General features: G+C 32.3%; 11 protein-coding genes across 13 annotated transcripts; 7 read left to right on the forward strand and 4 right to left on the reverse strand.

Moving 5' to 3' along the window:
• Window positions 1–7,776: 7,776 nt before the first annotated feature.
• On the reverse strand, window positions 7,777–10,129 carry LOC119607645 (Golgi pH regulator). 2 transcript variants are annotated; one of them, XM_037961643.1, is made up of 7 exons: window positions 9,880–10,129; window positions 9,533–9,803; window positions 9,132–9,357; window positions 8,894–9,069; window positions 8,650–8,831; window positions 8,400–8,585; window positions 7,777–8,339 (listed from the first exon to the last, which is right to left on the reverse strand). In XM_037961643.1, exons 1-7 carry the CDS (start codon window positions 9,919–9,921, stop codon window positions 8,064–8,066), a joined length of 1,359 nt encoding a protein of 452 aa, XP_037817571.1. In that variant the 5' UTR covers window positions 9,922–10,129; the 3' UTR covers window positions 7,777–8,063. The 2 variants fall into 2 exon arrangements, with proteins under 2 accessions (XP_037817571.1, XP_037817570.1); XM_037961642.1 differs by having other exon boundaries at window positions 7,779–8,339; window positions 8,885–9,069.
• A 322-nt stretch (window positions 10,130–10,451) lies between these two features.
• On the forward strand, window positions 10,452–13,809 carry LOC119607648 (nischarin). The gene is made up of 4 exons (XM_037961648.1): window positions 10,452–11,015; window positions 12,168–12,401; window positions 12,461–13,346; window positions 13,411–13,809. Exons 1-4 carry the CDS (start codon window positions 10,806–10,808, stop codon window positions 13,557–13,559), a joined length of 1,479 nt encoding a protein of 492 aa, XP_037817576.1. The 5' UTR covers window positions 10,452–10,805; the 3' UTR covers window positions 13,560–13,809.
• Window positions 13,810–13,938: 129 nt separating this feature from the next.
• Window positions 13,939–23,810, reverse strand: LOC119607647. Of its 2 annotated transcripts, XM_037961647.1 has the most exons (9): window positions 22,796–23,781; window positions 21,791–22,620; window positions 21,634–21,724; window positions 18,041–18,154; window positions 17,313–17,983; window positions 15,967–16,102; window positions 15,792–15,895; window positions 15,593–15,720; window positions 13,939–15,404 (listed from the first exon to the last, which is right to left on the reverse strand). In XM_037961647.1, exons 1-9 carry the CDS (start codon window positions 23,628–23,630, stop codon window positions 14,549–14,551), a joined length of 3,765 nt encoding a protein of 1,254 aa, XP_037817575.1. In that variant the 5' UTR covers window positions 23,631–23,781; the 3' UTR covers window positions 13,939–14,548. The 2 variants fall into 2 exon arrangements, with proteins under 2 accessions (XP_037817575.1, XP_037817574.1); XM_037961646.1 differs by having other exon boundaries at window positions 17,313–18,154; window positions 22,796–23,810.
• Window positions 23,811–24,369: 559 nt separating this feature from the next.
• Window positions 24,370–25,388, forward strand: LOC119607642 (splicing regulatory glutamine/lysine-rich protein 1). Its single transcript, XM_037961639.1, has 2 exons — window positions 24,370–25,183; window positions 25,240–25,388. Exons 1-2 carry the CDS (start codon window positions 24,482–24,484, stop codon window positions 25,318–25,320), a joined length of 783 nt encoding a protein of 260 aa, XP_037817567.1. The 5' UTR covers window positions 24,370–24,481; the 3' UTR covers window positions 25,321–25,388.
• Window positions 25,389–25,405: 17 nt separating this feature from the next.
• On the reverse strand, window positions 25,406–26,095 carry LOC119607643 (39S ribosomal protein L41, mitochondrial). The gene has a single exon (XM_037961640.1). The coding sequence runs from the start codon at window positions 25,983–25,985 to the stop codon at window positions 25,485–25,487; it is 501 nt and encodes a 166-aa protein (XP_037817568.1). The 5' UTR covers window positions 25,986–26,095; the 3' UTR covers window positions 25,406–25,484.
• A 2,969-nt stretch (window positions 26,096–29,064) lies between these two features.
• LOC119607641 lies at window positions 29,065–47,703 on the forward strand. Its single transcript, XM_037961638.1, has 4 exons — window positions 29,065–29,971; window positions 44,803–44,928; window positions 45,018–45,719; window positions 46,270–47,703. Exons 1-4 carry the CDS (start codon window positions 29,204–29,206, stop codon window positions 47,254–47,256), a joined length of 2,583 nt encoding a protein of 860 aa, XP_037817566.1. The 5' UTR covers window positions 29,065–29,203; the 3' UTR covers window positions 47,257–47,703.
• Window positions 47,704–50,606: 2,903 nt separating this feature from the next.
• On the forward strand, window positions 50,607–64,272 carry LOC119607644 (latrophilin Cirl). Its single transcript, XM_037961641.1, has 13 exons — window positions 50,607–51,287; window positions 53,009–53,080; window positions 53,356–53,460; window positions 53,961–54,150; window positions 54,757–56,297; window positions 56,367–56,594; window positions 56,660–56,864; window positions 56,923–57,163; window positions 60,119–60,287; window positions 62,041–62,270; window positions 62,331–62,428; window positions 62,505–62,691; window positions 62,757–64,272. Exons 3-13 carry the CDS (start codon window positions 53,433–53,435, stop codon window positions 64,179–64,181), a joined length of 4,542 nt encoding a protein of 1,513 aa, XP_037817569.1. The 5' UTR covers window positions 50,607–51,287; window positions 53,009–53,080; window positions 53,356–53,432; the 3' UTR covers window positions 64,182–64,272.
• Window positions 64,273–68,396: 4,124 nt separating this feature from the next.
• On the forward strand, window positions 68,397–69,062 carry LOC119607637 (latrophilin Cirl-like). Its single transcript, XM_037961633.1, has 2 exons — window positions 68,397–68,404; window positions 68,452–69,062. Exons 1-2 carry the CDS (start codon window positions 68,397–68,399, stop codon window positions 68,870–68,872), a joined length of 429 nt encoding a protein of 142 aa, XP_037817561.1. The 3' UTR covers window positions 68,873–69,062.
• Window positions 69,063–70,795: 1,733 nt separating this feature from the next.
• LOC119607640 (vacuolar protein-sorting-associated protein 25) lies at window positions 70,796–71,516 on the forward strand. The gene is made up of 2 exons (XM_037961637.1): window positions 70,796–70,952; window positions 71,012–71,516. The coding sequence occupies exons 1-2, from the start codon at window positions 70,903–70,905 to the stop codon at window positions 71,484–71,486; spliced, it is 525 nt and encodes a 174-aa protein (XP_037817565.1). The 5' UTR covers window positions 70,796–70,902; the 3' UTR covers window positions 71,487–71,516.
• A 213-nt stretch (window positions 71,517–71,729) lies between these two features.
• LOC119607638 (nucleoporin Gle1) lies at window positions 71,730–74,284 on the forward strand. The gene is made up of 3 exons (XM_037961634.1): window positions 71,730–72,029; window positions 72,094–72,399; window positions 72,453–74,284. The coding sequence occupies exons 1-3, from the start codon at window positions 72,018–72,020 to the stop codon at window positions 74,163–74,165; spliced, it is 2,031 nt and encodes a 676-aa protein (XP_037817562.1). The 5' UTR covers window positions 71,730–72,017; the 3' UTR covers window positions 74,166–74,284.
• Window positions 74,285–74,748: 464 nt separating this feature from the next.
• LOC119607639 (zinc finger CCCH domain-containing protein 15 homolog) lies at window positions 74,749–76,620 on the reverse strand. Its single transcript, XM_037961635.1, has 3 exons — window positions 76,428–76,620; window positions 75,816–76,253; window positions 74,749–75,753 (listed from the first exon to the last, which is right to left on the reverse strand). Exons 1-3 carry the CDS (start codon window positions 76,494–76,496, stop codon window positions 75,037–75,039), a joined length of 1,224 nt encoding a protein of 407 aa, XP_037817563.1. The 5' UTR covers window positions 76,497–76,620; the 3' UTR covers window positions 74,749–75,036.
• Between the last annotated feature and the right edge of the window lie 44,117 nt (window positions 76,621–120,737).

The raw sequence follows: 120,737 nt of genomic DNA on the forward strand, positions 1-120,737 counted from the left end.
GTGGTGAAATTTATTAATTTTCACTAAGAGGACTGGAAAAAAACTAGAACAAAACTAGAACTGAACTAGAACTGAACTAGAACTGAACTAGAACTGAACTAGAACTGAACTAGAACTGAACTAGAACTGAACTAGAACTGAACTAGAACTGAACTAGAACTGAACTAGAACTGAACTAGAACTGAACTAGAACTGAACTAGAACTGAACTAGAACTGAACTAGAACTGAACTAGAACTGAACTAGAACTGAACTAGAACTGAACTAGAACTGAACTAGAACTGAACTAGAACTGAACTAGAACTGAACTAGAACTGAACTAGAACTGAACTAGAACTGAACTAGAACTGAACTAGAACTGAACTAGAACTGAACTAGAACTGAACTAGAACTGAACTAGAACTGAACTAGAACTGAACTAGAACTGAACTAGAACTGAACTAGAACTGAACTAGAACTGAACTAGAACTGAACTAGAACTGAACTAGAACTGAACTAGAACTGAACTAGAACTGAAATAGAACTGAACTAGAACTGAACTAGAACTGAACTAGAACTGAACTAGAACTGAACTAGAACTGAACTAGAACTGAACTAGAACTGAACTAGAACTGAACTAGAACTGAACTAGAACTGAACTAGAACTAGAACTGAACTAGAACTGAACTAGACTGAACTAGAACTGAACTAGAACTGAACTAGAACTGAACTAGAACTGAACTAGAACTGAACTAGAACTGAACTAGAACTGAACTAGAACTGAACTAGAACTGAACTAGAACTGAACTAGACTGAACTAGAACTGACTAAGAACTGACTAGAACTGAACTAACTGACATAGACTGAACTAGAACTGAACTAAAAACTGAACTAGAACTGAACTATAACTGAACTAGAACTGAACTAAACTGGAACATAGAACTGAAACTAGAACTGAACTAGAACTGAACGAAACTGAACTAGAACTTAACTAGAAACTGAACTAGACCTGAACTAGAACTAACTAGAACTGAACTAGAACGGAACTAGAACTGAACTAGAACGAACTAGAACTGAACTAGAACTGAACTAGAACTGAACTAGAGCTGACTAGAACTGACCTAGAACTGAACTAGAACTGAACTAGAACTGAACTAGACTGAACTAGAACGAACTAGAAACTGAACTAGAACTGAACTAGAACTGAACTAGAACTGAACTAGAACTGGACTAGAACTGAACTAGAATTAGACTAGAACTGAACGGAGAACTGAACTAGAACTGAACTATGAACTGAACTAGAAACTGAACTAGAACGAAACGAAACTGAAGCTAGAACTGAACTAGAACTGACTAAACTGAAACTAGAAACTAACTATAAAGAACTAGAACTGAACTAGAACTGAACTAGAACTGAACTAGAACTGAACTAGAACTGAACTAGAACTGAACTAGAACTGAACTAGAACTGAACTAGAACTGAACTAGAACTGAACTAGAACTGAACTAGAACTGAACTAGAACTGAACTAGAACTGAACTAGAACTGAACTAGAACTGAACTAGAACTGAACTAGAACTGAACAAACTGAACTAGAACTGAACTAGAACTGAACTAGAACTGAACTAGAACTGAACTAGAACTGAACTAGAACTGAACTAGAACTGAACTAGAACTGAACTAGAACTGAACTAGAACTGAACTAGAACTGAACTAGAACTGAACTAGAACTGAACTAGAACTGAACTAGAACTGAACTAGAACTGAACTAGAACTGAACTAGAACTGAACTAGAACTGAACTAGAACTGAACTAGAACTGAACTAGAACTGAACTAGAACTGAACTAGAACTGAACTAGAACTGAACTAGAACTGAACTAGAACTGAACTAGAACTGAACTAGAACTGAACTAGAACTGAACTAGAACTGAACTAGAACTGAACTAGAACTGAACTAGAACTGAACTAGAACTGAACTAGAATTGAACTAGAACTGAACTAGAACTGAACTAGAACTGAACTAGAACTGAACTAGCACTGAACTAGAACTGAACTAGAACTGAACTAGAACTGAACTAGAACTGAACTAGAACTGAACTAGAACTGAACTAGAACTGAATTAGAACTGAACTAGAACTGAACTAGAACTGAACTAGAACTGAACTAGAACTGAACTAGAACTTAACTAGAACTGAACTAAAACTGAACTAGAAGTAATCTAGAACTGAACTAGGCTGTACTATGGACAAAACTGTGGTCTATTCTAAAAAATTTTAAAATTTTCCTTAACCCATTGTGCTGAATGCTTTAATCTTTTCTCTTATTTTTTATTTGTGTTTTTTACACTCTCAGTCAAATCGTTTTAGAAAGAACAAATCAAATCAAATAAAACAGAATGTTTAATCTTTTTGGTATGGTAAAATAAATTGAATTACTGTTAAATTTAAGCCTTAAAATAGGCAACAAAGAAATTGAAAATGAACATGCTTTAATGTAGGCAACATAAAAAATTGTGCTGCTATGAATATTCATGGAAATCAAATGGATTTTAGGTTTAGAAATGTAAACAAAAAATACATTAATATATTAAAACAAGAAAATATTAATTTTTAAATTTTGTAAATAAACAAAATAAGTTTTGTTATATAAGATTTATTGTAAAAATTTTGATAATTTAAAGACTTTCATTTATTTAGTTTAATTTTTATTGGTCATGACCAAAATTTAGACAACTTTTTATTGATTTTGATTTAGCCTAGCAGTATGCCACATTTTTATTACAAAACCCTATTAAATAAATTTAAAAAGATTCCCTTGCTCATACTTTTCATTAATTTTACTTTGTTTTCAACCCCTGAAACCATTAAAGTTCCTTTAAAAGTTCAACCTTAAAAAATGTTAGACAACAATTCTTTTAACATAATTTTAGCCTAAAATTATACTATAAAATAGCCTGTAAATGTATTTTTTACAAAAATATTATTTAAATTGACTGTCCCAGAGTATCATCAACCTTTTTTCCATATTCTATTATGGCATTTTAACACGTTATTTACAAAAACACACAGCAAAAGAGTGTCAGCAAAACCAATAATGGTGTGAAGACATCAAACCCAAAACACTGTCTGTCTGCTGTTGGATACATTTTCATAAAGTTATCATAACCCATAACGCCCGGTCACTTACCAACAGTTACAGTCACACAATTAAGGGAGTGTTTTTTTTTTTCAAAAATTGCTCAGCGAGTGTGTAGTTTTTTTAGTTTACATTAAATTTATTTAGTTTTTTTTTTATCCCGTACTTTAAGTTTAAATAATAGTTTTGTGTTTATAATTCTTTGTTTTGTAAATTATTTTTTACCCAAGGTGTGTATAACAGTTAAACCATTAAAACAACCTTAAAACAAATATAAAAAATAATGAATGGACACAAACCTACAAATAAAATAAATAAACAGGAGGTATGGAAATCCATGCCTTTGCCCATTTTGGTAATTGCGGTATTTGTGGTATTTTTTCTATTTTATTTCAACAATGCATGCATGTTATTTATAAATAATTTGCACACAACAAATATACAGAATATGAAATTGAAATAACTATAGTACATAAAATAAAATTATAAAAAATGTACATGGCTTGATAAACAAAAATAACAAAAAATCATGTGTGACGGAAAGCAATTAAAGTGACGAAGAGATATGAAGCAAGGAAAGACTTCCTTTGTATAGTGTAGATCTGTAAAGTAGATTAAAGTCAAGTCTATAGTCTAGTCCATAGTCTAGTCTATAGTCTAGTCTATAGTCTAGTCTATAGTCTAGTCTATAGTCTAGTCTATAGTCTAGTCTATAGTCTAGTCTAGTCTAGTCTAGTCTAGTCTAGTCTATAGTCTAGTCTATAGTCTAGTCTATAGTCTAGTCTATAGTCTAGTCTATAGGTCTAGTCTATAGTCTAGTCTATAGTCTAGTCTATAGTCTAGTCTATAGTCTCGTCTATAGTCTAGTCTATAGTCTAGTCTATAGTCTAGTCATAGTCTAGTCTATAGTTCAGTCTATAGTCTAGTCTATAGTCTAGTCTATAGTCTAGTCTATAGTCTAGTCTATAGTCTAGTCTATAGTCTAGTCTATAGTCTAGTCTATAGTCTAGTCTATAGTCTAGTCTATAGTCTAGTCTATAGTCTAGTCTATAGTCTAGTCTATAGTCTAGTCTATAGTCTAGTCTATAGTCTAGTCTATAGTCTAGTCTATAGTCTAGTCTAGTCTAGTCTAGTCTGTCTATAGTCTAGTCTATAGTCTAGTCTATAGTCTAGTCTATAGTCTAGTCTATAGTCTAGTCTATAGTCTAGTCTATAGTCTAGTCTATAGTCTAGTCTATAGTCTAGTCTATAGTCTAGTCTATAGTCTAGTCTATAGTCTAGTCTATAGTCTAGTCTATAGTCTAGTCTCTAGTCTATAGTCTAGTCTATAGTCTAGTCTATAGTCTAGTCTATAGTCTAGTCTATAGTCTAGTCTATAGTCTAGTCTATAGTCTAGTCTATAGTCTAGTCTATAGTCTAGTCTATAGTCTAGTCTATAGTCTAGTCTATAGTCTAGTCTATAGTCTAGTCTATAGTCTAGTCTATAGTCTAGTCTATAGTCTAGTCTATAGTCTAGTCTATAGTCTAGTCTATAGTCTAGTCTATAGTCTAGTCTATAGTCTAGTCTATAGTCTAGTCTAGTCTATAGTCTAGTCTAGTCTATAGTCTAGTCTAGTCTATAGTCTATAGTCTAGTCTAGTCTAGTCTAGTCTAGTCTAGTCTAGTCTAGTCTAGTCTAGTCTAGTCTATAGTCTAGTCTAGTCTATAGTCTAGTCTAGTCTAGTCATAGTCTAGTCTAGTCTAGTCTAGTCTATAGTCTAGTCTAGTCTAGTCTAGTCTAGTCTAGTCTAGTCTAGTCTAGTCTATAGTCTAGTCTATAGTCTAGTCTAGTCTAGTCTAGTCTAGTCTAATCTAGTCTAGTCTAGTCTAGTCTATAGTCTAGTCTAGTCTATAGTCTAGTCTAGTCTATAGTCTAGTCTATAGTCTAGTCTATAGTCTAGTCTATAGTCTAGTCTATAGTCTAGTCTATAGTCTAGTCTATAGTCTAGTCTATATAGTCTCTATAGCCTATGTTCCTATCTTACCAACCATTGCCACATTTTCACTATATCAAACTGTGTTTTGTAGTCCTGACTATTAAACTTTATGAAATCGACAAAAATATTTGTTTTATTAAGTTTTAATGGTTATGGTGGTTAGGATGAATGAACAATTGTATGGTATAAATGAATGAAAGGTATAAACTACTATTGTCGCCTGCCATTTGGAATGTTCTATTATTTTATTTGCCTTATAATATAAGCCATTGTTTGTTTTTATGCCATGACTTGTTTAAGTAAAATATATGTATGTATAAAAAATCACGTGTTGAATTTGCATTTTTGCTGTGGGCTTTATTCTGCACTATCAGAGACAAAATGTGTAAAGTCTACTTTAATGAAGGAATTTAAAAAGTGATTTTTTTCTATAAAAATAAGAAAATTATTTAACTTAAATGTATCTTTAGAAAATAGGCAACATATTATAGATTGCCTATTTATAAAAATCGACTTAACACTTTTGTCCTCTAAGCTAAAATTATTATAATTATTTAAGTTTTTCAAACGTCGCCATATGATGAATGAACTGTGGGTTTTTCTCTTTCATTTCCATTGACGGTGTGTGTTTTTATGTGTTCAAGTGCGATTGTGTTAATGTTAAACGGAAACGGAAATATCTTGTTGCTTTTCACCAGTTAACAACTATTTTATTTTACTTGCTACCTTAAAACCAACACAGATTGACATTTAGATTGTTGGTTTGGTTTTGTATAGACTAATTTTTTAAGTTAATTAAAATAGTGTTAAAATTATATGATTTATACACTTAACCGCATAATAGCAGAAAATGTATAACGGAAATATTTAGAAAATTAAGGGTACAAGTGTGACTTCAGTAAAATGGTATTTAATTAAATCAGAAAAGTTGATTGAAAATGAATTTAAAGTTTGCTTGGGGAAGATTCTTTTCTATTGAATTGTGTCTAAAGGATACACTTTTTAATAGAAATGTGCCTATGGAAGATGCTTATCTATAGATGTGTCTAGGTGAGATACTTTTCTAAGAAAATCTGAATATGAAAGGGTTTTTCTTTATAGAAATGTATCTAAGAAAACACTTTTTTATAAAAACTTCTCTTGGGAAACTTTTTTCCTTAGAATTGCGTCTAAAGAATATACTTTTCAATAGAAATGTGCCTAAGGAAGGCACTCTATAGATATAAGTCTAAGAAGACACTTCTCTATAAAAACGTTTCTTGGTAAGAACTTCTACATAAATATGCCTAAGAAGGAAACTGTTCTATAGGAATATGTCTAATGAATACACTTTTCTACAGAAATTGCTCAGAAAGCAAATTTTCTATATAAATGTGTCAGGGGAAGACGCTTCTATAAAATTGTCCCATAGGAAGACACTTTTCTGTATAAATGTGGTTTAGAAAGACGCTTTTCTATAAAAATAAGTCTTGACACTTCGACATAACTGTTTCTTGTGAAGAAACTTTACTACAGAATTGGACCATAGGCAGACATTTTCTTATACATATTAGTCTACTAACTGGAGATGATCTATACATTCTACACAATAGTTTCTTTTTCCTAGCACATTTTTTAACAACTTGTTGCAGCCCCTTATCGCCCACATTAAGGTGTTCTATTATGGCTCCCATACTTTTCCCCAAATGAAATTTACCTAAAATATTGCAAGAAATTATACAGGCATTAGTTTTTTGTAAGACAAAATATAATAATTTCATTCATTTACTAACCTTTTTAACAAAATTATTGCTTCTTCGATGTACGCTGTAACGTCCATTTTGGTTTTTTCCCAAAAGACTTTGGCCAAAGCTAAAAGTCATTGCTTTTTAACACATTTCTCACACTTCACTTAAAATCTTTCACTCATATTATATTTATTAATTTTACGTTAAAAAATTAACACTTTCTTTAATATTTCCCACAAAAATTAACAATTTTCCAATTTAAGCGCAAATATTCACTTGACAAGACAATTTTTCTTCACTTTTGTTAAAGAGCTGCCACTCGTTTGTCTTTAAGGTAATGCCACTTATGTCAAATATATAAACATAATGGCAACATGATATGATGTAAAGAGACCGTTATTTTAATTTAAATGAATTTTCTTTTGTTTATAATAAAAATAAGATAAAATTGTGTTAATAATTTAATAAAGTAATTAATTTATTTGTTTTTGTGAGAAAATTTTTGATTTGTTTTAATTTAAGGGCGAAAATATGCATCGCAAAAGTTTGTTTACATTTGTTGATGAGTAGCCATACGTTTTCTTTTAAAGTATGGCCACTTGTTTGGTATGAAACAGCTAAGCTGGCAACATTAACTAAAAAATGAACATTCGTTACATTTTCAGACAAGTTGTAAAAAACTGGTTTCATTAGGCGAATGAATAAAGGAGACTCTTTTCTTTAGAAATGTGTATCAAGAAGTGACTTCTATGGAATTATGTCGCAGAAGAAGACGTCTATATAGAAATATGTTTCTGAAAAAATCTTTTTCTCATGTAAATAAATCCACAAGCCTTTTTTACACAAAAATATATAAGATGTTTTTTATTTAAATTCTTTTGGTTTTTTAAAGGTTTTATCATAGTTTTCAAACTAAATATAACTTAAATTTATAAATAAAGTAATTAAATTAGAAATTGTGCATAAAACATAATTAAATATTTTACAATCAAATGAATATTTTTTTAATAAAATTAAATGTATTGTATATATTATATTTGCTACATAAAGAGAGCCATATATAGTTATAAAAAAGAAAGGCAGATAGGAAAAGAAAACAAGTCTTTTTTTAAAGCATTTAAAAGAAAATATTCTAATAAGGAATATTATCTTTAAAGTGTTAATATAATTTACACATAACACATTCCATATACATATTAGAATAGTATAATAAAATACTTTTTTATATAGATAAATATATAAAAAACTAATCTAAGGAGGAATCACCATAATTCCAAGGTTTTTGGGATAAATACAATACAACAATGGTGGATAAGGCGCTAACCAGGAATATAACATCAAACCAACGATGATAGAAATTGAAATGTAAATTACCTAAAACTTCGGTTATAATAACACGATATTCAGCTGGTAAATTCATACGCATTAGCAAGACAGAGGAACAAAAGTACATGCCCATTATTTGGGCTAAAATTAAAACTATAATATTGGAAGATTTGCTAGAGGAAATGCGATAGAAAAACTGAAATAAAGGAAGAAGTATTAATAAAATTATTTTGCGTGAAAGAAATGTTAAACTAACCTTAGTTAAAGTTAATAATAAACCTCTTATAGAGGTAACCACCATACAGCCTACTAATAGAAAGGAAATATGTTGATTCCAAAATGCCAAATCTATATCAAAACCACACCAATGAACAGCTATTTCCAGGCCTTTGGTTACGGGATCTTTGCGTCCCACTCTATCGAAGATTATATTAACACAGCACTAAAATAAGGAATATAAATTGAACACTTCCAGAAGTATAATGAAGACAAAATAGATAACTTACTATAAATATTTTCCACAGACAATAGACACTAAAGAAATGGCCTATAACATTGAAGTATTTGCCCTGCAAGGTTTGTGACCATTTTTGACGTTCCTGCATATTTTTTAAATAGTTGATTTCTAAGAAAAGTTGTCTTAATAACTCTTCCAAACCATAGATTTCCATGCGCAATTGATTGATATCTAAAAATAACAAAAATTTTAATCAGTAATAAAGTAATTCAAAGAAAACTTACTCTCTCCACCTGAATCCACTCTATTAACTGCCGAGCTTAATATATTCCATAGTCTGGGTCTAGTTTGATTGGTTTTATTACGTCTGTGCATTTCCAATGCTACACGCTTCTTTTTACCCGTAATCATGTCTACGGTTAAGAGCAATCTTCTTTCCAAGTTAATAATATCACTTTGTGAAACTGGCCTAAAGATGAAAAAGTTATATTTTTCTTTTCTTTTTACATATTTCTTTTTACCCCTACTTACCTTATAAAATAAGTCATGCTTTGGTAAGGACAGTTGACAGCACCAAATCCCGATAAAATTGCCATTACGGTTACACCTATAACACTTATGCGCGATACCCCTTGTTCAATGGTTAAAATGCCATTGGAGACACTTAGTAATGGGAAGGGTTCTCCTATACGCCACAGTCCATAGAGAAATATAAACCAGCAACAAGTGGTCATAATGCGAACCCATTTTTCGGAAACTAAAAGAAGACAAAAAAGAGAATTTGTCAAAATTTCCAAAGAAAGCATTTTTCCTTCGAAAAATTTCTGAAATTTTTTTAGGGATGACTTTTCTATATAAAACTCTATCTTAATAGCAACGGATCTCCTGGAACATTTTCCTTTAAGACTGATAACATCTACCTCCCAACTTACCAAACGATATACTATGTATAACGGAATAACAAATATATAAAGGAATAACTGCAATAATCATCAGCAACAATGAGGTCAAGCCCAAACGCCAATGAAAATACCGGGAACTGGAGTCTAAGACTCCCAAAATCTCGAAAATTATCAGTTCAAACATAGTCAGTGACAAGGCAAATGTCACCGAAAATATCAACTGCACTGAAATGTGACGAATCTCATAGTTCTTAAACAATTGTTTAACAAAGAAAATCCAACCACCAGCAAAAAATAAAACCTAAAAACAAACAAAAATACATTAAAAGAAAGCACCAAACAAAGACCGGCATTTAGATGGATGATGACACACTCACCTGGGAAACAAACACTATAATGCAATCATTTAAAAATGCCATGGTCGTAAATTGTTTAAGACTGTCTTTTCCAATCAATTATTAAGTATTCAACACGTTTGGGGCATTTTCTTAAAAACAATCTTTAGTTGTTTATAAAAAATTGGGAAAACTTAAAAAATTAATCGCCAACACCTTTATAGAAAAAAATCGGAAAAGTTGTAAACAAAAAAATATTAAACGTCACAAACAAGTTGAATCTGGACAGCTGTTTACAAAATGCCAGATTTTAAAAAAATTGTTGATGGTATTTAATGATAAGGTAACTCTATTAAAATATTTTGTTTGCAACAGCTGATAGAGGACAGATCCCAACAAATTTCTCTAAAACGGCGGCCGGTTTAATAATTATAATTTTAACTAAATTAAGTATTTAATGCATAATAAATATTGTTGAAATAGAAATAAAGATTTCTATATTAATTTTCTCTCAAAATGTTAGTTACTTCAAAAATGGACTATTTTTATATGTCATTTCCTAAAGGCGTTAATTTTTAAAATTTTAACGCCGTCTAGATTTTCGTTAGCACGCCTATAAACTCTTGTTGTCAAAAATTATTGGTTGTGTTGTGATTAATTTTTGTAAATTGCCAAAGAATTTCCTCACAAGCCGTAAAAAATGTATTAATTGTGTGAAAACTAAAAGAAATTTCAACAAAATTTTTAACTTAATTTAATTAAAACAAGTGCAATATTAGTTTTAAAGTGTTTTTATATGTAAAGTATTTGAAGTGTACCATTATTAAGTGTTTTAAAAGTTTTTAAGCGGCCCCCTAAATAGAGGATAGGAATCAATTTGTTCGTGCGTGTGTGTGTCTTTCATTTAATTACCTTTCCAAGGCTGTTCTTGTTTTCTTCTTAATTTGGGGGAGGGAAACCTAAAAACCATGTCTTGCTACTTCCGCCAAAATTCCGATTGTGAAATAACAGTGCCCAAGTATAATGAATCCGCTACTGGTATTATCTATTACGACATTAAAGTGCGGGTGGCCCAGATTGAGTGGCTGGTGGAACGTAGATATAAGGATTTTGATCAGCTCAATGAAAAGTTGGTAGAGGAGATTAGCATATCCAAAAAGCTATTACCACCGAAAAAGGTAAGTGGGGAAGGGCAGGAAATTGAAAAATGTTCTATTTCAAATTGTATAACAGTTTGTAAGTATTATACATTTGCAAATTTCTATTAATTGTTAATTAAACAATTCGTTATACAATTGTTGAAATGTTTTGATTAGTTTTCTTTGTTTTGGTAATGAAAAATTGTTTTTTTAAGTTGATAAAATATAAACAAACAACTTAAAAACGTTAGTCATGTTGAAACACATGACGGCTTAAAGAAGAATCTAATGATGAGATCAGAGAAGATACATTTCTATAAAAACTTTCTACAGTAGGCATTTTTCCACAGAAAACCTTCTCGAAAAGACTGTTCTTTAAAAATTCTCTTTTATTGAAAACTGTTTTCTATAGAAAACTGCCCAAAGAAAGTATTTTTTTATAGAAAACTGTCTAGTGAAGTTACTTTTCTATTAAAAATTTTCCAGAGTAGAAACTTGGCAACAGAAAACTATCCAGAGAAAAAACTTTTGTATAGTAAACTATCCAGAAAAGGCACTTTTGTATAGAAAACAATCACTTTCTACAGTTTTCATCCAGAATAGACACTTTTATATAGAAAACTGTACAGAGATGTCACTTTTCTTTAGAAAACTGTATAGAGAAGACACATTTCTATAGAGAACTGCGCGAAGAAGACACTTCTTGTATAGAAAATTTTTCAGCGAAGACACTTGTCAACAAAAACTTTTCATAGAATAAAAAACTATCCACATAAGAAACATCTTACAGGTTACGGTCCAGAGAAGATACTTTTCTATATAAAACTGTCTAGAGAAGACACCTTTTTTAGAAAACTATCTAGAGAAGGCACTTTTCTATAGAAAACTTTCCAGAGAAGGCACTTGCCTATAGAAAACCAGTGACTGAAGAAGAATTTTCTATGGAAAACTTTATAAGGTAGTCAAGAAACTTTCCCATAGAAATTAGTCTAGTGAAGACACCATTCTATAGAGACATAGTTACATTATTCTATATAAAACTTAATACAGAGGATTCTATTCTATATAAAGCTTAATACAGAAGACTCGCTTTTCAATAAAAAGCTTCCTAAAGATGGATTTTTTTTTTGGAAACTTTTGATCCCTCTGTTAGAAAATTCCTTTAAAAATATTCCCCTTTTCTCTTTACAGATAGTGGGCAATAAAAATCCAGCATTTCTCGAACAAAGACGCGAACAATTGGAAAAATATCTCAAAGAATTATTAGTATTCTTTCGCATACAACTGCCGCGAGTATTGGCGGAATTTTTGGAATTCAATAAATACGATATAATCTATTTACTACAAGATCTAGCCAAGCTTTGCAATGAAAGTGGTGATGCCCTGTTAAGTAACAATAAAGAATTTCATTTTTCCGCTTTAGAGGTTAGTAAAAAAGTTAATCCGTATTTAAAACGCCCGCTTTTACATTTCCTTTTTTTCAGGTGTATGCCATAAGTGAACGTTTAAATTTACCTTGTCCCCCCGAAAGTATAGAACGAGGAAAATATGATTTCTCTCATGTGCTAGACTTTTGCACCCAACTGGAGGTGATTAAAGTGACACCGGTGAAAAATAACGATACCTTTGCTAGTGATTATAATGCTGTAGATGTTCCTATAGGTCGCAGTAATATAATACCGAAAAGTCTCAAATTCAATCTAAATGCTTTTCGTAATTTGCTGTGTCTAAAGATTTTCGCTTTGCCTACCGAAAATATTATCGATATTGGTCTGTTAAAGCCCACTTTGCAAAAGATATGTGTTCATAATACCACCATAACTTCCATTAATCAGGTCTTACTGTGCGATAATGTACACAAAGATACCAGCATAGACATTCCTAGTGGTGAAGCCATAGCTTTAAATCGTTCCGCAACTTCGACTAATAGCGTGAATAGTAATTGTGCCATAACTTCAACCTCACCCTTGTGGCGTAATATGGTGGAATTAAATTTATCGGGCAATTTGTTGACACAAATTGATGAAAGTATTAGAACAGTGCCACAGATAAGAGTACTTAATTTGGAACAGAATCGTTTAAGGGGTATTAAAAATCTGGCAGAATTACCGCATTTGCAGGTGTTAAATCTTTCCATTAATGTTATAGCCGAATGTATAGATTGGCATTTAGAATTGGGTAATTTGGTTACTTTAAATTTGTCTCAAAATAAATTGAAAACTATTAAGGGTTTACGTAAACTATTGTCCTTAATAAATTTGGATTTAAGCTGTAATCTCATAGATGACTTAGAGGAAGTGGATAATGTAGCTTGTTTGCCGTTATTGGAAACTTTAAGATTAACCGGTAATCCCTTGGCTAGCAGTGTGGGTAAGTTGTTTATTAAAAATTATATAATATGACAAAATTCTTATTGTATTCTGATTTTATTTAGATTATCGCCCTCGTGTCTTGGCTAGATTCCATGATAGGGCCTCGGAAATTGTTTTGGATAGTGAAAAGGGTACTCATAAAGAATTGGATACCGCCTTGGTTTTGTCGGCTTTACATACCTCACGCATGAGGCAGAAATCTCAACAATAACGTTAGGTTTGTAGGTTTTCGCCCTCCCCCTCAATATTTTACAAAAATTTAAAAAAAAACATATGTATATGTAGATTTTTTTAAGGGACAGCTACAAATTCCATTTATTTTACTTTTTAATATTTTAAATTATTTATTTTGTTAGTTTGTGTTACTTTTATTGAGAATAAAAATTAATTGCGTGCTTGAGAGTTTACTTTCTTGCTAACTACATAGAAATCTTCCCTAAAGCAAGATTTTTGGTAGAGAAAGTAAATTTTTAATTGGTTTTATATTTATTGATAACAAGATTCATGATTGCTTTTGTGATTGTTTGTAGGATGATATTAAACTGCTCCAAATTCTGCAAGAAAAAAATAAATATTAATAAAATTCGTTTAAAACTATAGTTTATTTCTACATATTAAATATTCAATCAATAATTATATGTTTATATTAAGAAATATTGTTATTTGAATTATTTATTTTGTGTATAATTCCGAGAAAATTTTAATTTTCAAATTTTTACAATATTTCCTTCATGATGTTTTAAAATGTTTTGTGCTGTTTCCATTCTTAATATGTCTGTTATTAGTGTTTACATTAACTGTCTCAAATTTTTAAGTATTTCGAAATTTTTAATAATTACACATATTAATATTGTATTGTAATATTTAAAAAAAAAAGTTATTGTAGTTAATTTAAAAAACATTTAGTATTTTTAGCATTATTTTTTAAGATTTTATGGGTTAAGGGGTTTAAGAAAATATTGAGGTATTTTCTTTTTCATATTAATTAGATTTATAATGTATAAGATATCTTCTTGTACGGAATAATAAAACAAAAAAATCAAGCTAATAAAGCTTGAAAAGCATTAAAATTAAAAAAAAAAAATCTTAAATATTTAAATATTGTTACTGAAACTTACCCTCTGTTGGTGGAAAATTGTCTCAGTAATATTGCCAGGGTGGTATGGAAGGTAATCTTTCCCTGGCCGTTTTGGGTCATTTTCATTGCTGTTGATGATGTTGTATATGAGGATGCTGAAGATGATGTTGCTGCTGCTGTTGTTGCTGTTGCATCATTTGATGATAATGTTGCTGCTCAGCAGCGGCTACTGCATCAAACATGGGTGTATGGACTTCACCTAGAAATTGTGGTGTTGGTGGTGGATTGGGATCAGCTAGTTCACCTATTAGTGGCATATCTATATCGGCGGCATTTAAAGTATGTGGAGCCACTTCTGCCTGGCCAAAGCCTAAATGATATTGATTCTGTCCGGGCACCTGTAAATGACTGGTATTGTCAACGATATGAGCATAATGTTGAGTAGTATGTTGCTGTTGCTCAACGGGGGTAGCATCCATTTGTCCAAATGGTATGGGTGTCTGATCGGGAGCAATTGATTGTTGGGTATCCATCGATTCTTGATGTTGTCCCTGCATATTGCCTTCTGTCGCTTGCTGCTCAGCATTAACATTATCTGCCACTGGCTGCATGGGTGGTGTGGCATCATTATCTCCTCCCACTTCCATATTTTGATCGGAGCTACCACCCTCGGCATCTGTACCAGCTTCACCATCTCGCTTAACTAAACCCAACATATCCAGCATATTGCGTTTCACCGTATTCTCTTGAGCCACCTGCAGTGAAGGATAAGCGGATTTTTGTCCACAACTAGCTAAATGATGTGCCATATTATTGCCATTGGCGGTGGAGAAACCACAAATGCAATGCATTTCATTGGGTAAGGGCATTTCCATGACATCTTTGGTGCCGGTTGAGCCCGTACAATCGCTGGTGTGCTGGAACATGGCCCGTTCACAGGCAGTTCTATAGTTACACTTATTGCACTTCAAGTTACCACTGGAAAGTTAAGGAGAGAAAGAAAAAATAATATATTTTAGAAACTATTTAGGACACCTAAGCTAAGCAGTTCTAGATCCGCAAAAGCATCACTTGTTTGCATGATTAAATAGAAAAATGTTAGAGGAATTCTTTCTGTACAAACAGATTGGGGCAAATAGTTTCGGTCCCCCTTTTCAGATACTTACATATAATGATGTTCATTGATAATTTCCGTATTACACTCAGCACATATAGAACCATCTATAAAGGCAAAGAAATCGCCCAATTTTGATTGCACCGAAAAGGGTAAAGGTTCCTTATGATGACTACGCACCTAGAAAACAAAAAAAAACATATTTCAAATCCTATTACTTTAAACAAATCTCTCCTTCCACAAAAACCTACCTTAGGTTGTTGTATCAACATGGAATTCCTTAATAGTTGACGTATGTTTTGAGAATGTTTCAATAAACTGGGATGATGGTTGGAAATGTGTTGTTTTAGAGCACCTAAGAAGAAATATAGAAAAAAACTTGTTTAGAAGAACTAGTCTGTATTAGGTTACAAATCATATACCGACCTTTATCCACAAAACTTAAAGAGCATTTAGTGCATTTGAGATTTATATCCTTTTTAGTCATGTGCTGCCTCAAATGCATGTAATAGTTTTCAATATTAGTTTGATTTATAACGCCCTTATAGCAGAAATGATAGATCTGAAAAAAATTTAACGAATATTTGGTGAAAATAATCAAATTTTCTGTGAAAAAATAGTGAAATTTTAAATTTTTAATGATAAAATCACTTTTTAGTGAAAAGTTTACTTTCCGGTGAAAATTTCACTTTTTTGTGAAAACTTTACTTTTCGGTGAAAATTTCACTTTTCGGTGAAAATTTCAGATTTAGATGAAAATTTCAATTTTCGGTGTAAAATTTCACTTTTCAGTGAAAATTTCACTTTTAAGTGAAAAGTCTACTTTTAAGTGAAAAGTCTACTTTTCGGTGAAAATTTCACTTTTCGGTGAAAATTTCAGTTTTTAGTGAAATTTTAAATTTTTAGTGAAAATTATATTTTTTACTGACAAATTCACTTTATAGTTAAAATTTCACTTTTTAGTGAACATTTCACTTCATCATGTAATTGTTAATTTTTCACTTCATCATGTAACTGTTAATTTTCCACTTTTTCGTAAAAAATTCTAAATAATTTTTTTCTTTTTAGTGAAATTTTCACCATTTAGTGAAAATTCAGCTTTTTGAAAAAAATTCACATTTTAGAACATTTTCTCTAGATAGCGAGAGAAACATTTCTTTCGGAAAGTTTTCTCTAGCTGGCGAGAAATTGGGAAGTTTTCTTTACCTAGAGAGAGAAACTTTTCTTTAAGAAAGTGTTCTCTAGTTAGCGAGAGAAACTTTTCTTTAGGACAGTTTTCTCTAGCTAAAGAGATAAACTTTTAATTAGGAATGTTTTCTTTAACTAGAGAGAGAAAATTTTCTTTAAGAAAGTTTTCTCTAGATAGCGAGATTAATTTTCTTTAAGTAACTTTAGCTAAAGAGAGAGATTTTCCAGTAAGAAAGCTTTTCTTTAACTGACGAGAGAGAGGCTTTTAAAAAATCTCTCTAACTAGCGAAATATACTTGAGACAACTTTCTCTAGTTAGAGAGAGACTTTCAAAAAAATCTTTCTTTAATTAGCAAGAGAGAGAGAGACATTTCTTATAGAAAACTTTCTCTATGAAGAGATAAAGAGAGACACTTCATATAGAAAATTTCCTCTAGTTGAAAAAAATACTCCTTTCGAGAACTTTTTCTAGTTAGAGAAAAAGAGCGAGACTATTATTCCTACTGCTAGTGAAAGCAAGACGTTTTTACCAGAAAAAACTCCATTTTTATGATGAAAAAAAATTAAATTTGTTTTCTACTTACATCCAAACAGTAGGGACATTGTAAGAAATTCTGATGTTTATGATCATCATAGAAATGACGCACGGCATCACGATGCGACGAAGTCCTATAGCCACAGGCCTGGCAATAATACGGCAATTCCAACATAGAATGTTTATTTTGTAAATGAGAAGTCAAGAAATTCAAAGAATTAAAACGTTGCTGACAAATCAAGCAGCGATAAGAAGCCGAATTTGAGGATTTAGTTTCCTCCGGATGCATGATATTATTGTGTTTAGTCAAAACTGTTTCAGTATCCATTTTCTCCAGACAAAACAAACACTGTAAGTTATGATCTTTACCATCGATATTCAGATGAGAAACTAAATGAGTTTGTAACTTTTCATTTGAATCAAAAGTGGTGGCCGTATCGCAAATAGGACACTCAATTTGTGTAGCATAGATGGTGGTATTGTCTTCTTCAGCAGCTTCTTCTGCACCTTCTTTTTTGGGTTTCTTATAGGGAAACTCTTCATAGTATTCATCATGACCATCCAGAATACCATAATACATTTCTTCCAAACCCTTAAGTTCATCTTCTTCCTTTTCTTTCTCCTTTTCTTTTTCCTTTTTAGCCGGCTTAGCATCGTGAGAGGATTTTTTCGATGATGTTGTTGTTTCTTTTTTAGCGGAAACCGGTTCCTTTTTGCCTCCTTTAGAGGGAGTAGATTTAGAACCTTTCGTATGTTTTGTATCTTCTTCAATCTTACCCTTACTCTTTTTACTGGTCGAGGAAGAGGTGGTGGGTGTGTCATCATCTTTTTCTTTTTTAATATTTTTCACATTCACCTTTTCGGAATTAACATAATCGGCCTCATTAATGGCTAAAATATATTTAGAAGGGGAAAGGGAAAAGTTTTAATTACAATTTTTAATTATTTTAGCAAAAAAAAAAACTACTTGTGTTTCTTTTTTAAATTTAAACAAAAAGCATAAATTTTCTTGTATTAAAAAAATTAATTAAAAAAAACTTACGTTTCATATAGTTTTTAAAAATTTAGTTTTCGTTCAAAAAAAAAAAAAAAATCTTTAAATTTTTGTATAGTTTTCCAGAAAAAAACAAAAATTTATTGTTAAATATAATAAAAAAAACAAACAAATATTAATTAATTAGATTTTTAACAAAGTTTTGTTATAACATTAATAAAAAATTATATTAAAAAAATTGTAATTAAATAAAAATAATAATTATGCTTTTTGTTTAACATTAAAACTATTGAAACAATTGTTGGTAGTTTTTCCTTTTTTTTGGCAACTAAAATTTAAATTCAGGTAAATGTTTTTAATAATAATTAAATAATTAACATAATTTAATAAGTATATAATAAAAAAAACATTAATTATAATAAAAATTAAAGAATTTCATTAAAGAAATTTCTTATAAAGAGCTAATAAGTACATGCTAAGTGGAGTTTCTTAAAAAAAATTATAATTTCAATTAAAATCAATAATAGAATTTTGATCTATAAAAGGAGAAAAATTAAAAGTTAAAAAAAAATTAAACGATATAGACCTAAAACTTTAAAACAGGGCAACAGTATTTGAGAAAATGTGTGTAGAGAGAGAGAAAGATAGAGATTTGTTTGGATAGTAAGACTTTTTAAAAAACGTTCCTTCAAAGAACTTTCTCTAGCTATCGAGTGACATTTTTAAAAAACTTTCTTTTAGAAAACTTTCTACAGCTAAGGGGAGAGAATATATTTCAAGGAAACTTTTTTAAGCTAGCGAGCGAGAGACTTTTCTTTAAGAAAACTTTGCGAGAGAGAGAGAGAGAGGGAAAGAATTTCATAAAAAAGTTTCTCCATTTAGCGAGAGAAAATTTTTCTTGCTAGAAAAATGTTTCTTAACTAACAATAGATATATTACTATAAAATTTTCTCAAGCTAGCGACACTTTTCTTTTAGAAAAATATCTTAAACTAGCGTGCAGGAGAAAGAGAAAAAACTTTCCCAATCTAGCGAGAAACTTTTCTTTTAAAAAACTTGCTCTTGCTTGAATGATAGATTTCTCTTCTACAAAAATGTCTCCACCTAGCAATAGAAAATTAGAACATAAACTACACTATACATTAGACTATAGACTACGCTATAAACTAGACTATAGGCTAGACTGTATACAAGATTATTGACTAGATTATAGACCAGAATATTTACTTGACTGTAAACTAGACTTTAGACTAGACTATAGACCATACTATACTCCAGACTATAGACTAGACAATGGAGTAGACTATAGACTAGACTATAGACTAGGCTATAGAATAGGCTATAGAATAGGCTATAGAATAGGCTATAGACTAGACTATAGACTAGATTGTAGACTAGACTATAGACTAGGCTATAGACCAGACCATAGACTAGGCTATAGACTAGACTATAGACTAGGCTATAGACTAGGCTATAGACTAGGCTATAGACTAGGCTATAGACTAGGCTATAGACTAGACTATAGACTAGGCTATAGACTAGACTATAGACTAGGCTATAGACTAGGCTATAGACTAGGCTATAGACTAGGCTATAGACTAGGCTATAGACTAGGCTATAGACTAGACTATAGACTAGGCTATAGACTAGACTATAGACTAGGCTATAGACTAGACTATAGACTAGGCTATAGACTAGACTATAGACTAGGCTATAGACTAGACTATAGACTAGGCTATAGACTAGACTATAGACTAGGCTATAGACTAGACTATAGACTAGGCTATAGACTAGACTATAGACTAGGCTATAGACTAGACTATAGACTAGGCTATAGACTAGACTATAGACTAGACTATAGACTAGCCTATAGACTAGACTATAGACTAGACTATAGACTAGCCTATAGACTAGACTATAGACTAGCCTATAGACTAGACTATAGACTAGCCTATAGACTAGACTATAGACTAGCCTATAGACTAGACTATAGACTAGCCTATAGACTAGACTATAGACTAGCCTATAGACTAGACTATAGACTAGCCTATAGACTAGACTATAGACTAGCCTATAGACTAGACTATAGACTAGCCTATAGACTAGACTATAGACTAGCCTATAGACTAGACTATAGACTAGCCTATAGACTAGACTATAGACTAGCCTATAGACTAGACCCTACTGGACTAGACTAGCCTATAGACCAGACTATAGACTAGACTATAGACTAGCCTATAGACTAGACTATAGACTAGCCTATAGACTAGACTATAGACTAGCCTATAGACTAGACTATAGACTAGCCTATAGACTAGACTATAGACTAGCCTATAGACTAGACTATAGACTAGCCTATAGACTAGTCTATAAAGTGTTTGGAACATTTTTAAGACTATAGACTAGCCTATAGACTAGACTATAGACTAGACTATAGACTAGACTATAGACTAGACTATAGACTAGACTATAGATTAGACTATAGACTAGACTATAGACTAGACTATAGACTAGACTATAGACTAGACTATAGACTAGACTATAGACTAGACTATAGACTAGACTATAGACTAGACTATAGACTAGACTATAGACTAGACTATGGACTAGACTATAGACTAGATTATAGACTGGACAAGATTGCAGACTAGATTATAGACTAGACTATGGAGTAGATTATATACTAGACTATAAACTAAATTATAGATTAGAGTGTAGAGTGGACTATAGTCTAGACTATAGACTAGACTAAAGAGTAGACTAGGCTTGATTTCAAGACAAACCTGGGCAGAATATGATGGTAATGTCTTTTTTGAATACAGAAAAAGTTATTTTTTAAGATACTTGACGAAGATACTTTTCGAAGGCTGCTAAAGCTCGACATCAGCACTATTCTTTTATCACATATTAGTATCACATCATCTATTTAACTCACAAATTTGAAGAAAATGGAATATGGAATTTATTAAAACGCTCATATAATGAGTTAGATCGAAATTTCGGAACTTTTTCAGTGCTACACTTATTAATCATTGATGTTTGTTATTGTTTTAGATCAATGTTGAATCCGTTGATGTTTAGTTTTAGAATAGAAATAGTACGTGCAACTTAATCACTATTTACTATTGGAAACTCGTTCACTTTTGAATCTTTCTAAAACCTGTTTAGTAAAACGTATGCACAAGTTTTGGAATAGAAATAATACAGACAACTTTTCAAATAACTTGAAACGATGAACGTGAAGATTATATGTGTTTTAAAAACCAAGCCTCTTATAAAGGTTTTCAAAACATTTCATATTGTGTTTTGGATTATGCAAAATCACTGTTGCCCTGTTTTGTGTTAAAAAATGTCTTATGATTATGAAAATTACTAACGTTTTTTCAATCTTTTAGGAGTAGTATTTGCTGGTATTTCCTTGGCATTAGCAGGCAAAATACTCCAGTCTTTAAAAGGATTAGTGGCCACCTAAAACAAAAGAAAATATATTAATATGATTATTTATCGCAAACTTGTATACTTTTCAAAACTTACATGATATAGCCTTTGCGTCAATGACTCATTGCAATTGATCCTAGTCTGTTCGGCTATATGAGCGGTAATATTATTAAAAGCCTGTAAAGCATATGTGCCAAACTGTTCACGCCAAACCAATTCATCCAAAAATTGTTGTATCATTTGACGTGATAGCAATGACAAAGTGTTTTGGAACATTCTGGGTACAATACGTCTTAAGTAATCCATAACAGCTGAGTTAGTATGTTTAGCTGAACTATCGGTGGCAGCAGCTTGTACCACATTCTTAAAGCCCATCGAATATAAAGTCATTTTGTCCACCGTCAAATCAATACAAATAGTACTATCCTGTGAGACCCAACGTTTAAGGGGTTCCAATATAACTTGGAAACGTTTTTTATAATTACGATCTGAATCTGATAAAGGTTCTACCGCTCTTAGACGTATAGTTTTTTCAGCATAATCTAAAACACCCAATACTTCTACCTTTAGCTGACGTTGTTGACCATCTTGGGAGGTGGTGCCAAAGGAAATGACACCTACTTCCACATACTTCTCAGGACCACCAAGTTTTTTGCATTTCTGATGAACGGCCAAGGTACAGATGGCTCTTAGCCAAGTGTAAACACCTTTAATATAGACATTATCCACCTTGACCCATTGCACAACATTTTGTATGTTGGTTTGACAGGCCCAATGATAAATTAGCTTGAGTATGCAAGAGGGAGGATGAGGGGCTCCCTCGAAAATCGAGCCATGAAAAACGGAAACAAAACGTGTGGGACAGCATTCACTAATCCAGACATAGCCACCGGTATAGGGGAATTTAGAGGCATCGGAATAAACACCTGTTAGTGGGATTAAAAAAATGAAAATGAATTAAGTTTTGGATTTTAAGAAAGATTTTGGAATAATGATTTCAATAAGACTTGATTTCAAAATTTCTGCATCCAGGCAAAAATATCCCTAAACACACTATACGTTCCTATTTTTTCACCGTTTCGTTCCTCCCTTTCTACTTACCCAATTTCAAATCATTAGTCTTATGATTGGCACATTTCTGCTCAGCCTTGAGTAAACCCTCCTGTATCAACCATTCAGTAAATTTATTGGGTGTCAGCATCAGCACCAGCTTGACCTTAGAATCCAACTTATTACGTGTAGCCGACATATCTTTGACCTTAAGCCAAGGTTTAGCCAAAACCACCAAAGAGGGAAAGGTTTTACCCTGCAGTTTCGTCTCCTTATTCTCCTTGGCATTTTTGCCATCCTTGCCATCGGAACCAATAATCAAACCGCCCACCGCCGAGTCTTCCGAAGGACGGAAATTGGGTGCCGGAGGAGATTCTGCGCCCTTAACACCCTTCTTAGAGTCTTTGGAAGATTTGCCTTTTCCCGCTAGAGTAGAATCTTTAACATCAGCCGCACCCTTCTTACCCTTAGATGGAGTTGAGCCATCAGATTTTATATTTTTACCCGCCGCCACCGCAATTCTCTTAGCCAATGGTACATCATCATCTTCCTCATCGGAAGTTTCCAAATACACAAAATTGGGAGCCCTTTTACGGCCCGAACGACTACCTCCCTTAGAATTGGCCTCATCAGTTTTGGGTGTTTTCTTTGGCGGCAAAGTGGCCTCTTTCAATTCCTGCAACACTTTACCCTTAAACGAATAGGCCTGAAAGACCTGGCCATTAAAAAGTTCCTTGCCATCATTGGCATTAAGGGCCGTCTTCAGAGCATTTTTAATGGCATTATGCTCGTTGGCAACTCTTTCATAAGCACCCAACTGAGCCGGTGATAATTCCTCGATTAGACAATCTAAATCTAAAGTTATGTCAGTTTTAGAGATTTTCATGTTTAAACTTTAGCCGAACATATAAATGCTGGAATAATGCAATAAATTTTTAATTTTTCAAATGATTTTTTACAATTTTCACACAATTTTTCAGGCAACGCGTCTTTTTTTCACAAAATACACACTAAAGTAAAAATGGCGGCGTAATTATCAAAGAGATGCCAGATGGATATTTAAGGAAATTCCTAGGTTTACGAGAAAAATACAAAAATACCATAATAAGTTATTTTCTGTATGGAAATAAAAGTAAAATATGTTAAACATATTAAATTATTTACTTAATTAACTAATTTTTTTAAGTTGTTTTAACAATAAATAGCTGTTTTCCTTATGGTTATACCCATTCTTTATTATAGATATTTCTTCACTATGAACAGAAAAATCAAAAATCCTTTAAAAAAGGGGGATATTTCATCCCATCCGGCTTCACTATTGTAATATACAAACAGTGTTGTTAGCTTGCTGCGACTTGTTTATTCAAAGCGATTTAATTAAAACGCCAAAAAGAAAAACAAAATTTTCCCAAAGAATAAAAAATATATTACACAAAAACAAAATTATTATTCTTAAAATTAGGAAAAAACTTTATATTTTTTCATAAAAAAATTTATTTAATATAAATATTAAATAATAATTGCTTGTCATTTTTAAACAAGTTTTCATACAGTTGTCAACACTGTTTTAACAAAATGTCATTAGAAGGTATTGCCAGCTTAAAATTTTACTATTGTGATTAAAAATTGCTTTAGTTTATCATATTGTGATTGTTTACATTATTTTTTGCGGAAAAATGCAGAGCAAAACTAAAAACCACAAATAAATAAAGAATTTAAGTAGAAGTCACCACAAAAATGAGGGAATCCGAAAGATCCTCTAGCTATCAACGCTCTAGACATAAGACTCGCTCCAAATCACGCGATAAAGAACGCAGCCGTGATACTGAACGTTATCGTGATAGAGACCGGGATAGGGATCGTGATAGAGAACGCAGCAGCCGTGACAAAGAGCGGGAACGCGATCGTGACTATGATAGGGAAAGGGATAGAGATTATGATCGAGATTATTCCTATTCCTCCCGGCATTATAAGTCAAAATCGAAAAAATCCAAGCACTCCAAGAAATCTAAACATCGTCGTCGCAGCCGCAGTTCAAGCACCTCTTCTACTTCTTCCACCAGTTCCCGGGATAGTCGCAGTAGCCGCAGCAGTCGTACATCAAAATACTCTAGCTCGCGTAATAGCAAGACTCGTGCGCCCAGTTCAGAAAGCAATTCGAGAAGTGCTCAAACTTCAGTCAGCACTCCCGGAACAGCGGCTGTTACAAAAGCTATAGATTTAATGGATTTTAAAGTGCAAAAAGCTTTAGATACTATAGAAGAAGATACATTTGTTCCCAGATCTTTCTTTAGTACTCGAGACCGGGAAGCTCCTGAGAAAAGCACCTTGCCTTCGGATAAAGTTTTTATAGATTTACAGGCGGAGACGGTAACTTTTTCCATGTCTTTGGATAAATTAAAAGAAGCCAATACTAAAGAGGAAATTTTTCATCCAAATGTAAGCTATATTTTTTATAAAAATGCTAACAAAACTAAAATATATTTCTCTTTCAGTTTCTGGGCGATGCTGAACAAAAACAGGATAAATGGGTGCGAAAATTGTTTCTTTATCGGCAGAAATTTATGACGGAATAATTAAACTTTTACTTCATTAACTACCTACTACATATTAAATAAAATAAAATTAATTTAACTACAAGCAAGTCCCACAAAGAAAGTAACTTCCTAAGGGATTTGGTAAGTTTTTGTAATTTTATCATTTAAATTTATTTCAAATCAATCAACAACAAACTTAATATTTAAAATATATCCGAGCCGGTTTTACGTGCTCTTTGCAAAGCCTCTTCAGCGGTTAGTAATTCATTTTCTGAGGGCTCTACCGGCGTACCATCATCCTTAAGTTTACCCTCTTTAAAATCTTGTATAACTTTCTTAGAATACACAGCATTAAACAAATCCAAACTGGTGAATTCCGATTGTATGACATCTGCCGCCTTATAAGAGACATATGGCTTTAATTTACAGTCGTCCAAGTTGGGCACTATTAACTCGGGAATCTTTTCTGGAATCTCCACATATTTACCATTTACTATCATACCCGTATCACGTACACCTCTTTTGTCGATGGGTACCGCCGGGTTGAGTTGTGTGCGCTGAGCTTCTTTGACCACACGCGTGCCGCGTTTATTGTGTACCAAAAATTTACGGAAATTACGTTTACCTTCTAACGCGGCTGTAGTGGAGATGGTACGTTGTTGGCTTTTGATGGCCAGTGTTAGAAGTTGTTTACAGTTTTGCATAGTTTTTATGTGAAAAATTGTTCGAAAATTATTAAATAACTACACGGCAATTTGCGTGTTTTGGTTGGTGAAAAAAAATTGTACAGAGTACTTTATGTATCAATCACAATAGTGTGCAAGCAGCTGTTTAAGGCGCCGTTGTATTTTATGGTAGTGTAAATAACGGAGTTGTTTCATTTTATAAACAAATTACAGGTTGACGTCTATAAAGAGTACAATAATCCTTGAGAAAATTTTGAAAATAGAAAACTAGAACATATTGGAACAGAAATAGAACAGAACTAGATCTGAACTAGAACTAGGACAGAACTAGAACTGAATTAGAACCAGAAGAGAAATAGAACTAAACTGAAATAGAACATAACTAGTACCGATCTAGAACCGATTGGAACAGAAATAGAATAGAACTAGGAGAGAACTAGATCTGAACTAGAACTGAACTAGGACAGAACTAGAACTGCATTAGAACTAGAAGTGAAATAGAACTAAACTGAAGTAGAACTAAACTAGTATCGATCTACAACCGATTTAGAACTGAACTAGAATTGAACTAGAACTAAACTAGAACTGAACTAGAACTGAACTAGAACTGAACTAGAACTGAACTAGAACTGAACTAGAACTGAACTAGAACTGAACTAGAACTGAACTAGAACTGAACTAGAACTGAACTAGAACTGAACTAGAACTGAACTAGAACTGAACTAGAACTGAACTAGAACTAAACTAGAACTGAACTAGAACTGAACTAGAACTGAACTGAACTAGAACTAGAACTGAACTGAACTAGAACTGAACTAGAACTAGAACTAGAACTAGAACTGAACTAGAACTGAACTAGAACTGAACTAGAACTGAACTAGAACTGAACTAGAGCTGAACTAGAACTGAACTAGAACTGAACTAGAACTGAACTAGAACTGAACTAGAACTGAACTAGAATTGAACTAGAACTTTTAAAACTTAACTTATTACACCATATAACTTCCGGCGGAAAAAATATGGTTCAAGCATTTTAATTAAGTTACACGTAATCCACCATAGTCAACTCCATCTTTCCTCTCAAACCACTTCAACACAACTGTTTTCTTATGCTTAACAAAATAATTTCGCACATTTACACAATGTTTACGACCTTCTTTAATGGTCATTAAATGCCATGAATAATGCAATATCAATAAAAATGCAATTATCTATTTGTAAAACGTACAGCAATGTTGTGTGTGAATGTGTGTATGAGTTGTGAAGTACAACCTTCAAAATCCTTCTGACCTTAACATTAAAAATAATGTAGCAATGTGTATTACTTAATCGTACCATTATCATCATTGTCCTCCACCTTACACACTCCTTTTTCGCAGCAAATATTCATGACAAACTTACATCAACTGTTGTAACAATGTACATATGAATTGAATGCAATCATTTCATTTCTAAGAATATACAACAAGAACATTTTTGGGAAGGAGTTGAAAAAAAGTTTTTGTTCAGTTCTAATTGTGTTCTAGTTCAGTTCTAGTTCAGTTCTAGTTCAATTCTAGTTCAATTCTAGTTCAGTTCTAGTTTAGTTCTAGTTCAGTTCTAGTTCAGTTCTAGTTCAGTTCTAGTTCAGTTCTAGTTCAGTTCTAGTTCAGTTCAGGTCAGTTCTAGTTCAGTTCTAGTTCAGTTCTAGTTCAGTTCTAGTTCAGTTCTAGTTCAGTTCTAGTTCAGTTCTAGTTCAATTCTAGTTCAGTTCTAGTTCAGTTCTAGTTCAGTTCTAGTTCAGTTCTAGTTCAGTTCTAGTTCAGTTCTAGTTCAGTTCTAGTTCAGTTCTAGTTCAGTTCTAGTTCAGTTCTAGTTCAGTTCTAGTTCAGTTCTAGTTCAGTTCTAGTTCAGTTCTAGTTCAGTTCTAGTTCAGTTCTAGTTCAGTTCTAGTTCAGTTCTAGTTCAGTTCTAGTTCAGTTCTAGTTCAGTTCTATTACAGTTCTAGTTCAGTTCTAGTTCAGTTCTAGTTCTAGTTCAGTTCTAGTTCAGTTCTAGTTCAGTTCTAGTTCTAGTTCAGTTCAAGTTCAGTTCTAGTTCAGTTCAAGTTCAGTTCTAGTTCAGTTCTAGTTCAGTTCTAGTTCAGTTCTAGTTCAGTTCTAGTTCAGTTCTAGTTCAGTTCTAGTTCAGTTCTAGTTCAGTTCTAGTTCAGTTCAAGTTCAGTTCTAGTTCAGTTCAGTTCAGTTCTAGTTCAGTTCTAGTTCAGTTCTAGTTCAGTTCTAGTTCAGTTCTAGTTCAGTTCTAGTTCAGTTCTAGTTCAGTTCTAGTTCAGTTCAAGTTCAGTTCTAGTTCAGTTCTAGTTCAGTTCTAGTTCAGTTCTAGTTCAGTTCTAGTTCAGTTCTAGTTCAGTTCTAGTTCAATTCTAGTTCAGTTCTAGTTTAGTTCTAGTTCAGTTCTATTTCAGTTCTAGTTCAGTTCTAGTTCAGTTTTAGTTCAGTTCTAGTTCAGTTCTAGTTCAGTTCTAGTTCTAGTTCAGTTCTAGTTCAGTTCTAGTTCAGTTCTAGTTCAGTTCTAGTTCAGTTCTAGTTCAGTTCTAGTTCAGTTCCAGTTCAGTTCTAGTTCAGTTCCAGTTCTAGTTCAGTTCTAGTTCAGTTCTAGTTCAGTTCTAGTTCAGTTCTAGTTCAGTTCTAGTTCAGTTCTAGTTCAGTTCTAGTTCAGTTCTAGTTCAGTTCTAGTTCAGTTCTAGTTCAGTTCTAGTTCAGTTCTAGTTCAGTTCTAGTTCAGTTCAAGTTCAGTTCTAGTTCAGTTCTAGTTCAGTTCAAGTTCAGTGCCCTAGTTCAGTGTTCTAGTTCTAGTATATTATTTTAAATTTAACATACCATCGATCCTTATAGTAGGGCAACCAAACAAAACCCTCCCCCACCCAATATTAAGGTGACCAAACACTCACAATAAATGCATTCATTATTTACTGACTCATTCGCTCTATGCTTTAACAAAATTTAATGAGAAAGCAAACAGACACGCATTCGATGAACAACAACAGCAAAACATTAATAAAAAAAGAGCTTAAACGTTTGATGAAGAAAATTTACTATAAATTGTTGAACACAAATTCAGTCAGTGGCCGGCATTAGAACAACTAACAACGAAGCGGTTAAATTCAAAAGATTAAACTTATAAATGTTTATTTTGTTTTTGTTTAAATAAATCCCAAATGTCTAATTAAATAGTAAAAGATATTTTATAACTTAACAATGTCTAACTTATTAGATTCCGCCATAAATTGGCACCCAGATGATTATGTGTTTTTTCGTAAATGTGGAGAAATTACCATATCACCGGATATACAAAATATCGGCTTTAATTGTTTATTCTGTACGGGTGTATGTTTACAATCCGATATATTTTTGCAACATTTACAAGAACAACATAAGGAACAAGTTTTCAAGTTGTATGAACTGGAAAACTCAAATCTAACGGGTGAAGTTTTTATAACAAATACTACCAATGCAGCAGAGTTAGTGTTAAACATAAGTGCTACAAATTTAAATAATTCTCTGATAACTAACAGTAATGCTATTAGCATTACAAATCAGTTGGCGGCAGAAGAAAATCAAGAAAGTAAAGAAAATTATATAATTTTAAATGGTATGCTAAACATGCCTTCGGTCGACCTCAATTTAGTAAATGATTTGGCAACAAGCGATTTATTAACGCTTACCTCCGCAAATCAAGACTTAGAAAATCTTATTACACTTAATTCCTTGGAAAATCTTGCAAATAACACGAGTAGCAACACTTACAACACCTTGACCAATAGCTGTACGACTACCTTTAGTCTACCCTCTAACTGCAGCACTTCCGCCTCCGTTGTTTCACCGGATGACAATGAATGTGAAATAGGCGATGGCGAAGATAGTGGTATTATGTTGGTGCAAAGTCCCGGCTGTAATAGTAGTGACGATGGGGTTTGTGGTGGTTTTAGCGATTGCATGTCATTTACTGAAGATAGCAGCAGTAAGGTATGTGAACATTTACTTAAAATTCTATAGAAAGTGAAAATATTTGTTAGAATAGACTGTTAGCTGTTAGCTATAGTGTGTGTGTGAGAAGGATTGCCAAGGGCAATTTAAATTGCTAGTTCGGTTCTAGTTCAGTTCTAGTTCATTTCTAGTTCAGTTCTAGTTTAGTTCTAGTTTAGTTCTAGTTCAGTTTTAGTTCAGTTCTAGTTTAGTTCTAGTTCAGTTCTAGTTCAGTTCTAGTTCAGTTCTAGTTCAGTTCTAGTTCAGTTCTAGTTCAGTTCTAGTTCAGTTCTAGTTCAGTTTTACTTCAGTTCTAGTTCAGTTCTAGTTCAGTTCTAACTCAGTTCTAGTTCAGTTCTAGTTCAGTTCTAGTTCAGTTCTAGTTCAGTTCTAGTTCAGTTCTAGTTCAGTTCTAGTTCTAGTTCAGTTCTAGTTCAGTTCTAGTTCAGTTCTAGTTCAGTTCTAGTTCAGTTCTAGTTCAGTTCTAGTTCAGTTCTAGTTCAGTTCTAGTTCAGTTTTAGTTCAGTTCTAGTTCTGTTCTAGTTCAGTTCTAGTTCAGTTCTAGTTCAGTTCTAGTTCAGTTCTAGTTCAGTTCTAGTTCAGTTCTAGTTCAGTTCTAGTTCAGTTCTAGTTCAGTTCTAGTTCAGTTCTAGTTCAGTTCTAGTTCAGTTCTAGTTCAGTTCTAGTTCAGTTCTAGTTCAGTTCTAATTCAGTTCTAGTTCAGTTCTAGTTCAGTTCTAGTTCAGTTCTAGTTCAGTTCTAGTTCAGTTCTAGTTCAGTTCTAGTTCAGTTCTAGTTCAGTTCTAGTTCAGTTCTAGTTCAGTTCTAGTTCAGTTCTAGTTCAGTTCTAGTTCAGTTCTAGTTCAGTTCTAGTTCAGTTCTAGTTCAGTTCTAATTCAGTTCTAGTTCAGTTCTAGTTCAGTTCTAGTTCAGTTCTAGTTCAGTTCTAGTTCAGTTCTAGTTCAGTTCTAGTTCAGTTCTAGTTCAGTTCTAGTTCAGTTCTAGTTAGTTCTAGTTCAGTTCTAGTTCAGTTCTAGTTCAGTTCTAGTTCAGTTCTAGTTCAGTTCTAGTTCAGTTCTAGTTCAGTTCTAGTTCAGTTCTAGTTCAGTTCTAGTTCAGTTCTACTCAGTTCTAGTTCAGTTCTAGTTCAGTTCTAGTTCAGTTCTAGTTCAGTTCTAGTTCAGTTCTAGTTCAGTTCTAGTTCAGTTCTAGTTCAGTTCTAGTTCAGTTCTAGTTCAGTTCTAGTTCAGTTCTAGTTCAGTTCTAGTTCAGTTCTAGTTCAGTTCTAGTTCAGTTCTAGTTCAGTTCTAGTTCAGTTCTAGTTCAGTTCTAGTTCAGTTCTAGTTCAGTTCTAGTTCAGTTCTAGTTCAGTTCTAGTTCAGTTCTAGTTCAGTTCTAGTTCAGTTCTAGTTCAGTTCTAGTTCAGTTCTAGTTCAGTTCTAGTCTAGTTCAGTTCTAGTTCAGTTCTAGTTCAGTTCTAGTTCAGTTCTAGTTCAGTTCTAGTTCAGTTCTAGTTCAGTTCTAGTTCAGTTCTAGTTCAGTTCTAGTTCAGTTCTAGTTCAGTTCTAGTTCAGTTCTAGTTCAGTTCTAGTTCAGTTCTAGTTCAGTTCTAGTTCAGTTCTAGTTCAGTTCTAGTTCAGTTCTAGTTCAGTTCTAGTTCAGTTCTAGTTCAGTTCTAGTTCAGTTCTAGTTCAGTTCTAGTTCAGTTCTAGTTCAGTTCTAGTTCAGTTCTAGTTCAGTTCTAGTTCAGTTCTAGTTCAGTTCTAGTTCAGTTCTAGTTCAGTTCTAGTTCAGTTCTAGTTCAGTTCTAGTTCAGTTCTAGTTCAGTTCTAGTTCAGTTCTAGTTCAGTTCTAGTTCAGTTCTAGTTCAGTTCTAGTTCAGTTCTAGTTCAGTTCTAGTTCAGTTCTAGTTCAGTTCTAGTTCAGTTCAGTTCTAGTTCTGTTCTAGTTCAGTTCTAGTTCAGTTCTAGTTCAGTTCTAGTTCAGTTCTAGTTCTAGTTCAGTTCTAGTTCTAGTTCAGTTCTAGTTCTAGTTCAGTTCTAGTTCAGTTCTAGTTCAGTTCTAGTTCAGTTCTAGTTCAGTTCTAGTTCAAGTTCTAGTTCAGTTCTAGTTCAAGTTCTAGTTCAGTTCAGTTCAGTTCTAGTTCAGTCTAGTTTAGTTCTAGTTCAGTTCTAGTTCAGTTCTAGTTCAGTTCTAGTTCAGTTCTAGTTCAGTTCTAGTTCAGTTCTAGTTCAGTTCTAGTTCAGTTCTAGTTCAGTTCTAGTTCAGTTCTAGTTCAGTTCTAGTTCAGTTCTAGTTCAGTTCTAGTTCAGTTCTAGTTCTAGTTCAGTTCTAGTTCAGTTCTAGTTCAGTTCTACTTCAGTTCTAGTTCAGTTCTAGTTCAGTCAGTTCTAGTTCAGTTCTAGTTCAGTTCTAGTTCAGTTCTAGTTCAGTTCTAGTTCAGTTCTAGTTCAGTTCTAGTTCAGTTCTAGTTCAGTTCTACTTCAGTTCTAGTTCAGTTCTAGTTGAGTTCTAGTTCAGTTCTAGTTCAGTTCTAGTTCAGTTCTAGTTCAGTTCTAGTTCAGTTCTAGTTCAGTTCTAGTTCAGTTCTAGTTCAGTTCTAGTTCAGTTCTAGTTCAGTTCTAGTTCAGTTCTAGTTCAGTTCTAGTTGAGTTCTAGTTCAAGTTCTAGTTCAGTTCTAGTTCAGTTCTAGTTTAGTTCAGTTCAAGTTCTGTTCTAGTTCTGTGTTCTAGTTCAGTTCTAGTTCAATTCTAGTTCAGTTCTAGTTCAGTTCTAATTCTGTTCTTGTTTAGTTCTTGTTCATCTTTCTTCACCAGTCGGTATCCCTTCACCTTTAATCCCATGATATATTTGGTGTTTACTTTGTAGCAAATTGTCTCGTTATCAAATAGAAGGCGTAAATAACAAACTAGAAAATTGCATTTTCAATTCATTTAGTATTTATTATTTATCTTTGAGCGCTTGTTTTACAAACAAAATACACATAGAATAAATGGAATATAAATGAATCGCAGACAAAAGAAATACAAACGTTTTGTCCAGTTGTTTAGATTCTCAAATAATTAGTTTATTTGTAGTCTATTGTTTTGGCAAACAAAAAAAAGTAAAGAAACGACATTGTAAAGTGATGTGAACAGTGTACGATAAAAGTAGGTGGACAAGGGAAACATTAGAGACTTTAAAATGGAAGTTTTGTAAGTTAAAATTAGTAATAAAACGAAGTTTAAAGGAAAAAAAGGAGGCTTTACTGTGTAACAATTGGCAGCATTGTTTATACATATTTGACTTAAAGCAGTGATGTCAATGACATGTAAAATTAATATTAAAAGAAAAACGCTTTAATAGAAGTGTCCTTAAGAAGTGTCCTTCTTTTCAGAAGAGAATTTTCTAATAGAAATCTGTCTCAAAAGAAACTTATCTAAAAGGTTAACAGTCTTCAAAAAAACTTGTCCCTTTACTTTTGTTTTATACTGTTCAAATATTTAAACCTCTTTTGATTAAAAATAGCATTAAATATTGCTATTTATTTTGCATGTGGGAATTTTAAATTGTATTTTGTTTCCTTTAAAGGATATTTTGTTTGAAAGGAGTTTGTATTCGTAGAAAAGGATCTACATAAGTACACGTGTGTATAATATGGCGTACTTTTTTCCTCTTTTCAACTATTTGTGCTCTATTATAGTTCATTCATAAATAATTAAATAATAGAAAAATATACCAACAAACAAAATTACGTAAAAAGATACTGAAGCAAATAATTGTATAGCAATTATATGGGGGAAAATACTTCCTTCTGTAACGGTAACGTCCATATAATAGCGATTCTTCCAAATGATATGGGATTATTTATTAACATTTGTAATACTTTAGATAAAGTTAACTGACATAGAAGTAGTCATCTAACTGGTTATTTAGGGATAGTCATCGTTTATAGTTTTAACAGTTTATCATAGTGTTAGCCTTGGAAGGGTTAAACAACTACATGAAACTACTTTTCATAAAATTGTGATTTATTTAGAATATTGCTTGCAGGGATATACAATTTATGTATATTTTTCTTTTTTTTAACAAAATATTGACATTGTTACACTCAAGGTTGTTTGAAAAAAAACGTTGCTTTTTTTCAAATTTCATACGCTCTGGCAGAGCAGCAAAGAAAACTAAAACATCCATAAAAAATTGAACAAATTATTTTTCTAAACATTTTTATGACAAGTATTAAAATAAACACTAAAATGAAAATAGTGCATAAAATTGCACTCTTAAACATTTCAAACTCATAATCAAATATGTAGTATACATATTTATATACTACATATTTAAAAATAATATTTAAATATTTATTGCGGAGCAAAGGAAAATGTATATAGTTAAAGTCTCTTAATTTATTCAGTTTAGTATCAGATGAAAAAAATAATTAATTGGAATAAATACCCTCCAGGGTATTTTTTAAGGATATTAATTTAAATGTTAAAGGAATTCAGACATTTTGTTTATAACAAAGAATATTAAAGAGGTTTTTGTGTACTTTATTACAAATTTGTTTGTTATCTAAGTAGTTGGCATCACTGAAAATGAGCTAGACTTAAGGGCATAACAGTATGGCATCACTACATGCTTCTATAGATAACTGTAGATTTGAACTAGAACAGAAATAGAACAGAACTAGAACAGAACTAGAACAGAAATAGAACAGAACTAGAACAGAACTAGAACAGAACTAGAACAGAACTAGAACACAACTAGAACAGAACTAGAACAGAATTAGAACAGAACTAGAACAGAACTAGAACAGAACTAGAACAGAACTAGAACAGAACTAGAACAGAACTAGAGCAGAACTAGAACAGAACTAGAACAGAACTAGAACAGAATTAGAACAGAATTAGAACAGAACTAAAACAGAACTAGAACAGAACTAGAACTAAAACAAAACTAGAACAGAACTAGAACAGAACCGAACAAGAACAGAACTAGAACAGAACTAGAACAGAACTAGAACAGAACTAGAACAGATCTAGAACAGAAGTAAAACAGAACTAGAACAGAACTAGAACAGAACTAGAACAGAACTAGAACAGAACTAGAACAGAACTAGAACAGAACTAGAACAGAACTAGAACAGAACTAGAACAGAACTAGAACAGAACTAGAACAGAACTAGAACAGAACTAGAACAGAAACTAGAGACAGAACTAGAACAGAACTAGAACAGAACTAGAACAGAACTAGAACAGAACTAGAACAGAACTAGAACAGAACTAGAACAGAACTAGAACAGAACTAGAACAGAACTAGAACAGAACTAGAACAGAACTAGAACAGAACTAGAACAGAACTAGAACAGAACTAGAACAGAACTAGAACAGAACTAGAACAGAACTAGAACAGAACTAGGAACAGAACTAGAACAGAACTAGAACAGAACTAGAACAGAACCTAGAACAGAACTAGAACAGAACTAGAACAGAACTAGAACAGAACTAGAACAGAACTAGAACAGAACTAGAACAGAACTAGAACAGAACTAGAACAGAACTAGAACAGAACTAGAACAGAACTAGAACAGAACTAGAACAGAACTAGAACAGAACTAGAACAGAACTAGAACAGAACTAGAACAGAACTAGAACAGAACTAGAACAGAACTAGAACAGAACTAGAACAGAACTAGAACAGAACTAGAACAGAACTAGAACAGAACTAGAACAGAACTAGAACAGAACTAGAACAGAACTAGAACAGAACTAGAACAGAACTAGAACAGAACTAGAACAGAACTAGAACAGAACTAGAACAGAACTAGAACAGAACTAGAACAGAACTAGAACAGAACTAGAACAGAACTAGAACAGAACTAGAACAGAACTAGAACAGAACTAGAACAGAACTAGAACAGAACTAGAACAGAACTAGAACAGAACTAGAACAGAACTAGAACAGAACTAGAACAGAACTAGAACAGAACTAGAACAGAACTAGAACAGAACTAGAACAGAACTAGAACAGAACTAGAACAGAACTAGAACAGAACTAGAACAGAACTAGAACAGAACTGAACTAGACAGAACTAGAACAGACTAGACAGAACTAGAACAGAACTAGAACAGAACTAGAACAGAACTATGAACAGAACTAGAACAGAACAGAACTAGACAGAACAGAACTAGAACAGAACTAGAACAGAACTAGAACAGAACTAGAAAAGAACTGGAACAGAACTTGAACAGAACTTGAATTGAAGTTCGTTCGATCCAGAACACATTAATCTGCAGTGTAGTTCATTTCCAAATCCACTGCATTTTTTCGAAAAGCTCTTTTTTTAATATCTTACATTTCAAAATCGTATGTAATGAAAATAATCATATTGATAAAGTCAAATTAAAAAGTATTAACAATATAATTTACACCCTCAATTAAGACAAACAAATGAAATATTTCAAGTGAAAACATTCTACAATTTCAAGTGGTCAGATAAATGATTTCTAATCACCTTTAAAACACAAAAAAAAAAACAAATTTCTCTGATATGAATTTATTAACACTATATTGATTTTTTATGAGGGGCTAGTGTTTTTTTGAGGTGATTAAAATACAATTTCAGTAATTTAAATAAACATTAATTATGTGGAAAACGTAACGTTTCTATTTGGTGACAAAAACAAAGAAAATAGTTCAAGAAATTATGCTCTAGTTAATAAATTACCCACTAATAGTGGAGTTAAACAAAAAACATGCTAATACCTTTTAATTCAGGGGAAGCAAATGTTGAAATAAAGTTTTCTTTTAGGAAGTAGTTGGGTTTTTTTTTGGTAATCAACTAAATTAATTGTTTGTCTGTTTAGTTTGTGTATTATTTGGACTAGACAAATATAAATTAATACAATGGACTTTATTTATTATATTGAAAGTCTATTGTTTACTATCGATTTATTTTAAATGTGGCCATGTTTTGATAAAGTCATTTTTGGGACTTAACGGATCAATACAAGTTAATGAATGGCTAGAAAATTTTATCTAGGGACTTAAAGAATAAATACACATATTGAAATTAATGTTAAAAATATTAAATAAAAAGTCTAGGAGTCTTAAAAATAAATTTTAAAAGTTATTTGGCAAATGTCAAAAAACTGTCAAATAATATCATTCAAAACTTTTTTAAAATTATACTTTTTTCACTCATTCATTCATTAATCTATTAAAAAACTTTATGTTAATTTTCTTTTAAGAATTGTTTGTACTATTTTGTTTCTAAATTCTTTAAAAATTACTCAAAATCCATAAATGTCAATTATATTTTAAATTTTCTACACATTTTATTTAAAAAAAACATTTATAAAACACCTTCAAAATGTTTTCATTTTAATTAATAATTATTTATTTGTTTGCAAAATTTATTTAACAAAATTTTTGTGTTTTTCAAAATATTTATAAATAAATCATAGGAAATCTATATTGCAATGACGTTTTCAAATGAATTTTAAAAAACAAAAATCGAAATGCATTCTATTAGATTTTTGTAGACAAATCTCTCTACTTCTCTGTGGAAATGTAATTATAATTTTATTGCCAAAAATATTTAACAAGTGTTTTCTTTATTTTGTATAAGAAAATTGTAAATTTAATTAAAGGAAATAATTAATTATGTCGAATTAAAATTAATAATTAAAAACGATTGAACAAAGTTAGATTAGAACAGATGTTCAGTAATAAGAATTAAAACGAAATGAAGTAGAACAGAACTAGAACAGAACTAGAATATAACTAGAAAAGCACTAGAACAGAACTAGAACAGAACTAGAACAGAACTAGAACAGAACTAGAACAGAACTAGAACAGAACTAGAACAGAACTAGAACAGAACTAGAACAGAACTAGAACAGAACTAGAACAGAACTAGAACAGAACTAGAACAGAACTAGAACAGAACTAGAACAGAACTAGAACAGAACTAGAACAGAACTAGAACAGAACTAGAACAGAACTAGAACAGAACTAGAACAGAACTAGAACAGAACTAGAACAGAACTAGAACAGAACTAGAACTAGAACAGAACTAGAACAGAACTAGAACAGAACTAGAACAGAACTAGAACAGAACTAGAACAGAACTAGAACAGAACTAGAACAGAACTAGAACTAGAACAGAACTAGAACAGAACTAGAACAGAACTAGAACAGAACTAGAACAGAACTAGAACAGAACTAGAACAGAACTAGAACAGAACTAGAACAGAACTAGAACAGAACTAGAACAGAACTAGAACAGAACTAGAACAGAACTAGAACAGAACTAGAACAGAACTAGAACAGAACTAGAACAGAACTAGAACAGAACTAGAACAGAACTAGAACAGAACTAGAACAGAACTAGAACAGAACTAGAACAGAACTAGAACAGAACTAGAACAGAACTAGAACAGAACTAGAACAGAACTAGAACAGAACTAGAACAGAACTAGAACAGAACTAGAACAGAACTAGAACAGAACTAGAACAGAACTAGAACAGAACTAGAACAGAACTAGAACAGAACTAGAACAGCTAGAACAAAACTAGAACAGATCTAGAACAGAACTAGAACAGAACTAGAAATGAACTGGAGCTTAACTAGTACCAGAAATTTTGTTAAAATTAATTAGCAATCAATCATTGTTTACAATTATATTGTTTGTTTAGATATTCAAAATCTTATTTTGTTAGCGTGTCATATTTTTATTACAATTTCATATCTCGGTTCTACTTAATTGCACTTTTCAGTGAATTTTGAAAACAAATGCAAAGTATAAATAAATTGTTGATTTAATTAATTCGGCATAAAACTCTAATTAATTAGTAATAAAATTATAATGAAAAGTTATTGTTAAAAAACGTGATAATTGTATTTAAATTAACTATTTGCAAAAACAATTCCCTATCTCTGCATAAAACCAACTTTATTGGCAACACTGTGACTAAGTGGGAGAATTTTAATAAGAATTAAAAAAAAAAACATTTAGTTTTAATATATTAAACGATTCTTGTTTAGGAAGGAAAATATAGCAAAGTTTTTTAATTTAACTTAAGACCTTATAGGTATGACTAGATTGGCTGTAAAATGAGATGCAACTGTTAGGAATATTTCAAATAATATTAGAAGCATTATAAAATTTATAATAAATTTATAATAATTTCAAATTTCAACTGCTCTAAACATAAAATTGCCCTAAATATAAAATCAGATATAAAATTTATAACTTTATAATTTATTTACAATTTAATAACTGTGATTTACACACGATATAAAGAATTTTACCAAATTTTTTTATCAGTACAATAAATTCAATATTTAACTAATTTATATTATAAATAGCACGCACCTTCTTATACCGAACTTAATAGTAATTAGTTGTACATATTAAGAATAAGATTTAAAATATTTGTTTAATAATAAGGAATGGTTAACTCTAGGCTTATATTCATAAAATTTAATCAGAGCAACCAATATATAAACGCGTTTTTTCACTGAAGCCGCCATTAAATATAATGTTTTCATACTAAACAATTATTTTGAAATCGATCATTGTGGTTGAAATATAACAATGAGAATATACTGTCATTGTTGACACTGTCATATTTTTTTGTTTATATTGCAACAAGTTTTTTATGGCAATTCGTTTCGATCCCTTTACATTTGCCGTCTATTGTAAGAAAGTGTGTTCACACTATGATAATTTCTTCATAATATCACTTTATCTTAAATAATTGTTTAGATTAGGGTTCTATAAATCGACTTTCGAATAATCGAACAATCGACTTTTTGTCGAAAAAAGTCGAAAAGTCGAAGTCGACTATTTTGTTCCAAAAAAGTCGATAACTCGACTATCGTCTATGAAAAAAGTCGAAAAGTCGACTTTGTAAATAAAAGTTGAAAAAAGTCGAAAAGTCAAAAAAAGTCGGAAAAAGTCGAAAAGTCGAAAAGAGTCGAAAATTTTAAAAATGTGGAAAAGAGGTCAAAAACTCTAAAATAGTCGGAAAAACTCGAAAAATGTAAAAAAAATAGTCGAAAAAAAGTCGAAATAAATCGAAAATAGTCAAAAAAGTCGTAAAAAATCAAAAAGTCGAAAAAAGTCGAAAAGTCGGAAAAAGTCGAAAAGTCGAAAAAAGTCGAAAAGAGTCGAAAATTTTAAAAATGTGGAAAAGAGGTCAAAAACTCTAAAATAGTCGGAAAAACTCGAAAAATGTAAAAAAATAGTCGAAAAAAAGTCGAAATAAATCGAAAATAGTCAAAAAGTCGTAAAAAATCAAAAAGTCGGAAAAAGGCGAAAAGTCGAAAAGTCGAAAAGTCGACCATTTATAAAATACTAAAAGTCGAAAAGTCTAAAAGTCGACTTTTAAATAAATGAAAAAGGTCGAAAAGTCGAAAAATCGACTTTTCATAAAATGGAAAAAGTCAAAAGGTCGAAAAGTCGACTTTTAACTAAATGCAAAAAGTCGAAAAGTCGACTTTTCGTTTCAACTAAAAAATCAAAAAGTCGAAAAGTCGGAAAAAGTCGAAAAAGGCGAAAAGTCGGAAAAAGTCGAAAAGTCGACCATTTATAAAATACTAAAAGTCGAAAAGTCTAAAAGTCGACATTTAAATAAATGAAAAAGGTCGAAAAGTCGAAAAATCGACTTTTCATAAAATGGAAAAAGTCGAAAGGTCGAAAAGTCGACTTTTAACTAAATGCAAAAATCAGATAAAAAATTTATAACTTTATAATTTATTTACAATTTAATAACTGTGATTTACACACGATATAAAGAATTTTATCAAAATTTTGTAATCAGTACAATAAATTCAATATTTAACTAATTTATATTATAAATAGCACGCACCTTCTTATACCGAACTTAATAGTAATTAGTTGTACATATTAAGAATAAGATTTAAAATATTTGTTTAATAATAAGGAATGGTTAAGTTTAGGCCTATATTCATAAAATTTAATCAGAGCAACTAATATATAAATACGGGTTTTCACTGAAGCCGCCATTAAATATAATGTTTTCATACTAAACAATTATTTTGAAATCGATCATTGTTGTTGAAATATAACAATGAGAATATACTGTCATTGTTGACACTGTCATATATATTTTTTTTTTTTATATTGCAACAAGTTTTTTTATGGCAATTCTTTTCGATCCCTTTACATTTGCCGTCTATTGTAAGAAAGTGTGTTCACACTATGATAATTTCTTCATAATATCACTTTATCGTAAATAATTGTTTAGATTAGGGTTCTATAAATCGACTTTCGAATAATCGAACAATCGACTTTTTGTCGAAAAAAGTCGAAAAGTCGAAGTCGACTATTTTGTTCCAAAAAAGTCGATAACTCGACTATCGTCTATGAAAAAGGTCGAAAAGTCGACTTTGTAAATAAAAGTCGAAAAAAGTCGAAAAGTCAAAAAAAGTCGAAAAGTCAAAAAAAGTCGAAAAGTCGGAAAAAGTCGAAAAAAGTCGAAAAGAGTCGAAAATTTTAAAAAAGTGGAAAAGAGGTCAAAAACTCTAAAATAGTCGGAAAAACTCGAAAAATGTAAAAAAATAGTCGAAAAAAAGTCGAAATAAATCGAAAATAGTCAAAAAGTCGTAAAAAATCAAAAAGTCGAAAAGTCGAAAAAAAGTCGATAACTCGACTATCGTCTATGAAAAAAGTCGAAAAGTCGACTTTGTAAATAAAAGTCGAAAAAAGTCGAAAAGTCAAAAAAAGTCGAAAAGTCGGAAAAAGTCGAAAAGTCGAAAAAATTCGAAAAGTCGAAAAGAGTCGAAAATTTTAAAAAAGTGGAAAAGAGGTCAAAAACTCTAAAATAGTCGGAAAAACTCGAAAAATGTAAAAAAATAGTCGAAAATAGTCGAAAAAAAGTCGAAATAAATCGAAAATAGTCAAAAAGTCGTAAAAAATCAAAAAGTCGGAAAAAGTCGAAAAAGGCGAAAAGTCGAAAAGTCGGAAAAAGTCGAAAAGTCGACCATTTATAAAATACTAAAAGTCGAAAAGTCTAAAAGTCGACTTTTAAATAAATGAAAAAGGTCGAAAAGTCGAAAAATCGACTTTTCATAAAATGGAAAAAGTCGAAAGGTCGAAAAGTCGACTTTTAACTAAATGCAAAAAGTCGAAAAGTCGACTTTTCGTTTCAACTAAAAAATCAAAAAGTCGAAAAAGGCGAAAAGTCGGAAAAAGTCGAAAAGTCGACCATTTATAAAATACTAAAAGTCGAAAAGTCTAAAAGTCGACTTTTAAATAAATGAAAAAGGTCGAAAAGTCGAAAAATCGACTTTTCATAAAATGGAAAAAGTCGAAAAGTCGACTTTTAACTAAATGCAAAAAGTCGAAAAGTCGACTTTTCGTTTCAACTATAGAACCCTACTTTAGATTCTATCAGTAAAGAGTCTTCTAAGGCAATATTCTATTGGAACATTTTCTTCTTAAGACAGTTTTCAGTTAGAAAAGTGTCTTCTTTAGACAATGTTCTTAGAAAAGTTTTCAGAGCCTTCTTAAGATATTTTTCTATTAAAAAAGTTTTCCATCTGCAAAATTATCTATCTGCCCAAAATATTTTGTAAAATAATGTCACACTACCAGTGTAAACATTATTGTCTTATAAATTAGTCTCACTACGTGTAGACGCACGTAATCAAACATTTATTTCGTCAGCATAAATAACAAAAATTGTAGATGAATGAATGAATTATTTGTAGTAGCAATTATATTACAGTTTTTTGTTGTATATTTTCATTATTGTTTAGTACATTTATTAGGCGTGTCAAAAAGTCTTCTAGGAATGCCAATGCCCGCATTTATTTCTTTATTTACAAAACAAATACAATTTTCTTGCCGGTCGTAATAATTATTTATATTTGTAAAACAGTAATTTGTTAACAAGCATCACATCTTCATTATTATTATTATCAAGAGTTTTATATCTAAAGGGTGTGTCAGAAAGAGTGTTTCTAGAGGAACAATTTCTAGAGTAACGTTTAAAGGTTACTTAAGGGAAATTGTCAAAAGCAGACACTTATTCATAGAAAGTTCTTTAAATAAGAAATTTTTTTTGCTCAAGAAGATATTTTTCTATAGAAAACTGTTTAGAAAAGACATTTTTCTATAGAAAACTGTTTAGAAATGGCTTTTTCTATTGTTTAAAAAACACATTTTCTATAGGGAATTGTTTAGAATAGAAAACTGTTTAGAACATAATTTTTTCTATAGTAAACTTTTAAGAAAACATATTTCCTATAGTAACCGGTTTAGAATAGACATTTTCTATAAAAAACTGTTTAAGCCCCCTTCACACGAGCACACAAGTAATATGATCTGTCAAAACTTTGTGTAGAAGAGAACGGATGGGATCGTCTAAACGCAATTTGTAATGAAATCATCACACATTGAGAGAAAAACAGGACGAAAAGTTTGACAGTCGTAGGGCTCTCTTTATTGTTTGAAATTATTAAAAAAACAAGCAAGTCGCATTAGATCAGGGATGTATTTTTATGTAAACACATACAAAAAAAGTGAAACAGCTGTTTCCATCTTACTTTGTTATTGTTTTATACCAATCGTGTAAACACAAAAAATATAAATCATACGACTTTTATTCACTTTTTTGTCATACGGATGGAATTTCATTTTACTTCTTCATTAGACTTGTCGTACGTAAAGTATGATCGTCTGAAGGGCCCTTTAGAAAAGGCATTTTTCTATAGATAACTTTTAAGAAAACATATTTCCTATAGAAAACTGTTCAAAATAGACATTTACTATAGAAACTGTTTAGAAAAGAAATTTTTCTATAGAAAAAATGTTAAATACAAAATTTTCTATAGAAAGATGTGTGAAAAAGAAATTTTTCTATACAAAAATATCTAAAGAAGACTATTTTCTATAGGAAATAGATTAATGGCTACACTTGTATAGAGAATAGTTTAAAGAAGGACCTTCTCAATAGGAAACTAACTGAGGAAGACACTTTTCTATAGAAAACTCTCTATAGAAGACACATTCATATAGAAAACATTGTAAGGAAGATACTTTTCTTTAGAAAATTGTTTAATTTTTCTATAGAAACCTATATATAGAACACACACCTATAGGAAATATGCTAAGGAAGAGACTTCTATAGAAAACTGTTTAATGAATACACTTTTCTATTGAAAACTGTCTATAGATGACAGATTCCTATAGAAAACATTGTAATGAGGACACTTTTCTATAGAAAACTCTTTAAAGAAGACACATTTCTATAGAAAACTTGCTAAGAAAGACATTTCTTTAGAAAACTGTTTAAAGAAGTTACTTTTCTATGGAAGACTCAATCTAAAGAAGAAAATTAAAGTTTACATCTCTTTAGCAACACACCCTTTAATGTTTACGCCTATAGTTATTTTGTTGACATTATCATCTAAATCATCGTCATCGTCACTTTACTAAAGTGACTGACTAGTGAAATTTTCTCATAATCAATTGTTATTTGTTGTTTTGACATTCTATTAGAGGAGACCCCCCCCCCCCTCTAGACAAGTTCTTGGGTTTTGTTTATAAAGTATAAAAAACATAAAATATTAGTTTTTTATTGTTTTTAATGTTACTGCCTTGTAATTGCAAATGTTTCAATTAAATTTTTATGTTTTTTTACTGCAATTAATTTAAAATATAACAATTTATGATTAATTTTTAATGGGGTTTTTATAAAGCTAATAAGGCAGAGGACTAACAAGAAATTTCTTCAGAAATATAAGAATTAATTTAAATTAAAAAAAAATCAAATTAAACACTTAATAATGATTCTCCTTATAATCTTTATATTTCCAGTCAAGCCCCACTTACCATCAAACTTGCTCTATTACTTTACCCGACTATATAAACCAACCCCTGGAACCCGATAAACTTACTGATATAAAATCTTCAAAATCCCTTAAAGGAAAATATTTGAAAACGGTAAAAATTTACAAATTTATATTCTCCTCTCTCTCTCTCTCTTTCATAAGTTAATTTAACAGTTCTCTTTTAAATTGATTTCCTGCTAGCCTGCCATGCTTAAAGCTTTAAATAATAAAGACTTGATTGTGTATCTCCTAGAAGCCTATAGAAAAAATGAAAAACTTTGGAATCCCAAACATAAGGATTACAAATATAATGCTCATCGCACTATGTATAGTGAACTCTCACAGCCTTTATTACATGAAATGAAATACTCATTAACGGGAGAGGAAATTTTTGGTATAATTAATGAATTAAGAGGACGTTATCGTCGGGAATTACATAAATTCGAGACCCGTAAGGGTAAACACAAGACACGTTTATGGTATTTTGATAAAATGGATTTTCTAAGGCAAACTATAGAAGAAAAGAGGAAAGAACGTAATAAAGATAAGGAAATCGAGGCAGAGGAAAGTGAAGAGCTAACTAATCGTCAAGTTTTAAGTTCCCTATTAGATCTATATAGACATTATGAGTCGCTGTGGAATCCCCTTGATAAGGAGTATGATAATTGTAATAAAACAACGATATTTGAGGAAATCTCTGAACAATTAAAAGAGAATATTAAGGTTGTTATGTCGACAGAGGAGTGTAAGAATGAAATACAAAAGTTATGCATAAGATATCGCAAGGAGTTGAGAATATTATATAAACTAAAGGGTTTGTATTTGCCTAAGCTATGGTGTTTTGATGAAATGGAATTCCTAAGACCCAAAATGGAGGAAAAAATAATAAAGAATTTAAAAAAGGTAAGGATTTAAGGAAATAATAATGAATAACGATATCTGACTGAAAAATAAGTCTCTTTTAAAATAAAATAGTTTTCTGATAGAGGACTATCGAAGAAGTCACTAATCTAATAAAAAATAGTCTAAAGGATACTATTTTTCTAATCGAACCGAAGATACTTTTCTAATAGAAAACTATATAAAGAAGAGTCATTTCTAATAGAAAAATGTATAAAGAAGATATATTTCTAATAGAAAAACTGACAGAAAACTGTTTTAAGAAGACACTTTTCTAATAGAAAACTGTCAAAAGAAGACATTCTACTAATAGAAAAACTGATAGACACTTATCTAAAAGAAAACTATCTTAAGAAGACACTTTCCTGATAGAAAATAGTTTTAAGCAGACACTTATCTAATAAAGAAGATAATTTTCTAATATTAAACTATCTAAGAAGACTCTTTTCTAATACAAAACATTCTAAAGAAGAGTGACACTTTTCTGATAATGAAATATGTAAAGAAGACACTTTTGTAGAAATCCATAAAATTTTCATTGTCTAATTTTCAGGTAGCTCATCCTTCTTCTAATCCCCTTAGACAACGACAAGCTTTCCTCAAAGCCTCTGACATAAACTTTGATAATTTGGAACAACAACTACAGTTTATTGAAATATATCGTTCCTTTAACTCTCTCTGGGATGTAGATCATCCCGATTATAGATCATCGAATTATCGTAAAAAAGCTTTAAATGAAATGCTAGAAAAAGTCAATTTAAACCTCAAACCGGAAAAACTATATAAACTGGAGCAACTAGAAAAAACCCTTTACCTTTTGCGTAAAGAGTTTTCGCGAGAAAAACTTAAAAGATTAAAGGAAAATCCTCTAAAAGATAAGGAGCAAACATGCGGCATGTCCTTTGTATTATATGAAAAATTGGCACAATTTTTGGCCATTAATTTAGGACCTTTTCGCTGTAACAATTGCCAACTTATAGTGAAAACGTATGATCAGTATAAAATACATAAATCCAAACATGAAGGTACTTTACCTTTTATCTGTACTTTGTGTGGTAAGGGTTTTCAAATGCCTGGTAATCTTACCATACATATAAGAAGACATAGACATGATTTTCCTTATTCCTGTGAAATTTGTAAGAAATCATTTGCCACTTCCACCGAGGTCAATATACACAAGCGTTCACATACCGGCGAAAGACCCTATAAGTGTGAATGGTGTGAGAAAACTTTTAAAACCTGGTCTTTTTACGATCTCCATAGACGTACGACTCATCTCAATCAATCGAATTTTCATTGTCCGATTTGTGATAAGGCCTTCTATGAACGTAATCGTTTTACGGATCATATGAATGTTCATCTAAATATACGTAAACATCCGTGTGATGAGTGTGGCAAGAGTTTTACTACTTTGGGAAATTTGAAGAAACATTTGGATTTACATGCTAAGGTCAAGAAGTATAAGTGTCAACCGTGTGGCAAAAGATTTGCACAATTTGCCAGTTTGCGATGGCATCGGAAAACGCAACATGAACAGTGAAGGCTGTAAAGGAAAACTGGAATTTTAAAGAAAATTAAGCAGTTAATAAGAGTCATTGATTAAAAAACTACCAGCCAGAGATTCAATGAACATTTTTTAAAAATAATTAACTTTATTAACAATTTTAAAGAAATTTTGTTAAAAATTTAGTTTTACTTTAAGAAAATTATTGAAATTGTTTCTAATAAAGTGAATAGTGAAATTTATCAAATATCATTTAATAAATTGAAGAAATGTCTAGATATTTATTGTTTTTTTTTTATTGAAATCTTTTTAATACTAGCCACTAAAATATTGAATATTTAGTTTATGTTTAATCTAAACTAAAAAAGTATTATTAATTTTAATTAATTTAAGTTTTTATAAAAGTATTATTTTATATTTATTCTTAATTGTACTTAATTTATAACTAAATGTTGTTAAAATCTTAAAATCAAATAAATGTGTGAAAAAAAATAAAACTGTAAAACTTGGAAGAAACTTTTCGAATAGAAAACTGACTATAGAAGACTGTTTTTTATCGAAACCTAACTAAACACATCTTTTTGTAGAAAACTGTCTAAAGAATACCTTAATAATAACAAATCGTCTAAAGAAGATATTTCTCCAATAGAAAACTGTCAAAAGAATACACTTTTCTAATAGAACATTGCCTAAAGAAGACACTTTTCGGATAATTAACTGAAGATACTTTTGTAATAAAAAACTTTATAAAGAATATATTTTTCATATAAAAAACTTTCTAGAGAAGTCGATTTTTTAATGGAAACTGGCCTAAACAGTACGCCTTTATAATAGCAAACTTTCTTTTTTAATAGACGCTTTTAAGAAGAAACCCTTCTAAAGAGGACACATTTCTAATAGAAAACTTTCTAAAGAAGATGTTTTTCTGTAAGAAAACCTTCAAATGAAGAAACTTTTCTAATAAAAAAGAACATATTAAAGAAAATACTTTTCGAATATAAAACTATCTAAAGATGCCACTTTTCTTATAGAAAACTGTCTAAAGAAGAGTCTTTACTAATTGAAATCTGAATAAAGAAGAGACTTTTCTGATATCAAACGTTCTAAGAAGACACTTTTCTATTCAAAAATATTATAAAAATATGCTTTTTTAATAGGAAGACACTATTCTGATAGAAAACTTTCTTAAGATGTCGTTTTTCTGAAATAAATCCTGTCGAAAGAAGATACTTTTGTAATAAATATAGAAGATACTTTTGTATAAATATACAATTTTGCCTATAATCTAGTCTATATGTTAGTTTATAGTCCAGTCTATAGTTTAGTCGGGATTTTATTTAAAAAATTTTACATATTTAGTTACACATTTATTAGGGTTCTATAGTTGAAACGAAAAGTCGACTTTTCGACTTTTTGCATTTAGTTAATAGTCGACTTTTCGACCTTTCGACTTTTTCCATTTTATGAAAAGTCGACTTTTCGACCTTTTTCATTTATTTAAAAGTCGACTTTTAGACTTTTCGACTTTTAGTATTTTATAAATGGTCGACTTTTCGACTTTTTCCGACTTTCCGACTTTTTCGACTTTTTTCGACCTTTTTCGACTTTTTCCGACTTTTCGACTTTTTCCGACTTTTCGACTATTTCCGACTTTTTGATTTTTTACGACTTTTTGACTATTTTCGATTTATTTCGACTTTTTTTCGACTATTTTTGTTACTTTTTTCGAGTTTTTCCGACTATTTTAGAGTTTTTGACCTCTTTTCCACTTTTTTAAAATTTTCGACTTTTTCCGACTTTTCGACTTTTTTCGACTTTTTTTCGACTTTCCGATTTTTTGACTTTTCGAATTTTTTCGACTTTTATTTACAAAGTCGACTTTTCGACTTTTTTCATAGACGATAGTCGAGTTATCGACTTTTTTGGAACAAAATAGTCGACTTCGACTTTTCGACTTTTTTCGACAAAAAGTCGATTGTTCGATTATTCGAAAGTCGATTTATAGAACCCTAACATTTATATAAAAATAATTCCATAAAATTTCTATTTAATAGTTTATTAATATGGCAACTCTAGTTTGTTTCAATGGCCGTTATTTTAAAAGTAAAGATATAAAAGATATATTTTGTAAATAAAATCTAAAAGTAATTTAAATAAAAATTTATATTATATAATTTCTTTTTTATTTAACGCATATTTATCCTTCTCTTAGTTAAGTTTATATTGAATTTCTTTATTTTTTTTACAAATTTTACAAACTTTTTTCATCAACTACTACCACTTTTTGCTGCTACTCTTTTTTGCAACTACTCCCATCTGCTGCTGTATTCGCTGCTACAACGCTACGGCAGCGTCAACATGATGGTAACAAAATACATTGCTGCTTGACAGACCAGTACATCAAACATATGTATTTTAAATGGGGTGGCAGTTTGATAAGTTTTCTGCCGACTGCGAAAGAAATTCTGCTACGACGAGGCAACTCTACAAAGTAGTTTCAGTTGGTAACTCTTTTCAGTATAGAGAATTTTTCAGTGCTGTGAAGTTGTGTTCGCTAAGAAAAATCAAGTGAAAAAATTTTTAAATTAAAATTTAAATTAATAAAATAGCAAATTTTTAAAAGAATTTAAGCAAAAAATATAAATAATAATATAAACTTTGCAATAAATAACATATATATAAAGAAAATATAAAAATCTTTATGAAATTTGAGTTTAACCAAAGAAGTCTCAGCTAATTGGGAACAAAGCCCCAGAAAAATTTGAACAAAGTGAAAAAATTCCAGTTTTTTTTAGAAGAAAAACCAGTTTCCCAATAGCTACGCCTTAAAAACTAATTAAAGGAGAAACTTTATTCTTTATAAAAAATACAAAAAATCAATTTTATTATTCATCTAAAAAAAAATCAATAATGTCTGTGCCAAAAAATAACTTGAAAAAATTAATAACTATAAAAAATAGCTGTGGGCGTTATTTAACATCATTCCATAATGGATTTCTTCATCATCATTATTATCAAAAACATGGTTTTAAAACAGAGGAGCGCAAGATTGCCATTACATAGCACGCGTGATAGGGTAAGAAAATTCTGCTGACGCAAAGTTGATACACATACACTATAGGCTTAATTCTTCTTCTTTTTATAATGAGCAATATCAGTGGGTTTGCTCTCAACTTGAAAAACAAAATCAAATCAGTTACTGATCAGCACTTGTCGAAGCAAGGTCTGTACGCTACGTTTTTAAAATACACACAGAAATACAACAACAAAATTTTGAGAAAGCCGAATTAATGTAGGAGAACATGAGAGAACAGTTGTTAGTTTTTTATATATAGACTTTGATATACGCTGGCTGTCAAAATCCATAATAAACATTTGACAGTTAGCATATACTTTATAGTTTATAGTCATTTTATTAGTATACTTTTATTTTGAATTGAATTCTGTTCTCTGCTGCTTTACCAACACAAATAAAACTATGGTACTCTATGGTAGTATGTGTTTGAGCAACACTGTTTTAAAATATGGAGTCATGGCTGAGGAATCTTTATTATAATCATCATTATCTTCAAAGTATAATGAAATTTTAATGACCTTTTTCAACTCTTGCTTTTTTTGCTTTTGTATGGTTGTTGTTGGTTTTGGATTTTTCTGTATCTGGTAATTTTTTTCCAATAGTATGTATTACATACAAAAAAGAAGAAGACCACAAAGAAACAACAACAACAAAAACTCATCATATACAATAGTTGTTGTTTTTATATTACACATCTTGAGTAGTTTTTGTGTATGTATTCTGGAATGAAAAGAAAACGAATTGTAAAATGCACTCATTATTATGTGTATATGAAAGTATGCAGTAAAACAACAACAAGGAGTAAATAAATTAGTTAGACATATAAAAACATACTTATAGTTAGAAATGAGTATGTTTTTGTTGGTGTAAATGAGTTTTGTAAATAACAAACCAACATAAAAGAAGGAAGTTTATTCAAGTGGATAGTACGATAATGGAATTTTTTGGGGAGTTTTCCTGTTGCCATTCATTATGGAAATGCATTAAAAAGGTAAGTGTTATAAATTTATAATATTTATTTATAGAAACAGAATTTTTTGTTTGAAATTTCTCTAAAGAAAAATGTCTTCTAAATACGGTTTTTTGAAGATAGTTTTCTTTAGAAAAGTGTCTTCTTTAGACAGTTTTCTTTTCAAAAGAATCTCCAACAGAAAGTTTTCTTTAGAAAAGTATCTTTTGGAAAGTGACTTCTAAAGACAGTTTTCCTTAGAAAAGTGACTCCTAAAGACAGTTTTCATTAGAAAAGTGTCTTCTAAAGACAGTGTTCTTTTGAAAAAATGTATTCTAATGACAGTTTTCTTTAGAAAAGTGTCTTCTACATAAAGTTTGCTTTAGAAAAATGTCTTCCACAGACATTCTCTCAAAAAGTGCCTTCTATAGGTATTCAGTTTTCTTTAAAAAAGAGTATTCTAACGACAGTTTTCTTTGAAATAGTGTCTTAATGAGACAGTTTTCCTTAGAAGGTGTCTTGTAAAAACAGTTTTCTTTCCAAAAGTGTCATCCTTTAAAAATTATCTTACGGGAAGAGTTTTAAGAATGATATACTTGTTTAGACAATTTTCTCCAGAAAAGTGTCTTATTAGAACATTTTTCATTAGAAAAGTTTCTTGTCAGGTCAGTTTTCTTCAGAAAAGTGTCTTGTTTGGATAGTTTTCTATAGAAAAGTTTCTTATTTGGACAGTATTCTGTAGAAATGTGTCTCGCTTGGACAATTTTCTTAAGAAAAGTGTCTTTTTGGATAGTTTTGTATAGAAAAATATCTTGTTTAGACAGTTTTCTTTAGAAGTGTCTTGTTTGGATAGTTTTCTGTAGAAAAGTGTCTTGTTTGGATAGTTTTCTATAGAAAAGTGTCTTGTTTGGATAGTTTTTTGTAGAAATGTGTCACGCTTGGACAATTTTCTTAAGAAAAGTGTCTTGTTTGGATAGGTTTCTATAGAAAAGTATCTTGTTTAGACAGTTTTCAATAGAAAAGTGTCTTGTTTGGACAGTTTTCTTTAGAAGTGTCTTGTATGGATAGTTTTCTTGTTTAGACAGTTTTCAGTAGAAAAGTGTCTTGTTTGGACAGTTTTCTTTAGAAGTGTCTTGTTTGGACAGTTTTCTGTAGAAAAGTGTGTTTTTTTTTTGGAAAGTTTTCTTTGGAAAAGTATCTTGTCAGGGCAGTTTTCTTTATAAGTGGCTTATCAGGACAGTTTTCTTTAGTAGTGCCTTGTCAGGGCGATTTTCTTTACAAAAATGTCTAGTCAGAGCAGTGTTCCTTAGAAGTGTCATGTCAGATAGTTATGTTTTAAAAAATGTATTCCGAATGCAGTTTCCTATGAAAAGATGTATTTCAGAATCCGTTTTCATTAGTTAAATCTCTTCCCAATAAAATATTCTTCAAAAAAACATCTTTTGAAAAGTGTTTTCCTTGTGTATTCCTTGGAAAAATATCTTTCGGAGAAAGTTTTTTACAAAAGTTTCTTGTTTATGGAGTTTTCTTTGTAAATTTTTTAGAAAGTTGTTTTGCGGAGAAAATTTGCTTTAGAAAAAAGTCTTGTATATACAATTTTCTTTGATAAACTATCTTCCGGAGACAGTTTTTTTAAGAAAAATATCTTGTTAACACAATGTTCTTTAGAAAATTTTCTTGTAAATAACATTTCCTTTAACACTAAAACAAACATATCTTATATCATTAATTAAACAATATATCTTTTCCTTTCCTCATTTTAGCTTTAATCTACCTGGGGATTTCTTTATTTATACAAATGTTCTGATTGCTACAAATGATATCTTAACCATGGGGTAAGTTTACACTTATTTTTTCCACAATTTTGTATCGTTAAATATATGAATTCTTTTATCTTATATCACACATCAAAATGCTTACTTGCATATAATATTATCTTAAAAATAAACAAATACATATGTTGTTATTTATAAAGAAAACGTAAACAAACATTAAATAAACAACAGCTGTGGTCGGCTGGTGGTTTTGAAAGTCGTTCTTTAAAGATTGATTGCAAGTAAACAGATAATGAATCACATAAGTTAACAAATGTGTTTTTATTTGATTTCAGTCGGCGGATTACAACTATTATTAAGCTGAGGTTTAGCTGAGTTCGTTTTTGGGAAAAGCCATGTCTTCTTAGTTCAGATGTTCAACTTTAAAGGATTTGGATCTGGTACTTAAATTCATAAATTCTATGAGAAATCATCACAATTATAATTGCAAACTTAACTAATTGTTAACTGCTACTACTACTCCACTTAAATGTCAACTCACTAAGTATAAAAAAACAATAAAAGAAAGTTTTTTATTAACAGAAAAAAAAAACTTTCATAAACAAGAGTAAAAGTATCATTTTTATTATATATTATATTGAAAACATTATATTATCCATTATATTAGACCCTATTGGTCACTTTATACCATATGTACATAAAAAGTTTCTTTACAGATAACAACGTTGCAGAACCAAACCAATCCTAATTACAAAAATCCACCTATAAAACTTCAACAACAACTAATTTAAACATTTTACTATATTAAAACTATATTGATTATATTGTTTATATACCTTATTATTGAAACATTTTAAGTATTTTTTTATATTGAAAAAAAAAAATCTCTATAAATTCCTTAATTAATTTTATAAAAAAATTATTGAAATAAAATTTTTAGCACCTAAATATCAAACGGCTTATGCATGTGAAGGTAAGAAATTAACCATAGAATGTGAACCGGGTGATTTGATAAATCTGATACGAGCCAATTATGGACGTTTTTCCATAACAATATGCAATGATCATGGCAATATGGAATGGAGTGTTAATTGTATGTTTCCAAAAAGTTTAACGGTGCTTAATTCAAGGTAATTAAACAAAGAAAACTGTTTTGACTAGTCACTTGTAAAGCAAACTGCCTTAAGAATAAACTTTTCTAAAGAAATTTGCCTTGATAAGAAAATTTTCTGTAGAAACCTATTCAGACAAGACACTTTTCTAAAGAAAACTGTCCAAACAAAACACTTTTCTAAATAAAACTGTCCAAACAAGAAACTTTTCTATATAAAACTTTCCAATCAAGACACTTTTTTGTAATAAACTGCCCAAACAAGACACTTCTATAGAAAACTGTCCAAACAAGACATTTTTCTATAGGAAACTGCACAAACAAGACACTTTTCTATATAAAACTATTAAACAAGACATGTTGCTATAGAAAACTAGTCAAAAAGGCACTTTTCTAAAGAAAACTGTTTAAACAAGACACTTTTTAAGAGAAAACTGTCCTGACAAGACACTTTTCTCAAGAAAACTGCCCAGACCTGACACTTTTCTATAGAAAACTGTACTGACAAGACTCTTCTAAAGAAAACTGCCTAGACCTGACACTTTTCTAAAGATAACTGTTTCGACAAGACGTTTCGAATAAAAACTGTCCTGAAAAGGTGATAATCTCCATGTATTTCCAACAGATGTGCTCATAAACAAAGTTGTAGTGTTTTGGCTACAACCAGCATGTTTGGTGATCCTTGTCCGGGTACTCATAAATATTTGGAGGCACATTATCAATGCATATCGGCTTCACAAACTTCAACCACGACGAATCGACCCAGTCCGCCTCCTTGGGTTCTATCGAATGCACCACCTTTGCTACCGAATGGTAGTAGTTCTTCTATAATAAATCCTGCCGTTTTATCGCCACCTTTGCCACCAGCCCAACGACCACAAATGCCTATACCAGGTTTGGCCAATACAAATCTACCCTTAGGCGGTGGCAGTTTGCCAAATGCAGTGGTGCCTTCATCGCCAGGGCCTCCCACTATACACACTACTCTGCCGGGTGGTCGTCTAAAGGCGGGTTATAATAATACTGCTTTAAAAACACCAACACGTCATGATGGTCTGCCACCACCACCGCCTTTACATCATCATCATCATTCAGCCTCTAATGGTGGTCATCATCCTTCGAATGATCAGGGTAAGGAGGGACCTACTAGGGGAGGGGAACAACAGCAGCATTTACATAAAACAGAAACCAAAACTAGCAACGCTCCTGTTAGTAATAACAATAGCAATAACAACAACAATACCACCGCTCCTCCCAACACTAGAATACTCACCGGCGTAGGTGGTACTGGCAGTGATGATGGCACTTTATTAACCACCAAAACTACCACTAGAGGTCAACAGCAACAGCAGCAACAATCTCCTTCTCCTACAGGCACTACCACAGCCTCTTCTTTGGGCAGTTTAAATACTACCTTAGGGGCCGGTATTATAAAATCCATAAACAACATCAATCTCAATTCTGGTTTAGGAGGAGAAGATGAAACCAATATGTTTTGTGGACCCACCAATGCCCGCAATCTTTTCTGGAATATGACACGAGTAGGAGATGTCAATGTACAGCCCTGTCCTGGTGGTGCTACCGGCATTGCTAAATGGCGTTGTGTTTTAATGAAAAGAATAACACTAGATGATGAAGAAGACTCTGCTAGCTCTACACAAACACCTATATGTAATGGCACTTCCTGTCTCAATCTAAGACTACGTAATTTTGAACCCACCTGGCATCCGTTAACACCCGATCTTACACAATGTCGCAGTTTATGGTTAAATAATCTAGAAGTGCGTGTTAATCATCGTGATTCTTCGCTTATATCTATAGCCAATGATTTGTCTGAGGTTACCAGCAGCAAGACACTTTATGGCGGTGATATGTTAGTTACCACCAAAATCATACAAGCCATGTCAGAGAAAATGTATCATGATAAAGAAACTTTTCCCGATCAACGTTTGAGAGAAGCCATGATTTTGGAATTGTTACAGGGTGTGGTAAAAACGGGTTCGAATCTTTTGGATGAATCGCAATTATCTTCATGGTTAGATCTTAATCAAGAGGATCAAATGAGAGTGGCCACTTCGTTGTTGACCGGTCTGGAGGATAATGCTTTTCTTTTAGCTGATACTATTATAAGGGAAAGGAATGTAGTGCAGAAGGTTAAAAATATATGTAAGTGTTTGAAAGTTTTAAGTTTAAAATTATCTAACAATTGGAAATTTTACTCTCCTCTTTTTAAAGTGCTCTCCGTGCGTGTATTGGAAACCAAAAGCATACAAAACAATGAAGTTTTTCCTGATGCCGAACAGTGGCAAATCAGTGATGATAGAATAGAATTGCCGCGGGCCGCCTTAATCGAAAACAGTGAGGGAGGCTTAGTGCGCATAGTGTTTGCAGCCTTCGATCGTTTGGAATCTATACTCAAGCCCTCCTATGATCATTTTGATTTAAAATCTGCCAGAAGTTATAGTAAGTTTTAAGAGATTATGGCAAAAAAAGAAATTTTTCCTAATTTGATTTCTATTTTCAAACAGTACGCAATACTGCCATTTTAGCCAATGATAGTGATGCTTCCAACAGCCAGCAACGTATACGCATTTTAAATAGCAAAGTAATATCAGCTAGTTTGGGTAAAGGACGTCATATACAGCTATCACAACCCATTAAATTGGTTTTAAGGCATTTAAAAACGGAAAATGTTACCAATCCGACTTGTGTATTCTGGAATTATATAGACCAGTAAGTTGTTTAAAAGTTATCGCTTTAATTTGATATTAATATTGGTATTTTTAACTAGTGCCTGGTCTGCTAATGGCTGTATTTTGGAGTCAACCAATCGCACCCACAGCATATGCATGTGTAATCATTTAACCAATTTTGCCATACTAATGGATGTCATGGATGATCATAACCATTCCTTATTCACCATGTTCGATGGCAATATGAGAATTTTGATTTACGTCAGCATATCGATTTGTTTGGTTTTTATAGTGATAGCCTTATTAACTTTGAAAATATTTAATGGCGTATTTATTAAGGTAAGAACTACTAGACAACAAAATCATTTAAATCGTTCGCGTAGGGGGGGTGGCCAAGGTGGTGCAGGTTTAAGTTCAGCCGGTTCGGCATTAACCGGTTTGGGAGGTAATAGTTTGGGTGGTAGCACAAGAAGACAAAATAATATTATAGAACAGACCCATGAGTCCATACAAATAACTAATGCGGCTAGTGCTTCCAACAGCTCCTCTAATGCTACCAATAATATACAAAACTTACAGCAACAATTGAATTTGCAACACTTGCAAAATCTTACCCAAGCTCCTTCCAATTTAAATGCCAATAATTTTATACAACACAATTCGATACGTAATTCAAATCGTAATAATTTAAATGCCAATAATTATAATCTACAGCAATTGCAACAGCAGCAACAACAACAACAGCAGCAGCAACAGCAAGTAGTAGCAGCTGCTGCTGCCGCTGTTGTTGTAGCCAATAATAATCAACGTAATTTACAAATGAATAATTTAAATTTAAATCTTAATCTACAACCTCCTCATTCACATCATAATCATGGTCATAATCTCAATCATAATCATTTGTCGCATCAACAACAGCAACAAATGGAAACTTCCATGTCTAATACTTCTGCTGCTGCTGTAGCTGCGGCAGCCTCTATAGCTGCTGCTCTACAGCAACATCATAATAATGTTAATAGCAATAATGCTGCCACAGCAGCCGCCCTGGTCGCCCAAGCTAGCAATAATTTAAATGTCAATAATCGTAATAATAATCATAATAATAATAATAATAGCAATAATAATAGTAATAATCGTATTAATAATTCCGATCCAAATAATATTATAATGCAAGGAAATATGGATGATTTACAATATAAGTGGTGGTGGTGGTGAATATAATCAAAATTGTTTTTTGACAATTTTTTTTTAATTTTTTCTTTAAATGTTTAATTTTTAAGTAATTTAAAGTAATTTTATGCACTTTTTTGTGATATATGTTTTAAGTAGTTTAAAGTTTTTAAAGAAAATTTTGTGTTTTTTGTTTAAAAATTTTATATTTATTGTGTAAATATTTAACAAATTTCATTTTAGTTTTTTAAAATTTTCATTTAAAACAACATTATTTAAAGAAAACTTAATTATCTTAAAGAAAATTGTTTAAAAAAGTTACTTTTTAAAGAGGAAATTGTGTGAAAAAGATAGTTTTCTAATACAAATACCTTTAAAGAGACACTTTTCTGATAAAGAAACTGTTTAAAGAAGACTATTTTCTGATAGAAAACAGTATTAAGAAAACACTTTTCAAATAGAAAAACCATCTAAAGAATACACTTTTCTAACAGAAAACGATCTTAAGAAGACGCTTTTCTGATAGAAAACTTTCTTAAAAAGAGACTTTTCTAATAGAAAACTATATAAATATGATACTTTTCTAATAGAAAACTGTCTCAAGAACACACTTTTCTAATAGAAAACTGATAGATAACTGTCTCAAGTAGACACTTTCCTAATAGAAAAACAGATAGAAAACTGTATTAAAAAGACACTTTTCTATTAGAAAACTGTTTTAAGAAGACTCTTTTCTGATGGAAAACTATGTAAAGAAGACACTTTTTTCATAGAAAACTGTCTAAAGAAGAGACTTCTCTGACAGAAAACTCGTTTTAAAAGAATCTGTTCTAATAGAAAATTCTCTAAAGAAGACATTTTTCTAACAGAAAACTGATAGAAAACTGTCTTAAGAAAATACTTTTCTAATAGAAAACTGTCTTAAGCAGACTCTTTTCTAATAGAAAACTGTGTTAAGAAAATACTTTTCTAATAGAAAACTGTCTAAATGAGACACTTTTCTGATAGAAAACTGTCTTAAGCAGACACTTTTCTAATAGAAAACTGTCTTAAGCGGACTCTTTTCTTATAGAAAACTGTGTTAAGAAGAAACTTTTCTAATAGAAAACTGTCTTAAGAAGACACTTTTCTGATAGAAAACGTTCTAAAGAAAACACTTTTTTAACAAAAACTGATAGAGAACTGTCTTAAGAAGACACTTTTCTGATAGAAAACTGTCTAAAGAAGACACTTTTCTAATAGAAAGCGCTCTTAAAAAGACCATTTCTAATAGAACACTGTATTAAGAAGACACATTTCCAATAGAAAATTGTCTTAAAGAAACACATTTCTAATAGAAATCTCTTTAAAGAAGAAACTTTTCCAACTGAACACTATCTAAAAAAGTAAGTTTTTCTAACACAAAACTATCCAAAAAGTCACGTTTTTAATAGAATTCTATCACTTTTCTTTAAAAAAATTCAAAACTAAATTTCTTTAAAATCATAATTAAAACTTATTCAAATCATTTTAATTAAAAACTAAAAGAATATCTTTATTATAATTTAAAAAAAAAATCTGTTATTATATTTAATTTTAAGTTATTTATATCATTTAAGTCATTTTGTTTTAAATAAACCCAATTCATTTGCATTTTAATTTGTTTGTAAAAAAATGTCCATTAATTTAATAATTTCATAATTTTTTTTTAAATAAATAAACCAGCTATTATATGTAATAATTTTATCTTAAAAAAAACCAAAAAAATTGTGTGTTGTTTTTTTATTTTTTATAAAAAATTCTTTTAAAAAAAAAACTATAAATCTCCACCACCACCAATGAAACAAAATTTTATTTAAAAACTAATTTCTATTTCTTTAAATTTAAGCCTTAATTTTAAGTCGTTTTTGTTGTTGTTTTTAAACATTTAAATTATATTTAAATAGTTTTATTGTTGTCTACAACTAGAATTAATAATTAAGGCTTAAATTTAGAAACAAAAACCTCTTTCCTATTTCCTTGTATTTTAATTTTATTAATTGGCTTTATTTTTTTTTTTATTTTGGCTGTTTATTTTCTAAATTTTCCTTTTAATTTATTTTTTCTTTTCTCTTCTATCTCTTTATTATACTTTTATCTTTACAGTCTGCCCGCACCTCTATTTATCGCAATATTTATATTTGTTTATTATTAATCGAAGTTCTATTCCTGATTGGGATAGAACAAGTCGAAGCAAATATAATATTTTGCGGTTTTACAACGGTATTTTTACACTGTGCCATTTTAACGGCCATAGCATGGTTTTGTTTTGAAGGTAAGTTTCATACAAATATAAAAAAAATCTAAGAGAGAACAATCTACAGAAAAAACTTTTCTAATAGAAAACTAGAACTAGAGCTGAACTAGAACTGAACTAAACTGAACTAGAACTGAACTAGAACTGAACTAGAACTGAACTAGAACTGAACTAGAACTAGAACTGAACTAGAACTGAACTAGAACTGAACTAGAACTGAACTAGAACTGAACTAGAACTGAACTAGAACTGAACTAGAACTGAACTAGAACTGAACTAGAACTGACTAGAACTGAACTAGAACTGAACTAGATCTGAACTAGAACTGAAACTAGATCTGAACTAGAACTGAAATTAGATCTAAAATAGGACTTAACTAGAACTGAACTAGAAACTGAACTAGAACTGAACTAGAACTGAACTAAAACTGAACTAGAACTGAACTAGAACTGAACTAGAACTCAACTAGAACTGAACTAGAACTGAACTAGAACTGAAATAGAACTGAACTAGAACTGAACTGGAAACTAAACTAGATCTAAAATAGGAACTGAACTAGAACTGAACTAGAACTGAACTAGAACTGAACTAGAACTGAACTAGAACTGAACTAGAACTGAACTAGAACTGAACTAGAACTGAACTAGAACTGAACTAGAACTGAACTGAACTAGAACTGAACTAGAACTGAACTAGAACTGAACTAGAACTGAACTAGAACTGAACTAGAACTGAACTAGAACTGAACTAGAACTGAACTAGAACTGAACTAGAACTGAACTAGAACTGAACTAGAACTGAACTAGAACTGAACTAGAACTGTAACTAAACTGAACTAGATCTAACTAGGAACTGAACTAGAACTGAACTAGAACTGAACTAGATCTAAAATAGACTTAACTAGAACTGAACTAGATCTAAAATAGACTGAACTAGAACTGAACTAGAACTGAACTAGAACTGAACTAGAACTGAACTAGAACTGAACTAGAACTGAACTAGAACTGAACTAGAACTGAACTAGAACTGAACTAGAACTGAACTAGAACTGAACTAGAACTGAACTAGAACTGAACTAGAACTGAACTAGAACTGAACTAGAACTGAACTAGAACTGAACTAGAACTGAACTAGAACTGAACTAGAACTGAACTAGAACTGAACTAGAACTGAACTAGAACTGAACTAGAACTGAACTAGAACTGAACTACTAGAATTGAACTAGAACTGAACTAGAACGGAACTAGAACTGAACTAGAACTGAACTAAAACTGAACTAGAACTGTACTAAAACTGAACTAGATCTAAAATAGGACTGAACTAGAACTGAACTAGATCTGAACTAGAACTGAATTAGATCTAAAATAGGACTTAACTAGAACTGAACTAGAACTGAACTAGAACTGAACTAGTACTGAACTAGAACTGAACTAGAACTGAACTAGAACTGAACTAGTACTGAACTAGAACTGAACAAGAACTTGAACTAGAATTGAACTAGAATTGAACTAGAACTGAACTAGAACTGAACTAGAACTGAACTAGAATTGAACTAGAACTAAACTAGAAAACACTTTTATAATAAAAAAAAAAACTTATGGAAGATTGTCTTAAGAATATGCCTTTCAAGTAGGAAGAATCTAAAAATACTTTTTTAACCGAAAATTTATAGAAAAATGTCTTAAGAAGACTATTTTTCTAACAGAAAACTATCTAAAGAAGATTATTTTCTAAAAGAAATCTATTCCTTTAAATTTTCAACATTTTTTAGCATTCCAATCCTATACAACTTTAACCACCGATGATATATTGCTAGAGGTTGATCAGACCTCAAAAGTTAATTGTTACTATTTACTCTCCTATGCACTATCATTTACAATAGTGGCCATTTCTTTGGCCATAAATCCCAGTACCTATACCGAAAATGATTATTGTGTATTAATGGAAACGAATTTTCTATTCTATGCGACATTCGTAACGCCACTAATGATATTTTTAATGGTAAGTAGAGGAAATTTTGAAATAATTTCTTGTTGGATTAATACAATATTTGATAACTAGGGTGCCTTGGGTTATACTTTCTTATCGTGGGTAATAATGTGTCGCAAGTCACGCACGGCTTTGAAAAATAAAGAACATACTAGATTGGCTAATGTGAGGTAAGTTTGGAGAAATGGTTACTTTGATAGGATTTGTTTAGAATTTTTTAAATTGGATTTATTTTGTAAAATTTAGATTTGATATACGCTGTAGTTTTATATTTTTGCTGTTACTGTGTGGTGCCTGGTTTACGGCCTATTTCTATTTAAGACGTTCCAAATTGGATGATGAAATGTCGCAAATATATGGTTATCTCTTCATAGGTTTCAATACCATGATGGGCATCTATATATTTGTGTTCCATTGCATACAAAATGAAAAGGTAAATTGGGGGAAAATATTTGTAAATTTGTTGTAATTAAACGCGAAATTTCTAAAATATTCCAGATACGCCGTGAGTATCGCAAGTATGTAAGGCAAAATTCCTGGTTGCCCAAGTGTCTGCGTTGCTCCAAAACCTCTATTTCCTCGGGTATTGTGGGAGGCAGTGCCTGTGGCATGAATTCTGCTGGCAATACGGGCACATTGAATAGCAATACAAATGCTTTGGTTTCTTCTACGGGAACTCAATTGAAAAAGTCGAAAATTCCCTTGGGAGATGCTAATGAAAACGATGAAACTGGTAATATAATCTCAGCCACTGAGGATGCTATCATGGCCTCCTCAGACTGCGAGCTAAATGAGGGTAGCAAAACACGTAGACAAGGATCTTCTTCTAATAGCAGTGCGGTGGGAGGTGTAGTACCCACAGCCGTTACCATAAAGAGTGGCATAATGCCGGGTAATTTAGTGCTGCAACATGTCAACAAAACAAATGATCCCACTTTGCAGGGTCATGTGATAATGGAGCGTAATAATGGTCCTGGTACCACTGGCACTTTAAGATCTACAGGTGGCTTGCGTACCCCCAGTGCTGGCCATACTTCGCCCACCTCGTCGGTTAGCTCTACGCATTTGATATTTGGTCAGGGTCATAAACAACAGCAATTAGCTGCAGGCAGCATGAATGGTGTGGTACCACCGCCAACACAAGAAGCTTTTTATCATCAGCCAGATTATTATGCCTGGCAAAAGGCCAACAGTAAACAGGCCGGGCAGCAGGGACAAGCGAGGGACTATCATGGCTCTGGTATATCACCGCAACAGCAACAACAGTCTCATGAATTCTTCTACTGGACCCAGAAACATAATCAGGGTCACAGCAAAAAGAAACGGGGCAGTAATACTGGCTCCGACTCACCTAGTGGTTCATTGCATTCACGCAACACAGCCACTTCACAGCAGATATTGTTCTATCCTTCATACAAGAAAACAGCCATGAAACAGCCCACACCCTCAGCGCCACATTCCTACTATGCTGAGGCCTTAGATCCAGGAGCTCCACCGCCTCATTATCAGCAACAGCTGCAACAACAAAGACGACCACCACACGCTTATCAACAACAGCATCAGCAGCAACAGCAACAATTGTCCTCTGACGATGAACAAATGGAGCACGCTGCTCATGCTCATTTGCTACAGCAAATGAATCGTCGTGGTCCTGGCCCTGGGGAATTTGCGCTCTCCCAAACGTCGGGCCCTCAACAACAACGTTACTATAGAAATAAGCATTCCAACTGTGATTTAAACCAACCAATGGGCGGCGGCGTCGGCGCTGAAACCTATTACAATCAAGGTTCATTGGCCAGTGATAATGGTCCCGTATACGAAGAGATCTTAAGTAATCGTACCTCGGATGTACAACATTACAATGTCGATGATCTGTTACCGCAACTGTTGGCGCAGCTCAATATATTCAATATATTTAAATAATTTATTTAATATAATGTATTTTATTTATTAACAAAATAATATTGAATAGATTAAAAGTTTTTTCAGAAGTGACAAAATATTTCAAATATTCTACGAATATTTTTTCAAAGAGTTATTTATAAATTATAAAATACAAAAATGTTAAGTATTTAATTTATCAAGTAATATTGTTCTATCAACACCCCTTCTCAATTTAACTTGATAATAATCCGAGTAGTTTTCTAAATTGCATAATTTTAATTGAATTCAAAGGCTTTGTTAAAATATCTGCTTCCATTAACTCGGTAGGACAGTACATAAGTTTAATAGATTGTTTTTCTTTTAAGTCCTTAATGAAATGATATTTTGTATCAATATGTTTACTTCTACGACTAAATTTCTCATTTTTCACCAATTTTAAACAACTTTGATTATCTTCATATATGATAGTTGGATCTGTTAATTTTATTTCAAAATCTGTCACTAATCTTCGTAACCACATGGCTTCTTGAACAGCTTCACATAGAGAAATATATTCTGCTTCGGTCGATGATAATGAAACACAATCTTGTTTTCTACAACTCCAGGATATACATGAGCCATTGTATTTGAATACAAATCCACTATTAGATTTTCTATCTGCCTGACTTTGTGCCCAATCAGCATCAGCAAATCCGTATAAACTGTTTTTATTTTCACATTTTAATGACAATTTTAAATTTTTTGAACCGTTCAAATACTTAATTAAACGTTTTAATTCATTCCAATCACGAATTGTTGGTTTGCTTACTTTTCTACTCAAAATCGATACTGAAGTTGCTATGTCTGGTCTTGTGTTGACACAAACGTACAATAAACTTCCAATTAAGTGGTGATAATTTTCGTTATTTGGTAAATAATCACTATGTCCTTCTTCCTTAATATATCCAGTATTCATTGGAATTTTAGAAAATTTTGCTTCTTCCACTCCAGCATCTTTAATAATTTTATTTATATAATTTTCTTGATTAATACTGAAATATCCATCATTCCCCTTCTCAATTTTTATTCCTAAGTAAAAATTGACTTCTCCAAGATCAGATATTTCAAAATTCTGGCGCAATAAATTTTCTACATAACTTTGATGTGTGGATAATTTCGTGGCGACAAGTATATCATCTACATATATTAAAATAAAAATCCAGCTGTTATCTTTATTTACTTTTAATATGCAGGAATCCGCCAAACCTTTTTGGAAACCATTATTTATAAAAATTTGAATTAATTTTTCATTCCAACATCTAGCTGCTTGTTTTAACCCATAAATACTTTTCTGTAGCTTGCAACATTTTCCTTCTTTAATAATAAATCCAATAGGTTGTTTCATATAGATTTCTTCCTTGAGATCGCCATAGAGGAATGCTGTTTTAACGTCATAGTGCTTAACCATTAGTTTATATTCTCCAGCAATTGTTAAAAATAAACGGAACGTTGTTTGGCGTACGACTGGCGCAAAAACCTCATCATAGTCTACACCATATTTTTGATTAAATCCCTGAGCAACTAGTCTAGCTTTATACTTTGTTATGACACCATCTGCATTTTGTTTTAATTTATAAACCCACTTACAACCGATTGGTTTACGGTCATTTGGAATATTTTCTAAAATCCAGGTGTTATTCGCTTGTAATGAATCAAATTCTTCCTTCATTGCTTTTAACCATAGTTCCTTATCACTTCTTTTCAATAACTCATTATATGATTTAGGCTCCGTAAAATCTGTTACTATATTTGCTCTATATCTCTCTGGAAGTTGACCCTTTGTTATCCTTGAAGATCTTCTTAACACCTGTTGTTCTTGATCTGATATTATATTATTAATTTCAATTAGCGGCTCTTGAATTTCTTCTTCATCCGTAATTGTAATTGGAGAATTTTCCAAAATTTCAGAATCGAAAAATTCTTCATCGCTTAATAAATCACTTCGATTTTCCAATACTTCATCATTATTTATAATTTCTTCGGAGTGTATTATTTCATTATTTTGACGTTTCTCATTATTTTCAATAGATGTATTAGATGGTGTAAAAAGATCTATGTATACTTCATTGTTATTTTTATTTAGTATTTTAGTACAATTTTCGGATTCAATTACTTTATAATCCCTACTAATTACAATTTTATTTGTATTTTTATCTAAAAATCGTAATGCTTTAGACTGATCTGAATATCCAACAAAAGTCAATGTTTGGGCTTTTTCATCTAATTTCTTCCTTTTTTCTTTAGGAATAAACACAAGTGTTTGACATCCAAATATTAGAAAATCGCTTAACTCCGATTTCTTGCTTTCCCAAATATCCAACGGAATGCAATTTGTAGCTCTTGTTAAAACACGATTTTGTATGTAGGCTGCAGTAATAGCTGCTTCTCCCCAATAATATTTAGGCATACCAGCATCAATCAGCATACAACGAACCATTTCTACTATGTATCTATTCCGCCTTTCGGCCACACCATTTTGTTCGGGATTGTAAGGTACCGTAAATTGTTGTTTTATACCATGTTGTTTACAAAAAGATTCAATTTCAAAGTTAACGTATTCTCCTCCATTATCCGATCGAATAACCTTAGGATATTTATCAAATTTCGTCTTCATAGTTTGGCAATATTCTTTTAGTTTGGTTGCAACTTCGGACTTATAATTCAACAAATATATAGTAATATACTTACTATGGTCGTCAATAAAGGTGACAAAATATCTTTTACCACTAGGAGTCGCTGAATCCATGGGGCCACATACATCGGTATGAATCAAATCCATTACACTATTTGTTTGTTGACTTGAATACTTCGGAAATGGATTTCTCGACAGTTTTCCCTTTATACAAATTTTACAAATTTCTTCGCAATCGCAATTTTTAGGTATTTCATTATATATTTTTAACATCTTCTTAACACAATCAATATCACGATGACCAAAACATCTATGCCATTCATGGATACATTTAGATTGTTTTACAAATAGAGCACGTTGATTTTCTGATTGAATGTTAAGTTTATAAAGTCCATTCTTTAATGAAGCTGTCGCAATAATTTCATTATTAAGTTGTATTTCACATATATTTTTATAAAATATTACACGTAAGCCTTTTTCTGTTAATTTCTTTACTGAAAGAAGATTACTCTCAATATTAGGAACATAAAGTACATCATTTATTGTAATATTTTGAATTTTATCATCACCCTTTATTACTTTCAAAACACCAGAACCTTTACCACAAGTTTTCATTTCATATCCATTTGCCACGGTGATTGTTGACTTACATTCTTTATCGAGTGTTTTGAAAAAATCTCTTTCATTACAAATATGACTTGTAGCACCAGAGTCAACATACCAATTGGGTGAGTCACAACCAGCAACACAGAAGCATAATTCATTATTACGTTCATTAACCACAATATTAGTCTTGCCCTTTTTTAAGGATTCTTGATATAGATGGCAGTCCTTACGTACATGTCCTGGTTTTTCACAATAAAAGCAAACAATTTTCGAACGGGGTTTTAATTTTCTATTAGTATTACCATATACTTTCAAAACGGAATTTTCATCATTAATATACGTTTGCTTTTGAGTCCTTCTTCTAGATTCTTCAATCAATTTTTCTTTAACTATAGATAGAGAAGGTACACCATCACCTCTAGCTTCAAGAGTTGTTACTAATACATCGTACGACTCGGGTAAACTACGAAGTATCATAGCAACCTCCCATTTTTCACTAAGTTTCTCTCCCATGCTGCAAAGGCATTTGATTTCATGTTGCATCTTGCTTAAATGTTTCTCCATGTCACCATTTTCTTCTAATTGCATTTGACAAATTTTCTTCATTATAAATACACATTCGCTGAAAGAATGACGTTCAAAATGATTCTTGATAACCAACCATGATTCTCTTGCAGTTTCCACTTCATCAATAAGATTATAGACTAGACTATAGTCCAGACTATAGACTAGACTATAGTCCAGACTATAGACTAGACTATAGTCCAGACTATAGACTAGACTATAGTCCAGACTATAGACTAGACTTTAGTCCAGACTATAGACCAGACTATAGTCCAGACTATAGACCAGACTATAGTCCAGACTATAGACCAGACTATAGTCCAGACTATAGACCAGACTATAATTCAGACTATAGACTAGACTATAGTCCAGACTATATAGACTATCCTATAATTCAGACTATAGCCCACACTATGGCTATGTTCTACCCAATTCCCTAACACTTTTTGTAATTTTTCACCCTTCTAGGCGTCAACTACGTAAAAATGCCCAAGCCAATGAGCAAACAGCAACCGGGCCACCCAGCTACAATGACTATCATGAACCGCAGTATCCCCTGCCACCAGTACAACCACAACAGCAACTGCAGCAGCAACAACAATTACAACAGCCGATAACGGTTTTTGGGGTAAGTAGCGGTGCTGGTGGTTCAGTGCGTAGTTTCAAAAAAACTACAACTGCCAACGGTAGCCGCTTAGCTGTTAATGAATTATTTGCCACAACTCATGGTCCACCATTGCCACCGGCCAATCAACATCCCATGCAAAAGAAACAACAACAAATATCACCACAATCAGTCAATAATATGCCAGTAGTGGGACGTAATATATCAGCCATGTTGGATGAAAATAATACTGTGAGATGTTATTTAGAGCCTTTAGAAAAGTAAAAGAAAACCGATTTAAATTTAAAACATTTTATATACATTTATTAATATATATATAAAGACATTAATTATTACATGTTTAAAAGGTGTATTTATTAAAGAAAGCAAAGAAATTATATAAAAAAAAAAAAACATAAAAAGCAAAAGAAACCGATTGATAACAAACAAAAACAAAAAAAAAGAGTTAGTTAAGCTAAAATTTAATTATATTAAAAAATGAAACTCCTTCCTTTAAAAACAAATAAACCCAAAAAACAAATAAATTCCTTTAAAAAGCAACTTTAAACTCCTGGCTCTACAATAAACTCCTTTTAATGTGTAGTAGAGGCAAAGCAAAAACCGCGCATTAAATGTAATTTTCAATTGAGAACAAAACTTATAAAATTTATTAACAAATTTATAAAAAATGAAGAAGAAATCTATAACATTATACTTATAAGCTAAAGAATACTTTAAAAGAAATGATATATATATATAATATAGATATATATAAATTTAAAAAAAATTTAAAATAATAAGAAAGAAATATTTGTATTTTTAAGACGAAAAAAAACCTGCTATAAAAAATGCCATTTTGTTGACAATTAGATTGATATTTTTATATATATATAAAAAGTAAACTTTAAAATATTTATTTTTTTTTATTATTTTGTTTTTATGTTTAATATAAAATGCAATAATTTTATAACTGGCTTTTCTTTAAATAACAAATTTTTTATTAGAATAAAATTTTGTTTACAAAAAAAGGCTTTGAAAATGATAAATTTCTTAAAACCAAAACTATAACCTTCAGCTACTGTCTAACCCCCCCAACTCCCTGTAAAAATTGCTTAGTTATATAAGAATTTTGAATTTTTGTTAAATTTAGATTTTTATTTCTTGTTTTCTTTTTTTTGGTTTTTTATCAAATTTTTTTTTTTAAACAGCTTTAACGTATGAATTTATTATTTTTTATTTTTAATTTTTATTTAAAAAAAAAACTTTTGTAAAAGGTGTCTTTTTTTATTTCTTGTCTTATTATTTTTCTTTATTATAATTATTATTATATACTTTTTTAATTAACAAAGACTTATTAACATATTGTGTTAGGTTATGCTTTATTATTCTATATAATATTATATTTTTTATAATTAATAAAGAAAAAAAAATTAAATAAAAAACCATAAAACACAACACAAATGTAAACTTAATGTAAATTTATAAAACTCATTAAAAAAAGTAAAAAATGGAAAAATTTAATAAATGTGTATAGTATGAAATGAAAATAATAATAAAAAAAAAAAAAGAAAATGTGTTTCATTTACTCAAACAAAAACAACAACTTAGAACAATCCTCCAGAAGAAAAAAAACTTTGCTTCCATTCTGTTCAGCATTAACGACATAACCTCAAATTGGCTTTTAACTTAAACAGAAACAGAGTATAAATTTAGAGAAAACATTATCGCTTAAGGCCAAAGTTTGTTCGGTCAGCAAACATAACCTCAATATTTTTATTTTTACTCCAGAAACTAAGCAAACGAAATATAAACTTTTTTTCAGTTAACCAGCGGCAACAGCATAAACTCAACTTTAGCTTTATGTTAAAAAGGAAAACATTTTTTGGCCGAAGCTAAATTTTTGAACTAATGTACAGCTAAATCTGATCTAATAGCTAATGAAATACATTTGTGCTTTAAACTTTTAAACTCATCTGTATTTCTGCTTTAATCCCTCAAACTTTTATTAAATTCACTTGGTCCATTTAAAAATTACACATAAATTAACATTTTATTTCAATTTGCCCACTGTGTTAGACGAGAAATTTAAATTTAACGTTCATTTCCCATGAAAACAGAACAGCATTGCCATAAAATCGTTTATAAATAAGTGTGGCAATATTATTGTTTTGTTTATATTTTTTTCTACGCCCAGTGGCAACTCAACAACCAACAGCTGGGCAATTGAGTCATTATTTTTTGCATTTATTAGAAAATTAAGTAAATAATAGCAAAATAATTAAGAAACATTTAATAATTTATTATAAAAACAAACTATGACAGACTTTCAATGGCCCTGGGAATATAGCTTTCCACCTTTTTTTACGTAAGTATACAAAAACAGCGAACAATAAAATAAATCTAATGAAAACTTTTCCTCTCCAGACTCCAGCTACACGAAGAGACTCGCCAACAGCAGCTCAATGTTTGGTGTGATTTATTCCTTAAATACCTCAAACATATTAACAAATTTACCGTTAATATTCATGAAAACACCTTTCCTTTATTTAACAACGAGACGTTGAATCGTCGCCTAACACCCGAAATGATTTTACAGATTTTGGAAAAATTACAGAATACTAGACATGCTCATCCCCTGGATAAGAAACGTCATGAATGGCAAGTGTATTGGCATACGCTGGATGAGTATGGTAATATGATATATGATTGGATATTAGAAACGGGACAAACTAATAGTGTTTGTACATTGTATGAGATAAGTCATGGTGATAGTTCAGAGGGTAAAGGATTTTATAATATAGACGAGGCGGTACTGCTGAGCGTTTTAAGACAATTGGAGGAAAAGGGTCGGTGTGAGCTTATAGAAATGGATGGTAGTTATGGTGTTAAGTTTTTCTAAGTTTTTTAATAAATTAACAAACAATATACCCTCCAAAGTGTTTGTAAATTATTGACGAAGTGGTGGAGAGAAAGGTATTCCAACTGGTTTTTTTATGCGAACTTTTAAATTCCACTGCTTATAAAGGAATTAACATGATAATATCTGTTGAAATATTGAATATATTCCAACAAACTGTCTTTTTGAAATTCATTTATAATTTCAATTATCATAATTATTCCTACGACTTTTTACAAAAAAAAAAAAAACATTTTTGAAAAAGTTAAAAAATTATTAATAAAATCGGTCCATAAATGGCTAATATGCAAGCGAAGTTATACATTGTTTTGTTTTCCATACGGAAAAGCATTGTCGCCTGCGGCTGTAGTCTCGATTGTAAACAAAAGGTAAAAAACACTCTCTCACGTATTGTGAAAACAACTCTGTGTTTACTTCTACTTTCCCTCCAACATATGGCATCTCTTTTGTTTATGCCGCTCATTTTTGTTGTTGCTGTAGTTTTTTCTATGTAAATTTTGTTTGCTCCAAAAAATGGCTAATTTTGTAAGTATTTATGAAAAATTTATCAAAAAAACCTAAAAAATTATATAAATTTTTGATAAAATAGGCCCTCAAGGTAGAGGAAATCATAAATGAGGTAAATAAATTCCATTTAGTGACATTGGAACATGCTGCCGAAATTTCTCCCTTGGTGCATGATCGTTCAATTGGCCCCGATTTAGATTTGAAAGATTATAAGGAAAATGAGGAGCCTAGGGACCGTTTGAGGGCAGAAAATGATAATATAAATAAAGATCTAACAAAAAGTGATAAAAATGAAATCAATAAAAAGAAAACGCCGGCAAAAGAGAAACCACAACAAAAAAGCCCCTCCGCTAAGGAGGTGGCCAGCAAAGAGCCCAATAGTTTGCATGTGAGTAGTGTAACCTATTGATTAACTTAATGTTTTTTAATATTCAAACTTAGAGTTTAGATTTTCAAACCATCAACTCTAGTATACTGCTTAAAGAGGCAGAGGAGCAACGTAAACGTTCCATAAGGCAAAAGATGCTTGAATTGCAAGAGAAACACACGAGTCTAATGAACCAAACTCTACAACCGTTGGAGGAAAAACAGCAAGAGGAACGTCGTAAATGGCTGGAAAAGAAACGACGTAGTGATTCTCAAATCTTACAGCAGGCAGAACAGAAATCCTCTCAAGAACTTAAGGAACAGGAGCGACAATTGGAAAATTTGCGCCTGCAGACACAAAAACAATTACAATTGATTTTCTTTCAAGGCATATCTCAATATCAAATGAAATTTCGCAATAAATATGAGGCCATCGTTCATCTGTTAATGTCCATAGACAAACAGGCTTTAATGTCTTGTGCTGAGTATAATAAAAAGCTCAAGGAATTGATACAAATGTTTGAGCAATTGATAGCTAAAATAAAATCCGGAGAATGTGGGCCCACAGAATTGAAAACGGCAGAAAATTTATGTAAATCTTTAGAAGACTTGGAAATAAGTATATTGGAAGCTTGTAAGCAGGAGAAAACTAAACTGGAAGAGAAACAAAGGGAGCAGCAAAAGCAAGAAGAGGAAAGGGTTAAACAAGAACAGGCCCAGCAAACACAAAAGTTAGCAGAACAACAGCAGCAACAACAACAACAACAGCAGCAACAAACCCAATTAGCCAATCCACCGCAACAAATTAACACCAACGAGCCTGCTAAAGCAGCAACTGTTGCCACAACTAGCACCACCGACGGAGGTGGCGGTAATACAGGTTCCTCTTCTCAATTTGTAAGCTCTGAACGTTTTGAGTTCTATACAAAAATCAATACTTTTTATCAGGAAAAAGTCGAAAGAGTGAAAGTCCTGCAATCGGATGATTCTATGAAAAAATATCGTTTCGATTGCCAAAAGAATATAAATATACCGGTTAATGCCATTTCGGCCGTTAGTCAGCAGCATATACAAGATAAATTTGATAAACTATTCTCCTTTGTTAGCACACAACCCACTTTGGGTCGCGACTATTGCATACTGTTAATGGCGAAAAAGTTTGTGGGTCAAGGAGAGACTACCATTTCCAGTAATCCTCAAGCGGCCTTTCCTGTGGCCTCAGTTATTGTTTCGCTTTGGAAAAATGTACCTGAATTTGGTCAATTATTTTTGGCATATGTCTTTAAAGAGTGTCCCTTTCTAGTGCCCTATTTTATACCCCAAAAGAAGGGGCAAACTATAGAGGAATATTCGAAAATATTAGGCTATCGCATGACAGAGGGACAAATTGAGTCTCAGGACATGTATTTAAAGAGACAAACTGGTGTAGCACGCCTCTATGCTGCTGTTATGATTACTTTGGGACGCCAGCAAGATGGTCCTTCCCACCCTTATGGCATAGAACATGCTTGGCGCTGGCTAACTAATTTTATAGCTCTCGATCCTTTACCCGATATTTGTGCTACTTTAATTATGGAAATCTTACAAATAGTAGGCAGTGATTTATGGTCTGCTTATGGCAAACAATTTGTCAAGTTATTGGTGTATATACAGCAGCAATATTTTCCCAAATTATCGGCAGTGGATGAAGGTGGTCCGAAAGCGCGACTGGAGTTATTATTGGGGAAATTTTTAAGAGAAGGACAAATACAAAAGCCTCAAGGCATATTGCCGCAAGGATTTTGGTAAGAGTTTTTTAAATTATTTATTATACATTTAAAAATAAACAAAAAGAAGCAATTATTATTGCCAAAGAAAATAAACAATACCCAATATCGAAAGGGGAAAAAACTAAACTGTACAATGTACTAAAATCTTGAAAATTTTAAACATTTATATTCTGCGTTTTATTGAGCACAAACCTAAATTACTGCTATATTTGAGTTGAAATGAGGACTTTCAAACTGAATGCCAAACAAGCTTAACTGTACAATGTACTAAACTCTATAAAAACTCGGCATTTATTTTTAATCTTATTGAGTACAAACATAGATTACTTCATGCAATGTATTTTTAATTTAAAAAAGGGAAGACTTGTGCAATCTGCCAAGCAGTTTCCCCATAATTCTAGGTTCTATTGAGCACAAAATCAGCATTTGACTTCCTAGGAAAATTTAATGTCCAGATTTTATTGAGTACAAAATTTAATTACCTCTCATAGAATTTTTATTACATATATTAACACCCCGAAAGTGAATTCTAGGTTTAATTATTGAGCACAAATTTAAATAAACTTTTTCTTTGTAAATTTTTATTTTTCACTAATTGCATATAATTTTATACACTCACTTCAAATTTTATTATGAAATTGTTTACATTTTTTTCTTGTTCAAACTGTTTATAACATTTTGTTTTTCTTTTTTTTTTTTTAATTTGTTTAATTTGCCAACTATTGTGTTTTTTTCATTCAACCATTTTTTTTATAGTTCATTCAATTTAAACTTGAGTTAAATTATACATATATATATATTTTCATTTCGTTAGTATTATATTTCCTGTAGCGGGTTCTTTTTTTTATAAAAATGGAAATGTGTTTTCCTAAACGAACAAACAAAAGTCTTTAATCCTCCTCGTCCTCATCTTCCAGATCTAAGTCGTCAAGTTCATCGGCCAAACCCATAAATAGATCCTTATTAATGGGTGCAGCATCCGAGGCAGGTGCAGTTGAACCATCAGCCAGAGCGGCTGCAGCAGCCGCTTCTTCCTCTTGTTCAGCTTTAGCTATAGCATTGGCTTGTTCCGTTAAACGTGTCTCCGAAGCCACGGTACCACTACCATCCGCTTCTTGAGCCTCCAAAGACAAGGCAGCCAAATCCAATTCTTTGTATTCAACTCCCTCTTCCTCTTCGTCACGATTGTACATTTCGAAGGCGGCATCGCCTTCCTCCATGGGACCATCATCCACCAAATCGGGATTGAAGCTAAACATTTCTCTACCCGAAATGCCAAACTGTTTGCCTTTGCTATAGTCATTCTTTTTACGTTCTTCATCGGCTGCCAATTTGTCTTTCTTTTCTTGGACCTTGCGTTTCTTCCAGGCCAAGAAAGTTTCCAAAGTGACTTTGGTGGTATTGGGACCCAAGGCGGCTCTTTCTTTTTCTATCAAATCCACCAGAGAAAGTTCAGAGGGCTTATTTTCTTCCATTTTCTTTTTGTCCTTCTTTAGAACATAACCTTGTGGCAAAGCATGACGGTAAATACATTTTTCACCGTTTGGACATTCCCAAAACCAGCCGTATTTGGATTTTTCTACGGCCTCAATGAAGTATTTGCAAATCTATAAAAACAAAATAAAATTACGTTAACAACAGTTTATCAACAACAATTTTTCACACTTACAATATCTGTGGTAGGTCTCTTCTTTTCTCCGGCATGCTTTTTGTCCACCACTTCCTTAAGTTTGGCATCATCCCAATTTCTCATGTCGTCTTCGCCATCATCACGCATATCCACATAAATCGAACGTTTCTCCACCTTATTTTCTACAGCCAGATCGTGAGAGAATTTACATTTGTCGCCCTTGGTACAGAGACCCTGTTTGAAGAAGGCACATACCACCGATTTGGGATCAGTGCCTTTCTCCACTTTCTGTGTTTGCACTGGCTTGAAAATGGATGCCAACTCCTTCAACTCTTGCAATTTCTTCTCCTTCTCATCCTTCTTTTTGTTGGCATCTGTTTTGGGATGATGACCACCACTCTGCACTTGTTTGGCAACTTGTTGTATGAACTTTTGCTGTTTTGCGCCCTTCTTATTCTTTAAACCGAAAGTCTTGTCCTGTGTTAAAGATTATTAAAGAAATGTTTAGTTGTCAAGGTTTTTTGTTTGCTTTCTTTCTTTATGATGGAAATAATTGGAACATTTTTGACTGCTTATATTGAGGTTATGTTTTCATATTAGGTGTAGTCTGCATGGGGTTTGTTTTCCTTTAATATTTGTTTTTGTCCTTACCTCGATAACCTTCTCCTTTTTCTTTTGTTCAGTTTTTTTACTAGGTCCAGGAGCCTTTTTTGGAGGCATTTTTCTAGAATTTTATTAACGTAAACACTGGATAAAATTTATAGAAATTCACAAAGTTGAGGAATTTTTGTGCTCGTGTACAGCAGAGAGCGGCTGCGTTAAAAGTTGTCAAATATGACAACAGAATTTTTGCTAAAAGAGAGATGCCACATAGTTTGTAGATGTTAGTAGGAGTGATGCCATAGGTTTAGGCAAAAATCAGGGTTAGGAAAACTAATATTTGCTATTTTTATGGAACTTATCTCTATTCAAGTCCAAATTTTGTAGACAACATTTACGGAGTTCATATGATATATATGAGTCCTAACCCATACATTGTAGGTGTTATGCAATATAAATATTAAAAATATTAAACAATAAAAACCTGAAAAGTCGAGCTTAATTTGTAATTATACAACCCCGATGATATATGAAGTCCACTCAATTCCGAATTTCCACATATATAAAGGACTTCTCAATACCTGTATTATATTCACAAAGAATCTCCTCACCACCAATCACTCTGGAGTTAAAATAGAAGAATAAACGGAAACTGTTAATTTTTTTTTGTCTAATGACCTATTCTCTTAATCAATTATTTGCCACTTATATTGACAATAAAATAATTTATAAATCAGAAATTTCTACTGGTCATGGTCATGGTAACTAATTACCCCAAAGATTTAAATTTCATCTACAACTTTAAAACCCATGACCTTCACAACCCAACTCTCATTAAAGTTCTTAAACAAAAACCTTGTCCTTAAAATGATTATTATAAACCCTCACTCATTAATAGCATCTAACTGTGCTATACATTTTCTGCACTGTTTTCCTTTTTTAAAATGACAAATACCACATTATCCAAAACAACCTTGTAACTTACTACATTATTTAAATATCATCGGTGATTATGTCTTCTTCAATGTCATATATTTTAAACATTTTCTTAATTGTCAATGTCCTTGTCATTTGTGGTCACATTAATAATAAATTATTATTTGTGTCTAGGTCTCATTCGAGTGGAAATCTATTAAAGAAAATATGTATGCTTGACAAGTACTAACGACATCTGTTAAAATCATATGGCTAGGTCATTTTAAAGTTTGGTTTTGTACAGTTTTTAAACTCTTACTAAAATTCCTTTTTTTCTAATGATATGAAATCATTGACTATAGACTAGACAAGACTCCAGGCTAGACTATAATCCAAACAATAGTTTAGACTAAAGGCCTACAAACTAGACTATAGATAGTTCAGACTATAGACTAAACTATAATCCAGACTATAGACTAGATTATAGTCTAGACTATAGACTAGACTATAGTCCAGACTATAACTAGACTATGGTCCTGACTATGGACTAAACTATAGTCAAGTCTTTAGACTAGACTATAGTCCAGAGTATAGACTAAACTATAGTGCAGACTATGGACTAGACTATAGTCCAGTCTATAGACTAGACTATAGTCCAATCTATGGACTAGACTATAGTCCAGTCTATAGACTAGACTATAGTCCAGACTATGGACTGGACTATAGTCCAGGCTATGGACTAGACTATAGTCCAGTCTATAGACATGAAATCAGTATATAGTCTAAACTGTAGATTATAGTCCAGACTATATATAGATTATAGCATAGACTATAGTCCAGATTATTATAGACTGTAGTCCGCACTATAATAGTCCAGACATAAATAGAGCAGAATATATACTATAGGCTTGTAGACCTGACTATAAAGCAGACTAAAGTCTATACCACAGTCAGGACAATAGTCTAAACTATAGTCCATACTATATACTAAATTATAGTCCAGACAATATACTAAACTATAGGTCAGACTTCAGACTAAACTATAGTCCAGACTATCGACTAAACTATAGTCCAGACTATGGACTAAACTATAGTCCAGACTATAGACTAAACTATAGTCCAGACTATAGACTAAACTATAGTCCAGACTATAGACTAAACTATAGTCCAGACTATAGACTAAACTACACTCTAGACTATAGACTAAACTACACTCCAGACTATAGACTAAACTATAGTCCAGAATATAGACTAAACTATAGTCCACACTATAGGCTAAACTAATATCCAACTTAGAGACTAGACTACAGTCCTGACTATAAACTAGACCAGATTATACTTTAGACTATAGACCAGATTATATATTAGACTATAGGCCAGACTATAGACCAGACTGTAGACTATACTATAGTTCATAGTATAGACTGGAGTATTGTCCAGAATACTATTGTTTAGACTATAATGCAGACTATAGGCAAGATGATTACAACAGGAGTTATATTGAGGCTTCAAAAAAATTCTAAACCCCCTTTCATAAATCTTGGAACTGACCAAAAAAGAAAAACAACAACATAACACTATTTTGCAAGATAAATTTATTGCGCTCCAACTTCAACATCATGTGTGTCCTAGAAACAACACGTGTTACCGAACCATGTTTACACAATAACATGCTGTGAATTTTATTTAAAACATTTACAAAATATTTGCATATAAACAATTAAATAAAATAGTAAAAGGCTTTAGCATTTAAAAGGAAAACTATCATAGAATTTATAAGAAGAAAATGAACACAACAGAAATAACACTTTATCGTTGACCTTTTGGCAAGTTAACAAACAGAAAGGTTAAAACTCTGATTTTCTCCATTTAATTTATACTAAATACATATATCAAAGCAACAAATTCAACATTAAAAGGCATTTTATAATTTATGACTTATTTAGCTCTTCGGCCCTATCTTTCCTTCACTCTTTCCGTTTACTATATCACTTCCCTTGAATTCATATGAATGTGTTGGTTGTTGTATGCTTTGTAAATTTCATGCTGGATTTTTCATTGGTATTATTTACAACAAGCGTTAATTGTTTTGCTTGTCATTGTTGTTGGTTTTGTTTTTCAAATGTGTAAAAAAAACGTAAATATTACTTCTTCATCTTTGGTTGTTACTTTTCTGTTGAATATTGTTGTGTGTTTGTTGTATGTTTAAACATTTAACAGACAACAAAACAATAAATTGTCTGGTTGGTTACTTTTATGCTGTATGTTGTACTATATAAATACATACATACATACATGTTTGGTCAAAAGATCGCGTAAACTTTACAACAATAAACACGATTTCTCTGATTTTGATACTTTATTTGTTATTGTATTTATTTTTGTTGTTGAAATACGCTACAAGGTCAAGGATTTTTGTTAAGTAAATTAATAAAATTTTGATTTACTTTACTATAGACAAGACTATAGCCCAGGCTATAGACAAGACTATAGTCCAGACTATAGATCAGACTATAGTCCAAACTTTAGACTAGACTATAGTCCATATTATAGACAAGACAATAGTCCAGACTATAGACAAGACTATAGTCCAGATTATAGACATGACTATAGACAAGACTATAGACAAGACTAGACAAGACTATAGACAAGACTAGACAAGACTATAGACAAGACTATAGTCCGGACTATAGACCAAACTATAGTCCAGACTATAGACCAAACTATAGTCCAGACTATAGACTACACTATAGTCCAGACTATAGACTACACTATAGTCCAGACTATAGACTACACTATAGACCAGACTATAGACTACACTATAGTCCAGACTATAGTCCAGACTATAGCCCAGACTATAGTCCAGACTATAGACTACACTATAGTCCAGACTATAGCCCAGACTATAGTCCAGACTATAGACTACACTATAGTCCAGACTATAGCCCAGACTATAGTCCAGACTATAGCCCAGACTATAGTCCAGACTATAGACTACACTATAGTCCAGACTATAGACTACACTATAGTCCCGACTATAGACTACACGATAGTCTAGACTATAGACTACACTATAGTCAAAACTATAGACTACACTATAGTCAAAACTATAGACTACACTATAGTCCAAACTATAGACTACACTATAGTCAAAACTATAGACTACACTATAGTCCAAACTATAGACTACACTATAGTCCCGAGTATAGACTACACTATAGTCCCGAGTATAGACTACACTATAGTCCCGACTATAGATTAAACTATAGTCCCGACTGTAGACTACACTATAGTCCCGACTGTAGACTACACTATAGTCCAGACTATAGACTACACTATAGTCTAGACTATAGACTACACTATAGTCCAGAATATAGACTACACTATAGTCCAGACTATAGACGACACTATAGTCCAGACTATAGACGACACTATAGTCCAGACTATAGACGACACTATAGTCCAGACTATAGACGACACTAAAGTCCAGACAATAGACGAAACTATAGTCCAGACTATAGACGACACTATAGTCCAGACTATAGACGACACTATAGTCCAGACTATAGACAACACTATAGTCCAGACTATAGACGACACTATAGTCCAGACTATAGACGACATTATAGTCCAGACTATAGACGACATTATAGTCCAGACTATAGACGACACTATAGTCCAGACTATAGACGACACTATAGTCCAGACGACACTATAGTCCAGACTACACTACAGTCCAGACTACACTACAGTCCAGACTACACTACAGTCCAGACTATAGACTACACTACAGTCCAGACTAGACTACACTATAGTCCTAACAATAAACAAGACCATAGTCCAGACTATAAACAAGACTATAGTCTATAGTCTGGACTATAGTCTATAGTCTGCACTGTAGTCTATAGTCTGGATTATAATCTATAGTCTGCACTATAGTCTATACTCTGCACTGTAGTCTATAGTCTGCACTATAGTCTATAGTCTGGACTTTAATCTAGTCTTTGGTCTGGACTATACTCGATTATAGTGTAGTATATTATACAGTCGATAGTTTATTGTTTAAACCATAGGACTTTGATATAAAAGTGTTAATAAAGTTAATGGATTTTTAAAGCAAAACTTATCAATACATCAAAACTGAATTCAACGAAAAAATCTTTATGATTTTAAATGATTGCTTTTTGTTATTATTATATAATAAACTATAATAAAAAGATAAATTTATAATTGATGGATGATGGTTTGTTTTTATAAAACTTAAATAAAAGAAGGCAAACCACTTGTAGGGACCACCCAAAATAGCTAGAGAATTTAACATATTTCTTAAATACCACATAATGATTGATTAAAACTCTTAAGAAAACATACAAACATATAAATGCAAAAAAAAATATATATATTTGTTTATGTTTATATGAAAACAAATAAAATGTTCAATTTTGACATGTGTTTATAATATGTCAGTTTAAATAATCTGTGATCTGTGATGAGACAATTTTAAGCGTATGTTTGTTGTTCTTAATAAGAACTAAAATACTGATAATAAAGTATTTGTTTGTAGATTTTATGTCAAATATTAATTCTTTTCTGTTGAGTTTTCTGATGGATTTTTGTTTTTTTGAATTTGAAAGACAGTTTTACGATTGTGCCCCATGTAGCTTATTTTATCATCACACATTTGCAACGCGTTTGACTATCTTCAAGATGATGGGTGGTCGCATTATTTAACAGGAAAATATATAAAATTTTATATTTTACCTAAAAAACCAGGCTTAAGATTAGTGTAGTCAGAGGAATGTCAATGACAACTTTGCTAAGAATAGGATGTTTTTTTAAATTTTATCAAAGAATTTAAGGAATTTTTGGAGAGAAACAATTTAATCATATGGGAGTGGAATGAAATGATTTATATTCATTTATATAGACTGGACTATAGTCTTGTCCATAAACTGGACTATAGTCTGGCCTATTGTCTATTCCATAGACTGGATTATAGTCTAGTCTATAGTCTGGGCTATAATACAATCTACAGTCTAAAGTTTGTACTATAGCCGGGTCTATAGTCTAGTTTATAGTTTGGACTATAGTCTATTCCATAGTCTAGACTATAGTCCACACTATAGTTTATACTATTGTACATTCTATATTCTGGACTATAATCTAATCTATAGTCTGGTCTATAGTCTACCCTAAAGCCTGGACTATAGTTTAGTTTATAGTAGAGACTGTAGTTTAGTATATAGTTTGGACTATAGTCTAGTTTTTAGCCTAAAATATCTAGTATAATGTATTTCATAACCACCACTTACTGTCAATGGTCTTTTAAACACACACCGATACACTTTACATCGACACTTCCTTCCCATTTCATGTTCTATGATGGTCTTTTCGTCTTGTTTTTATCACAAACTCTTAATGTATGCCCATTCCCTACCGTCTGTCTGTCTGTCTTTATTGATGTTTCCATCATTAGCAATTACCACACACCTTTAAACTGTTTACTTTTGTTGTTGTTGTTGTTGGTTGTTTTTGGTGTCGTCTCCCCAAGTAGAGAGTTCAATGCAATAAAATTTCCTCCTGCTCTATTTACATGCTTGACTTAATTCAATTTACATTTTTCTTATTGTTGTTGTAGCTGTTATTGTTCCTGTTGTTTGTCTTTCTGGTGGCAGTTGTGGAAAATCAAGGTGGTCTCTTCTCTGTACATACATACATATATTAACAAATTCAAAAAAAAAAAAAAAGGAAGAATGAAAGAAAGAACATTTCTGTGGCGCTTTAAATTGATGATAATCTAAATGCCGCCATGTTTTCTTTTTTCTTAGAGAGTGATCTGTTTTAAATATTTAGTTTTTTGTTTTTACTGTAGACCGTACAAAAGTGCCACTTAGAAGAGAATGATGAGAGAAAGGTTAAGGAAAATGTGGATTCAAAACGAAACCTATATACGTTAAGCCTTGTGTAATAACAAGACTATATAGTCTAGTTTAGTCTATAGTTTGAACTATTATTTAGTTTATAGTCTGGTTTAGAATATTTTTTATAGTATGGATTATAATCTTGGGTATAGTCTAGACTATAGTTTAATCTACAGTCTGTAGCCTTCACTTTAATCTTGTCTAAAGTTTGTCTATAGTCCAGTTTATTGTCTAGACTATAATCTAGTCTATAGTCTACACTACAGTTTAGTATATAGTCAGTACTATAACCTATTCAATTGTGTGAACTATAGTCTAGTCTATAGTCTGAACTATAGTACCGTCTATAGTCCAGACTATAGACTAGACTATAGACTAGTCTATAGTCTAGTCTATAGTCTAGTCTATAGTCGAGTCTATAGTCTAATCTATAGTCTACTCTATAGTATAGTCTAGTCTATAGTCTAGTCTATAGTCTAGTCTATAGTCTGGACTATAGTCTAGTCTATAGTCTGGACTATAGTCTAGTCTATAGTCTGGACTATAGTCTAGTCTATAGTCTAGTCTATAGTCTGGAATATAGTCTAGTCTATAGTCTAGTCTATAGTCAGGACTATAGTCTAGTCTATAGTCTGGACTATAGTCTAGTCTATAGTCTGGACTATAGTCTAGTCTATAGTCTGGACTATAGTCTAGTCTATAGTCTAGTCTATAGTCTGGAATATAGTCTAGTCTATAGTCTTGTCTATAGTCTGGAATATAGTCTAGTCTATAGTCTAGTCTATAGTCTAGTCTATAGTCTAGTCTATAGTCTAGTCTATAGTCTAGTCTATAGTCTAGTCTATAGTCTAGTCTATAGTCTAGTCTAGTCTATAGTCTAGTCTATAGTCTAGTCTATAGTCTAGTCTATAGTCTAGTCTATAGTCTAGTCTATAGTCTAGTCTATAGTCTAGTCTATAGTCTAGTCTATAGTCTAGTCTATAGTCTAGTCTATAGTCTAGTCTATAGTCTAGTCTATAGTCTAGTCTATAGTCTAGTCTATAGTCTAGTCTATAGTCTAGTCTATAGTCTAGTCTATAGTCTAGTCTATAGTCTAGTCTATAGTCTAGTCTATAGTCTAGTCTATAGTCTAGTCTATAGTCTAGTCTATAGTCTAGTCTATAGTCTAGTCTATAGTCTAGTCTATAGTCTAGTCTATAGTCTAGTCTATAGTCTAGTCTATAGTCTAGTCTATAGTCTAGTCTATAGTCTAGTCTATAGTCTAGTCTATAGTCTGGACTATAGTCTGGACTAGTCTGGAATATAGTCTAGTCTATAGTCTAGTCTATAGTCTAGTCTATAGTCTGGACTATAGTCTAGTCTATAGTCTAGTCTATAGTCTGGACTATAGTCTAGTCTATAGTCTAGTCTATAGTCTGGACTATAGTCTAGTCTATAGTCTGGACTATAGTCTAGTCTATAGTCTGGACTATAGTCTAGTCTATAGTCTGGACTATAGTCTAGTCTATAGTCTGGACTATAGTCTAGTCTATAGTCTGGACTATAGTCTAGTCTATAGTCTGAACTATAGTCTAGTCTATAGTCTGGACTATAGTCTAGTCTATAGTCTGCACTAAAGTCTAGTCTATAGTCTGCACTAAAGTCTAGTCTATAGTCTGCACTAAAGTCTAGTCTATAGTCTGCACTAAAGTCTAGTCTATAGTCTGCACTAAAGTCTAGTCTATAGTCTGGACTATAGTCTAGTATATAGTCTGGACTATAGTCTAGTCTATAATCTGGACTAAAGGCTAGTATATAGTCTGGACTAAATTAAACATGATCAACTTTTAAAAAGTAGCTTTTACAAATTATAAAGAAAGAAGTGGTTGTGGTATATTTTTGTTATTTTATTGTTTATTTTTTAACATATTTGTTTTGAAGCATGCCACCCTATTTGTTTTAGCATTTTCTGCTTTTACGTGTTTTTGCTCCTACTGTTGCCGTTAAATATATACGTTTGCCATTATATTGTTGTTTGTGTTTATTAGCCCCCACACATGCAGCAAACAGATCATTTAAAATTGTTGTAGCGCCAGTTGTTGTTCCGGTTTTATTATTATTGATAAACTAACAAAACAGTACAACAGACGGACAGTTTTTAGACAGTAGCTTTTTTTTAATATATGTGGCGGCTTTTCTCTTTTTCCCCCTAGTTTTTTTTTTAATATTTATTTTGCATTTTGTCGCTTGAGCGGCAGTACCACCCAGTAGTAAAAGCAGCTGCTAGTCTTTCGGTCGGTCTTATTGCAAAAGCCATTGGTATATAATAACAACAAAAATGAAGAAAAGCAAAACATTAACAAAACTTTTTCAATGTAGTAGCATTATCGTCAAAAACAACAACGAAATCATCAACACAGTCCAAACATCAAGCACAACCGTTCGTTGTCGTGTTGTGTGGCATTTGGATTTAGTGCGTTTCGTTCTTGGGGCCATTCATTGGTTTTCTTTAGTTGTTTTATATTTTACTTTCCGAGGTTCTTGTTTGATTTTATTGTAAATGTAAATACCACACACATCGTTGTTGTTATAGCAAGTATTTGCTATTCTAAATTGCAATCGCCACAAAGTGCGATTGATTAACGCATGTTTTTTTGTATTTACGTGCAACAGGGTATTACTAAAAGTTGTAAAGTTTTTTTGTTTTATTGAGAACAATAGTTCATTGCTGTTTTAGTAATTATAAAAAGTGTTTGCTGTATTATATAATGTTTACGTTTAACTGTCAAAGGTAAAACAAGAGATGCCATATTGTTTATACTTAAGGATTCCTTAAGGGAAAGATTAAATTACCTTAAAATATACAAATAAGGAAAAATAATTAAAATTTAATAATTGTGTTTTAACATTTGTTATTAAAACCTCCTGTAAGTTATTACATGTCTGTCTGGTCATGCAATTTTTATTTATATGATATAGTAGACCGTATTGAAATGTGTGTAATATTAATTATGATAGTAAGAGTTGTTTAGTCAACTATTGGTTTAATTGCTTTGATTGATGAACCGGTAATTTCTTTGAAATTTTGATAGCAAAATGCAAGATAAATTTTGTTTGAATACTTCATATCGTTGTGGTTAATTGAAAAACGCTTTAAATTAATACTTCCGCTTTTTTAGAGAGATAGGACCAAAAGATAAAAGTCCATTTTCTGGCTAAACTAGAAGAGCTAGGCCCAAAACAATGAAAATCTGTGATCACTTTTTTTTCCTATGAAAACTCGATTTTTGAGTGAAAACATAAAAGTCCATTTTCTGGCTAAACTAGAAGAGCTAGGACCAAAACAATGAAAATCTGTGATCACTTTTTTTCCCTATGAAAACTCGATTTTTGAGTGAAAACATAAAAGTCCATTTTCTGGCTAAACTAGAAGAGCTAGGGCCAAAACAATGAAAATCTGTGATCACTTTTTTTCCCTATGAAAACTCGATTTTTGAGTGAAAACATAAAAGTCCATTTTCTGGCTAAACTAGAAGAGCTAGGGCCAAAACAATGAAAATCTGTGATCACTTTTATTTCCTATGAAAACTCGATTTTTGAGTGAAAACATAAAAGTCCATTTTCTGGCTAAACTAGAAGAGCTAGGGCCAAAAGAGTGAAAATCTGTGATCACTTTTATTTCCTACTAAAACTAGATTTTTGAGTGAAAACATAAAAGTCCATTTTCTGGCTTAACTAGAAGAGCTAGGGCCAAAACAATGAAAATCTGTGATCACTTTTATTTCCTATGAAAACACGATTTTTGCGTGAAAACATAAAAGTCCATTTTCTGACTAAACTAGAAGAGCTAGGGCCAAAAGAGTGAAAATCTGTGATCACTTTTATTTCCTACTAAAACTAGATTTTTGAGTGAAAACATAAAAGTCCATTTTCTGGCTAAACTAGAAGAGCTAGGGCCAAAACAATGAAAATCTGTGATCACTTTTTTTCCTATGAAAACTCGATTTTTGAGTGAAAACATAAAAGTCCATTTCTGACTAAACTAGAAGAGCTAGGGCCAAAACAATGAAAATCTGTGATCACTTTTATTTCCTATGAAAACTCGATTTTTGAGTGAAAACATAAAAGTCCATTTTCTGGCTAAACTAGAAGAGTTAGGGCTAAAACAATGAAAATCTGTGATCACTTTTATTTCCTATGAAAACTCGATTTTTGAGTGAAAACATAAAAGTCCATTTTCTAGCTAAACTAGAAGAGCTAGGGCCAAAACAATGAAAATCTGTGATCACTTTTTGAGTGAAAACATAAAAGTCCATTTTCTGACTAAACTAGAAGAACTAGGGCCAAAACAATGAAAATCTGTGATCACTTTTATTTCCTACTAAAACTTGGTTTTTGAGTGAAAACATAAAAGTCCATTTTCTGGCTAAACTAGAAGGCTAGGGCCAAAACAATAAAAATCTGTGATCACTTTTTTTCCCTATGAAAACTCGATTTTTGAGTGAAAACATAAAAGTCCATTTTCTGGCTAAACTAGAAGAGCTAGGCCCAAAACAATGAAAATCTGTGATCACTTTTTGAGTGAAAACATAAAAGTCCATTTTCTGGCTAAACTAGAAGAGCTAGGGCCAAAACAATGAAAATCTGTGATCACTTTTATTTCCTATGAAAACTCGATTTTTGAGTGAAAACATAAAAGTCCATTTTCTGGCTAAACTAGAAGAGCTAGGGCCAAAACAATGAAAATCTGTGATCACTTTTTTTCCCTATGAAAACTCGATTTTTGAGTGAAAACATAAAAGTCCATTTTCTGGCTAAACTAGAAGAGCTAGGCCCAAAACAATGAAAATCTTTGATCACTTTTTTTCCCTATGAAAACTCGATTTTTGAGTGAAAACATAAAAGTCCATTTTCTGGCTAAACTAGAAGAGCTAGGCCCAAAACAATGAAAATCTGTGATCACTTTTTGAGTGAAAACATAAAAGTCCATTTTCTGGCTAAACTAGAAGAGCTAGGCCCAAAACAATGAAAATCTGTGATCACTTGTTTTCCTATGAAAACTGGATTTTTGAGTGAAAACATAAAAGTCCATTTTCTGGCTAAACTAGAAGAGCTAGGGCCAAAAGAGTGAAAATCTGTGATCACTTTTATTTCCTACTAAAACTCGGTTTTTGAGTGAAAACATAAAAGTCCATTTTCTGGCTAAACTAGAAGAGCTAGGGCCAAAACAATGAAAATCTGTGATCACTTTTTTTCCCTATGAAAACTCGATTTTTGAGTGAAAACATAAAAGTCCATTTTCTGGCTAAACTAGAAGAGCTAGGGCCAAAACAATGAAAATCTGTGATCACTTTTATTTCCTACTAAAACTTGGTTTTTGAGTGAAAACATAAAGCTAAACTGTGATCACTTTTATTTCCTACTAAAACTTGGTTTTTGAGTGAAAACATAAAAGTCCATTTTCTGGCTAAACTAGAAGAGCTAGGGCCAAAACAATGAAAATCTGTGATCACTTTTTTTCCCTATGAAAACTCGATTTTTGAGTGAAAACTAAAAGTCCATTTTCTGGCTAAACTAGAAGAGCTAGGCCCAAAACAATGAAAATCTGTGATCACTTTTATTTCCTACTAAAACTTGGTTTTTGAGTGAAAACATAAAGCTAAACTGTGATCACTTTTATTTCCTACTAAAACTCGGTTTTTGAGTGAAAACATAAAAGTCCATTTTCTGGCTAAACTAGAAGAGCTAGGGCCAAAACAATGAAAATCTGTGATCACTTTTTTTCCCTATAAAAACTCGATTTTTGAGTGAAAACATAAAAGTCCATTTTCTGGCTAAACTAGAAGAGCTAGGCCCAAAACAATGAAAATCTGTGATCACTTTTTGAGTGAAAACATAAAAGTCCATTTTCTGGCTAAACTAGAAGAGCTAGGGCCAAAACAATGAAAATCTTTGATCACTTTTTTTCCCTATGAAAACTCGATTTTTGAGTGAAAACATAAAAGTCCATTTTCTGGCTAAACTAGAAGAGCTAGGCCCAAAACAATGAAAATCTGTGATCACTTGTTTTCCTATGAAAACTCGATTTTTGAGTGAAAACATAAAAGTCCATTTTCTGGCTAAACTAGAAGAGCTAGGCCCAAAGAGTGAAAATCTGTGATCACTTTTATTTCCTACTAAAACTCGGTTTTTGAGTGAAAACATAAAAGTCCATTTTCTGGCTAAACTAGAAGAGCTAGGGCCAAAACAATGAAAATCTGTGACCACTTTTATTTCCTATGAAAACTCGATTTTTGAGTGAAAACATAAAAGTCCATTTTCTGGCTAAACTAGAAGAGCTAGGGCCAAAACAATGAAAATCTGTGATCACTTTTATTTCCTATGAAAACTCGATTTTTGAGTGAAAACATAAAAGTCCATTTTCTGGCTAAACTAGAAGAGCTAGGGCCAAAACAATGAAAATCTGTGATCACTTTTTTTCCCTATGAAAACTCGATTTTTGAGTGAAAACATAAAAGTCCATTTTCTGGCTAAACTAGAAGAGCTGTGATCACTTTTTTTCCCTATGAAAACTCGATTTTTGAGTGAAAACATAAAAGTCCATTTTCTGGCTAAACTAGAAGAGCTAGGGCCAAAACAATGAAAATCTGTGATCACTTTATTTCCTACTAAAACTTGGTTTTTGAGTGAAAACATAAAAGTCCAGTTTCTGGCTAAACTAGAAGAGCTAGGGCCAAAACAATGAAAATCTGTGATCACTTTTATTTCCTATGAAAACTCGATTTTTGAGTGAAAACATAAAAGTCCATTTTCTGGCTAAACTAGAAGAGCTAGGCCCAAAACAATGAAAATCTGTGATCACTTGTTTTCCTATGAAAACTCGATTTTTGAGTGAAAACATAAAAGTCCATTTTCTGGCTAAACTAGAAGAGCTAGGGCCAAAACAATGAAAATCTGTGATCACTTTTATTTCCTATGAAAACTCGATTTTTGAGTGAAAACATAAAAGTCCATTTTCTGGCTAAACTAGAAGAGCTAGGGCCAAAACAATGAAAATCTGTGAGTGAAAACATAAAAGTCCATTTTCTGGCTAAACTAGAAGAGCTAGGCCCAAAACAATGAAAATCTGTGATCACTCGTTTTCCTATGAAAACTAGATTTTTGAGTGAAAACATAAAAGTCCATTTTCTGGCTAAACTGGAAGAGCTAGGGCCAAAACAATGAAAATCTGTGATCACTTTTATTTCCTATGAAAACTCGATTTTTGAGTGAAAACATAAAAGTCCATTTTCTGGCTAAACTAGAAGAGCTAGGCCCAAAACAATGAAAATCTGTGATCACTTGTTTTCCTATGAAAACTCGATTTTTGAGTGAAAACATAAAAGTCCATTTTCTGGCTAAACTAGAAGAGCTAGGGCCAAAACAATGAAAATCTGTGATCACTTTTATTTCCTATGAAAACTCGATTTTTGAGTGAAAACATAAAAGTCCATTTTCTGGCTAAACTAGAAGAGCTAGGGCCAAAACAATGAAAATCTGTGATCACTTTTATTTCCTATGAAAACTCGATTTTTGAGTGAAAACATAAAAGTCCATTTTCTGGCTAAACTAGAAGAGCTAGGGCCAAAACAATGAAAATCTGTGATCACTTGTTTTCCTATGAAAACTCGATTTTTGAGTGAAGACATAAAAGTCCATTTTCTGGCTAAACTAGAAGAGCTAGGGCCAAAACAATGAAAATCTGTGATCACTTTTATTTCCTAGGAAAACTCGATTTTTGAGTGAAAACATAAAAGTCCATTTTCTGGCTAAACTAGAAGAGCTAGGGCCAAAACAATGAAAATCTGTGATCACTTTTTTTCCCTATGAAAACTCGATTTTTGAGTGAAAACATAAAAGTCCATTTTCTGGCTAAACTAGAAGAGCTAGGGCCAAAACAATCAAAATCTGTGATCACTTTTATTTCCTACTAAAACTTGGTTTTTGAGTGAAAACATAAAAGTCCATTTTCTGGCTAAACTAGAAGAGCTAGGGCCAAAACAATGAAAATCTGTGATCACTTTTTTATCCTATGAAAACTCGATTTTTGAGTGAAAACATAAAAGTCCATTTTCTGGCTAAACTAGAAGAGCTAGGGCCAAAACAATCAAAATCTGTGATCACTTTTTTTCCCTATGAAAACTCGATTTTTGAGTGAAAACATAAAAGTCCATTTTCTGGCTAAACTAGAAGAGCTAGGGCCAAAACAATGAAAATCTGTGATCACTTTTATTTCCTATGAAAATTCGATTTTTGAGTGAAAACATAAAAGTCCATTTTCTGGCTAAACTAGAAGAGCTAGGGCCAAAACAATGAAAATCTGTGATCACTTTTTTATCCTATGAAAACTCGATTTTTGAGTGAAAACATAAAAGTCCATTTTCTGGCTAAACTAGAAGAGCTAGGGCCAAAACAATCAAAATCTGTGATCACTTTTTTTCCCTATGAAAACTCGATTTTTGAGTGAAAACATAAAAGTCCATTTTCTGGCTAAACTAGAAGAGCTAGGGCCAAAAGAATGAAGATCTGTGATCACTTTTATTTCCTATGAAAACTCAATTTTTGAGTGAAAGCATAAAAGTCCATTTTCTGGCTAAACTAGAAGAGCTAGGGCCAAAACAATGAAAATCTGTGATCACTTTTTTACCCTATGAAAACTCGATTTTTGAGTGAAAACATAAAAGTCCATTTTCTGGCTAAACTAGAAGAGCTAGGCCCAAAACAATGAAAATCTGTGATCACTCGTTTTCCTATGAAAACTCGATTTTTGAGTGAAAACATAAAAGTCCATTTTCTGGCTAAACTAGAAGAGCTAGGGCCAAAACAATGAAAATCTGTGATCACTTTTATTTCCTATAAAAACTCGATTTTTGAGTGAAAACATAAAAGTCCATTTTCTATGAAAACTCGATTTTTGAGTGAAAACATAAAAGTCCATTTTCTGGCTAAACTAGAAGAGCTAGGGCCAAAACAATGAAAATCTGTGATCACTCGTTTTCCTATGAAAACTCGATTTTTGAGTGAAAACATAAAAGTCCATTTTCTGGCTAAACTAGAAGAGCTAGGACCAAAACAATGAAAATCTGTGATCACTTTTATTTCCTATAAAAACTCGATTTTTGAGTGAAAACATAAAAGTCCATTTTCTGGCTAAACTAGAAGAGCTAGGGCCAAAACAATGAAAATCTGTGATCACTTTTTTTTCCTATGAAAACTCGATTTTTGAGTGAAAACATAAAAGTCCATTTTCTGGCTAAACTAGAAGAGCTAGGGCCAAAACAATGAAAATCTGTGATCACTTTTTTTCCCTATGAAAACTCGATTTTTGAGTGAAAACATAAAAGTCCATTTTCTGGCTAAACTAGAAGAGCTAGGCCCAAAACAATGAAAATCTGTGATCACTCGTTTTCCTATGAAAACTCGATTTTTGAGTGAAAACATAAAAGTCCATTTTCTGGCTAAACTAGAAGAGCTAGGGCCAAAACAATGAAAATCTGTGATCACTTTTTTTTCCTATGAAAACTCGATTTTTGAGTGAAAACATAAAAGTCCATTTTCTGGCTAAACTAGAAGAGCTAGGGCCAAAACAATGAAAATCTGTGATCACTTTTTTTTCCTATGAAAACTCGATTTTTGAGTGAAAACATAAAAGTCCATTTTCTGGCTAAACTAGAAGAGCTAGGGCCAAAACAATGAAAATCTGTGATCACTTTTTTTCCCTATGAAAACTCGATTTTTGAGTGAAAACATAAAAGTCCATTTTCTGGCTAAACTAGAAGAGCTAGGCCCAAAACAATGAAAATCTGTGATCACTCGTTTTCCTATGAAAACTCGATTTTTGAGTGAAAACATAAAAGTCCATTTTCTGGCTAAACTAGAAGAGCTAGGGCCAAAACAATGAAAATCTGTGATCACTTTTATTTCCTATGAAAACTCGATTTTTGAGTGAAAACATAAAAGTCCATTTTCTGGCTAAACTAGAAGAGCTAGGGCCAAAACAATGAAAATCTGTGATCACTTTTTTTCCCTATGAAAACTCGATTTTTGAGTGAAAACATAAAAGTCCATTTTCTGGCTAAACTAGAAGAGCTAGGGCCAAAACAATGAAAATCTGTGATCACTTTTTTTCCCTATGAAAACTCGATTTTTGAGTGAAAACATAAAAGTCCATTTTCTGGCTAAACTAGAAGAGCTAGGGCCAAAACAATGAAAATCTGTGATCACTTTTTTACCCTATGAAAACTCGATTTTTGAGTGAAAACATAAAAGTCCATTTTCTGGCTAAACTAGAAGAGCTAGGCCCAAAACAATGAAAATCTGTGATCACTCGTTTTCCTATGAAAACTCGATTTTTGAGTGAAAACATAAAAGTCCATTTTCTGGCTAAACTAGAAGAGCTAGGGCCAAAACAATGAAAATCTGTGATCACTTTTATTTCCTATAAAAACTCGATTTTTGAGTGAAAACATAAAAGTCCATTTTCTATGAAAACTCGATTTTTGAGTGAAAACATAAAAGTCCATTTTCTGGCTAAACTAGAAGAGCTAGGGCCAAAACAATGAAAATCTGTGATCACTCGTTTTCCTATGAAAACTCGATTTTTGAGTGAAAACATAAAAGTCCATTTTCTGGCTAAACTAGAAGAGCTAGGACCAAAACAATGAAAATCTGTGATCACTTTTATTTCCTATAAAAACTCGATTTTTGAGTGAAAACATAAAAGTCCATTTTCTGGCTAAACTAGAAGAGCTAGGGCCAAAACAATGAAAATCTGTGATCACTTTTTTTTCCTATGAAAACTCGATTTTTGAGTGAAAACATAAAAGTCCATTTTCTGGCTAAACTAGAAGAGCTAGGGCCAAAACAATGAAAATCTGTGATCACTTTTTTTCCCTATGAAAACTCGATTTTTGAGTGAAAACATAAAAGTCCATTTTCTGGCTAAACTAGAAGAGCTAGGCCCAAAACAATGAAAATCTGTGATCACTCGTTTTCGTATGAAAACTCGATTTTTGAGTGAAAACATAAAAGTCCATTTTCTGGCTAAACTAGAAGAGCTAGGGCCAAAACAATGAAAATCTGTGATCACTTTTTTTCCCTATGAAAACTCGATTTTTGAGTGAAAACATAAAAGTCCATTTTCTGGCTAAACTAGAAGAGCTAGGGCCAAAACAATGAAAATCTGTGATCACTTTTTTTCCCTATGAAAACTCGATTTTTGAGTGAAAACATAAAAGTCCATTTTCTGGCTAAACTAGAAGAGCTAGGGCCAAAACAATGAAAATCTGTGATCACTTTTTTTCCCTATGAAAACTCGATTTTTGAGTGAAAACATAAAAGTCCATTTTCTGGCTAAACTAGAAGAGCTAGGTCCAAAACAATGAAAATCTGTGATCACTTGTTTTCCTATGAAAACTCGATTTTTGAGTGAAAACATAAAAGTCCATTTTCTGGCTAAACTAGAAGAGCTAGGACCAAAACAATGAAAATCTGTGATCACTTTTATTTCCTACTAAAACTTGGTTTTTGAGTGAAAACATAAAAGTCCATTTTCTGGCTAAATTAGAAGAGCTAGGGCCAAAACAATGAAAATCTGTGATCACTTTTTTTTCCTATGAAAACTCGATTTTTGAGTGAAAACATAAAAGTCCATTTTCTGGCTAAACTAGAAGAGCTAGGGCCAAAACAATGAAAATCTGTGATCACTTTTTTTCCCTATGAAAACTCGATTTTTGAGTGAAAACATAAAAGTCCATTTTCTGGCTAAACTAGAAGAGCTAGGGCCAAAACAATGAAAATCTGTGATCACTTGTTTTCCTATGAAAACTCGATTTTTGAGTGAAAACATAAAAGTCCATTTTCTGGCTAAACTAGAAGAGCTAGGGCCAAAACAATGAAAATCTGTGATCACTTTTTTTCCCTATGAAAACTCGATTTTTGAGTGAAAACATAAAAGTCCATTTTCTGGCTAAACTAGAAGAGCTAGGGCCAAAACAATGAAAATCTGTGATCACTCGTTTTCCTATGAAAACTCGATTTTTGAGTGAAAACATAAAAGTCCATTTTCTGGCTAAACTAGAAGAGCTAGGACCAAAACAATGAAAATCTGTGATCACTTTTATTTCCTACTAAAACTTGGTTTTTGAGTGAAAACATAAAAGTCCATTTTCTGGCTAAATTAGAAGAGCTAGGGCCAAAACAATGAAAATCTGTGATCACTTTTTTTTCCTATGAAAACTCGATTTTTGAGTGAAAACATAAAAGTCCATTTTCTGGCTAAACTAGAAGAGCTAGGGCCAAAACAATGAAAATCTGTGATCACTTTTTTTCCCTATGAAAACTCGATTTTTGAGTGAAAACATAAAAGTCCATTTTCTGGCTAAACTAGAAGAGCTAGGCCCAAAACAATGAAAATCTGTGATCACTTTTATTTCCTACTAAAACTTGGTTTTTGAGTGAAAACATAAAAGTCCATTTTCTGGCTAAACTAGAAGAGCTAGGGCCAAAACAATGAAAATCTGTGATCACTTTTTTTCCCTATGAAAACTCGATTTTTGAGTGAAAACATAAAAGTCCATTTTCTGGCTAAACTAGAAGAGCTAGGGCCAAAACAATGAAAATCTGTGATCACTTGTTTTCCTATGAAAACTCGATTTCTGAGTGAAAACATAAAAGTCCATTTTCTGGCTAAACTAGAAGAGCTAGGGCCAAAACAATGAAAATCTGTGATCACTTTTTTTCCCTATGAAAACTCGATTTTTGAGTGAAAACATAAAAGTCCATTTTCTGGCTAAACTAGAGGAGCTAGGGCCAAAACAATGAAAATCTGTGATCACTCGTTTTCCTATGAAAACTCGATTTTTGAGTGAAAACATAAAAGTCCATTTTCTGGCTAAACTAGAAGAGCTAGGACCAAAACAATGAAAATCTGTGATCACTTTTATTTCCTACTAAAACTTGGTTTTTGAGTGAAAACATAAAAGTCCATTTTCTGGCTAAACTAGAAGAGCTAGGGCCAAAACAATGAAAATCTGTGATCACTTTTTTTTCCTATGAAAACTCGATTTTTGAGTGAAAACATAAAAGTCCATTTTCTGGCTAAACTAGAAGAGCTAGGGCCAAAACAATGAAAATCTGTGATCACTTTTTTTTCCCTATGAAAACTCGATTTTTGAGTGAAAACATAAAAGTCCATTTTCTGGCTAAACTAGAAGAGCTAGGCCCAAAACAATGAAAATCTGTGATCACTCGTTTTCCTATGAAAACTCGATTTTTGAGTGAAAACATAAAAGTCCATTTTCTGGCTAAACTAGAAGAGCTAGGGCCAAAACAATGAAAATCTGTGATCACTTTTATTTCCTATAAAAACTCGATTTTTGAGTGAAAACATAAAACTCCATTTTCTGGGTAAACTAGAAGAGCTAGGGCCAAAACAATGAAAATCTGTGATCACTTTTATTTCCTATGAAAACTCGATTTTTGAGTGAAAACATAAAAGTCCATTTTCTGGCTAAACTAGAAGAGCTAGGGCCAAAACAATGAAAATCTGTGATCACTTTTATTTCCTACTAAAACTTGGTTTTTGAGTGAAAACATAAAAGTCCATTTTCTGGCTAAACTAGAAGAGCTAGGGCCAAAACAATGAAAATCTGTGATCACTTTTATTTCCTATAAAAACTCGATTTTTGAGTGAAAACATAAAACTCCATTTTCTGGGTAAACTAGAAGAGCTAGGGCCAAAACAATGAAAATCTGTGATCACTTTTTTTCCCTATGAAAACTCGATTTTTGAGTGAAAACATAAAAGTCCATTTTCTGGCTAAACTAGAAGAGCTAGGGCCAAAACAATGAAAATCTGTGATCACTTGTTTTCCTATGAAAACTCGATTTTTGAGTGAAAACATAAAAGTCCATTTTCTGGCTAAACTAGAAGAGCTAGGGCCAAAACAATGAAAATCTGTGATCACTTGTTTTCCTATGAAAACTCGATTTTTGAGTGAAAACATAAAAGTCCATTTTCTGGCTAAACTAGAAGAGCTAGGGCCAAAACAATGAAAATCTGTGATCACTTGTTTTCCTATGAAAACTCGATTTTTGAGTGAAAACATAAAAGTCCATTTTCTGGCTAAACTAGAAGAGCTAGGGCCAAAACAATGAAAATCTGTGATCACTTTTATTTCCTACTAAAACTTGGTTTTTGAGTGAAAACATAAAGCTAAACTGTGATCACTTTTATTTCCTACTAAAACTTGGTTTTTGAGTGAAAACATAAAAGTCCATTTTCTGGCTAAACTAGAAGAGCTAGGGCCAAAACAATGAAAATCTGTGATCACTTTTTTTCCCTATGAAAACTCGATTTTTGAGTGAAAACATAAAAGTCCATTTTCTGGCTAAACTAGAAGAGCTAGGGCCAAAACAATGAAAATCTGTGATCACTTTTTGAGTGAAAACATAAAAGTCCATTTTCTGGCTAAACTAGAAGAGCTAGGGCCAAAACAATGAAAATCTGTGATCACTTTTTTTTCCCTATGAAAACTCGATTTTTGAGTGAAAACATAAAAGTCCATTTTCTGGCTAAACTAGAAGAGCTAGGGCCAAAACAATGAAAATCTGTGATCACTTTTATTTCCTATAAAAACTCGATTTTTGAGTGAAAACATAAAACTCCATTTTCTGGCTAAACTAGAAGAGCTAGGGCCAAAACAATGAAAATCTGTGATCACTTTTATTTCCTATGGGCCAAAACAATGAAAATCTGTGATCACTTTTTCTTTTCCTATGAAAACTCGATTTTTGAGTGAAAACATAAAAGTCCATTTTCTGGCTAAACTAGAAGAGCTAGGGCCAAAACAATGAAAATCTGTGATCACTTTTATTTCCTATGAAAACTCGATTTTTGAGTGAAAACATAAAAGTCCATTTTCTGGCTAAACTAGAAGAGCTAGGGCCAATAGAATGAAGATCTGTGATCACTTTTATTTCCTACTAAAACTCGATTTTTGTGTGAAAACATAAAAGTCCATTTTCTGGCTAAACTAGAAGAGCTAGGCCCAAAAGAATGAAAATCTGTGATCACTTTTATTTCCTATGAAAACTCGATTTTTGAGTGAAAACACAAAAGTCCATTTTCTGGCTAAACTAGAAGAGCTAGGGCCAAAAGAATAAAAATCTGTGATCACTTTTATTTCCTATGAAAACTCGATTTTTGAGTGAAAACACAAAAGTCCATTTTCTGGCTAAACTAGAAGAGCTAGGCCCAAAAGAATGAAAATCTGTGATCACTTTTATTTCCTACTAAAACTCGATTTTTGAGTGAAAGCATAAAAGTCCATTTTCTGGCTAAACTAGAAGAGCTAGGGCCAAAAGAATGAAAATCTGTGATCACTTTTATTTCCTATGAAAACTCGATTTTTGAGTGAAAACATAAAAGTCCATTTTCTGGCTAAACTAGAAGAGCTAGGGCCAAAAGAATGAAAATCTGTGATCACTTTTATTTCCTACTAAAACTCGATTTTTGAGTGAAAACATAAAAGTCCATTTTCTGGCTAAACTAGAAGAGCTAGGGCCAAAACAATGAAAATCTGTGATCACTTGTTTTCCTATGAAAACTCGATTTTTGAGTGAAAACATAAAAGTCCATTTTCTGGCTAAACTAGAAGAGCTAGGGCCAAAACAATGAAAATCTGTGATCACTTGTTTTCCTATGAAAACTCGATTTTTGAGTGAAAACATAAAAGTCCATTTTCTGGCTAAACTAGAAGAGCTAGGGCCAAAACAATGAAAATCTGTGATCACTTTTATTTCCTACTAAAACTTGGTTTTTGAGTGAAAACATAAAGCTAAACTGTGATCACTTTTATTTCCTACTAAAACTTGGTTTTTGAGTGAAAACATAAAAGTCCATTTTCTGGCTAAACTAGAAGAGCTAGGGCCAAAACAATGAAAATCTGTGATCACTTTTTTTCCCTATGAAAACTCGATTTTTGAGTGAAAACATAAAAGTCCATTTTCTGGCTAAACTAGAAGAGCTAGGCCCAAAACAATGAAAATCTGTGATCACTTTTTGAGTGAAAACATAAAAGTCCATTTTCTGGCTAAACTAGAAGAGCTAGGGCCAAAACAATGAAAATCTGTGATCACTTTTTTTTCCCTATGAAAACTCGATTTTTGAGTGAAAACATAAAAGTCCATTTTCTGGCTAAACTAGAAGAGCTAGGGCCAAAACAATGAAAATCTGTGATCACTTTTATTTCCTATAAAAACTCGATTTTTGAGTGAAAACATAAAACTCCATTTTCTGGCTAAACTAGAAGAGCTAGGGCCAAAACAATGAAAATCTGTGATCACTTTTATTTCCTATGGGCCAAAACAATGAAAATCTGTGATCACTTTTTCTTTTCCTATGAAAACTCGATTTTTGAGTGAAAACATAAAAGTCCATTTTCTGGCTAAACTAGAAGAGCTAGGGCCAAAACAATGAAAATCTGTGATCACTTTTATTTCCTATGAAAACTCGATTTTTGAGTGAAAACATAAAAGTCCATTTTCTGGCTAAACTAGAAGAGCTAGGGCCAAAAGAATGAAAATCTGTGATCACTTTTATTTCCTACTAAAACTCGATTTTTGAGTGAAAGCATAAAAGTCCATTTTCTGGCTAAACTAAAAGAGCTAGGGCCAAAAGAATGAAAATCTGTGATCACTATTATTTCCTATGAAAACTCGATTTTTGAGTGAAAACACAAAAGTCCATTTTCTGGCTAAACTAGAAGAGCTAGGCCCAAAAGAATGAAAATCTGTGATCACTTTTATTTCCTACTAAAACTCGATTTTTGAGTGAAAGCATAAAAGTCCATTTTCTGGCTAAACTAGAAGAGCTAGGGCCAAAAGAATGAAAATCTGTGATCACTTTTATTTCCTATGAAAACTCGATTTTTGAGTGAAAACATAAAAGTCCATTTTCTGGCTAAACTAGAAGAGCTAGGGCCAAAAGAATGAAAATCTGTGATCACTTTTATTTCCTATGAAAACTCGATTTTTGAGTGAAAACATAAAAGTCCATTTTCTGGCTAAACTAGAAGAGCTAGGGCCAAAAGAATGAAAATCTGTGATCATTTTTATTTCCTATGAAAACTCGATTTTTGAGTGAAAACATAAAAGTCCATTTTCTGGCTAAACTAGAAGAGCTAGGGCCAAAAGAATGAAAATCTGTGATCACTTTTATTTCCTACTAAAACTCGGTTTTTGAGTGAAAACATAAAAGTCCATATTCTGGCTAAACTAGAAGAGCTAGGGCCAAAAGAGTGAAAATTTGTGATCACTTTTATTTCCTATGAAAACACGATTTTTGAGAGAAAACATAAAAGTCCATTTTCTGGCTAAACTAGAAGAGCTAGGGCCAAAAGAATGAAAATCTGTGATCACTTTTATTTCCTACGAAAACTCGATTTTTGAGTGAAAACATAAAAGTCCATTTTCTGGCTAAACTAGAAGAGCTAGGGCCAAAAGAATGAAAATCTGTGATCACTTTTATTTCCTACTAAAACTCGGTTTTTTGAGTGAAAACATAAAAGTCCATTTTCTGGCTAAACTAGAAGAGCTAGGGCCAAAAGAATGAACATCTGTCATCACTTTTATATCCTATAAAAATTCGGTTTTTGAGTGAAAACATAAAAGTCCATTTTCTGGCTAAACTGGAAGAGCTAGGGCCAAAAGAATGAAAATCTGTGATCACTTTTATATCCTATAAAAATTCGGTTTTTGAGTGAAAACATAAAAGTCCATTTTCTGGCTAAACTAGAAGAGCTAGGCCCAAAAGAATGAAAATTTGTGATCACTTTTATTTCCCATGAAAACTCGATTTTTGAGTGAAAACAAAAAAGTCTATTTTCTAGCTAGACTAGACTGATCTATAGTCAAGACTACAGACAGATCTATAGTCAAGACTACAGACTGATCTATAGTCAAGACTACAGACTGATCTATAGTCAAGACTATAGACTGATCTATAGTCAAGACCTCTGACTGATCTATAGTCAAGACTATAGACTGATCTGTAGTCAAGACTATAGTCAGGACTATTGACTGATCTTTAGTCAAGACTTTAGACTAATCTGTAGTCAAGACTACAGACACTGATCTCAATAACTTTTCAATTTTAATTTCTTCATAAAACTACTTTCCATTTACATATTTATTTACCTTTAAAATTTAAATAATAACTTTATTTATAAATTCCATTTATGTAGTAACTGTTCTATTGTCTCGGCCCATAGTTTTTCATATAAACAAGATGTTTGTGTTTATCATTTTGTGTTTGATATTGAAAAGGTATTGAGTTGTTACGTTTTTATGAGTTGCTTGGACATTTTAATTGCTTTACATTGACTTTTAAATAAATTTGTTGTTCTACACTTTAAATTGTGTAGGATTCATTGAAATTGTATGCAACTGGGCCGACAGAATAGTATATGTGGCCGATCAATCGATTGATCGATCGACCGCCCGCACATGAAGATCGATATCTCTCCCTCTCTCTCTCTCTATGCTTTTATACACACCATGATAAAACAATAAAACAACTAAATGTAACAAATATTGTATTATGGTTGCGTGTAGAATGCAATAGAATTCTTTGTTTCTTTCTTCTACGATACGTGTGTCTTTTGTCTATTGTTATTTTGGTATAGTGAGTCAGTTAGTGAGTGTTCTTTTCTATCGGTTTTCTGTCCCTATAAATTGTGTTTAAATGTTGTTTTTATTATTATAACATTTCAGTTTTTATGACTTGGTGATTTTAGCTAGAATCAACTTCTTTTATATTTCTTTCATTGGCTTTGACATGTCGAACTCTCTCGTATAGATTGTTTGTGGATATTTGTGTTGTAAGCGATGACTCTATCTGTCTGACTCCATCTGTGATTTATGTTCCTTGTGCTGGTGGTGCTGGTGGTTGGCGTGTTGTTGTCGGTGTGATAACTTTCTTAAGAAATTTTGTTGTTCAATAGAAAATTAGTTAGATTTTCTTTTTTTTTTCTTGTGTAATGATTTGTTGCTTTCTCTTTAGGTGTTTTTATGAGTTTTAAATAAACAATTATGAGTAGAAAAGTAATCAAGAAAGAAATCATGTAATGATCGATTATATTTCTAAAATTATTTAAGATATAAAATTTGATTAGTTTTAAAATTTTTTTATATTTTCTTAACTATGGTCCATATTATACACTGGACTATATTCAAGACTTGACTGGATTGCAGTTCAGACTTTAGCCTACCCTATGGAAAAGACTACAGACTAGACTACAGGCGAGACTATAGACTAGACTATAGACTAGACTATAGACTAGACTATAGACTAGACTATAGACTAGACTATAGACTAGACTATACTAGACTACAGACTAGACTACAGACTAGACTATAGACTATAGACTAGACTATAGACTAGACTATAGACTAGACTATAGACTAGACTATAGACTAGACTATAGACTAGACTATGACTAGACTAAGACTAGACTATGACTAGACTATAGACTAGACTATAGACTAGACTATAGACTAGGACTATAGACTAGACTATAGACTAGACTATAGACTAGACTATAGACTAGACTATAGACTAGACTATAGACTAGACTATAGACTAGACTATAGACTAGACTATAGACTAACTATAGACTAGACTATAGACTAGACTATAGACTAGACTATAGACTAGACTATAGACTAGACTATAGACTAGACTATAGACTAGACTATAGGACTAGGACTATAGACTAGACTATAGACTAGACTATAGACTAGACTATAGACTAGACTATAGACTAGACTATAGACTAGACTATAGACTAGGACTATAGACTAGACTAATAGACTAGACTATAGACTAGACTATATACTAGACTTACTAGACTATAGACTAGACTATAGACTAGACTATAGACTAGACTATAGACTAGACTATAGACTAGACTAGACTATAGACTAGACTATAGACTAGACTATAGACTAGACTATAGACTAGACTATAGACTAGACTATAGACTAGACTATAGACTAGACTATAGACTAGACTATAGACTAGACTATAGACTAGACTATAGACTAGACTATAGACTAGACTATAGACTAGACTATAGACTAGACTATAGACTAGACTATAGACTAGACTATAGACTAGACTATAGACTAGACTATAGACTAGACTATAGACTAGACTATAGACTAGACTATAGACTAGACTATAGACTAGACTATAGACTAGACTATAGACTAGACTATAGACTAGACTATAGACTAGACTATAGACCAGACTATAGACCAGACTGTAGACTAGACTATAGACTAGACTATAGACTAGACTATAGACCAGACTATAGACCAGACTGTAGACTAGACTATAGACTAGACTATAGACTAGACTATAGACTAGACTATAGACTAGACTATAGACTAGACTATAGACTAGACTATAGACTAGACTATAGACTAGACTATAGACTAGACTATAGACTAGACTATAGACTAGACTATAGACTAGACTATAGACTAGACTATAGACTAGACTATAGACTAGACTATAGACTAGACTATAGACTAGACTATAGACTAGATATAGACTAGACTATAGACTAGACTATAGACTAGACTATAGACTAGACTATAGACTAGACTATAGACTAGACTATAGACTAGACTATAGACTAGACTATAGACTAGACTATAGACTAGACTATAGACTAGACTATAGACTAGACTATAGACTAGACTATAGACTAGACTATAGACTAGACTATAGACTAGACTATAGACTAGACTATAGACTAGACTATAGACTAGACTATAGACTAGACTATAGACTAGACTATAGACTAGACTATAGACTAGACTATAGACTAGACTATAGACTAGACTATAGACTAGACTGTAGACTAGACTATAGTGTAGACTATAGAGTAGACTATAGACTAGACTGTAGACTAGACTATAGTGTAGACTATAGACTAGACTATAGACTAGACTATAGACTAGGACTGTAGACAGACTATAGACTAGACTATAGACTAGACTATAGACTAGACTAGTAGACTAGACTATAGACTAGGACTATAGACTAGACTATAGACTAGACTATAGACTAGACTATAGACTAGACTATAGACTAGACTATAGACTAGACTATAGACTAGACTATAGACTAGACTATAGACTAGACTAGACTAGACTATAGACTAGACTATAGACTAGACTATAGACTAGACTATAGACTAGACTATAGACTAGACTATAGACTAGACTATAGACTAGACTATAGACTAGACTATAGACTAGACTATAGACTAGACTACTATAGACTAGACTATAGACTAGACTATAGACTAGACTATAGACTAGACTATAGACTAGACTATAGACTAGACTATAGACTAGGACTATAGACTAGACTATAGACTAGACTATAGACTAGACTATAGACTAGACTATAGACTAGACTATAGACTAGACTATAGACTATAGACTAGACTATAGACTAGACTATAGACTAGACTATAGACTAGGACTATAGGACTAGACTATAGACTAGACTATAGACTAGACTATAGACTAGACTATAGACTAGACTATAGACTAGACTATAGACTAGACTATAGACTAGACTATAGACTAGACTATAGACTAGACTATAGACTAGACTGTAGACTAGACTATAGTGTAGACTATAGAGTAGACTATAGACTAGACTGTAGACTAGACTATAGTGTAGACTATAGACTAGACTATAGACTAGACTATAGACTAGACTGTAGACTAGACTATAGACTAGACTATAGACTAGACTATAGACTAGACTATAGACTAGACTATAGACTAGACTATAGACTAGACTATAGACTAGACTATAGACTAGACTATAGACTAGACTATAGACTAGACTATAGACTAGACTATAGACTAGACTATAGACTAGACTATAGACTAGACTATAGACTAGACTATAGACTAGACTATAGACTAGACTATAGACTAGACTATAGACTAGACTATAGACTAGACTATAGACTAGACTATAGACTAGACTATAGACTAGACTATAGACTAGACTATAGACTAGACTATAGACTAGACTACTAGACTAGACTATAGACTAGACTATAGACTAGACTATAGACTAGACTATAGACTAGACTATAGACTAGACTATAGACTAGACTATAGACTAGACTATAGACTAGACTATAGACTAGACTATAGACTAGACTATAGACTAGACTATAGACTAGACTATAGACTAAGCTTATAGACTAGACTATAGACTAGACTATAGACTAGACTATAGACTAGACTATAGACTAGACTATAGACTAGACTATAGACTAGACTATAGACTAGACTATAGACTAGACTATAGACTAGACTATAGACTAGACTATAGACTAGACTATAGACTAGACTATAGACTAGACTATAGACTAGACTATAGACTAGACTATAGACTAGACTATAGACTAGACTATAGACTAGACTATAGACTAGACTATAGACTAGACTATAGACTAGACCTATAGACTAGACTATAGACTAGACTATAGACTATAGACTAGACTATAGACTAGACTATAGACTAGACTATAGACTAGACTATAGACTAGACTATAGACTAGACTATAGACTAGACTATAGACTAGACTATAGACTAGACTATAGACTAGACTATAGACTAGACTATAGACTAGACTATAGACTAGATAGACTAGACTATAGACTAGACTATAGACTAGACTATAGACTAGACTATAGACTAGACTATAGACTAGACTATAGACTAGACTATAGACTAGACTATAGACTAGACTATAGACTAGACTATAGACTAGACTATAGACTAGACTATAGACTAGACTATAGACTAGACTATAGACTAGACTATAGACTAGACTGTAGACTAGACTATAGACTATACTATAGACTAGACTGTAGACTAGACTATAGACTAGACCATAGACTAGACTATAGACTAGACTAGACTATAGACTAGACTGTAGACTAGACTATAGACTAGACTATAGACTAGACTATAGACTAGACTATAGACTAGACTATAGACTAGACTATAGACTAGACTATAGACTAGGCTATAGACTAGGCTATAGACTAGACTATAGACTAGACTATAGACTAGACTAGACTATAGACTAGACTATAGACTAGACTATAGACTATACTATAGACTAGGCTATAGACAGGCTATAGACAGAGTATAGATTAGATTATAGATTAGACTATAGACTAGACTATAGACTAGACTATAAACTAGACTATAGTCCAAACCATCAACTAATATATAGACCAGATTATAGACTAGTCTGCAGGCTAAACTCTAATTTAGACCATAAACTAATGTATAGACCAGATTGTAGACTAGTGTACAGGCTAAACAATAAGCTATAGTCTAGTCTTTAAACTTTTGTCAAGAATATATTCTAGACTACAGCCAAGATTATATACTAAGCTTTTCTAATTTAATTCTTTCGTTCCGCCTGTGATCAAATTTATCATAAATTATTATGTTTCCAACTATATTTTAATATAAATTTCTTTATAAATTTTTAAATTTATTATCGAAAAAAACACATACATTTGCAACCATAAATACCCTTCACAAACAACAATAAAAAAATGAAAACAATGAAATTGTATATTAAATTAAGCGCAAAAATAACAAACCCAAACATTTCGTACAACAACATAAACCAAATACTACTCGTACTATAAAAACACTCCAACAACTACAACATACCTATATAGCAGCATTAGCTTTACTGTAAACTATAGCAATATGTGTGTAGTATAGCAAAGCAAAGAGGTAGACCTACTAAAAGACCACACACGTTGTATCAAGTCGCGCGCGCATTCTGTATTTGGTTGAAAGGACCACCCATGTTGTACAGAAAAAAAATTAAGGACCACACGCAAAGCAAAGCATTTGCTCATACGAGATCTATAGCAAATGGAACGTAACATAACGAAATAAGAAAACAACAACAAAACAAATGATCGAAGAAACGAAAAAAACACATCTTCTCTCTTTTGAGTTGATTTAGTTATAGTTTTATTATGTCGTTTTTTTCTAGAGCATTTTATATTAAAGAGAATAAAAACACTTAAATTGAAAAATGTGATGTCAACTTTAAAAAAATGTTTATGCTTATAGACTATACTATATACTAGACTGCAGATTAGCCTAGATCAGACCATAGTTTAGACTATAGACTAGAATACAGTCCAGACTATACACTAGACTATAGCCCAGACTATAGACTAGACTATAGTCCAGACTATAGACTAGACTACAGCCCAGGCTATAGGCTAGACTGGACTATAGTCCAACTATAGACTAGACTATAGGCCAGACTAAAGGCTAGACTATAGACTAGACTATAGGCCAGACTATAGTTCAGACAATAGACTAGACTACAATATAGTCCGAACTAGACTATATTCCAGACTATAGAGTAGATTATAGCCCAGACTATAGAGTAGACTATAGTCCAGACTATAGAGTAGACTATAGTCCAGACTATAGACTAGACTATAGTCCAGACTATAGACTAGACTATAGTCCAGACTATAGAGTATACTATAGTCCAGACTATAGAGTAGACTATAGTCCAGACTATAGAGTAGACTATAGTCCAGACTATAGAGTAGACTATAGTCCAGACTATAGAGTAGACTATAGTCCAGACTATAGAGTAGACTATAGTCCAGACTATAGATTAGACTATAGTCCAGACTATAGAGTAGACTATAGTCCAGACTATAGAGTAGACTATAGTCCAGACTATAGAGTAGACTATAGTCCAGACTATAGAGTAGACTATAGTCCAGACTATAGACTAGACTAAAGTCCAGACTATAGACTAGACTAATGTCCAGACTATAGACTAGACTATAGTCCAGACTATAGACTAGACTATAGTCCAGACTATAGACTAGACTGTAGTCCAGACTATAGACTAGACTGTAGTCCAGACTATAGACTAGACTATAGTCCAGACTATAGACTAGACTATAGTCCAGACTATAGACTAGACTATAGTCCAGACTATAGACTAGACTATAGTCCAGACTATAGACTAGACTATAGTCCAGACTATAGACTAGACTATAGTCCAGACTATAGACTAGACTATAGTCCAGACTATAGACTAGACTATAGACTAGACTATAGTCCAGACTATAGACTAGACTATAGACTAGACTATAGTCCAGACTATAGACTAGACTATAGTCCAGACTATAGACTAGACTATAGTCCAGACTATAGACTAGACTATAGTCCAGACTATAGACTAGACTATAGTCCAGACTATAGACTAGACTATAGTCCAGACTATAGACTAGACTATAGTCCAGACTATATACTAGACTATAGACTAGACTATAGTCCAGACTATAGACTAGACTATAGACTAGACTATAGTCCAGACTATAGACTGGACTATAGTCCAGACTATAGATTAGACTATAGTCCAGACTATAGACTAGACTATAGTCCAGACTATAGACTAGACTATAGTCCAGACTATAGACTAGACTATAGTCCAGACTATAGACTAGACTATAGTCCAGACTATAGACTAGACTATAGTCCAGACTATAGACTAGACTATAGACTAGACTATAGTCCAGACTATAGTCCAGACTATAGACTAGACTATAGTCCAGACTGTAGACTAGACTATAGTCCAGACTGTAGACTAGACTATAGTCCAGACTGTAGACTAGACTATAGTCCAGACTGTAGACTAGACTATAGTCCAGACTGTAGACTAGACTATAGTCCAGACTGTAGACTAGACTATAGTCCAGACTATAGACTAGACTATAGTCCAGACTATAGACTAGACTATAGTCCAGACTATAGACTAGACTATAGACTAGACTATAGTCCAGACTATAGACTAGACTATAGACTAGACTATAGTCCAGACTATAGACTAGACTATAGTCCAGACTATAGACTAGACTATAGTCCAGACTATAGACTAGACTATAGTCCAGACTATAGACTAGACTATAGTCCAGACTATAGACTAGACTATAGACTAATAGTCCAGACTATAGACTAGACTATAGACTAGACTATAGTCCAGACTATAGACTAGACTATAGACTAGACTATAGTCCAGACTATAGACTAGACTATAGACTAGACTATAGTCCAGACTATAGACTAGACTATAGTCCAGACTATAGACTAGACTATAGTCCAGACTATAGACTAGACTATAGTCCAGACTATAGACTAGACTATAGTCCAGACTATAGACTAGACTATAGTCCAGACTATAGACTAGACTATAGTCCAGACTATAGACTAGACTATAGTCCAGACTATAGACTAGACTATAGTCCAGACTATAGACTAGACTATAGTCCAGACTATAGACTAGACTATAGACTAGACTATAGTCCAGACTATAGACTAGACTATAGACTAGACTATAGTCCAGACTATAGACTAGACTATAGACTAGACTATAGTCTATATCTAGTCTATAGTCTATAGTCCAGACTGTAGACTAGACTATAGTCCAGACTGTAGACTAGACTATAGTCCAGACTGTAGACTAGACTATAGTCCAGACTGTAGACTAGACTATAGTCCAGACTATAGACTAGACTATAGTCCAGACTATAGACTAGACTATAGTCCAGACTATAGACTAGACTATAGACTAGACTATAGTCCAGACTATAGACTAGACTATAGTCCAGACTATAGACTAGACTATAGTCCAGACTATAGACTAGACTATAGTCCAGACTATAGACTAGACTATAGTCCAGACTATAGACTAGACTATAGTCCAGACTATAGACTAGACTATAGACTAGACTATAGTCCAGACTATAGTCCAGACTATAGACTAGACTATAGTCCAGACTGTAGACTAGACTATAGTCCAGACTGTAGACTAGACTATAGTCCAGACTATAGACTAGACTATAGTCCAGACTATAGACTAGACTATAGTCCAGACTATAGACTAGACTATAGACTAGACTATAGTCCAGACTATAGACTAGACTATAGACTAGACTATAGTCCAGACTATAGACTAGACTATAGTCCAGACTATAGACTAGACTATAGACTAGACTATAGTCCAGACTATAGACTAGACTATAGTCCAGACTATAGACTAGACTATAGTCCAGACTATAGACTAGACTATAGTCCAGACTATAGACTAGACTATAGTCCAGACTATAGACTAGACTATAGTCCAGACTATAGACTAGACTATAGTCCAGACTATAGACTAGACTATAGTCCAGACTATAGACTAGACTATAGTCCAGACTGTAGACTAGACTATAGTCCAGACTGTAGACTAGACTATAGTCCAGACTGTAGACTAGACTATAGTCCAGACTGTAGACTAGACTATAGTCCAGACTGTAGACTAGACTATAGTCCAGACTGTAGACTAGACTATAGTCCAGACTGTAGACTAGACTATAGAGTAGAATATATTTTGGACTAGACTATAGTCCAGACTATAGACTGGACTATTGTCCATACTATAGACTAGACTATAGACCAGACTATAGACTACACTATAACCGCTACATTATCCACACTAGTGGCAGCTAACGACTGAGTAGTGAAAAAAAAAACTAAATAAAACAACATTGCCAACATGCAAAACAACAATTTTTTTAATCAACGACAATTGCTGCAATAACAACAGCGGCAGCATTTATTTTAAAATAAATAAAAACATTAAAATGAATGGATTGTCGTCGTCTGAATGAATGAGAGAGGAGTGAGTGAATGAATGAGTGATTTGTATGAATGAAGAATAACTGTTATTAACATTTCTGATTTATAAACAAATTAAAACACAAATGGTTACTTTACATGATATTTTAGTAAACATTTACATTCATGGGTCAAGCTAGTAACTAGTGCAAGCATTGTATACTAAATGAGAGTATGGAGAAATTTTTAAATTCTTAAAAGTTTTCCGAACACCCAACCCATTGTGTTTTTTATATTATTGTAAGCAATAAATTTTTATATATAAAAACATTTTGTTTTTATAGTTCTGCAAAAAAAAAGCAGAAAAGAACACAGTCCAAATTATAAGTGGAGACCACCAACATTGAAAATATACATATTTTGTATTTATTCTTATTATTTAGTTTTTGTTTTCTTTTTTTAAACGGAATCCATAATCATTTGGAGTTGATATTGTTGTAGTCCAACAGTCGCCAAAAAATAAGGGGAAAAATTGATAATTTTGTTTGGTTCTGGCTACATAAAAAGGTTTTTTAATGAGTAGTAAGTTTCTTTTTGTTTGAACAAAACACTGTGAGAAATTAGAAGACTATAGTCCAAACTACAGACAATACTATAGTCCAGAGCGTAGACAAGGCTATAGTCCAGACTATAGACAAGACTATAGACAAGGCTATAGTCCAGACTATAGACAAGAATATAGACAAGGCTATAGTCCAGACTATAGACAAGGCTATAGTCCAGACTATAGACAAGGCTATATAGGTCCAGACTATAGACAAGGCTATAGTCCAGACTATAGACAAGGCTATAGTCCAGACTATAGACAAGGCTATAGTCCAGACTATAGACAAGGCTATAGTCCAGACTATAGACAAGGCTATAGTCCAGACTATAGACAAGGCTATAGTCCAGACTATAGACAAGGCTATAGTCCAGACTATAGACAAGGCTATAGTCCAGACTATAGACAAGGCTATAGTCCAGACTATAGACAAGGCTATAGTCCAGACTATAGACAAGGCTATAGTCCAGACTATAGACAAGGCTATAGTCCAGACTATAGACAAGGCTATAGTCCAGACTATAGACAAGGCTATAGTCCAGACTATAGACAAGGCTATAGTCCAGACTATAGACAAGGCTATAGTCCAGACTATAGACAAGGCTATAGTCCAGACTATAGACAAGGCTATAGTCCAGACTATAGACAAGGCTATAGTCCAGACTATAGACAAGGCTATAGTCCAGACTATAGACAAGGCTATAGTCCAGACTATAGACAAGGCTATAGTCCAGACTATAGACAGTCCAGACTATAGACAAGGCTATAGTCCAGACTATAGACAAGGCTATAGTCCAGACTATAGACAAGGCTATAGTCCAGACTATAGACAAGGCTATAGTCCAGACTATAGACAAGGCTATAGTCCAGACTATAGACAAGGCTATAGTCCAGACTATAGACAAGGCTATAGTCCAGACTATAGACAAGGCTATAGTCCAGACTATAGACAAGGCTATAGTCCAGACTATAGACAAGGCTATAGTCCAGACTATAGACAAGGCTATAGTCCAGACTATAGACACGGCTATAGTCCAGACTATAGACACGGCTATAGTCCAGACTATAGACAAGGCTATAGTCCAGACTATAGACAAGGCTATAGTCCAGACTATAGACAAGGCTATAGTCCAGACTATAGACAAGGCTATAGTCCAGACTATAGACAAGGCTATAGTCCAGACTATAGACAAGGCTATAGTCCAGACTATAGACAAGGTTATAGTCCAGACTATAGACAAGGCTATAGTCCAGACTATAGACAAGGCTATAGTCCAGACTATAGACAAGGCTGTAGTCCAGACTATAGACAAGGCTATAGTTTAGACTATAGACAAGGCTATAGTCCAGACTATAGACAAGGCTGTAGTCCAGACTATAGACAAGGCTATAGTTTAGACTATAGACAAGGCTATAGTCCAGACTATAGACAAGGCTATAGTCCAGACTATAGACAAGGTTATAGTCCAGACTATAGACAAGGCTATAGTCCAGACTATAGACAAGGCTATAGTCCAGACTATAGACAAGGCTATAGTCCAGACTATAGACAAGGCTATAGTCCAGACTATAGACAAGGCTATAGTCTGGACTATAGACAAGGCTATAGTACAGACTATAGACAAGGCTATAGTCCAGACTATAGACAAGGCTATAGTCCAGACTATAGACAAGGTTATAGTCCAGGCTATAGACAAGGCTATAGTCCAGACTATAGACAAGGCTATAGTCCAGACTATAGACAAGGCTATAGTCCAGACTATAGACAAGGCTATAGTCCAGGCTATAGACAAGGCTATAGTCCAGGCTATAGACAAGGCTATAGTCCAGACTATAGACGAGACTATAGACAAGACTATAGTCCAGACTATAGACTATAGTCCAGACTATAGACTAGACAAGACTATAGTCCAGACTATAGACTATAGTCCAGACTATAGACTATAGTCCAGACTATAGACTATAGTCCAGACTATAGACTAGACAAGACTATAGTCCAGACTATAGACTAGACAAGACTGTAGTCCAGACTATACGCAAGACTATAAACCAAATTATAGCACAGACAATATTAGACTACTGTGCAGATAGTCCCGTCTTTAGCCAAAACTTTTAAAACTTTTCTTTTATTTTCCCACAATATTTTCCCCCAGTGTATATATAATCATTTATTGCCAAAAGCATATTTGGAAAAAAGGGGTTCTTCAAAAAAAAAAAAAAGTATTGTATTCTTCTCCGACGAGCGGTAATTATGAATATTATTTCAACATAGTTTGAAAGAAAACGTAAAGAAATCGTTAACTCTCACATATTGGCGACGCCTTTAAGACGCCTTCAGTTGATTGAAAAGGTATTCAGTTTTTTAGTTCTGTTTAGTTTTTTTTTTATTTCAGCGGAAATTTATATTGAAATATTAAGGTTTTGTTTTGTGATTTCTTACTTTAATGAGTTTTATTTGAAACTATTAAATTCAAAAATTGTTTTTATTAAGAAATTTATATTTTAGCTACTAGGTACTTTTAGCTACACCCAAAGGGGACATTTCATTTCCAGCATCTGTGTGTTCTCCGACTGTTTAGTAAAGTAATTAAATTTTATTTCAATTTCAACATTTTTAGGCTAGAGGGTTGTTTAACTGGCTTCCTGGTAATTTAGTTAATGTTTTTTATTATTGCTATATTTTTTGCCATATTTTTATATGTTTTGTCATTAACTAATATCATTAGGCATTTAAAATATTAAATGTTTATGAAGTTTAAATAGTTTTTAAATTAAAGATAAATTTTTATGGCAGATCACCCAGGCGGATTTGAATGTAATATTAGTAATGTTTGTAATTGAATGTTTAATATGTGGGATCATCTGCAGCTGTTATGAGGAGTCTATAATAAAGCTATTGCCTAGACTACCACCCAGACTACTGGACTTTAGACCCAACTAACTGAGTATAGACTAGACTATAGACTAGACTATAGACTAGACTATAGACTAGACTAGACTATAGACTAGACTTTAGACTAGACTATAGACTAGACTATAGACTAGACTATGACTAGACTATAGACTAGACTATAGACTAGACTATAGACTAGACTATAGACTAGACTATAGACTAGACTATAGACTAGGACTATAGACTAGACTATAGACTAGACTATAGACTAGACTATAGACTAAGACTATAGACTAGACTATAGACTAGACTATAGACTAGACTATAGACTAGACTATAGACTAGACTAAGACTAGACTATAGACTAGACTATAGACTAGACTATAGACTAGACTAGACTAGACTATAGACTAGACATAATAGACTAGACTAGCTATAGACTAGACTATAGACTAGACTATAGACTAGACTATAGACTAGACTATAGACTAGACTATAGACTAGACTATAGACTAGACTATAGACTAGACTATAGACTAGACTATAGACTAGACTATAGACTAGACTAGACTATAGACTAGACTATAGACTAGACTATAGACTAGACTATAGACTAGACTATAGACTAGACTATAGACTAGACTATAGACTAGACTATAGACTAGACTATAGACTAGACTATAGACTAGACTATAGACTAGACTATAGACTAGACTATAGACTAGACTATAGACTAGACTATAGACTAGACTATAGACTAGACTATAGACTAGACTATAGACTAGACTATAGACTAGACTATAGACTAGACTATAGACTAGACTATAGACTAGACTATAGACTAGACTATAGACTAGACTATAGACTAGACTATAGACTAGACTATAGACTAGACTATAGACTAGACTATAGACTAGACTATAGACTAGACTATAGACTAGACTGACTATAGGACTAGACTATAGACTAGACTATAGACTAGACTATAGACTAGACTATAGACTAGACTATCGACTAGACTATAGGACTAGACTATAGACTAGACTATAGACTAGACTATAGGACTAGACTCTAGACTCGACTATAGACTAGACTATAGACTAGACTATAGACTAGACTATAGACTAGACTATAGACTAGACTATAGACTAGACTATAGACTAGACTATAGACTAGACTATAGACTAGACTATAGACTAGACTATAGGACTAGACTATAGACTAGACTATAGACTAGACTCTAGACTATAGACTAGACTATAGACTAGACTATAGACTAGACTATAGACTAGACTATAGACTAGACTATAGACTAGACTATAGACTAGACTATAGACTAGACTATAGACTAGACTATACACTAGACTATAGACTAGACTATAGACTAGACTATAGACTAGACTATAGACTAGACTATAGACTAGACTATAGACTAGACTATAGACTAGACTAGACTATAGACTAGACTATAGACTAGACTATAGACTAGACTAGACTATAGACTAGACTATAGACTACACTAGACTATAGACTAGACTATAGACTAGACTATAGACTAGACTATAGACTAGACTAGACTATAGACTAGACTATAGACTAGACTAGACTATAGACTAGACTATAGACTAGACTAGACTATAGACTAGACTATAGACTAGACTAGACTATAGACTAGACTATAGACTAGACTATAGACTAGACTATAGACTAGACTATAGACTAGACTATAGACTAGACTATAGACTAGACTATAGACTAGACTATAGACTAGACTATAGACTAGACTATAGACTAGGACTATAGACTAGACTTTAGATAGACTATAGACTAGACTATAGACTAGACTATAGACTAGACTATAGACTAGGCTATAGACTAGGACTATAGACTAGACTATAGACTAGACTATAGACTAGGCTATAGACTAGACTATAGTCTAGTCTATAGACTAGACTATAGACTAGGCTATAGACTAGACTATAGACTAGACTATAGACTAGACTATAGACTAGATTATAGACTAGAATATAGGACTAGAATATAGACTAGACTATCGAATAGACTATCGAATAGACTATCGAATAGACTATTGAATAGACTATTGAATATCCTATCGAATAGACTATCGAATGGACTATCGAATAGACTATCGAATAGACTTCGAATATTACTATCGAATGGACTATCGAATAGACTATCGAATTGCCTATCGAATAGCCTATCGAATAAACTATCGAATAGACTATCGAATAGCCTATCGAATAGACTATCGAATAGACTATCGAATAGACTATCGAATAGACTATCGAATAGACTATCGAATAGCCTATCGAATAGACTATCGAATAGACTATCGAATGGACTATCGAATAGCCTATCGAATAGACTATCGAATAGACTATCGAATAGCCTATCGAATAGAGTATCGAATAGACTATCGAATGGACTATCTAATAGACTATCGAATGGACTATCGAATAGACTATGGGCTATAGTGTAAGCCATATAGTCCACATTAAATATCAAAATTTCTCTAATATTATTTATTTCAAATACTAATCCTATAATACAAATTGAAAATTTTTCTTAAACCACCTGCTTTTAAAATCCTGTATTTTTTAAAAATTTCTACAAAAAAAAAAAAAAAAAAACAAAACAATCATCATGTAATAATGCATAATTATAAATGATGAGTCATTTGAGAGCTAGAACTAACCTTAAGTATGTAGTATGTCTCATCACGAAAAACATGTAGTAAAATGTGATCTGTGACAGTTTGGTTCGTTCGGTACGGTTTCGTTTTCCCATTAAATAATTGATAACATTGTTTACGGTTTTTGAGTGTGTGTTGTTTGTATAATTACATTAACTACGTGTGTACATTGTATACAACTTTATCGTTTCTTCAAATGTCCCTCCTCTGCTCTCATCAATTGCATACATCCAGTCATCATTTTATCAATCCATTTACAAAACCCAAACGTCGAACGAACAAACGACCTTTGCAACAATGTTTAAAGGAAACTATGTAAAACTTGTGTATTGGTTTTGAGCTGTTCTTTACGTTGGAATATTTCTTTTTTTTTTGTTTCTTTGAAAATTTAGTTATTTTCAATTTATACGACTCGCACACACACCTTTTTCTGTGATCTTCATGGTCGTTGCTGTTTGCTGATGATGATGAAGATGTTATTTTTTTTTACGTTTCTGTTGTTGCTTTCGTTCTTCTTAATTTTATGGCTCCTGTATTTCCTCAAAATTATAGTCTTTGAAAGCTTAAGACAACAAACAGAAAACGTCAAAAAGACCGCCAATTGCTACGAAATAAGGAAAACAGGGACGTGGTTGAAAGTCAGAGAAGAGACGGCAGTAAATAGTTAAATGTCAGGACTATAGTCAAGACCATGGACTAGGTTATAATTAAAACTATGGAGTAAATTATACACTAATGTCTGGAACTATCCGACTAAGTAATAGTGCACACAATAGTTTAGAATATAGGTTATACTATAGTCCAGACTATAGACTAGTTATAATCTGAAATATAGTCTAGTTCATAGTCTGGACTATAGAATAGTCTAGTCTATAGTCTTGACTATAGTTTAGTCTACAGTGCAGTTTATAGTCTGAACTATAGTCCAGACTATAGACTAGACTATAGCCCAGACTATAGAGTAGACTATAGTCCAGACTATAGTCCAGACTATAGTCCAGACTATAGACTAGACTATAGTCCAGACTATAGACTAGACTATAGTCCAGACTATAGACTAGACTATAGTCCAGACTATAAACTAGACTATAGTCCAGACTATAGACTAGACTATAGTCCAGACTATAGACTAGACTATAATCCAGACTATAGACTAGACTATAATCCAGACTATAGACTAGACTATAGTCCAGACTATAGACTAGACTATAGTCCAGACTATAGACTAGACTATAGTCCAGACTATAGACTAGACTATAGTCCAGACTATAGACTAGACTATAGTCCAGACTATAGACTAGACTATAGTCCAGACTATAGTCCAGACTATAGACTAGACTATAGTCCAGACTATACTAGACTATAGTCCAGACTATAGACTAGACTATAGTCCAGACTATAGGCTAGACTATAGTCCAGACTATAGACTAGACTATAGTCCAGACTATAGACTAGACTATAGTCCAGACTATAGGCTAGACTATAGTCCAGACTATAGACTAGACTATAGTCCAGACTATAGTCCAGACTATAGTCCAGACTATAGTCCAGACTATAGTCCAGACTATAGTCCAGACTATAGTCCAGACTATAGTCCAGACTATAGTCCAGACTATAGTCCAGACTATAGTCCAGACTATAGTCCAGACTATAGTCCAGACTATAGTCCAGACTATAGACTAGAATATAGTCCAGACTATAGACTAGACTATAGTCCAGACTATAGACTAGACTATAGTCCAGACTATAGACTAGACTATAGTCCAGACTATAGACTAGACTATAGTCCAGACTATAGACTAGACTATAGTCCAGACTATAGACTAGACTATAGTCCAGACTATAGACTAGACTATAGTCCAGACTATGGACTAGACTATAGTCCAGACTATAGACTAGACTATAGTCCAGACTATGGACTAGACTATAGTCCAGACTATAGACTAGACTATAGTCCAGACTATAGACTAGACTATAGTCCAGACTATAGACTAGACTATAGTCCAGACTATAGACTAGACTATAGTCCAGACTATAGACTAGACTATAGTCCAGACTATAGACTAGACTATAGTCCAGACTATAGACTAGACTATAGTCCAGGCTATAGACTAGACTATAGTCCAGACTATAGACTAGACTATAGTCCAGACTATAGACTAGACTATAGTCCAGACTATAGACTAGACTATAGTCCAGGCTATAGAGACTAGACTATAGTCCAGACTATAGACTAGACTATAGTCCAGACTATAGACTAGACTATAGTCCAGACTATAGACTAGACTATAGTCCAGACTATAGACTAGACTATAGTCCAGACTATAGACTAGACTATAGTCCAGACTATAGACTAGACTATAGTCCAGACTATAGACTAGACTATAGTCCAGACTATAGACTAGACTATAGTCCAGACTATAGACTAGACTATAGTCCAGACTATAGACTAGACTATAGTCCAGACTATAGACTAGACTATAGTCCAGACTATAGACTAGACTATAGTCCAGACTATAGACTAGACTATAGTCCAGACTATGGACTAGACTATAGTCCAGACTATAGACTAGACTATAGTCCAGACTATAGACTAGACTATAGTCCAGACTATAGACTAGACTATAGTCCAGACTATAGTCTAGACTATAGTCCAGACTATAGACTAGACTATAGTCCAGACTATAGACTAGACTATAGTCCAGACTATAGACTAGACTATAGTCCAGACTATAGACTAGACTATAGTCCAGACTATAGACTAGACTATAGTCCAGACTATAGACTAGACTATAGTCCAGACTATAGACTAGACTATAGTCCAGACTATAGACTAAACTATAGTCCAGACTATAGACTAACAAACTATACAATAGACGGACTATAGTCCAGACTATAGACTAGACTATAGTCCAGACTATAGACTAGACTATAGTCCAGACTATAGACTAGACTATAGTCCAGACTATAGACTAGACTATAGTCCAGACTATAGACTAGACTATAGTCCAGACTATGGACTAGACTATAGTCCAGACTATAGACTAGACTATAGTCCAGACTATGGACTAGACTATAGTCCAGACTATAGACTAGACTATAGTCCAGACTATGGACTAGACTATAGTCCAGACTATAGACTAGACTATAGTCCAGACTATAGACTAGACTATAGTCCAGACTATAGACTAGACTATAGTCCAGACTATAGACTAGACTATAGTCCAGACTATAGACTAGACTATAGTCCAGACTATAGACTAGACTATAGTCCAGACTATAGACTAGACTATAGTCCAGACTATAGACTAGACTATAGTCCAGACTATAGACTAGACTATAGTCCAGACTATAGACTAGACTATAGTCCAGACTATAGACTAGACTATAGTCCAGCTATAGACTAGACTATAGTCCAGCTATAGACTAGACTATAGTCCAGACTATAGACTAGACTATAGTCCAGACTATAGACTAGACTATAGTCCAGACTATAGACTAGACTATAGTCCAGACTATAGACTA

This window comes from Lucilia sericata, unplaced genomic scaffold (genome assembly GCF_015586225.1).
Source record: "Lucilia sericata isolate MDLA Ls3-8-SP2 unplaced genomic scaffold, ASM1558622v1 Contig000721F_arrow, whole genome shotgun sequence".
Taxonomy (NCBI): domain Eukaryota; kingdom Metazoa; phylum Arthropoda; class Insecta; order Diptera; family Calliphoridae; genus Lucilia; species Lucilia sericata.

What these genes read in the sequence shown, in the direction of transcription:
- LOC119607645 (XM_037961642.1), bottom strand. Translation starts at nt 9,921, where the DNA reads ATGGCATTTTTAAATGATTGCATTATAGTGTTTGTTTCCCAG. An exon ending in TATACATAGTATATCGTTTG is followed by an intron (nt 9,358 to 9,532) that starts GTAAGTTGGGAG and finishes GTCTTCTTTTAG; the next exon opens with TTTCCGAAAAATGGGTTCGC. An exon ending in AGTGGATTCAGGTGGAGAGA is followed by an intron (nt 8,832 to 8,884) that starts GTAAGTTTTCTT and finishes TGTTATTTTTAG; the next exon opens with ATATCAATCAATTGCGCATG.
- LOC119607648 (XM_037961648.1), top strand. Translation starts at nt 10,806, where the DNA reads ATGTCTTGCTACTTCCGCCAAAATTCCGATTGTGAAATAACAGTGCCC. An exon ending in AGCTATTACCACCGAAAAAG is followed by an intron (nt 11,016 to 12,167) that starts GTAAGTGGGGAA and finishes TTCTCTTTACAG; the next exon opens with ATAGTGGGCAATAAAAATCC. An exon ending in TTCATTTTTCCGCTTTAGAG is followed by an intron (nt 12,402 to 12,460) that starts GTTAGTAAAAAA and finishes CCTTTTTTTCAG; the next exon opens with GTGTATGCCATAAGTGAACG.
- LOC119607647 (XM_037961646.1), bottom strand. Translation starts at nt 23,630, where the DNA reads ATGAAAATCTCTAAAACTGACATAACTTTAGATTTAGATTGTCTAATC. An exon ending in GACTAATGATTTGAAATTGG is followed by an intron (nt 22,621 to 22,795) that starts GTAAGTAGAAAG and finishes TCCCACTAACAG; the next exon opens with GTGTTTATTCCGATGCCTCT. An exon ending in TGACGCAAAGGCTATATCAT is followed by an intron (nt 21,725 to 21,790) that starts GTAAGTTTTGAA and finishes CTTTTGTTTTAG; the next exon opens with GTGGCCACTAATCCTTTTAA.
- LOC119607642 (XM_037961639.1), top strand. Translation starts at nt 24,482, where the DNA reads ATGAGGGAATCCGAAAGATCCTCTAGCTATCAACGCTCTAGACATAAG. An exon ending in AGGAAATTTTTCATCCAAAT is followed by an intron (nt 25,184 to 25,239) that starts GTAAGCTATATT and finishes TTTCTCTTTCAG; the next exon opens with TTTCTGGGCGATGCTGAACA.
- LOC119607643 (XM_037961640.1), bottom strand. Translation starts at nt 25,985, where the DNA reads ATGCAAAACTGTAAACAACTTCTAACACTGGCCATCAAAAGCCAACAA.
- LOC119607641 (XM_037961638.1), top strand. Translation starts at nt 29,204, where the DNA reads ATGTCTAACTTATTAGATTCCGCCATAAATTGGCACCCAGATGATTAT. An exon ending in AAGGAAAATATTTGAAAACG is followed by an intron (nt 44,929 to 45,017) that starts GTAAAAATTTAC and finishes ATTTCCTGCTAG; the next exon opens with CCTGCCATGCTTAAAGCTTT. An exon ending in TAATAAAGAATTTAAAAAAG is followed by an intron (nt 45,720 to 46,269) that starts GTAAGGATTTAA and finishes TCTAATTTTCAG; the next exon opens with GTAGCTCATCCTTCTTCTAA.
- LOC119607644 (XM_037961641.1), top strand. Translation starts at nt 53,433, where the DNA reads ATGTTCAACTTTAAAGGATTTGGATCTG. An exon ending in CTTTAAAGGATTTGGATCTG is followed by an intron (nt 53,461 to 53,960) that starts GTACTTAAATTC and finishes TAAAATTTTTAG; the next exon opens with CACCTAAATATCAAACGGCT. An exon ending in ATTGCATACAAAATGAAAAG is followed by an intron (nt 62,692 to 62,756) that starts GTAAATTGGGGG and finishes AAAATATTCCAG; the next exon opens with ATACGCCGTGAGTATCGCAA.
- LOC119607640 (XM_037961637.1), top strand. Translation starts at nt 70,903, where the DNA reads ATGACAGACTTTCAATGGCCCTGGGAATATAGCTTTCCACCTTTTTTT. An exon ending in AGCTTTCCACCTTTTTTTAC is followed by an intron (nt 70,953 to 71,011) that starts GTAAGTATACAA and finishes TTTCCTCTCCAG; the next exon opens with ACTCCAGCTACACGAAGAGA.
- LOC119607638 (XM_037961634.1), top strand. An exon ending in AAGAGCCCAATAGTTTGCAT is followed by an intron (nt 72,400 to 72,452) that starts GTGAGTAGTGTA and finishes ATTCAAACTTAG; the next exon opens with AGTTTAGATTTTCAAACCAT.
- LOC119607639 (XM_037961635.1), bottom strand. Translation starts at nt 76,496, where the DNA reads ATGCCTCCAAAAAAGGCTCCTGGACCTAGTAAAAAAACTGAACAAAAG. An exon ending in AAAAGGAGAAGGTTATCGAG is followed by an intron (nt 76,254 to 76,427) that starts GTAAGGACAAAA and finishes TCTTTAACACAG; the next exon opens with GACAAGACTTTCGGTTTAAA. An exon ending in AGAGACCTACCACAGATATT is followed by an intron (nt 75,754 to 75,815) that starts GTAAGTGTGAAA and finishes TTGTTTTTATAG; the next exon opens with ATTTGCAAATACTTCATTGA.